The sequence below is a fragment of the Amblyraja radiata genome, chromosome 1 (assembly GCF_010909765.2).
Source record: "Amblyraja radiata isolate CabotCenter1 chromosome 1, sAmbRad1.1.pri, whole genome shotgun sequence".
NCBI classification, from domain to species: domain Eukaryota; kingdom Metazoa; phylum Chordata; class Chondrichthyes; order Rajiformes; family Rajidae; genus Amblyraja; species Amblyraja radiata.
Window position 1 is genome coordinate 68,954,231 of NC_045956.1, and position 144,179 is coordinate 69,098,409.

Consider the following 144,179-nt stretch of genomic DNA (forward strand, 5'->3'; position numbering starts at 1 on the left):
AGCCGAGTCTATCCAGTCTTTCTTCATATGAAAGTCCTGCTATCCCAGCAATCAGTGTGGTGAACCTTCTCTGTACTCCCTCTATGGCAAGAATGTCTTTCCTCAGATTAGGAGACCAAAACTGTACGCAATACTCCAGGTGTGGTCTCACCAAGACCCTGTACAACTGCAGTAGAACCTCCCTGCTCTTATACTCAAATCCTTTTGCTATGAATGCTAACATACCATTTGCTTTCTTCACTGCCTGCTGCACCTGCATGCCTACTTTCAATGACTGGTGTACCATGACACCCAGGTCTCGTTGCATCTCCCCATTTCCTAATCGGTCACCATTCAGATAATAGTCTACTTTCCTGTTTTTGCCACCAAAGTGGATAACCTCACATTTATTCACATTATACTGCATCTGCCATGCATTTGCCCACTCACCCAGCCTATCCAAGTCACCTTGCAGCCTCCTAGCATCCTCCTCACAACTAACACTGCCCCCCAGCTTCGTGTCATCCGCAAACTTGGAGATGTTGCATTCAATTCCCTCATCCAGATCATTAATATATATTGTAAATAGCTGCGGTCCCAGCACTGAGCCTTGCGGTACCCCACTAGTCACTGCCTGCCATTCTGAAATGGCCCCGTTTACTCCCACTCTTTGCTTCCTGTCTGCCAGCCAGTTCTCTATCCACATCAATACTGAACCCCCAATACCGTGTGCTTTAAGTTTGTATACTAATCTCTTATGTGGGACCTTGTCGAAAGCCTTCTGAAAGTCCAGATATAACACATCCACTGGTTCTCCCTTATCCACTCTACTAGTTACATCCTCGAAAAATTCTATAAGATTCGTCAGACATGATTTACCTTTTATAAATCCATGCTGACTTTGTCCAATGAATTCACCACTTTCCAAATGTGCTGCTATCCCATCTTTAATAACTGACTCCAGAATTTTCCCCAGAAGAGATTGAACTTTTTTTTTGCCTTACATCACAGTGAGGAATGTGGAGGAGTCATTGTGGTGAATGTTTATGTTAAAGTGTATTTTGTGTGTTCTGTTGATTTTTATTTGTATGACTGACTTGGCAAATTAAATTCCTTGAATGCTCCAAAACATAATTGGCTAATAAAGTATTATTGTATTGTATTGTTTTGTAATTTTATCTTTGAGAGAAATGGGTCTAATAGAGAAAGCATTTCCCTGTTAGTTTCTGATTTGACGTTGTGTGGCCCTAATTCAGTAATAAATGGTCAAACAACAACCAGATTACCTATCAACAGGTTGTTTCACATTTAACCTAACCAATTGCATTCGTGCCCTTCTTCTAAAAAGCATTCTCAAACTTTATGATGGATACTGTTATCCTTTTACTGATAAAGAAATAGATTTAACCAGTGGCCTCACAAGTTCACAGGTTATAGGAGTAGAATTAGGCCATTCGGCCCATCGAGTTTACTACACCGTTCAATCATGGCTGATCTCTTCCTCCTGCCTCCTCCCCATAACCCTTGACACTCGTTCTAATCAATAATTTGTCTATCCCTGCCTTAAAAACATCCACTGACTTGGCCTCCACGGCTTCTGGCTTCTGGAATTAATGTGGGGGAGAAATAAATCATAAGGTTCGACCTGCAGCCAAATGCCAAAAGGTGCTAAGGTTCACCCATTGAGGAACTTTGTTGCTGTTCCACAGCTATCTCTGTGAAATATAAGAGAACAGGAATGCAGCAGTGAAAAGAACCATTCTAATCATCCCTGGTCCCCTTCTGTAATCTGTCAGTTGTTCTCCAGCAATGGAGAGACAGAGTCTGTCCAAATATATGTCCTGGACTGATATTCAGCAGAACTGGCAAATTAGAATTTAATATTTGTCCCCACAATTAGTGAAAGTGAAGGTTTAACTCCATCATCCGAGCTTTCCTCATAGGATCGCGTTCTGATACATTTATTGGATAAGCACAAATTTCTTAAACATCAGCAAATGACAGCCAGGGAATTCCCACACCTCAGCTTCAAGATTGCCTTGAATTTCATCAAATGCTTCCCTTTCTCTCTGTTACATTTAAAAATAATTAATTAACCATCAAGCAACTATTTTGTGTAGGAAGGAACTGCAGATGCTGGTTTACACTGAAGATGGACACAAATTGCTGGGGTAACTCAATGGGTCAGGCAGCATCCCTGGAGAAAAGGAATAGGTGGAGTTGATACCCTTCTTCAGACTGAGAGTCAGGGGAGAGGGAAACTAGAGGTAGGAAAAAGTACAGAACCAAGCAGAGATGGTGCAGATGGCCAAAGAGCCCACAATGATCCTTTGTTGGCTAAGGCAGAGGTGAAATGAAGGGATAAGTGAAACTAGCAGACGTCTTGGGAGGGGGAGGGACAAAGTGAGAGGGAATGCAAGGATTACTTGTAATATGAGAAATAGATATTCATATCGCTGGAGGTTGTAAGTTGCAAATGTATTTTGTCCAGATTGCAAAGGACCCATTCTAATCACAATCTAAATGAATTGGTTTAACAAAATGACATTAACAAAGATGGAAGGTAGACAAAAATGCGTGAGCGCCTCTCCCGCTGAGTTTCTCCAGCACTTTTGTCTACCTTCAATTTTTCCAGCATCTGCAGTTATTTCTTAAACTTAACAAGATGGAGCTCTGCAAAGATCCCAGAAAGTGAAGTGGTTTTCTTAGTATTGGTGGCCAACACAGACTACATCTTAATACAGACCAGTTCATTACTTACTGCCACATTGTATTGAAGATAACAGACATCCATTCACTGACTGTGAACACTTGTTAAACTGCTGACATTCATTGCTGATATCACTGGTAAAATTACTTTCTTATGTTGAAGAGAGATTCAAGAGTGTTTTATTGTCATATGTACCGAAACTGAACAATGACATTTTTACTTACAGAGGCAGCACAACAGGTTTGTAAAACAGTACTCAATGGCTAATATAATAAACAAACCAAACCCATGATTTACCACATTGTAATCTCATTTATTCCTCATTCTTATTCCTTCGAGTTGCCAAACCAGGCCGTGATGCAAATAGTCGATACGCTCTATTCAAACACAACTTTCTTTGACCTACAGCACGAGAAAGCCTGGGGATTCCTACATCTCAGCTTTAAGAGTCCATCCAATGTCAGAAAATGCTTCCCTTTCTCTTGGTTGCTGTTTATAATATTTTCCTGTGCTACATTTTAAAAGAATGAATTTACCATCAAATAACTATTTTGTCCTGATTGCAAAGATGGATGCATTTTAAGCACCATCTAACTGGATTCCTTTAAAAAATATGTCAATAACAAAGATCGAGCTCTGCAGAGAACCCAGGAAGTAAATTGGTTTTCTCAGTATTGGTGGCCCAAGCAGTCTGCATCTTAATACAGATCTCCTTCAGTTCATTATTTACTGCCACATTGGATTGGAGATGATAAACATCCATTCACTGACTGTGAATGCTCGTTGAACTGCTGGCACTCATTCAATTCAATTCAATAATACTTTGTTGTCATGTGTACCTAGGTACAGTGAAATTCTTTGTTTTATACAAAGAGTCATCATGTATCAAATGCCAAAACAATTACAAAGTACTCATTATAGCCCTGATAGTGCCTCTTTGTTCTCAGCGGCCCCCCACCCCCAACCAGGTACCTCTTTGTTCTCTGTGCCACCCACCCCTTGCCAGGTCCCCCGTTGTTCTCGGTGGCCCGACCGCCTCTCTGCAGCCCACCCTTGGCCCACCGCTTCTCCCCATACGGTCTTCTCTCTTCACCGGTCCTTCAGCCTTTGCGCCCCGGAGAGGCACCTCCCACAGTCGACTTCGAAGGTGAGCCCCCCCCACCCCCTGGGTCACTTTCTACTGCTCTTTGTCCCGCATCTGCCGGTCCGAATCTCTCCTCCTTCCGGTTCCAGGTCTTCACGGTCGATTGGCGGATGAGCCGCGAACCCACTCCAGGCTGGTTCCATGGCCAGCTGCCTGCCGGAGTTTGGCAAAAGCCCAAGTGGCCTGATGACCGGCTATCAACTATAGCTCTGTCTCCAACAAAGATGTTGTAGCGGGTGCGTGAGAGAGCCCGGAATGAAGGTGCGGAGCCAGGCAAATTCTGTAGAGGCTTTAATGAGCACAGCACACTACTCTCCGCATCAGTGAGAGGCTGAAGACTGGTATCGCACCAACAGTCCCTGCTCTTATCTCCGTAGCTGGGAGCCTCCCCCAGACCAGTCCATCGAGTGCCGAGGGGGATGAACCAGGGAGTAGCCTACTCCCCAGGAACCGCCACAGGACCCCCCCCCCCAAGAACCGGAGGCACGAAACGGACAGGGGGACGTACGATACGACCAGCCCGTGTGCGCACCACGGCAGGCAAAGGAGCCAGAGACACACTGCCAGGCGAATGTGGCTGCCTTGGTGCGCACTGTGGCCGGCCACACACTCATAGGTAATGAGTGCATGGAGCAGCGGGCTGACCATAGCCTTGAGGTGCTCCTATGCTGATGGTTATCGAGGAGGAAATGTTGTTGCCAATTCATACAAGTGTGTTCTATTGATGAGGAAGTTGACGATCTAATTGCAGAGTGCAGAGGGATTCGCAGAGACCCAGTTCCCTGAGCTTAGTATAAAGTTTGGACGAGATGAAGATATTGAACGCCAAACTGAAGTCTATGAACCACAAACTGACGTATGTGTTTTTATTGTCCAAGTGATCCAGTGCAGAGTGGAAAGCTTGTGAGATTGCATCTCCCATTGATCTATTGTGGTTATAGGCACATTGTAGTGGGTGCAGGTTCTTGCTGAGGTAGGAGGTGACATGGGCCATAATCAACCTCTCAAAGCAATTCATCACCATGGATGTTACTGCCACCATTCGGTATTCATTGAGGCATGTAACCATACTTTTCTTGGGCACCAGTATTATTAATGCCGTCTTGAAGCAGGTGGGAACATTAGACTTCAGTATTGAGAGGTTGAAGCTGTCCGCAAAAACTCCAGCCAGTTGGTCCATGAAGGTTTTTAGCAAAGATCCTATAGCGGAGCAAGATGGATTACTCTCACGCAAACGTGTAGTACGCTCATGGGCGGATTCATGGGTGATTTTATGACCCATTTTAGCAACCTGCCCCGCCATCTTGTTCCGCCATTTTGCTCCGCCCTCTTGCTTCCGGCCAAAGATTGGATCCGCAGCGGGGAGAGAGAGTGCGGGGCCCGGGGCAGCGGGGAGAGAGAGTGCAGGGCCCGGGGCAGCGGGGAGAGAGAGTGCGGGGCCCGGGGCAGCGGGGAGAGAGAGTGCGGGGCCCGGGGCAGCGGGGAGAGAGAGTGTGCGGCCCGGGGCATCGGGGAGAGAGAGTGCGCGGCCCGGGGCAGCGGGGAGAGAGAGTGCGGGGCCCGGGGCAGCAGGGAGAAGGAGTGCGGGGCCCGGGGCAGCGGGGAGAGAGAGTGCGGGGCCCGGGGCAGCGGGGAGAAAGAGTGCGGGGCAGCGGGGAGAGAGAGTGCGGGGCCCGGGGCAGCGGGGAGAGAGAGTGCGGGGCAGCGGGGAGAGAGAGTGCGGGGCCCGGGGCAGTGGGGAGAGAGAGTGCGGGGCCCGGGGCAGCGGGGAGAGAGAGTGCGGGGCCCGGGGCAGTGGGGAGAGAGAGTGCGGGGCCCGGGGCAGCGGGGAGAGAGAGTGCGGGGCAGTGGGGAGAGAGAGTGCGGGGCCCGGGGCAGTGGGGAGAGAGAGTGCGGGGCCCGGGGCAGCGGGGAGAGAGAGTGCGGGGCCCGGGGCAGCGGGGAGAGAGAGTGCGGGGCCCGGGGCAGCGGGGAGAAGGAGTGTTTTAAATTTTGTCGTGTTTATGTACACATTTTAAATAAAATCCTTCTCCCCCCACCCTCCCCATTCATTCATTTTGTCGCCTCCTGCTGGTCAGCGACCATAACGGCTGCTGGCGCCCGCCCCACGCCTCAAAGACGCCATTTTAAAACAGCCGAAAGAAGCCGCCCCACGACCGCCAGCTGTCTCCCCCCTCTCTCTGTCTCTGCCCTCTCTGTCCCTCTCCCTCTCCCTCTCCCTCTCCCTCTCCCTCTCCCTCTCCCTCTCCCTCTCCCTCTCCCTCTCCCTCTCCCTCTCCCTCTCCCTCTCCCTCTCCCTCTCCCTCTCCCTCTCCCTCTCCCTCTCCCTCTCCCTCTCCCTCTCCCTCTCCCTCTCCCTCTCTCTCGCCCTCTCTCTCCCTCTCCCTCTCCCTCTCCCTCTCCCTCTCCCTCTCCCTCTCCCTCTCCCTCTCCCTCTCCCTCTCCTCTCCCTCTCCCTCTCCCTCTCCCTCTCCCTCTCCCTCTCCCTCTCCCTCTCCCCCTCCCCCTCTCCCTCTCCCTCTCCCTCTCCCTCTCCCTCTCCCTCTCCCTCTCCCTCTCCCTCTCCCTCTCCCTCTCCTCTCCCTCTCTCCTCTCCTCTCCCTCTCCCCTCTCTTTCCTTCTCCCTCTCCCTCTCCTCTCCCCTCTCCTCTCCCTCTCCCTCTCCCTCTCCGGATACTGCCACCGCGGGCAAAGCCCGGTACCACGACCGCCCGCCCGCCGCCTCGCTCGGCATCCTCAGGTCTATCCCCGCCCGTGGCACCTCTCCAGTCCATGCCTGGTGGGGAGTATGCTGCCTGGGCTCGAGCAGAGCCTGGAGTTGGAGAGAGCGACCGCTACAACCCCCTCCACCCCCCTCCTTCGCCTCTCTCCCCCATCCTCTCCTTCCTCTCACCCTCTCCCCGCAGATAGAGCAGCTCCCCCCCCCTCAACTGCACGTTGGGGGAACAGACCCAACAGGTCTGCACTCGGTCTAGTACATGAATGAATCTATAATTTCCTCACTCACAGCTGGGAAGAGGAGGATATACAAGGAGAATGGGGTTAAGAGAGTAAGATAGATCAGCCATGATTGAATGGCAGAGTAGACTTGATGGGCCGACAGGCCTAAAGGCGAATGGCCTAATTCAGCTCCCATAACGTATGAACTCCTGAACTTCTGAAATGACCCTTTGCCAGAACCCTTTCTCATCCAATGATGCTGCCTGACCTGCTGTGAGTGTGGAATTCTCTGCTTCAGAGGGCGGTGGAAGCCGGTTCTTTGGATACTTTCAAGGGAGAGCTAGATAGGGCTCTTAAAGATAGTGCAGTGAGAGGATATGGGGAGAAGACAGGAACGGGGTACTGATTGAGGATGATCAGCCATGATCACAATGAATCGTGGTGCTGTTTCGAAGGGCCGAATGGCCTACTCCTGCACCTATTTTCTATTGTCTATTGTCTAAAATGTTCTATTTTTATTTCAGATTTACAACATCAATGGTTGTTTTGATTTTCATTTCCAATTCAGATCAACCTTGGGGTGACTTTTCCTGTTGCAGACAACAGGAAGACCCCTCTGGGTTATGCTGGGTCGCTCTTGATGTTGAAGCTCAATCCTTAAAGGCAGTGTTCCTGAGTAAGAAATAAATAGCTGCTGGAACTCAGTTGGTCAGGCACCATCTGTGGAGGGAATGGACAGAATATTTTTTAGGTCAGATCCCTTTTTCAGGCTGAAGATGAGTTTGAACAAGGGTCCCGATCAGAATCAATGTCTGTCCATTCTCTCCACAGCTGCTGCTTGACTTGCTGAGTTCTTCCAGCACTTTATCTTTTGCTTCATATTCTCGCATTCTCTTCAATGGTTCAATGCTTCTTTATTGTCACGCATGCACAGCACAGTGAAATTCTTTTGCACAACCACAAATGCACAGTCACCATATTTTGGCGCAGTTTCCAAAGAAGAAAGAACAGTCTACAGTCCGCATGCCTGAAGTAGTGGAGCAACCCTGATCCAGATAAGCGGTGGTAAGCCCCAGGCCTCTGCACGCCCGTGACCCGACATTCCTCTCCTCTTATGATTTCTGTGTTAAGTTGTGCTCTGTGCCGCTTGGTGTTTAGTTTAGTTTAGAGTTTAGAGATACAGCGTGGAAACAGAACCTTCGGCCCACCGAGTCTACGCCGACCAGCGATCCCCGTACGCTAACACTATCCTACTCACACTAGGGACAATTTACATTTATATCAAGCCAGTTAACAAACAAACCTGTACATCTTTGGAGTGTGGCGGGAAACCGGAGCTTCCTGAAGAAAACCCATGCAGATTGCGGGGGACAAACTCCATACAGATAAGCATCAATAGTCAGGATGTCCAGGACTACGTAAGCCCAGGACAGTGGTTCTACTTCTGTTTTTTCACTGGAGAAGAGAATGTAGGTACGGTCTTGTTCTTTAAACTCGCCATCTCCTGCCCACTGTGCCTCTCCCAGTGTGATGATGTGGTCAAAGCATCATCGTTCCCAAGCTATGATAGCAAAGTGGCATCTGGGACTGTCTACCAGGATGCTGACTATCCAGGTTTCACTAGCTACCACAAGGACTTCAGTAGCAAGGGGACCACGACATCTGGAGTCCAAGGACCACTACACAGGAATCAGTCATCACATGTGGAGCAGACATGTAACTGACACCAGACACATGTGTACACACACACACACAGATGCACACTTAGAATTAAGAGACAAATCCTTGTTCGCCCATCCAAAACTCACATTATGCATTTTGTTTTGGATCATTCTTCGGATTGTGTACCTCCACTGGCTACCCCCCTCCCAAATCCTTCTATCATCATTGTATAAAGCTTTGGATTAAATCAATGTTTGTACAAATGCGGTGTTACTGCTTCCACTTTGCTGTGTGGTTCTCTCAGGGTGAGGACCAGCACTTGTCCAGACCGCTTGTGTTGCATGTTGTGAGTTGTAGAAACTCCATGAAATCCCACTGACATGAGAAATCCAGTTTATTTTACTTTCTTAAATACATTTGTGGAATGGTCAACAAAATTTATAAACATCAAATGTCGAGATATGTCATTTGGTCAACTAAATTTAGTCAGTGAACAATCTTCCACAACAAAATATTTCTATTAATCAGTGTACAGACATTATTCCTATTTACAAATTCCATTTCCTCAAATAATAATCACACTATTAGCAGCACCAATTTCTAAAATGCAAGTATTTTACATAAAAACTACATCTGCAGATAATTTGCTTCTTCAGAATTTGGATAGATCTTAGTCTGACATTTTACAGAGAAAATTCCACAGCGTCAGTAAAAATGATCAATAGGCACTAATGTAAATGGGCACCAACAACACTTGTAAACACTTGTATTTCAATAAAAAGAATGTTTTCATTCAAACTGAAATAAACATATTTGGACCGCATATCACAGGCTAGGAACAGGATTCATCAGGGAAAGGAAGCATGTGAAATGTTGAAACAATACAACTTTACTCTATATCTTCCAGTAAAATTAAAAACATGTTCACATTTTTTTGATTTTCGACATTCTAACTGAGATCACTGCACCTGATATAACTTCCTGATATATGAGCCCTCCATTGCTGATAACACATGTAGGATTGTGGAGGTAATGTGTGAAAACAGAATGGGCTCCAGTAAGTTCTCATATGAGGGATGCAGGCATGGGAGTGTAGGTTTAGGGTAAGGGGAGATTAGGGGAGCTGGGGCAAGCTGGTGCAAATGTTATTCAAGTAGTTTAATGAGCCTTAATTTCTGACCAACAGAGAACTCAGCCAACTTCTTCGCATGCCAATACCATCCACTGCATTTCCATGTGGGCAAAGATCAAAATGGACAATATGTCCATGGAAATGCTATTCTAAAACTAACATCACCTCCCACTCTTCTGACTTCTAATATTAAATATTAACTACTGGCACTCATTTCTTTTTATCATTTTCCACAGATAACTTCAGTTTCAGTTCATTGATTAGAAACCAACTCCAAATGATTATGGAGAACTACAAATCAATTGCAGACTATCTTGTGATGTTACCATGTTATTGTGACAAGAGCAAACAAGTCCTGCGTCATAGTAAGATAGAAACATAGAAAATAGGTGCAGGAGGAGGCCATTCGGCCCTTCAAGCCAGCACTGCCATTCATGGCTAATCGTCCCCAATCAATAACCCGTGCCTGCCTTCTCCCCATATCCCTTGATTCCACCAGCCCCTAGAGCTCTATCTAACTCTCTCTTAAATCCATCCAGTGATTTGTCCTCCACTGCCCTCTGTAGCAGGGAATTCCACAAATTCACAACTTTCTGGGTGAAAAGGTTTTTTCTCACCTCAGTCTTAAATGGCCTCCCCTTTATTCTAAGTGTGGCCCCTGGTTCTGGACTCACCCAACATTGGGAACATTTTTCCTGCATCTAGCTTGACCAGTCCTTTTATAATGTTACATGTTTCTATAAGATCTCCCCTCATCCTTCTAAACTCCAGTGAATACAAGCCTAGTCTTTTCAATCTTTCCTCCTGTGACAGTCCCGCCATCCCAGGAATTAATCTCGTGAGCCTACGCTGCACTGCCTCAATCACAAGGATGTCCTTCCTCAAATTAGGAGACCAAAACTGTACACAAAACTATAGATGTGGTCTTACAATAGCCCTACACAACTGCAGAAGAACCTTTCTACTCCTATACTGAAAGGATGAACAGTGAAGTGAAATTATCCACAGAAGTCAATGAAGTGAAGACTCTAGAATGAACCATCAGACGGCAATGTCAGATAGTAAACAAATAGAGCAGATCTTCCTCTGTCCCTGTCAGGTAATTCAGGCGCGGAGTTGCATTCTTCAGACTATAGCTTCATCTTTCATTTGTCTTTTCTGGGACCTGAAATAAAATGAAATAATTTTTATTATCTACTTTAATACTGCTTACAGTTTCTTCACCAATACAATTTAGCAAATAGTCAACTGGAACACCCACAAAAATACACCTGCTAAAAGAGCAAGTCAAATGCTGGATATCCTAGCACATGTAACTAACCTCATGTCATTCTATTATCCTTTCCACTATTTATGGGGCACAACACAGGGGTGTGATGAATTTTGGAATAAGGAAGTTTCAATGTAATAACAAATTCAGCAGAAAGCATTCTGTGTGATTGCTACTCCACCCAGTTACCTAAACCTTTATTCCCTGCACCTTCTCCGCACCCAGCATTCTGGCACTTGGCTGCCTTCCAGTGACTAAAGCTCGATATGAACAATGAATGTTGGGTGAGGAGAGTGAGAGACTCAGCTCAGATGCAAACCGTAGTCAAATAGCATGCTGGCACTCCAGCGTATGGGTCACACGTGCAGGGAGAGTACTCCTGTGCCAAATATTGGTGGCAATGTTCAGCAGGAAAGAGCAGACAGTGCCCTCCAGCATGGAGTACCGGACTGACATGGTGAGGAAACATTCACTGCATCTACATTTATTCACAGCTGACGTCTGGTAAACATGAAACACTGACCTTTGTAGGCATTTATGAGTGCCTGCACCCACTCAGCATCAGGATTCACGCACACCTTTCTCTTATTTCTCAGTGTGATGCTGTGAAGAGAAGGTGATATTTAAAATATATTCCACAGAAGTTCAATGTGCACATCATCACAGTCACAGATGGAGAAAAGTTGATGCTTTGACTCATTTACTCACATTATCTCTGTGTTCTCACAGTGAGATCCTCTGGGAATATATTTCAGACTCCGGATGGACTTTGGATGAAAATAAACAGATGTGGTCCCAATGCAGTGGCACCGTCCATGAAATCTTAAACTCGGAAAACCTGCGGAAAGATTACATTCACAGATTTAATCCTGGAATCAACGGCAGTAAAATCTACAAAATGTTCTGGTACTTTCTGCAGCTTTTTTGTATAATTAATGCATGGCCTATTATGTGCTTGCACAAACTCCTTCATAAAAATTTAGAGCTTTCATTTGGAAGTTCAATATCAAACACCAATTAACAGCTACAATTCTGGAAAACATTGTAAATACAGTTTGAACACAGTTCACTGGTGCATTTCCTTCTACTTCTGCAGTCAGGTTGCTGGATCAGTTTGGCATTAATAGTCATACTCATGGAAACAGGCCATTCGGCCCAACTTGCCTATAACGGCCAACATGTCCCTAGTCCCATCAGCTTGTGTTAGGCCCATATCCCTCGAAACCTGACCTATCCATGTATCTGTCTAACTGATTCTTAAACTTTGCTATAGTCCCTGACTCAACTACCCCCCTGGCAGAACCATGCCGAATATCACTAATCAGTTTTTGTCCATATAAATGCATGCATTACACAGAAAGTTTTGATTTAAATAAAAAAAGTTTAAAGGTTTCTCATACACATCAGTGTTACATTGTAAAGAGCATATAACACCCTTGGAAGTGTAATTGCATTTCACATTTTAAACAGCACATGAACCAGGGAATCATATACTCATACTTTGTGCTACAGTACAATAAGGAATAAACCACAGGTACAGACATCTCAACATACCCTGTGCAGTGATGGCACACAGAAGGAGGATGAGGATGGTCACACTGGCTGCTCTGTCCATCTTCCACTTTGTGTCGCTGATGAGATGTCTGCTGAAGTATCTTCTGCCCAACGTAACAGCTCTCTGCTGAATCAAGTTCTGCTGCACAGGACCAGCCAGCTCCTATTTATGGGGATTCACTTCTCTCATTTGCATCCTCTTCTGCAGTGAAAGCTGTCAAACTCTCTGACGTCCTGTGCGACGGAATTTCCCTGCTCCAGACAAACCGTCTTTCACTTTCAGTTTCATATTTCAGCACTTGTGTGGTTCACAATCGCGGGTGTTTATCATAATGGGCGTGGAATTAGTTATGTGTGACTTCAGAAGATTTATGAGCCTGTCCCACTTAGGCAATTTTTTCGGCAACTGCCGGCGACTGACATTGTCGTAGCAGGTCGCCGAAAAAATATCGACTGGACCCCCCCCTGCGACAATGTCATTGACATTGTCTGCAACAACCTACTTCCTAGTCGACGTCAAGCTATGGTAAGCTACCGATAACCGGCAACCAATAGGACTTCCACCTACGACAACCTACGGCCACCCACGACAAGTTACAACAAGGTAAGGCAATTCAGTGGCCGGTACCTGGTGCCGGTTGACATTGGTTGACGTAGGTAGTTGCCAATGGAATTCACCAAAGTCAGCACCGGCAACCACCTACGTCATCCTGGCGACAACCTACCTCATCCTGGCGACAGCACCTACGTCAGGCTATGATTGTTGGCGTCAAGCCCATGGGCGCCAACTGTCGCTGAAAAGTTTTGAACATTTCAAAATCCAGCGGCGACCAGAAAAAAGTACGATTCTTTTGGCGACTGAGGAGACCATACAGGTGACACCCCGATGACCATGTGGTGACAGCCTAGTCATCTGTAGTTGCCTAAACAATTGCCTAAGTGGGACAGAGGCATAAATTATTCATTTTACCAAAGAGGTGTAAAATAGACCTTTGACAAAGTGAATGCTGCAAAATGAACAAACAGTTTGTTTCAAGCAAGAATAATCCAGTTCCGGGCTTTGCTCCTCACTCACGGGTTCAATGGTTGATACCATTGAAACCTGTCAGTATCTGAGGGGATGTGACAGGGCAGATGCCAAGGAGGGGTTTCCTTGAATGGGGAGGTAAATACTGGGGGCATTATTGCAGGTCTGGGTCAATCACTGACAAAATAAACTAAATCTTATCTCAGACTGGGTGTACTCACAAGCAGTGGCTTTCTCGCCAACAGTCTGTCTGGCCTTTGTTCTTTTTTGATATTTTTTGTACATGTTAAACGTATGTTTTAGTGTTCCTTGTTTAAGAAAGAACTGCAGATGCTGGAAAAGTCGAAGGTAGTCAAAAATGCTGGAAAAACTCAGCGGGTGAGGCTGCATCTATGGAGCGAAGGAATAGTTGACATTTTGGATCGAGACCCTTCATCATAGAAACATAGCAAATAGATGCAGGAGTAGGCCATTCTGCCTTTCGAGCCTGCACCTTCTAGTTACATCCTCGAAAAATTCTATAAGATTCGTCAGACATGATTTACCTTTCATAAATCCATGCTGACTTGTCCAATGATTTCACCACTTTCCAAATGTGCTGCTATCCCATCTTTAATAACTGAATCCCATCTTTAATAACTGACTAAAGTCCACAGGCCCCGCGATTAGAGCTACGATCCCTCCAACCCCACATAAAACAAACCAAGGAGCACTAAAAGGTAGACAAAAATGCTGGAGAATCTCAGCGGGTGAGTCAGCATCTATGGAGCGAATGTGACGTTTCGGGTCGAGACCCTTCTTCAGACTGATGTGGGGGTGGGGGGGCGGGAAGAGATGGAGTCTCCTCCTCTTCCTTTCTTCTTCCCACCCCCACATCAGTCTGAAGAAGGGTCTCGACCCGAAACGTCACCTATTCCTTCGCTCCATAGATGCTGTGGTAAGAAGCTTTAACATCGTGAAGCCCGCGGTCTCTGGTAAGGAGAGGCCTATTCGGTAGCTCCATGCCGCGGTGAGAGTTTCAACCACCCCGATGCGGTAGTTTCAATCACCCCGACCGGGGCTTTGATCGCCGGCTGTGGAGGGTTTGATCGCCTCGACCGCGGGAGAACAAAGAGGAAGAAGCATGCAACATTGGGTATCTTAACTGCATCTTTACAGCTTATTAAATGTCATGTTTAGGTTGTAAGAAGTTACAACAGTGGATATGTATTTGTGATTTGTATTTGTGAATATTAGATATGAGAACTTTTAACCTGATCTTTTCATTCAGCAACAGACAAAATATATACCAAACACAAAGAATCAATAACTATTTCAATATAACACCAGGATCTTCAGATAGGGAGAGTGATGGAGGTTAGATTTATCATCAATGCTTTTTTATTCCGGGGAATCTATTTCAATGTTGTTACCCCACAAGTGCTCCTCTCCCACCCAATACAAGGTATGCATGCTTGGCCCAACTTTAACCAAACTCTGGCAGATTTTATTAAATGATTCAGATAGCCTTAAGCTGCAGAGAGTCCACATCAAGATAACACTGGAGTAGCACCTTGCCACTCCAGTGCACAACAGGCAAACAGTGATCCTCACAGTGATGAGGGCAGGAGGTTTAAAATGGACCACACTTCCCACAGGTATGTCTGCAGAAAGAGATGACACAGACCCTCTAGAATTAACTGCATTTACCCCTGAAGATGCCTAAACTCCAAAGATGGAGCCAATATCCACTAATTATAACCTCTGCAGATAACAATGGAAAACATTGCAAATACTCTGAAAGTCAGGCAGCATCTGTGGAGAGTGAAATAGTTCCCCACAGGATCAGAGCATGAATCAGCAGGTGTCAGCATGAATCACCAGCTAAACACCACCACAGTAAACAAGGACAAAGATACAATCTTTAAAGCTTCAGTTATGTTTTTACCCCCTGAAACTTATTCAAACTTCCCCCAACTTTGCGCACTCGACCCATATATGGGAAAGTGGATTTACATGTGAATGTCAATGTTCACAGCACTCTATGGAGCGCAGGTTAATTGACCAACATAATGTTCTGTAAGTTTTGATAACTCTTGTTACAGTTACAGTTTAAGACTTTTATGGAGCAGTTTCTGCAGCAACTGATGTTTATTAATTCACTGCCTGTGAATGATGAAATAGCAGCTTCAGGGCTTTCTGGAGCTGATTCAAGTTTCAGTTTCCAGATTTATGAAGTGCGGAGGCTGCAATCTCATCGACTCCTCCCCCCGGGTGTGTGCAGAGGTGAGGGAAGTCCATTGTCAGGATACAGCCCATGTGTTTCATCTCGTGTGAATTCCAGGAAATCAGCCTCCATGCATGTATTTTAAAGCTGCCTTTGCTCCTGTCTGTCATAATTAGTTATTTATTACATATTATTTATTATGCAAAAACTGATGATTTTTTTTGATACAGAGATATATTTAACCAGGGCTTTTAGTTCAGATAATATTAAGGTGGGAGAGAAATAGATCACTGAACTGTATCCAATGTTCCCTCTAATTTGTGCAGAAATGTTATATTGTGCATTTTTTTATGCTGTTACAAATGTGTGTGCGCACTGCACTCTTGTTCAAATATATGACCTCATGAGCTTTTGGTGTAGCAGTTTTCACTATTTCGTTAAACCATTCAACTTTAAACCAGCTTGCAGTTCTTTTGCGCTTCACACCCTTTGCATTCTTTGAATTTGACATGGTGAATCAACATTTATTTCAATAAAAACTCAATGAGCCAGCTACAAAATTCGAAATGGATCTTTGTAAAATGTACAATAAAGTTAATATGATTATGAGATTTATACAAATAAGTATAAATTATATACTGTATAATACTGCATAATTATTGATTACTACATTTTAGGTAACATTGTAGTGTCTATGACATACAGACTCTTGAATGCTTTTGTTTTTCAAATGAAACAGTTCTTTATTTTAACACTGTAAAAAGTCCTTCCCCTCCCCCTCTCTCCACCCCCTCACTCCTCCCCCTCTCTCCACCCCCTCTCTCCTCCCCCTCTCTCCACCCCCTGTCGCCTCCCCCTCTCCTCCCCCTCTTTCCACCCCCTCTCTCCTCCCCCTCTCTCCACCCCCTCTCGACTCCCCTCTCTCCTCCACCTCTCCCCCCTCTCTAGTCCCCACTCTCTCCTCCCTCTCTCTCCTCCATCTCACCCCTCTTTCCTCCTGCTCTCTCCTCCACCTCTCCCCTTTCTCTCCTCCCCCTCTTTCCTCCCCCTCTCTCCTCCTCCCTCTCTCCTTCTCCTCTCCCTCCCCCACCCCCTCCCCCTCTCCCCTCCCCCTCACCTCCCCTCCTTCCCGTTCCCCATTCCCTCTCCACCCTCTCTCCCTTTCCCCCATCCCCTTCTCAATCAACCTCTCCCTATAGCTCAGACCTTCTAGTCCTGACAACATCCTCGTAAATCTTTTCTGAACCCTTTCCAGCTTGACAACATCTTCCCTATAACATGGTGCTCAGAACTGAACACAATACTCTAAATGCGGCCTCACCAATGTCTCATACAACTGCAACATGTCCTCCCAACTTTTAAACTCAATATTTTGACAGATGAAGGCCAATGTGCCAAAACCTTTTTTGATTTCCCTATCGTCCTGCGACTTCATCTTCAAGGAACCATGCACCTGCACTCCTAGATCCCTCTGCTCTACAACACACCCCAGAGTCCTACCATTCACTGTGTAGGCACTACCAATGTTAGACTTGCCAAAATGCACCAATTCACATTTTGCTGTATTAAATTCCATCAACCATTCCTCAGCCCACCTGGTCAATCGATAAAGATCCTGCTGCAATTTTTCATATTCATCTTCACTATCAAGAGTGACAAGAGACACGAGAGACATTTATTTGTTACATGTGCCAATTGGCACAGTGAAATATGTGGTCACCATACAGCCATACGAATGAAAAAGAGCACAGAACCCGATAGTCTTTAACATAAACATCCCCACACAGCGGAATCAACGTTTCCCACTGTGAGGGAAGGCACCAAAGTTCAGTCATCCTCCTCTGTTGCCCTCTGTTCACCCGTGGTCGGGGGGCTCCCAAACCCCTCGCTGACTCCCACTCACCGGATGATGGAACTCCAACGTCGGAACGGGAGAACATACTTAGCGGCTTGGACTTCAGAATCGGCCATTTCCTACTGGAGACCACGGCTCCCGAATTCCACAGGCTGAGTTGGGCGGAGATTCACGCTGGCGGCCCTCGGCAAAGGGATCCCAGGACTCCGCAATGTTAAAGTCAGCGCCACCCGCGCTGGAAGCTCTGCAAACCACAGCTCCACGATTAAAATTCTTAAGGGGTTGGACAGGCCAGATGCAGGAAGATTATTCCCGATGTTGGGGAAGTCCAGAATAAGGGGTCACAGTTTAAGGATAAGGTGGAAATCTTTTAGGACCGAGATGAGGAAAACATTTTTCACACAGAGAGTGGTGAATCTCTTGAATTCTCTGCCACAGAAGGTAGTTGATGTCAGTTCATTGGCTATATTTAAGAGGGAGTTAGATGTGGCCCTTGTGGCTAAAGGGATCAGGGGGTATGGAGAGAAGGCAGGTACAGGATACTGAGTTGGATGATCAGCCATGATCATATTGAATGGCGGTGCCGGCTCGAAGGGCCGAATGGCCTACTCCTGCACCTATTTTCTATGTTTCTATGTTTCTATGAACCAGCAGGCCCAACACTCCGGAGCTTCAAAAGGCGATCCAGGTAAGGCATCGCCCACTCTGCGGTGTATCCAGTGCTGCACCGCTGCTGAAGCTTTGGTCCGGTCCTCAGCAGATAAGGCCGCGCCAATCCAGTTGGTAGGCCGCGAGGGGCCTCAGCCTTCACCCTGTTGCCCCAGCACATGGCAGCGAAGAAGATCACACTGCAGCATCTTACTGCAGATGTTGAAAGTGCGCAGACCTCTCAAAAAGTACAGCCAGCTCGGTCCCTTCTTGTACAGGGCCTCAGCGTTCCTGGACCAGTACAGTTTACTGTCCAGGTACACTCCAAGGTATTTGTACACCCTGGTACTCCCTGGTAAACTGAACATCCATACCATTGATGGAGACAGGGGTGTTCCTCTCCTCCACCCCCAACTCCTTAGTCTTGTTATTGGGCCCAGCACCAAATCCTGAGGCACACCACTAGTCACAGGCCTCCAGTCCGAGAAGAAACCTTCCACCGTCACTCTCTGCTTCCTTCCATGAAACCAATTTTCTATCCATTCAGTTATCTCTCCTTGGATCCCATTCGATCACACCTTCCAGAGCAGTCTACCATGTGGAAACATTGAATGCTTTGCTGAAACCCATATATACACCAGCTCTTCCCTCATCGACCATTTTGGTCACATCTTCAAAAAACGTAATCAGATTTGTGAGACATGATCTCCCATGTACAAAACCATGCTGACTATTCCTAACCATTCCTTGCCCATCTTAATGCCCGTATATCATATTCCTCAGAATGCTCTCCAATAACTTTCTGATTACAGATGTTAAGCTCACTGGCCTATAGTTCCCAGCATTTTCCCTGCAGCCCTTCTTGAACAGAGGCACACATTTGCAACCAACCAGTTTTCTGGCACCTCTCCTATATTTAAGGACGACTCAGAAATTTCAACCAGGGCCCCACAATTTCTTCTCCAGTTTCCCGCAATGTCCTCGGATATATCTGATCAGGCCCTGGAGATTTGTCTACCTTCGTACACATTAGTACCTTCAGCAACTATTTGACCATAACTTACTTCCCATAGAAAAAGGCAGGGAGGCGGAAGTGACGGAAGAAAAGCCCTAAGTCGTGGCAGACCCAGAACTCATTGAGGTGGGGTGCAGGGAAACATAGGTGAGGCCTCTGTTGAGAACAGACCGTTCCATATTGGAAATGGGGAAGTCAGGGGGGATGGTGAAGACATGACAAGGGTGGGGGTTGGGGTCAGAGAGTGGGAGGGGAGTGGACAGAAGTTGAGGCGAGCACTGGTGGGGGAATGGTGGGGAGGAGGGAAGCATGAGGATTAGTGAATGGGTGGGGAGACGTTGCCTGGAGATAGGGAGAGGGTGATGGTGGACTGAGGGGAGTGTGTGGGTTGTGAGAATAAAGGGGTCAGGGAAAGAGTGGTCTTTGTGGGAAGTGGAAAGGTGTGGATGCAGAGGCTGATTAGGTGAAAGGTGAGGATCGGGGGAACTTCATCCGTGTTCTGCCTGGGGGGAATGGGAGGCATGAGAGCAGGAAATGGAAAATATGCGGATGATGGCTCCATCCATGATGGGGGTTGTTTCCTGAAAAAAGAGGATAGAGCTCTTAAAGATAGCGGAGTCAGGGGATATGGGGAGAAGGCAGGAACGAGGTACTGATTGGCGATGATCAGCCATGATCACAGTAATGGCGGTGCCTGATCAAAGGGCCGGTTGGTTTACTCATGCACCTATTGTCTATTGTGTATTGTCTATCTCAGATAGCTCAGTGGAAAGAATAATCTTGAGGTCAAAAGTACAGATGGAGAAACTGTGATGAAGGGATGGCATCCCTGCAAGAAACAGGACAGTGGGGGATGTAGTCTGGACAGCGGTGGGAGACAGTGGGTTGTAGTGGATGTCTGTGGATAGTCTGAGATGGAGACTGAGGGGTCAAGACAAGTGAGAGAGTTGTCAGAGATGATCTGTGAATTTGAGGGCAGAAAGAAAGTTGGTTGTGAAGTCACAAGGAAAATGTACAAACTCCACACAGTAAACCCCCAAGGACAGGATCAAACCTGGGTCATTGGAATTGCAAGACAGTGGCATCAACTGCTCTACCACCATCTGATAAGCAGCCTGGTTTCATTACTTTATTGTTGAAGCAAAACAGAATACATCTGCCTGGCTTGCTCAGTCAAGATCGACCGAATGGCGCTATGGAGTAGGAGAGACTCGCGCCAACTAGCTCCGTGAAAAAAACGAAAAAACGTGAGGAAAAGACAGATCCTACCTGCAGAAAACGGGACCGATTGTTTTGCACTAAGCCCGTGACGTCATCAGGCGCGCGACATCGGCAGTATGTCGACTCAACATACTCCCCCCCACAAGGCAAAAAACGGCAAGACTAAAGAGGTAGGCCCAACTGAAGCCTCGGCCTCAGGTTTAACAGCATCCCGAGAAGACATCTCAAAGAAGAAGAAAAAGACTGAGATAGAAGAATTAAAAACGTTCCTTAAGGAGGAACTTAAAAATCTTAGACAGAACTTTCAAGAGGTTAAAGAGGAGCTAGCATCTTTTAAAAAAGAAATGAAAGAACAAATTAAAGAAGATGTTACAGAGATTGTACACAAAGTCCTTGAAGACTGGAAATTAGAAATGGAAAGAAATATGACTCAAAGTGTTGAAGAAGTAAATGAAAAACTGAATAAGATGGAATCCAGATTTGATTCTAAACTTGAACCTATTCTCCTGACATTAAACCAACACTACAAGATTGTAAAAGAACTTGAGGAACTTGCTGAGACAAGCACCGCAACTACAAAACAACTCATCACTGAGAACCAACGTCTATCAAAGTTATTGTATCAAATAACTGAAAAATGTACAGACTTGGAGGGACGACAGAGGCGTCAGAACTTAAGAATCGTGGGCATCCAGGAAGGCAGAGAGGGGACTCGTGACCCCCGTGAATTTGCTGCAGAAGTACTGAAAACAATTTTGAACCTGGATCAGGCGCCATTACTTGCCCGAGCACACAGAGTGCCGGGACGTCCCCCAAAGGTGGGCGACCGACCAAGAATAATGATAGTAAAGGTCCAATATGACCATGTATTGGATGACATGATGAGGAAAATTGGCAAAAGCAGAAATCTTGTATATGAAGGAGACAAGATTAGCGTATTCAGAGATTACCCTGTGGAAGTTGCTAAGAAAAGAGCGTTGTTCACAGAAACAAGAAGAATACTGAAGAACATAAAGAATCTGAGATATGGACTGTTATACCCCGCAACACTGAGAGTCAGTTACGAGAAGAAGGAATACTTCTTCATCAAGCACACGGAAGCATTTGAATTTGCCAAGAACGTCGAGGACAAGATCGAAGATTGAAAAATATTCAACTCTTAACACCTACCCGGACACTGCTATCTCGCAGAGAAGATATGGAACTCTAAACTTTAAACTATTATATTTAAGAGTTGCCTAAAATTTGCAATAAGAATTGGGTATATTTCCTGCAACGGATATATAATACTAACATTCTAGTACTAACCTCTAACAACTATTAATAATCAAGAATATTAACTAACACTAACTAATGATAATAAGATTATTTAGATTATTTAAGAATTAATTAAAAGTATGAAATATAAGTAAAGTATGATTCAGGTATTTTATAATGAGAAATGTTTGATGGCTCTCTGATGTTTTCGTTTTTGATTATTCTTTGATAAATGTTTATATTATACAAAACTAACATTTCAATTTGAGACTACTAATTATACCATTAATGGAATATAATCAATATTTCTTTCCCCCCCACAAATTGTATGCATCGAATTGGAAACTTTCCTTTCAAGGAAAGTACGGAGCTAGTATTTTTATAAACCAAAAGCTACGGAAGTCCATAGATGCTTAGCCACATTAGGGTGGCTATCACTAACTGCACTAATTGTAGTTGTAGTTGCTTTTCTTTTTTACTTTCCACACTTTACTAACCCTATTTGCTATCACCTTTTTTTTATCTTATATCATATTATATTTTGTATTTGGAATGGAATTGCATATTTTATTTAAGGAGATATGTTCGGATGGAAAACAGACGTGACCTAAAATTCATCTACCTGAAGTTCAAGTATAAGGTAGGGTTGAGTGTGCTGAATCATCTGCTCTACCACTTAATCACAAGATGCAAGACATGAATATAAAAATTGGAAGGTGAGGGAATTAAATTCTGTAGTTGGAATGTTAAGGGAATTAATGAACCTATCAAGAGAGGCAAAGTGTTAGCTCATTTAAAATCATTGAAAACAGATATAATATTTCTCCAGGAGACACATCTTAAAAAGGAAGCACAACAAAGATTGAAAGCAAAATGGATTGCTAAAGCGTACCACTTCATTCTCACATAAATCAAGAGGTGTTGCAATATTAATTCGTAAAGGTATACCCTATAAACATATATCGACGATAGAAGACATTGAAGGCAGATATATTGTAATAATAGGGGAGTTATACTTAAAAAAGGTGACTCTCCTCAATGTGTATGGACCAAATTTTGATAGCCCACTGATTTTTAAGAGAATTCTTAACAATATCCCGGAAGGTACACAACAAAACTTAATAATCGGTGGAGATTTAAATTGTACTTTGGATGCTTGTTTGGATAGATCATCAACTCAAAGAAAACTAAAATCTCGATCAAGTGAATTTTTAAATTCATACATTAATACTACTAATATTAAGGACGTTTGGAGAATTGAAAATCCATCGGGCCGAGAATATTCATTTTACTCACCAGTACATAAAACTTACTCAAGGATAGACTATTTTTTAGTAGATTCAAAACTTATCCCATTTACCTATAACTCACAATATCATAACATCATAATCTCAGACCACGCCCCATTAACATTTATGATCAAAGTAAACGGAATGGCAGAGACACAGTCACAATGGAGATTTAATCCCCAAATCTTAAAAGATAAGTCATGTAATGAATATCTAGTAAAACAGATGAAATTTTTTTTTGATGCTAACGATAGCCCTGAAATCTCTGCCTCCCTTCTTTGGGAAACATTTAAAGCATTTGTACGAGGAGCATTAATTTCTTCCCAATCATTTTTTAATAAAGAGAATAGGGCCAAACAACAGAAACTGGAAATGGAAATAAAGCAATTAGACACAGAAAATGCAGCAGCACCATCCACGATAAAACACAATAAAATTGCAGTATTGAAATATAAATTAAACAAGATTTATTCAGACCAAGTTATAAAACTTTATCAACATACAAAACAATTAAATTTTGAATTTGGTGACAAACCACAAAAACTATTAGCGCGTCAACTTCGCAAATTGGACGGGGAAAAAACAATATACAAAATTAGAACAGATAAGGGAGAAACATTAACACTGCCTAAAGATATTAATGATAGATTTCTACAATACTACCAAAAATTGTATTCATCTAAAATAACAGAACAATCAACGGGAATGGAAACATTTTTACAGAATTGTAAGTTTGCGGGTCTAGATCAGAAAGAGAGAGAATTGCTAGGGGCTGAAATTACGATAAAAGACATTGAAGAATCAATAAAGTCCTTAAAAAACAGAAAGTCGGCAGGACCCGATGGTCTAAATTCGGAATTTTATAAAAAAAATTATGGTTTGCTTTCCCCACGCCTACAGACAATGTACAAATACGCATATACTCAACAGAAACTCCCAGAAACTCTAAATGAATCTACAATCATACTTATACCAAAACGGACAAGGATCTTGAAGACCCAGGTTCATACAGAGCTATAGCCCTCTTAAATACTGATCAGAAAATATTAACTAAGATTCTATCTAATAGATTGAGCTTAGTGATCAGCAAATTAATACATCCCGACCAAACAGGGTTTATCCCCAAACGGTATTCATTTTATAATCTGAGAAGATTATTTAATATTATATACTCCAATAGAATCCCTAACGCAGAGCTAGCAATTATCTCGTTAGATGCTGAAAAAGCATTTGACCAGGTAGAATGGCCATATTTATTTTCGGTGATGGAAAAATTTCAACTAGGAGAGAAGTACTGTACATGGGTTAAATTGTTATATTCTAATCCAACAGCTAGAATATTAACAAACAAAATGTTATCAACTAAATTTAATCTCTCTAGAGGCTGTAGACAAGGATGCTCACTATCCCCACTATTATTTGCTCTTGCAATCGAACCCCTAGCAGAAAGCGTTAGAAACCATCCAGGAATATTTGGATACAATACTAGAGACACAAGGAATAAAATCTCCTTATATGCAGATGATATACTAATATATATTACAAAATTAGAAACTAGTATTCCAAACCTATTAAATCTAATAACTCAATTTGGTCAGTTTTCAGGATATAGAATCAATTGGAATAAAAGCGAAATCATGCCAATATCAAAATTCAATTTACATACAATACAACAATCCCCTTTTAAAATAGTTAAAGATAAATTTAAATACTTAGGAATCTATGTAACTAAGACATATACCTCTTTATTTAAACTAAATTTCCCACCCTTACTGAATAAACTACATAAGAATATTCTATACTGGAAAACACTCCCCATTTCTATGCTTGGGAGAATTAATGCTATAACAATGATTTTTTTACCGCAACTGCTGTACCTACTTCAATTAATTCCGATATATATCCCAAAAACATTTTTCAAAAAAGTCGATTCCATTGTTACAAGTTTTGTCTGGGATTATAAGAATCATAGAATAAGTAAAAAACATTTATGTAAATCAAAGATAAATGGAGGTCTGGCTTAGCCAAATTTCTTATTTTATTTTTGGGCAGTCCATATTAAAAACATGAATTTCTGGCTGGAAGAAATGGATCAACAACCAGATTGGCAAATGATGGAAAAGGAAGACTGTCTACCCTTTGAAATTGGACCGATCATATTTGCCCCCACAAAACTGCACAAAAAAACCTATAAAGAAAACCCCATGTAGATATCTGAAGAAATTATTTGAGTGCAGTCCATAATTCCACAATACATAGTGGAATACGAATTTGGAAACAAATAAAAAAAGATTTAAAATTGAATAATATACCACTCTGCCTTCCCATTGTAAATAATCCTTTATTCAAATCATCCTTTATGGACAAAGGTTTCACACAATGGAAAAATTATGGAATCAAAAATATAGGACATCTTTATGGGAAAGGTACTTTTCTTTCATTTCAAGAGTTACAACAGAATTATGGACTGCACTCAAATAATTTCTTCAGATATCTACAAATTAGAGATTATGTTAAATCTAATACATAAGTTTACAGGACTAGGGAATCAGAAATTCTTGATGAATGTCTGAACAAGCATCCTAATACTGAAAAACTAATAGCTTATATTTATAACACCCTACTAAATAACGAGGTACCACCGACCGAACCATATAGATACAAATGGGAAAATGAAATAGGTCATCCTATCACGAAAGATATGTGGGACGAAAGTTTACAACAAATACATCAATGTTCATTAAATGCCAGACATACTTTAATACAATTCAAGGTCTTACATAGACTACACTTCTCTAAAATAAAACTAAATAGAATCTTCCCACAAATCTCTCCTATTTGTGATAAATGTCTACATTTAGAGGCTAATTTAACACATACGTTTGCAAACTGTATAAAACTTAAACATTTCTGGACTGATATTTTTGAAATAACTTCAGAAGTTATTAATACAAAACTGGACCCAGACACAAAATTAATAATACTTGGAATGTCAGAACAAAGCTTAACACTCACAACAAACCAAAGAAACTTCCTCAATTACAGTATAATAACCGGAAAAAAATTAATATTAAAATTTTGGAAAGGCCCTACAACCCCCACAATTAAAATGTGGATTACGGAAATGTCGGAGACCCTATACTTAGAAAGAATTAGACTTGTCTTAATGGACAAACAAGATCTTTTCCATAAAATTTGGGCTCCATTCATTAACTATCTGAAGGGATAGATTGGCACAGCACGAGGACCCAGCTGAAACTTGAACTCAGGAATAGATGAAAAGCTATACTTTTTAACCTACGAACCTATCTCCATTGATGTATTACAGGTAACCCATTCCACCTCCCTTGTTTTTCTGTTGTGTTTTTTTTTGCTTTCTTTTTTATTTGTAACTTTCTACCCTCTCTTTTTCCCTCTTTCTATAAAAAATAAAAACACTAGAAGCAGAAGTAATTGATAATGGAAAATTTTAATAATGTATGACTGATGTATATGAAAAGTTTTTTTTTACTATAATATGTAACTACATTTTATTATGTGTCTACTACTAATAAATAAATTTAAAAAAAATAAAAAAAAAGATCGACCGAAAAAAACAATCACGTTTCTTGTGTCTAGAGGCATATATAAGTGAGATTGGACGAAGACAGGAGATTTCCTTCCTTGAAGAACATTGGTGCACCTAATGTTTTTTTGTGACAATCCAGTATTTCCTGGACACCACTACTAATGTAATTTATTTATATATATATATTTAAAGTTTCTAGTTTAGTTTAGAGATACAGCGTGGAAACAGGCCCTTCGGTCCACCGAGTCTGTGCCGACCAGTAACCCATGCACATTAACATTATTCTACACACACTAGGGACAATTTTACCAAGACAATTAACCTACAAACCAGAAGATAGACACAAAAAGCTGAAGTAACTCAGCGGGACAGGCAGAATCTCTGGAGAGATGGAATGGGTGAGTTTGGGTCCAGCTGAGTTACTCCAGCTTTTTGTGTCGTTCTTTGGTTTAAACCAGAATCTGCTATTCCTGTACAAACGTACAAACTCCGCAAAGACAGCATCCGTGGTCAGGATCGAACCCGGGTCACTGGCGCTGTAAGAGAGCAACTCTACTGCTGCACGACCGTGCCACCCAAGTGTTATTACATCACTAACTGAGTTCAAATTATGTTCCCAAATGCTACGGTAGATTTGAGTTCACCGCTCTGGATAATTATGTCAGGGTTGTGCATTACTAGGTCAGTATTGGTTTATTATTGTTGTAAACCGTGATACTGTGAAAAACTCTGTTTTAACCACAGTGTTACATTCGCAATGCCTACTTATATTTTACGACTCTTTGCATTACGTAATCTTGTATTATTCTGGTCCGTTGCAGCGCATTACATCAATTTATCAGAAATGATGACTATTGAATAAAGTGAAAGTCTCCATAAAAAAGGAACTGATCCGACTTTTTTTTTAATCTTGTTTTTCTTCTAAAACATGTGGACATTTTAATATCAACACAAGTAGATATCAAGATTCCTTGAACATAACTCTAAGATTGAACAAGTTAAAGTAAACAAAGGGAGCCCATACTTGAAAGCCAGCAAACTAACTCACCAATGATATGTTAAATACGTTTAAAACCAGTTGCTCACACATTTTTAAGGAGGTTATTAATTTATGAGATAATGCTAGAAAGGGATACAAATAAGGTTTTGATCATTTGTTAATTGCCTTGTCAGTCGGTTTCATGCCTTTGGCTATTACTGATTCCCTTCTATAAACTGGCTGATTACTTTCACTATTTTATTTCACCACTGTCAAGATGTTGATGTTTATCTCATGGTTTCATTCCAACTCAATGAAAGTAAAGGAACACTGCTGATGCTGAAAATCTGAAAAAGAGAAAATGCTGGAAACACTCAGCATGTCTGACAGTATCTGTGCAAAGAAACAAAGAGTTATGTTTTTTCAGGTTCGAGACTTTTTGTCGGGGAGCTAGCTGATGGTCAAGTGAGAGAGAACAGTTCACAAGGAAATAAGTGAAGGAATGGAGGGGATGGGAATGCTCGAAGGGACAGTAGCGATGGGCTGAATGACCTTCAGGTTTTATGGAAATATGGGAAATATTATTTTCATCGTTTGACAGATTCTGAATAATATTGAATTTTTATGAATAGACAACCATAAACTGTCATCGTTTCATCTATGAATGGTGAGCAAGATTGCTGAGTGCAAGATTGCACGATTGCTACCTTGAGGTCCCGACCATGGGGGAAAATGGAGGAGGACTGGCCAAATTTTGTGCCTTCCACCACAGTGATGAATGCTGTGGTGGATGTTTGTGTTAAATTTTTATTGTGTATTTGTGTGTTCTTTATCATTGTACCGCTGCTGGCAAATTCATTTCACTTGCAATTTATGTGCAATGTGACGAATAAAACCATATTGTATTGTATTGTATTGTATTGCTGGCATTCCTAAGGTAGAGGTAAAGGTCTTGCTGTCTATCAAAGCTGCCTGCACATTGAACTGGGAGCAACCCTACACGTGGATCACTAAAGCAAGAGACTCTAACAGAGTGAAAACAGGCCCCTCGGCCCAACTTCCCCACACCGGCCAACATGTCCTACTTACAGTCTACCTGCCTGCGTTTGGCCCATATCCCTCTAAACCTGTCCTATACATGAGCTTGTTCAAATGTTTCTTAAACATTCCATACCTGCCTCAATTATCTCCCCCAGCTACTCGCTCGATATGCCCACCACTCTTTGTGTGAAAATCTTACCCCTCCTATTAAAACTTTCCTCCATCACTCTGGAAGAAATGAGCATGGAGCATGTGGCTGACAATCTCAGAGCAGCAGAAGATCTGCCCTTTTAGTTTTAGCAGTGGCATCCTCCAATCAAGCCTTACGATAATGTTATGTTGAAAAAATGCTTTTCATTTCGTAAGTAATCTTCATTAGGTTAAATATACTGAGAAACAATTAAAATGACCTTGAGCATTTAAAAAAAATTAATTGATTTGGTTAAATTTTTGAATGTTTTTAAAAATGTGTTTTTGCAAGGTTTTTTTGTTTCTGTGCTTCTTAATAGCTTTTGAACTATTTTGAATGACACTACATTCTAGAGAATGTTTGTTTCATGGGCAAGGCTCAACTCAACCCTGCTCAACTCCTCTCTCCTCAATAGGAATTTTGTGATGGATATTTTAAATGGAAGGTTTTACTGTGCTATAGAGTTTCATTGCAGAGGTTAATGTAGCTTCTCCAGGCAGGTTCACAGGAAGAAAGCAAAGAAACTAGGTAGAAACTTACCTCAGAGATCAGCAGGAGCAGGATTGCAAAATCCATGCCATTATAAAGAAAGGTATAGCTGAGAGTAGCTTTAGTTATATATGTGGGAAGCGGAAAAGAAACACAAACAAAATTGTGCTGATTCATTATTGCTTGGCCTGCGTTGTCATCAAGACAGATACACAATGAAATGGACAGACACAAGGAACTACACATGCTGGTTTACAAAATAGGACACAAATTGCCTGAGTAATTCAGCAGATGTGAAATGGGCAGAATGTAAACAAGGGGAAGTACTTGAATGCTTCCAAGCAGGACCTTTCCACAGGCCATGTCAAGCGTGGGTCAGACCATTCATTACTGCAGGTGAGCATGGCACTTTGTTACATAAGTATCCTTGGGCACTCGTGTATCCACACATCTTATCTCCACAAGTAGATACAACATTTTGTGTTGGCCTACAATGTTAAGCACACGACGAAAAGGAAGTAAGATGAACAGAACCAGAGTAACAATCCCTCTTCTTCATGTGTGGAGATTATCCCATTGTCTATGCGAATAAAATTGCTTTTCAATTGTTGATGGATAATGAAGTAAAATATAGAAGAATACTCTCTCTTTGCAAGCCTGTGCCCTATTTAGTGTTTACTCCCCGAACGCAAGATATGTGGAATTTATTGTATTGCTGATGTGAATTCGATTGTTTTCCAATATATTTAACTTGACAGCCAACTCTCTCCTCGATTTTTGATGGTGAAAAGAAGCTTCTTGTGGGTCAATAGCAAAAATCCACAATGATTTTATGGCGCATGTGTTGTTTACTGTGAACAAACCCAATGACTTACTGTTGATGTTAAATGTTTTCTTTAAAATGGTAAATCTCTGAATGAGGAATGTTTAAATCTCATTTAACTTAAAGTTTTCAACAATCTTCTTTAGATCAATCTAAGACTATTCAAATATGATTGTTGAATAATATGGAATGGAATTTACTCAATAATCACAATAAGCACATATTCATGAAATAATCCGTTTTCATGGATTTTTCTTTACTACTTTGAGTTTTGTAGAGTGTCTTGCTAGATTTCAGGAATGATTGCTTTTGGGACTTTATGGTTGCAAAATTTAATAATTAGTTTGGTGAGTCACTTAATGTTGGTCAAAAGTACATCTCTATACTTATAAAACTGATCTTGGATGTGTATTCATTTGTGTGTGTGTGTGTGTGTGTGTGTGTGTGTGTGTGTGTGTGTGTGTGTGTGTGTGTGTGTGTGTGTGTGTGTGTGTGTGTGTGTGTGTGTGTGTGTGTGTGTGTGTGTGTGAGTGTGCGTGCGTGCGTGCATGTGTGTGTGCGCGCGCACGCGCGCGCATGAGTTTGTGAGTATGTGTGTGATCACATCTTCGCGAAAAAATGATAATGGTAACATTTTTACATATTCCGGTAGACATTTTTCCCCTGGAGTCCAAAATTGCCTTATCTGAAAATGTCATGCTTTATTTCTTGAGTTATTAATGAAATTGTTCAAAAATTTGACAAAACTCTGAATTTAAAAACGACTGTCTTTCGCTGATGACGTCACAATGGGTCTGCGTGCCTTCTTTCTCATGCTGCGAGTCACGTCACCCTCCCACCACTCCCTCCTCCCCCCGTTATTCAAAAGACGCAGCCGGAGTTGAAATTGGGCTGTCGACTGAAGACCCAAGATCATAGCTGAAGACTGCGGCAGCCCAACTCGCGGTACTTTGGTTGATACTCGCTCGCACACTTGCTCACCCCTTCGCCACCTTGCCCCTTCGCTGCCTCTCCCCCTCACACCCTTGCCCCCTCACCACCTTGCTCGGGGTTCTGGTTTCGGCGCATGGTAGGGAGGTTGCTGCCGCTCTCTGCCTCTGTCGCCGCCCTCTCGCTTTACTCTGCCCCTGCCCTGTGCCTCTACCCGCTACCTCTGCCCTCTGCCCTCTGCCCTGCCTCTGCCCCAACCTCTGCCATCTGCCCCGCCCTCTGCCTCTACCTGCTGCCTCTGCCCTCTGTCTCTGCCCTCTGCCCTCTGCCTCTGCCTCCTGCCTCTGCCCTCTGCCTCTGCCTCTACCCGCAGCTTCTACCCGCTGCCTCTTCCCGTTGCCCTCTGCCCTCTGCCTCTGCCCTCTGTCTCTGCCTTCTGCCCTCTACCTCTGCCTTCTGCTCTCTACCTCTGTCTCTGCCCTCTGTCTCTGCCCTCTGCCCTCTGCCCTCTGCCTCTGTCCTCTGCCCTCTGCCCACGCCCTCAGCCTGCCTCTGCAGTCGCTCTCTCTACCCCACTCCCTCTCCCTCTCTAGCCGCACCTGCGAGTTGGGGGCTATGCGTGAATGGATAGGGTGGGGGATGGGGTAAAAGGAACAAATTAATAATATTAATATAATATCAAGGGAGGTGGTTAGTGTGTGTGTGTGTGTGTGTGTGTGTGTGTGTGTGTGTGTGTGTGTGTGTGAGTGTGTGTGTGTGTGTGTGTGTGTGTGTGTGTGTGTGTGTGTGTGTGTGTGTGTGTGTGTGTGTGTGTGTGTGTGTGCGTGTGTGTGTGTGTGTGTGTGTGTGTGTGTGTGTGTGTGTGTGGTGGTTAGTGTGTGTGTGACACCGCAGGCCCCCCCCTCCCTGCCCCCCGCTACTGCGCGTTGAGGGGACCGGACCCAATGGGTCCCACTTGGTCGAGTAATTATTAAAAATGAGAAATAACTCAAAATGTCATCTGTCCATTCCCTCTACAGATGCTGCCTGACCCGTTGAGTTCCTCCAATCCTGCCAATAATATTTATTATTGCTAATTGATCTTCAGCACCTTTTATTTGATTTAGGTACGGTACAACCCAATGGTATGAACATGGAATTCTCCAATTATAAGTAACACGTCCCACCTCCGCCTGCTACCTTGGTTGCAGGCAAATGTTTGAGCAATTTTCTCATGATGCAATGAATGCCTATTGTATTTAAGCACCAGAATAATATTTTTACTAACCTTGACATTGTTTCACAGCAGAATGTTGTTCCTTCTGACATTTTAAACACATTTCTGAGTTTTCTTTTTAAAATAACAGATTTTACAATCTCAGACCTGACGTTTGTGAATCTACATCTGGTGTAGATGACGGCCTAAATACAGCCTGTGCCTCAATTTACAGCTTGTTTCTCTTTTCTACTCCCCTTTTGTACATTCTCAAGTAATTTGAATCCAGTTTACTATGTATAAAATATATGTTTTTCAAATATCCTTATAGGAAGGATAGTAAAAGAATGGTGCCTTTTGTAAATGATGCCTCTGTAAGGATCAAAATAAAAGTCTATTGATTAAAAAAAACTGTTCATGCTCAACCTGTATATGTAAGATAGTAATTCTTAAAATGCATACATTTATCTAAATAAAATAATTCCTTGTGAAGAACATGTCAGTGTTTCTCATTCATCTTTAAAGTAGTTGTTTGCTCATTCGGAACTTTGCTGACATTGTTGCAAACATAAAGTCCTTTTCATCTTCCCTGACTTTGCTCACTGCACTGATCCACACTGGCTTACAATTTCTCAACACTGAAGTTAAAAAATGAATTGTTTGCAAATCCTGCATGACTTTTTGTAGACCTGGTGAAACAGCTGTAGTTCCCACAGCACATTGCCACGACCACCCTGAGGCCAGACATCCTCATGGTCTCAGAGGCGACCAAAAACATCGTCTTGTTGGAACTGACAGTGCCGTGGGAGGACCGTCTGGAGGAGGCCCACGAGAAGAAGATGACCAATTATGAAGAGCTGGTCATAGACTGCCGTAAGCAGGGCTGGAAGGCAAGGTGTATGCCCATCGAGGTTGGCTGCAGAGGTTTTGCAGGGCAATCGCTCTACAAAGCCTTGAGTGCACTGGGCATCAACGGAATGGCGAGGAGAAGAGCCATCAAGAACACCACAGAGGCAGCGGAGAAGGCCTCGAGATGGCTCTGGATCAGGAGAGAAGGTCCATGGGGAGGAGCGAATGCCACCTGAACACAAGTCGTGGTCTGATCAACCACGGCTCGGTCGCCTGGGCGAGGGTGTCTGATGTTGAAAGGCCCAATGACCCCAGTTTACATCACTGATGATGAGTTCAGGAGCATCAATAGATGTATTTTTTATCAATCTCCACAATTATAACTCTTCAATGTCTGTCTTCTTTTTTATGACTATCTGAGAATTCTTGGTTTTCATCAGCAATCAACTGATGGCCACACAAGAAACTATAGATGTTGGAATCGAGTAAAACGCAAAGTGTTGAAGTAACTCAATTTATACTTTAGACTTTGGTGATACAGCAAGGAAACAGGCCCTTCGGCCCATCAAGTCCAGATCGACCAGCGATCACCCCATACTTGCACTATCCTACAGTCATTCATCATCGTTGAAAACATTAGCGATGCAGTGGTGTTGGTTTCCAACGGGAATGGTGACGGATGCCCCACACATCTCTGCCCTCCAGTTCCTGCGGACTTCTGCCGCTGGAAGTATAGGATTTTGGTGTGTGTGCTTTATCATCTTTCCTTACAATGCTATGTACCACAGTAATCGCAACTTCTACTGAAGGAAGGTACCTACTCACTGGGGACAATTTATAATTTTACCAAAGCCAATTAACCTATAGACCTGCACATTTCTGGAGTGTGGGAGGAATCCCGAGTACCCGTAGAAAATCCACGCGGTCACAGGGAGAAAGTACAAACTCCATTCAGACAGCAACTGTAGTCAGGATGGAAACCGTGTCTCTAGCAACAACTCTACTGCTGCATCACTGTGCTACTCCGTGAAGGGAATTGATAGGTGACGTTTTGGGTGGGTCCCTATATTACCAAATCTGTAAGTTCTGGAATTCATACCTTAAACCTTTTTATTTCTCTGCTTTCATCTCCTCAAGGCATTACTTTCTTATTCACCAAAACTTTGATCATAATCTCTTTACATTATAATGTCATGTTTGTCTGTCTGTATTCCTATTAAGTATCTTGGAATGTTTATTATGCCAAATAGCTATATGTTTCATTTTCAGTTTGGAGGTACAGCATGGAAATAAGTCCATGCTGACCATGTCAACCATGAAACTCATTAACTTTAATATCAAGCAATTTAACACAAGAACTAAAACAAACCAGATTCAAAAATATCACAAACACAATTATTTGTATTTAAACTAAAAATGCAGAGAAATAAAAATAATTCTTAAAATTAATGCAGGTTATTTATTTATTTATCAATTTTGTGGGATCCCTCTCATTGACAAGCCAGCATTTATTGCCAATAGCAAGCAAATTGAATAACAATGTAACAATTTGATAAAATCCACATAAAATATACTGTGGAAAATATTGCAGCCATTGCAAGAAGTTTATGTAAATAACGAATTAGTTATATCTTATTAAAATCGTAGACATCATTCTTTGACAAGTGGAAATATTAGAAACATAGTAGGAAATTGTAGAACAAGCTCTCAGAAGTTATAAAGCGAAGCGTTCAGTTGCATCATTTGTGATAGTTGAGGTGATCCAGAAGTGGAATTGAGTTCAATCCTTCACTCAATTAATTTCTTAGTTTTGCGTCCAAAGCCTGAAAAATAAAATCATTTTTCAATTTTCTCATTTATAATGTACCTCATGACATCTTCAGTAAATACATTACAAGGTGAGAAAAAACAGTACTTTACAGAGAAATATCATCACTGCTGATGAAACACATTGAGAAAGCAGGAGAGTCTCTCCCATCCGTCCCAACAATTATGCAGGTTATAATATCACTACTACCCGTAACTCTACTCAATCAATTCATTGAGCCATAGAATAGTAAGATTAAACGAGAACTTACCAGTTTGAAGTTTGATCGTTATTCTATGAGGAGTAACGTTGAGGGAATACGTGAAGAACCCCGCCAGGGCGCATGCGTGTCATTCTTCAAAGCAGCGGTGTGAAATCACAGATAACTGTAATGATTAAACATAGTAAGATTAGAGAAGAGATATCCGTTGAGTATATGATCAAGGGTGGGAGCGGAGGGCACGTATTCCCTCAACGTTACTCCTCATAAAATAACGATCAAACTTCAAACTGGTAAGTTCTCGTTTAATCTTACTATTTTACTTCGGAGTCACGTGAGTGACTACGTGAAGATTTTAAAGCTCTGTGATTTCATGCTATGGAAACGAGTCCATGCATCACATCTGCCTTGATTGTGGGGAGAATAGAGTTAACATCATTAGACATCAATATGATATTGAAACCCAATGATAAATATATTAACAGCAATTATTGCCCCTATTTATGGGGTAAATTATATTACAGAACTTAAAGTTGTTTCTGCAAATGTTCCAGTTTCAATGACTGGTTTGTTATAAAGTCGTTGGAAAGTTTCCTCCGTTGACCATCCTGCTGTCTTGAGGATTTGGTCCATAGGTACATCCAACTTCATAGCTGCCGATGTAGCTGCAGCCCTGGTGGATTGAGATTTAAAATGCTAGTGAGCACTCCAGCCTTAGTTAGGACCTGTTTTAGCCATCTAGTGATGGTCTGGTCTGTCACTGTTTTGAGTGGCTGTTAGTAATAATAATAATAATATCTTTTATTGTCATTGCACGTCAGTGCAACGAGATTTAGTGTGCAGCTCCACTGATGTACAAGAAAGGTAAATAAATACAATACATAAATAAGCAAGCTGAATTGATTGACGTGACCATCTGAGGGAGACTGTCCAAAGGGGGTGGGTGGGGGGGGGGCACTCATCAGGGCCGGTTCAGAGCCGCTATAGCTCTTGGGATAAAACTGTTCCTGAGTCTGGAGGTTCGGGCATAGAAGGCCTTGTAACATCTGCCGGAGGGAAGTAGTTGAAACAGACCGTGGCAGGGGTGTGATGAGTCCTTATGGATGCTGAGGGCCTTCCTGAGGCACCGCGTGTGGTAGATGCCCTCCAAGGCTGGTAGCTCTGTCCCGATGATCCGCTGCGCTCTGTTGACGACGCGCTGAAGAGCTCTCCTCTCCGCCTCCGTGCAGCTGAGATACCACACAGAGATGCCATACGTTAGTATGCTCTCTGTGGTGCAGCGGTAGAACGTTGTCAGCAGCTGTTGGGGCAGACCAGTCTTTTTTAATGTCCTCAGGAAGAACAGTCGTTGCTGCGCCTTCTTGACCAGTGCGGCGGTGTTCGTGGACCATGTGAGGTCTTCTGAAAAGTGAGTGCCCAGAAACTTAAAGCTGGACACTCTCTCCACACTTTCCCCGTAAATGGAGATTGGGGCGTATTCTCCAGAATGGGACCTCCTGAAGTCAATAATCAGCTCCTTGGTCTTGGAGGTGTTTAGTGCCAAGTTGTTATTGGCGCACCAGTCCGCCAGGTTCTGCACCTCCGTTCTGTAGTTTGTTTCATCACCATTGGTGATCAGCCCAATCACTGTTGTGTCGTCTGCAAACCTCACGATGGTGTTGGTGTCGAATGCAGGGACACAGTCGTGAGTGAAGAGGGAGTAGAGCATGGGGCTTAGTACACAACCCTGTGGTGTGCCGGTGCTCAGGGTGATGGTGGAGGACAGGTGCGGGCCCAGTCTCACTGCCTGCGGTCGCTCCGTGAGAAAGTTCAGGATCCAAGCGCATATCGGTGAGCTGAGGCCTAGCTGGTGGAGTTTGGTGATGAGCTTGGTGGGGATGACCGTATTGAATGCAGAGCTATGGTCAATGAAGAGCATCCTCACATACGTGCCCTGTCTGTCCAGGTGAGTCAGGACAGTGTGAAGGGCCAGAGAGATGGCATCCTCTGTCGATCTATTTGCCCTGTATGCAAATTGATGGGAGTCCAGTGAGGCAGGGATGCTGGATTTAATATGGGAGAGGACCATCCTTTCGAAGCACTTCATAGGGATTGGAGTCAGGGCAACCGGGCGGTAGTCGTTGAGGTTGGTGATTTTGGACTTTTTCGGCACCGGCACTATGGTGGCTGTTTTCAGGCACTTGGGGACCGTTGCCAGAGATAGAGATAGATTGAAGATTCTCGTGAATACCTCCGCCAGCTGTCCAGCACAGTCCTTTAATACTCTTCCCTGTACTCCATCCGGGCCTGCAGCCTTGCGTGGATTGATCCTACTCAGAGCGCACTGTACCTCCTGAGTGCTCAGTGTTAAGGCCTGTCCCTCCGCAATGGCCGGGGTTATTCCACTCCTGGTGGTGTTGCCAGTTTCGAACCGGGCAAAGAAGGTGTTTAGTTCGTTGGCCAGTGTGATATCACCGTGGGGGCAGGCGGGGCTGCTCTTGTAGTCAGTGATGTCCCTGACACCCTGCCACATGCTTCTGGTGTCCGCGGTATTGAAGTGGTCTTCTACCCTTTGCCTGTGGATGACTTTGGCCTTTTTTATGCCTCTGTTCAGGTTCGACCTGGCCGCACTGTAAGCAGAAGTGTCCCTGGATTTAAAGGCGTTGTTGCGTGCCCTTAGCAGATCCTGAACCTCCTTGTTCATCCAGGGTTTCCGGTTTGGGAACATCTTTATTTGCTTGTCCACTGTGACAGTCTCCACACAGCAGTTGATGTAGGAGAGCACAGTGGATGTGTATTCCTCCAAGTCTACCTCTGTACCACTGGTAGCCTGTTGTGCAAACAGGTCCCAGTCGGTGCAATCAAAGCAGTCCTGGAGTTGTAGGGTGGCATCCTTGGACCATATTTTGACCGTCCTTATTGCAGGTTTGGTCTTGCGGATGAGGGGTTTATATGCAGGCAGTAGAAACAGTGAGAGGTGATCGGATTGTCCCAGGGATGGGCGGGGGAGAGCTCTGTATGCGTCCTTGATGTTGGTGTACACTTTATCCAACGTGTTTGAGCCCCTGGTAGGGCACTGCACATGCTGGTGGAATTTGCGGAGTGTGGCACGTAGGTCGACCTGGTTAAAGTCCCCTGCAACAATGAAGGCGCCGTCGGGGTGAGCATCCTGCTGCTTACTGATGGCCGAGTGCAGTTGTGCTAGTGCTAGGTTAGCATTAGCCTGTGGTGGGATGTATATGGCCATGATGATAGCCACAGTAAACTCCCGAGGCAGGTAAAACGGTCTACATTTAAGCAGCAGGTATTCCAGGTCAGGGGAACAGTAGCTCTCTACTGCAGTGTGGTTGGTACACCAGTCATTGTTGATGTAGATGCAGAGCCCGCCACCCTTGCTCTTACCGGAGTCCTTTGTTCTATCAGCACGATGCAGTGCTGGTCAGGTCCACAGCCCCATCGGGAACCAGCGCGCTGAGCCAGGTCTCTGTGAAGATCAGCACACAGCAGTCTTCCAGGGATCGCTGGGTGTAGCTGATTAAAGTGACATTTCTTCCCTCTGATGATCTTAGTATTCTTCATATATGATAGTAAGTGTGTTACAATACAGAGATGACCATCTGTAGGGTAGGCCCTGAATTCTGTTTTATTTTTTTTGTTTTGTTTTTTTACGCCTACTGACCCCCGTCTGTTCTGTTTGACTAATTCATTGATGTGAAAAGTTAAATTTCCAGATGAAATAATCATGTTGTCCAACCTTATTTTCTGTAGTGACTGGAACCTTTGTGCCGTGACCAAGGCCATCAGCATGACTGTTTTCATAGTCAGTTTCTGTAGGGACAGAGCTGTAGCTGAAGACCAGTTTGTTAACATGCTCAGTACAATGCTCCCATCCCATACTTGGGAGTACCTGGTTCTTGGGGATTAATATTAAACTGCCCCTCATGAGTTAAGTTGCCAGGGTGTGTCCCAACAGAATGCCGCTCTGTTCCTTGCGACAGGTATGTTGACAGAGCACATCTGGCGCAGTTGATGGCACTATGAATGAGACTCTCATCGTAATGGAGGCTTGCCAGGAATTCCAGAACAGACGGGATGTTCATAGATCTGTGGGTGATGATTATTGTTTGTGACAGTACTCCCATTCTTGATGACACCAAGTACTGATTCAGGTGGGCTGTCTGAGGCCCGCTGAAATAATACCGCATTCGGTTCGTCAGTCCCAGGTGTAGAAGAGGTGCTTTCCACTCTAAAATTAATAGGTTTATATATAATTGTGACATGGGTAACTCCCCTTGTAGCGGGAAGAACCAGTAAGTTAGGTCTAGGATGGATGGTGATGTATGGTTCTAAAACCATGCTGATGTCACCAGGACCCATGGTTGAGTAGGCCAATCAGGTATTATCAAAATACGAGACGCGGAGTCTATAGTTTCTTCCTAAATACCCGACTGATGAGGCGGAGGGATGCATAAATGATCCCCCAAGCAGCCAAGATGCATCTGAACCACTGCCCCAGGTTCTGGTTCCCAAGACATAATTTGATAACTGGTAAGAGTATGGATGTGAATAGGTCGTTATCTGGTATTCCATACCGTGCTGTTCCAGCAATACATATTTTATCCAACATCCATACAGTGTTTCTAGTCTTAGCGTGACCGGTTGTCTGCCACTAAATTCAGTTCCCTGGTAAGTTGGTAGCTGATATCCAAATTCTATCTGGATACACTATTGCCAAATAGTGTTGGCCAGATAGTCATATGAGGTCGATACGTTCCTACCCATATGGTTGACATATGCTACCACGGTGGTGTAGTCAATATGTAGTCTAACATATTGGTGATATAACCCAGAACAATATGACTTAAAGCCAAGGCATACACTACCCCCCCCAGGTATATATGCCCAGCGTTTGTAATGATGCCTCCTGTACATTCCATCTCCCCCCCACAACTGGAGATGGAATTAGTAGCATCCCAATCCAAGGCCCATGAGACGGGTAACTGTTAATGTTTGGATTGGAACAATGCCTTATGTTATGTCTCCACCATTTTAGTACCATAGTGGCCTCTGTTGGTAGCTTCATAGGTCTGTCAGAATGAACCCCCCATAAATTTAGAGTGACGCATGATTGCGCTCAGTAACTTGATTATGTAATGGTCCGATTTATGTGGCTGGAACACAGCCACTAATGCCAATCCTACTACCAGTCTGATGGATAGTTTAGTTTCCTGCAAGCCTCCATAAAGGCTGCAACCTTTTCTTTCGGCAAAGTCACTGACATGAGAACTGAATTAATGGTGAACCCCAGATAATCCATTTTTTGTTGAAGGTGTTAATTAGACTTAACTGGATGGATGATAAATCCCAGTTCTTCAAACAATTGTTTTGTGGCTGTTTTGCCAACTATATATATGTCATCTAGATATGCCATTACCATGAGTTTTAGTTTTTGCAGTAACGCTAGGGCTGGTTTCAAATTTGTTGTGAGTAACCTGGGCTGCTGTAAGTCCATAAGGTAGTGCCCTGTCTTGCCAGAGCTGACCCATCCAGTTAAATTTTAAATAACATCTGTGGTCACCTCTTATGGGTACTGTATTGTAAGCATATTTTAACATTGATGCTCGCCATGTAGTAGTCTTTGGAAGTCAATTGCTTTGCAGTGACAAAGGTTCCCATCTTGAATGAATATTTTGTACAAAGGTATTTAAAGTAGTCAATCGATGATGATGCGGCCACCACCATATTCTTTGATTTTATAAGATATTGGACACGAATTCCTGTGATTCGTGTTCGGTTTGTTCAATTACTCCTTTTTATTTAGCCGCTGTTGTTCAGCATGTGCTTTGGATTTCCCTATGCCTGTGAGCACGAACATTCGGTTCGGTACATGCTGTACTGGAGGTTATGCTTTTGTATATTCTATGGTATAACCCTGGTCCCTGCTTCCAAATAATATCGTTTCACCCCCAACTTTCGTGCTTCCTTAATTCTAAAGGAACCAGACCCACCTATCACCACTGTTGTTGGGTTTGTGTTGAAAGGCTTGCGCATTTTCCAGGACGGTCGGTCTGGGCTATGGCCTAAAAGACCGATGTTGGGTGTTCCTGGTTTAGCGCTTGCTCCGGTTGCGTTGCCCGGCTGGGGTCCGTAGGGGTTCTGCTTTTATGAACCCCAGTGATTTCGCCTCTTCATCAAGTTCTTTGACTCGTTTTGGTAAGTCCCCTCCAATATGGTTTGGAGGTTCCAGGTTTACAGAGGCCGGGAAATTTGGGGTCTAAAGCTGGTTGGATAATACTTCCCCTGATGTTGTTCGACTCATATTGTGATTTGCAGAGTAAAGCCAGTGCATCTAGGTGGTCTAGGGTCATGTTTTGCTCCTTAATGTGCGGGCAAAAAGCTGTAATCCCTGCCATTAGGACTTGTAGGACTTTCTGAATTGTTAAGTCCCTGGTTCTAATAGATGCCCCTACATGTTTCCAGATGCACTGGTTTACTCTGGGAACATTTAGCTACTTGCAGTTCCCTGGAGGTAAATGTCATGCCATGGTGTCTGATAGTGCCAGTGCCTGCAGTTGGTTAAATGACATATAGTCAATGCTTACCCCGATTTTCGGCTCCAGGTCTTGGCCAGTTTAGCCTGATTGGATAAACTGGGACACCATGTCCAACATGTTTTCTTTCACCTCAGGCATACTGGGGGTATGTTGATCCTTGCCTCCTTCAGGGTCTGACCAGGGTGGATACTCCGTGCTCTCCTCTGATGAGGGAGAAACACTGTGCAGCCCCACAAGGGGTACTGCTGTGGGGCTTATTAGTTGCCCATTGTGGCTTGGCCACTTTGGAGTATTTTCACTCTGCAGCCCCACAAGGGGTACTGCTCCTGCAGCCGGTCCAACCGGCTCGAATGCTCTCGGGCACTGGCCGCTCCCGGCTGCTCTTTATCCGGCATGCTGCAGCCGCTACAAACGACCCCGGTGCTCACGGGCACTGGCAGCTCACGGCTGCTCGTCATGCTGCAGCCGCTCCAACCGACCCCGGTGCTCACGGGCACTGGTCGCTCGCGGCTGCTTAATTTCTCCTGCAGCCGCTCAAACCGACCCCCATGCAGACGGGCACTGGTTGCTCGCGGCTGTTTAGGATCTCCTGCAGCCGCTCAAACCGACCCCCATGCACACGGGCACTGGTCGCTCGCGGCTGCTTTGTTCCCCGCTCCCAGCCGCTCAAACCGGCTCCTGTGCGCATGGGCACCGGCCGCTCGCGGCTGCTCCTAAAGCCGCTCAAACCGACCTCCATGCACACGGGCACTGGTCGCTCGCGGCTATTCAGAGTCGGACTCATCGGAGTCAACGACTCTGTTAGTTGCTTACCTCTCCCGACCGGCCGGGGGCCGGCACGGGAGCGAAGTCGGGAGCGAAAGTCGGTTACAGCTGTTCCCATTACGGGAGATTAGCGTGTCTTGGGCTGCTGCTGCCGGCTGACCGCAACTCCGCGGTTCTCCCCTGCCAGCTTTCCCGCAGCCTTCGTGGATCCGGTCCAAGTCTCCACCTAAAAGGTAAGTGGAAGGAATGCAGAGTCTCTTACCTGCTGTTCCCGACTTTCAAATTCTGGAACGCAGAGTCTTCTTCCCTGCTGTTCCCGGCTTTCAAATTTTGCCGCTAGGGGAACGTCGTTCCCCCTGCTGTGACTCGTTGCAATGCGTGTAGCGATATGACACGCATGCGTCCTGGCGGGGTTCTTCACGTAGTCACTCACGTGACTCCGAAGTACAATTATAGAAACATACAGCACAAGTGACAACGGAAGAGTTGCTGCCTTACAGTGCTTTCAGGACCAGAGATCCGGGTTTGATCTCAACTATGGGCGCTGTCTGTAAGGAGCTTGTATGTTCTCCCCATGATCGCGTGGGTTTTCTCCAAATCTTCGGTTTCCCCTCAACTCCAAAGACATACAGGTTTGTAAATTAATTGGCTTGGTATAAAAGTAACTTGTCTATAGTGTGTGGAGGATAATGTTAATATGCGGGGATTGCTGGTCGACGCGGACTTGTTGGCTGATGGGCCTGTTATCTCTAAATGAATTAAAAAAAATAATATTAAAAAGAAACAAGTCCTGATGAAACACCACGTCCATGCCGACCATAGTAACTATCTACACTGGTCCTATTTTCCGACATTGGGCAAGTATCCTTTTACTCCTTTCCTATCCAAATAACTGTCCAAATTTTTTTTAAATTATGCAATAGCATGTGAAAAACCTCAGCCAAGGATCTCGAAAATTTTTCAACTCTTACTTTAAACCTCTGGTAATATATATACCCCATGTTCTAAGAAAAGTAGTCTAATCATCTATGCTATCTAAGCCCCTCATAATTTTGTAAACCTCTTTTCAGTCACCTTTCAGCCTCTTACGTTCCAATGAGAATAAATCCAGTCTTTGAAACTCTCGTTATAACTGCAGCCTTCATTTGCTGGAAACATCCCGGTGAATCTCTTTTGCACTCTCTCTATTGGTACCACATCCTTCCTTTAGTCTATTGTCTATTGTCTATTATGAACCATACATAATACATACATAAGACTATACATAATAGGCAATAGACAATTGGTGCAGGTGTAGGCCATTCGGCCCTTCATGCTAGCACTGCCATTCACTGTGATCATGGCTAATCATTCACAATCAGTACCCCATACCTGCCTTCTCCCCATATCCCCTGACTCCACTATCTTTAAGAGCTCTATCTAACTCTCTAACTCACCCATGGTGTCATGACCGAGGGGGGCCTACGACCTAAGTCTCTCTTGAAAGCATCCAGAGAATTGGTCTCCACCGCCTTCTGAGGCAGAGAATTCCACACATTCACAACCCTCTGTGTGAAAACGTTTTTCCTCATCTCTGTTCTAAATGGCTTTCCCCTTATTCTTAAGCTGTGGCCCCTGGTTCTGGACTCCCCCAACATCAGGAACATGTTTCCTGCCTCTAGCATGTCCAAACCCTTAATAATCTTATATGATTCAATAAGATCCCCTCTCATCCATCTAAATTTCAGAGTTTAGAAGCCCAGCCGCTCCATTCTATCAACATATGACAGTCCTGCCATCCCATGAATTAACCTTGTAAACCTATGCTGCACTCCCTCAATAGCAAGAATGTTCTTCCTCAAATTTGGAGAGCAAAACTGCACACAACACTCCAGGTGTGGTCTCACTAGGGCTCTGTACAACTGCAGAAGGATCTCTTTGCTCCTATACTCAACTCCTCTTGTTATGAAGGCCAATATACCATTTGCTTTCTTCACTGCCTGCTGTACCTGCATGCTTACTTTCAGTGACTGATGAACAAGGACCCCCAGATCTCGTTGTACTTCTCCTTTTCCCAACTTGACACCATTCAGATAATAATCTGCCTTCCTGGCTTTGCCACCAAAGTGGATAACCTCACATCTATCTACATTAAACTGCATCTGCCATGCATCTGCCCACTCACCCAACCTGTCCAAGTCACCCTATGTTAACTTTTATGTAGTTGTGTGTCTTGTTGCTTTTTCATTTAGTATGGCTGTATGGTAATTCGAGTTTCACTCTACCTTAATTGGTACATGTGACAACAAACTGCCCTTTGAACCTTTTTACCTTTGAACCTTTATATCAATAATCATCCTTCTGTGGTATCACAGGTGTGGGGATGTTTACTGATGACTGTACACCGTTCTATTCTATACAAAATTCTTCGGAAAATGAAGCAACCAATGCCTGCATTCAGTAAGAACAGGACAATATTTGAGTATGTGCTGATAAATAACATTGATAATGACCAGAGAGAATCAGACTACCCACCCTTGATATTCAATGGCAACACTAATGCTGAGACCCCCGTCATCAACAGCGTTGGGTGGAGGACAGCCGTCATGGTCTCCAATGGCTAGATCTGAATTGGACTAGCTACATAACTACTGTGGCTAATAGAACAGATCAGAGGCTGGGTGCCCTTCAGCAGGTATCTCAGATGTTTGCGCCCCAAAGCCTCGTCACCATCTACAAGGCATAAGCCAGGAGCATAATGGAATCCTCTCCCTTTGCCTGTGTTAGCTCCAACAACACTCAAGCAACTCAACAACATCCACCAACTTGCCATTCTTTACCACCTTCAATAATAACCTATCCCTGCAGTGAGTACCATTAACAAAATGCATTACAGCTACTCACCTTGGACACTAAGAGCATTTTCCAAACCTGCAACTTCTCTTGCAGGGACAAAGGCAGTAAACACATGGGGACACCATCATCTGCAGCTTCCTCTCCAAGTCCAATATCATCTCATTTTGGAATATTTCCTCAATCAATCATTGTTGTTGAATCTTTATCCTGCAACCTCCTATCACCACAAAGGTGGGAGCACCTTCATCTGAGAACCGCAACAGTTCAAGAGGAAGGTTCATCGGCATTATCCCAAAGACAATTAGGGATGGAGACTAAATGTAGGCCCTATCAGTGTCATTCAAATCCTGAAAAATCTTTCAAATACATTGGAATACCAACCAGCCTTAAAGACGACCTTCAACCATTTGGCACGGGGATTCACACAGATTTTTTTCCCACTTTTCAGCTTGACTCTGTGAAAAGAAGATACATTTTAGAATCTAATCCACAGAAATTGAATTCCTTCCTCTGAAAGGCAGAGGCTTCAGCAAAAATTAGAAAGAAAGCTGTTAGGATTTGCTTCAACCCGATTTCATTAAAAATAATTTAAATAAAGAACACACATTAATACAAAAGCGGGTGGAGGGGTTACTCCTTTGATTCAAATGTAATGTGAAGACTCACATTATCTCCAGTCTCTCACAGTGCAAACCTCTGGGAATATATTTCATGCTCTTCATGAACTTCGGGTGAATAAATTTCCAGGTTGGTTGAATGCATTGACAACGTCCTTGGATTTCTAAGGTCGGAATACCTGTGAATGGATATTATGGCTGTATTCAATGGAATTATACTCAATTCACTTCTTAGATATTAGTAATCAGTGCACTGCTGAAACACTGTCTGATATTAAAACGTAATGATGCAGAATTTGGACATTCGCTTTCCCATCTCCTGAGGCTCCACACATAGTTGACCACTTTGGTTTCTGAGGGAATTTATTCTCTCTCTGATTACTCTTTTTCCCTTAAAATACATAAATTCTCATTGGATTCTTCTTGATCTGGCAGAGCCATCTCATGGCCCCTTTTGCCCTGATTTTGTTCTTAAGTACACTCCTCAATCTTCTACATTCCTCCAGGGATACTCTTGATCCCAGCTGCCTACACCCACCCATGCCTCTTTTTGTTTCCTGACCAAAACCTCAATTTTGTTCAACATCTAGGATTCCTTAAGGGGCTGTCCCACTTGGGCGACCTAATTGTCGAGTTTAGAAGAGTTTAGAAGAGTTTAGGGCCTGTCCCACTTGGGTGGCCTAATCCACGAGCTCTGGCGAGTTTGCCCTCGACTCATACTCACCGCATGGTCGACATGAGGTCGTAGGAGGTCTTCGTAATTCTCCTTCATGCTCGAGAGTGGTCTCCGCGTACTCGAGGCTTCAGCTAGGTCACGCCGTTTTTTTCAATGTGTTAAAAAATGCCCGGGAGTTAAAAAAGGTTGCAATGGAAAAAATTGATACTTTTATTACTCGTAGGTTTAGTCGTAGTTGGTCGTAGTAGGTCGGCATGTTAGTCATAGGTAATCAAGGGGAGTCGAAGATAGTCGTAGATAGTCTTCAACATAGTTGAAGGAGGTTGAAGGAGATCGAAGGAGGTCGTCATCATTCTCCATTATTCGGTGTCCAATTTTCCCAAAGTTAGTCATCAGCTAGTCGTAGCTAGTCAAAGCTGGTCTTCAACATAGTCGGAGGAGGTCGAAGGAGGTCTTCTACATAGTCGAAGGAGGTCTTCAACATGTCATTTTTTCAAACTCTTCTAAACTCACCAATTAGGTCGCCCAAGTGGGACAGCCCCTTTTCTCCTACCTGCCTTGCCCTTCATTCTAACAAGAAATGCATGCCTTGAACTCTCCCCATCACACTGTCAAGGAGGCTTTGAGAAAATCCTTGTATGAATCGCTCTGTCCACTGGGCAATCATTTCCCGTGGTTGAGTCTGTTTCAGCATGATGGTGCTGGGCGTGTGAGTTTTGGGCCCGATTTCCCATTGGGGACCTTTTCAGCAGCCTTGTCAACCTGCACTGCCCTCATCAATACATTATGTAATGTCTTAAAAATTCAATCAAGTTGATCAGTTGATCTTCTCCCTTTAGCAAAACTATTCTGAGTCTTCCATTAATCACTTCATATCAAAGTATATATGAATCCTCATCCTCAGATTTTCTTCAAATAACTTATTTCTTTTGAAGGAATATAGAGCCAGGAAACCTGTGGTCCCTAGTTTAAATGGACAATGTGCGAGACACAATTTTTAAAGATAAACAAATATAACTGCAGATACTGGAATCTGAACCAAAAATAGGAATATTGGAATAACTCAGCCTATCTACTTGACTGAGATAAGACTGAGTGTGGATATGATAACAAAAAGTTGCTTTAAATGTATTTCTGGTGCACCACAAACATAGCTTCAGCAATATTCTTATTGTTACATCATGGCTTACATTATCTTAATTTGGTCTTTGGCTGAAAATGAATTTCTTCAGTCAATCAGTTCTACTCTGTAGCAGTAACTCAGCAGGTTAGCCAGCATCTCTAGAGAACATGAATAGATGACGTTTCGGGTTAGTAAACAAGAAGCTGTCTGACCCATTGAGTGACTCCAATACGTTATGCTTTTTTTGTAAACCAGGAGTGTCTTCTCTTTCAGAAATCCCTCCTTCAATACACAATTATTGATCATAATTCAAAGAAGAGATTTTTGTGCAACTGAACGGCAGAGAAGGCTTGAGGAGCTGAATATCATATTTCGAGCTCTTGAGTCTATGTTTTTTATCCTGCCTTTCTCTAAGACTTTATTCAATGAGTGACTCCATGGAAATAACAACCACTTTGAAAAATGGGAGATTGTTGATTAAATCATTTAGGATTTCCTCACCATTTTTGGCTGTAATTGTATTCATGCTATGAAGTTTAAATCAGCCGGCTGCCATTATAATTCAATGAGAATAACTATGCACAAATAGTTGCATAATTATTATCAGTCAAAAATTATTTGCTTAAATTATTTGAAGATTTACAGAGACATTTTTCTTTCTTTTAGATGTACATTGTTTTTACCCTCTGCAAATGTGGAGCATTGAATTCCAAACGCTTACAATATAAAGTAGAAAGGGAAAGATATTTCCTGTAAATCTCAAACATTATATCTTTGTTTGACCCGTTCCTTCACTTTATGGTGAAAAGTACCTCTGATAAAAATACATTGAACATTTTTAAAAATGATATTTTCCAAATAACTTTACATGTCCAAATAGCGGCATGAACTTGGAGTCAAATAACCAAGATGAACCCAGTTACAACATTCTTTGCCACATCCCAGAGCAATGAGACGTAAAACAAATCACAACCTACCATGAGCAGCAAGTGCACACAGAAGCAGAAGCAGAATTGTCAAGGTAGATGTCCTGCTCATTTTTACTTCACTGTTGATTCGTCCTCTGCTGAGGAATCCTCTGTTTGTCCACGACTCTGTCCTTCCTCTCTGTTGGTGTTTGACTGAAGAGTGGTGCACTGAAATCCCTTTTATTGACCTCTTCCACTTTCAATTTGCACAATGTTTGGAGGTGAATTTTGTCAAAGAGGGAAACTCCTGAGGAACTTCCCAAACTTGAGTAAAGCAAACTTTAACTATTCTGTCTTTCATCGCTATGTAAAATCCACACGGAAAATCACTCCATGCAGAGGATGGGATGAGTTATCTTGAACTATCTAAACATTTTGAGAAGACCTTAAACTGCTCCTCATCTGCTTTGCTGTGATTGCACTTCCGGAAACAATTTTCGTGTTTCTTGCATCCATTGTATTGTGCCTGAGTATTCTATAATTGTAGGTCATTTTAATTGTTTCAGAGGCAATCAAACTAATCTAATAGCTTTAACATCTGGTTCAGTCAAGGGAATGGTTAAATAATCTGGGATATACATTTCACATTAAAGATCAGGTAACCAAAACATGGTTATGTAGTGCTCCACATAACAGCCTGGGTGAATGCCCCACTGTTGCAGATCAACTCTACATTAAATCTCCCCTTGGCTCAAGTAGGACCCTGGCACAAATTTGTTACAAGCAGCTGACTCTGACCAAATCAATGAGGTTATGAGGATAAAATGATGTCGCCAGTTATAGATCACATATAATGGCACAGTCTGAACGAACCTTGCCCGCAAAAATATTTGGTTAGCTGATTAGGACACCTCTCTATCAGATGTTGTCGCTGATGTTTGTGATTCAACGTGTGAAACAATTGAAAACATCCAATCATCAATAAAAATTAAACAAGCAAAAAAAATTATAACATTGCTTTATTTTTAGAACATAGAACAGGAACACTTTGTCTGTGCCCAACATGATGGCAAGTTAATATCCTCTGCCTGCACGTGACCCATATCTGAAGAAGGGTCTCGACCTGGAACATCACCCATTCCTTCTCTCCAGAGATGCTGCCTGTCCTGCTGTGTCACTCCAGCACTTTGTGTCTATCTTTGCTTTAAACTAGCATCTGCAGTTCCTTCTTACACGTCTCTACCTTTTCATGTGCGTATCTAAAATCTTCCACCACCACTCCTGGTAATGCATTCCAGGCCCCCACCATAATCAGTGTAAAAAACGCCCCCACATCCTTTTAGACGTTCCCCCTCTGACCTTAAAATTATGCCCTCTATCTCCAAACTGGGACCCAGGCTCTGACTGTCCATCCTGTCTATGTCTCTCACAACTTGATACATTTCCATCAGGCCTCCCTTCAGCTTCAATTTTTTAATTAACAAAACAATTGAAATTATTTGCAAACGCTTAATGCACATAAATGCATTTAAATTTACCAAATTAAGTCAAAAGCAAGGGATTTTCTTTTACAAAGGTAAGTATGGATAGTGTTACTGTTAGTGTTAGACTGTTGATTATTGATATGACACAGTCTAAGGTGGAGACAAGAAACTGTAGATGCTGCCTGGCCCATTGAATTACTCCAGCACTTCCAGTGTTCTTCGTAATAAGATGCTTGTTGACATTTTAGAGAAGAAACAGATCTAATAGTTGAATTTTTCAATGTATTTTAAACAGAGGTACTTTCCACCATATTGTGAAAGCAAATATCAATAAAGGATGTCATGTTTGAGGTTTACAGGAAATGTCTTTCAATTTAATGTAATTTATATTATGGTGTGTTTGCTCAGCATTTGCAAAGGGCGACAGTGATTTACATCTAAAAGATAGAAGAAATGGCTTTGTAAGCCTTCGTAAGTTACCATAGAAGCATTTGATCGGGATGCATCGTAGCTTAATTTGGGAACAGCTCCATCCAGAACCACCAGACTGATTCCTGGGATGTCAGGATTTTCATATGAAGAAAGGCTGGATAGACTCGGCTTGTACTCGCTAGAATTTAGAAGATTGAGGGGGAATCTTATAGAAACTGACAAAATTCTTAAGGGGGTTGGACAGGCTAGATGCAGGAAGATTGTTCCCGATGTTGGGGAAATCCAGAACTAGGGGTCACAGTTTAAGGATAAGGGGGAAATCCTTTAGGACCGAGATGAGAAAAACATTTTTCACACAGAGAGTGGTGAATCTCTGGAATTCTCTGCCACAGAAGGTAGCTGAGGCCAGTTCATTGGCTATATTTAAGAGGGAGTTAGATGTAGCCCTTGTGGCTAAAGGGATCAGGGGGTATGGAGAGAAGGCAGGTACAGGTACAGGATGATCAGCCATGATCATATTGAATGGCGGTGCAGGCTCGAAGGTCCAAATGGCCTACTCCTGCACCTATTTTCTATGTTTCTATAAGAAATTACAGAGAATCGTGGACGCAGCCCAGACCATCACACAAACCAACCTCCCTTCCATTAACACTATTTACAACTCATGCTGCCTCGGCAAGGCCAGCAGCATAATCAAGGACGAGTCGCACCATAGCCATTCCCTCTTCTCCCTCTCTCATCGGGCAAAACGTATAGAAGTGTGAAAACGCACCTGTCCAGATTCAGGGACAGTTTCTGACCAGCTGACAATTGAAACATCCTAGCAACAACTAGAGAGCATCCCTGGACTATGACCTATCTCATTGGAGTCCCTCGGACTATCTTTCATCGTACTTTACTGGCTTTATCTTGCAGTAAATGTTATTCACGTTATTCCCTTTATCATGTACTGTACACTGTGGATTCCTCAATTGTAATCATGTATTGTCTTTCCACTGGTTAGCACGCGGCAAAAGCTTTTCACTGTACCTCGGTACACGTGACAATAAACTAAACTCAATATGTCACTATTCTTATGCAACAGAGTTCAGAAGAATGAGATCGCCATGAAACTGGGCAGATTGTGAATGGAAGTGACAGCAGATAATAAGGAGGGTCTTAAGATCACAAGATCATTAGGGGCAGAATTAGGCCATTTGGCCTATCGAGTCTGCTCCACCATTCATAAGGTCATAAGGTAATGTGATAGGAGTAGAATTAGACCATTCAGGCAATAAAGTCTACTCCGCCATTCAATCATGGCTGATCTACCCTCCTAACCCCATTCTCCTGCCTTCTCCCCTCAACCTCTGACACCTATACTAATCAGGAATCTATCTAACTCTGCCTTAAACATATTCACTGACGACCTCCACAGCCTTCTGTGGCAAAGAATTCCACAGATTCACCACCCTCTGACTAAATAAATTTCTCCTCATCTCCTATCTCCTTCCTAAAAGAACACCCTTTAATTCTGAGGCTATGACGTCTAGTCGTAGACTCTCCCACTAGTAGAAACATCCTCCCCACATCCACTGTGTCCAAGCCTTTCACTATTCTGTATGTTTCAATAAGGTCCCCCCTCATTCTTCTAAACTCCAGCGAGTACAGGCCCAGTGCCGATAAATGCTCATCATCAGTTAACCTATTTAATCATGGCTGATCTGCTTTCCCCTCTCAACCCTTTTCTCCTGCATTCTCCCTGTCACCTTTGGCACCCATGCTAACCAATAACCTATCAATCACCACTTTAAAAATAGCCAATGACTTGGCATCCGCAGCCGTCTGTGGCAATGAATTCCACAGAGAGCGTCTGCATGGTGGCTAATCCAGCACTTTGGGCAAAACCTAAAGATAATAATTGGTCACTCAAACCTGAGATGAGGAGGCAGTAACAGTAAGTAATTGTCAGCTTCATCAGTATTCCCTGTGCTACTATTTGGGAATCAGTTTGGCTCTAATGAGTGAATTTGAAAGAATAATTTGAAAACATTTCGGTAATAGAGCCAGTATAACACTATTTTACTTCGGAGTCACGTGAGTGACTACTTGAAGAACCCCGCCAGGACGCATGCGTGACATATCGCTACACGCATTGCTACGAGTCACAGCAGGGGGAACAACGTTCCCTTAGCGGCAAAATTTGAAAGCCGGGAACAGCAGGTAAGAAGTTCCTTCCACTTACCATTCAGGTGGAGACATGGACCGGATCCACGAAGGCTGCGGAAAAGCTGGCGGGGGAGAACCGCGGAGTTGCGGGCAGCCGGCAGCAGCAGCCAAAGGCACGCCAATCTCCCGTAATGGGAACAGCTGTGCCCGACTTCGCTCCCGCACCGGCCACGGCCGGGCGGTACAGCGAAGCAAAAACTAACAGGGTCGTTGACTCCAAGGAGTCCGACTTTGAATAGCCGCGAGCGGCCAGTGCCCGTGCGCATTGGAGCCGGTTTGAGCGGCTGGGAGCGGGGAACAAAGCAGCCGCGACGGCCAGTGCTCGAGAGCATTGGAGCCGGTTGGAGCGGCTGCAGGAGGAACAGCTTCAAGCAGCCGCGACGGCCAGTGCCCGTGAGCATTAGAGCCGGTTGGAGCGGCTGCAGGAGGAAATACCCCAAAGTGGCAGGCTCCGGGAGATGGAGGCTAGCCACAGTGGGCAGTTAGTAAGCCCCACAGCAGTACCTCTTGTAGGGCTGCACAGTGTTTCTCCCTCATCAGAGGGGAACACCGAGGGTCAATCCTGGGCTGGCTGCAGGAGCTGGAGCAGGAGAGGCTTCAGGAGCAGCCGCAACGGCCAGTGACCGTGAGCATTGGAGCCGGGTGGAGTGGCTGCTGGAACTGGAGCAGGAGCGGCCTCAGGAGTAGCAGCTTCAGGAGCAGCCGCGATGGCCAGTGACCATGTGCATTGGTGCCGGTTGGGTGCCCGAGAGCATCGGAGCCAGCTGGAGCGGCTGTTGGAGCAGGTAAGTGGCAGGCTCCGGGAGATGGAGACTAGTCACAGGGGGCAGCTAGTAAGTCCTACAGCAGTACCTCTTGTAGGGCTGCACAGTGTTCACCCTCATCAGAGGGGAGTATAGGGGGTCAATTCTGGGCTGAACCTGAACAGGGGTGCAGAACATACCCCTAGTGCACATGGGGCGCAGAAAACGTATTGGAAGACACTTACCATCAGGGAACTGCAAAACACTGAATGTTCCCAGTATCAACCAGTGTATTTGAAAACATGGCAGGGCAGGGACTTGAAACGAAAGAAAGTTCCAAATGTCCTAACAGCGGGTATTACGGGTTTCGCCCGCACAATAAACAAAAAAGACATGACACTAGATCACCAGGATGCACTGGCCTTATTTTGCAAACTACCAATACGAGTAAACAACATTAGGAAGAAGTACCATCCAACCGGCTTTAGACCCTAATTTGCAGGCCTATGCAAACCTGGAACCTCCATACCACCAATATTAAAATTTGGAGGCAACTTATCTAAACAGGTAAAGACCTTGACATAGAGGGAAACCCTGGGGCTCATTAAAGCAACGTCTAAAAACTACTTCCTGGGGAATGCGCTAACCCTCAACACAGACCCAACTACAGATCCAGACACCGGCACCTCAACGTCCACGGAGGATGCCGAAAAAGTAACAAATCTACTAATAGTAACCATGGAGGAAGAAGTACAGGGTTATACCATGGAATTATTCAAAACATAATCCTCCAATTCAGCATGTACCGAACTGAATGTTCATGCTTACAGGCAAAGAAATAATCAAAAGCGCATACTGAACTACAGTGCCCAAATAAAAAAGGAGTAATGGAGGACATCCAACACGAATCACAGGAATTCGTGTCCAATAATCTTTATCATAATATAGATGGGGGTTGCCACATCATCATAGATTTGACTAATTTGAATACTTTCGTACTTTATATTCATTACTAGATGGGAACCTTTGTTACTGCAAAGGTATTGATCCTACGTTACTACATGGCAAGCATCGTATTAAAAAATGCTTACTATACAGTACCCATTAGAGATGACCACAGATGTATTTAACACAATGGACCATCTGCGGTTTCACTCTTAACTCAGCTCACATGTCAGTGACTTTGCCGTATGAAAAGGTTACAGCCTTAATGGAGGCTTGCAGTAAACTAAACCATCCATCAGACTGGTAGTAGAATAATTTGGCATTATAGTGGCTGTGTTCCAGCCACATAAATCGGACCTTTACATTATCAAATTACTGAGCGCAAACATGCGTGCACTCAAAAATTATGGGGGTCATTCTGACAGACCAAAGAAGCTACCAACAGAGGCCACAATGGTACTAAAATGGTGGAAACATAACATTAGGCATTGTTCCTATCCAAACATTAACAGCTACCCGTCTATGGAACTACATACTGATGGGCACTTGGATGGGATGCTACCAATTCCATCTCCAGCTGTGGGGGAGATGGAATGCACAGGAGGCATCATTACATACGCTGGGCATAAATACCTGGGAAAGTTAAGTGCATTCCATGGCTTTAAGTCATATTGTTCTGGGTTATATCACCAGTATGTTAGACTACTAATTGACTACACCACCATGGTAGCATATGTCAACCATATGGGTGGAAACATATCGACATCATGTGACTATCTGGCCAACACAATTTGGCAATAGTGTATCCAGAAAGATATTTGGATATCAGCTACCAACTTACCAGGTAAACTGAATTTAGTGGCAGACAACAAGTCACGCTAAGTCTATGAAAACACTGTATGGATGTTGGATAAAAAAATGTATTGCTGGAATTACAGCACGGTATGGAACACCAGATAACGACCTATTCACATCCATGCTCTCACCAGTTATCGAATTAGGTTCTTGGGAACCAGAACCTGGGGCAGTGGCTACAGATGCATTTTCGCTGCATTGGGGGATTATTTATGCATTCCCTCCTTCTGCCTCATCAGTCGGGTATTTAGGAATAAACAGTAGACTCCGCGTCTGGTATTTTGATAGTACCCGATTGGCCTACTCAACCATCGACATGGTTTTAGAACCATGCATCACCATCCATCATAGACCTAATTTACTGGTTCTTCCCGCAACAAGGGGAGTTACCCATGTCATAATTATATAAACCTATTAATTTATAGAGTTGAAAGCACCTCTACTACACCTGGGACTGACGGACCGAACAGTGGAATTATTTCAGCGGGCCACAGACAGTCCACCAAAAAATCAGTACTTGGTGTCATCAAGAAATGGGAAGTACTGTCACAACAATAAACATCACCCACAGATCTATGAACATCCCGTCTGTTCTGGAATTCCTGGCAAGCCTCCATTACGATGAGAGGCTCAGTCATAATGCCATCAACTGCGCCAGAAGTGCTCTGTCAACATACCTGGCGCAAGGAACAGAGCGGCATTCTGTTGGGACACACCCTGGTAACCAAACTCATGAGGGGCATTTTAATATTAATCCCCCAAGAACCAGGTACTCCCAAATATGGGATGTGAGCATTGTACTGACCATGTTAAGAAACTGGTCTCCAGCTACAGCTCTGTCCCTACAGAAACTGACTATGAAAACAGTCATGCTGATGGCCTTGGTCACGGCACAAAGGGTCCAGTCACTACAGAAACAAAGGTTGGACAACATGATTATTTCATCTGGAAATTTAACTTTTCACATCAATGAAATAGTCAACCAGAACAGACAGGGGTCAGCAGGCCTAAAAACATAATTCAGGGCCTACCCGACAGATGGTCGTCTCTGTATTGTAACACACTTACTATTATATATGGAGTATACTAAGATCATCAGAGGGAAAGAAATGTCACTTTAATCAGCTACAAACAGCCACTCAAAACAGTGACAGTCCAGACCATCTCTAGATGGCTAAAACAGGTCCTAATAAAGGCTGGAGTAGACACTAGCATTTTTTACTCTCACTCCACCAGGGCTGCAGCTACATCGGCAGCTATGAAGTTGGACGTTCCTATGGACCAAATCCTCAAGACAGCAGGATGGTCAACGGAGGAAACTTTCCAACGACTTTATAACAATCCAGTCATTGAACCTGCAACATTTGCAGAAACAAATTTAAGTTCTGTAATATAATTTACCCCATAAATAGGGGCAATAATTGGTGTTAATATTTTTATCGTTGGGTTTCAATATCGTATTGATGTCTAATAATGTTAACTCTATTCTCCCCATAATCAAGGCAGATGTGATGCATGGACTCGTTTCCACGGCATGAAATCACAGAGCTTTAAAATCTTCACGTAGTCACTCACGTGACTCCGAAGTAAAATAGTAAGATTAAACGAGAACTTACCAGTTTGAAGTTTGATCGTTATTTTATGAGGAGTAACGTTGAGGGAATACGTGCCCTCCTCTCCCACCCTTGATCATATACTCAACTGGTATCTCTTCTCTAATCTTACTATGTTTAGTCATTACAGTTATCTGTGATTTCACACCGCTGCTTTGAAGAATGACATGCATGCGTCCTGGCGGGGTTCTTCACGTATTCCCTCAACGTTACTCCTCATAAAATAACGATCAAACTTCAAACTGGTAAGTTCTCGTTTAATCTTACTATTCTTTGCTGTGTCTGTTAATTGGTATATTTCTGTTGTTGATTGGCAGAGAAAAAAAAATGTTTGCGATCGATAGTATCTAGGAGGTAACCTGTTCTGTCAGCGAGAGCACGGATGATTTAAATGATGTTCAAAATATATATTGTACCACAGATATTTTTTCCCCAAACACTTTCAGATTGGCTGCACAGTAACTCAGTTCCACATTTTGCAACTGGTGCCCGGGATACACTTATTTTACAGATTTGGCTTTAATCCAGGGGATTATAATAATCAGGAAACAATCCCTGAACTAAAACACATGAGTTACAAGAAATGTGACAACCTCTAGCAAACTAACATTAGGTATCGTCAATACATATTTGACACTTACAATCTCGATCTTATGGTTGTAAAAAGATGCTGTGTCGGAAATACATTTGTGAATGTTTGAAATTATCATTTATTTGTTTGCAGTTTCAATTCTGCAAATGCCAAAATAGGTCTAACAACAATGAAAGCTAACTAGAGAGCTGCAGGAGGAATCCAGTGAGTCAGGCAACATCAGTGGGAAATGGGCAGTGGATGTTTTGGGTCAAGATTGTTTATCTGGAGGGAAGCAGTAAAGGGGAAATAGTGGATACTAGACTAAGTGGGACCCAATGGGTCCCTTTGTCACATGGGTGGCCTGGCCCCCCAATGCAATATTCCACCACTAAGCCATAGCCCCCAACTGCGCATGATTGGCTGACAGTCCTGCACTAATGGCAGAAGTTAAGTTAAAGTTAATAACTTTGCATTTAATATTTCCATTACCTTGCCATCCCTCTTCCAATCTATCCTCCTCCATTCCCCCCTCATCCCCCAGCACTCCATCCCCCTCCTCTTGACACTCCCTCTTCTTTCACCTTGGAGACAGGTAGAGAGATGGAGGGAGAGATGGAGGGAGAGGGGGAGAGATGGAGGGAGAGGGGGATGGAGAGAGGCAGAGAGAGAGAGGGCCGGAAAGAAAGAGGGGGAGAGGGAGAAAGGGAGAGGAAGGAGGGAAGGAGAGACAGAATGGGGAGAGGAAGAGAGGAAGAGAGAGAGGAAGGGAGAGAGAGGGGGAAGAGAAAGAGGGAGGGGGAGAGGGAGGGAGAGAGAGAAAGAGGGAGGGAGAAAGAAAGAGACAGAGAGAGAGGGAGGGAGTGAGAGAGGTAGAGAGAGAGAGAGCCTGAAAAGTGCAATGACAATAAATTGAATTGAATGGTGTAAATCAACCATATTCATCTCTGTCAATATAACCTTCACCACATATATTATGCATGATACACATTCCACCATGTGATCCAGTCTGGGATTGAGTAAGGAATGCAGTTACTGATAACAACCCTGTTCGTCCCTGAGACTGGAGTACCGTTTTTTGCGCAAATAGAAAAAATGCGCAAACCAGAAGAACACAAGATCAGAGTTTTAGTCATGTATAGATAAAAAGGTGTAGGGGTGGGATAGGGAAGAATTAGTGAGTGATAGATGGATCCAGGTTCGGAGAAGTTGACTGACAGATAGAGACAGGTGAGGAGGGAAGGGTGGGCATAGTAACAGAGGCTGGGAGGTGATAAGTGGAGACAACAATGAGCTGTAGACGGAGACACAAGGAACTGTAGATGCTGTAACCTTGAGCAACTCAGCGGGTCAGGCAGCATCTCTGGAGGATATGAATAGGTAACATTCCGGCTTGGGGACCTTTTTCAGACTGGATCCCAACCGGACACATTGACTATCCATGTCCTGAGTGGACTGCAGATCATCAAATTAAATAAGAAAGATGAAAAGTGGAACCAAATAAGGGAGATGTTGGCGAATTGGAGAGAATTATATACTGGGTGCAGAAACTGGTGAGATGAAAGGCAAGAACAAAGGGAACTCCTGTTCTATCTTAAAGAGACTTTAAGATTTTGCCTTCCACCACAGTGAGGAGGTGTTTGGTGAACTCACTGTGGTGGATGTTAAATTTGTGTTGATTGTGTGTTTTTGTCATTTTTTATTATATGTATGACTGCAGCGAAACGAAATTTCGAATAAACAAATCTAATCTAATCTAATCTATCAATGAGAGATGGGGTGAGAGAAGTGGTGCATGGAATGTGGGAGATGCAGGTAAGTGCTTTGTCAGCCACAATGAGGTGGGGGGAGCCACGTGAGAAAGGTAGGCATTTCAAATGTCCTGGAGTTGAAAGCTTCATCTCAAGAACAGCTGCAACAGCAACAAATGAAATGGTGGCCTTACAGGAGACAGCGCGAGGGGAGGTGAGGTCTAGATAGCTGTGGGAGTCAGTAGGTTTGTAGTAAATGCCAGTGGATAGTTTGTCTCCTAAGATGGAGAACAAAGAGATCAAGTAAGGGGCGAGAGTTTTCGTAAATGGTCAAAGTGAACTTGAGGGCAGGCTGGATGTTAATGGCAAAGTTAATGAAAGTGATGAGTTCTGCACGGGTGCAGGTGGCAGCACCAATGACACAGTAAAAGTTTGGGAATGGTGCCATAGGTTTGAAACAAAGAGGCAGACTTTGCTGGGGTCCAAGCGAGCATCTGTGGCTACACCTTAGATTTGTAGAAAATGAGAGGAGTCAAAATAGCTGTTTATTTCATACCATTCCCACTCTTACATGAGTTGCTCTGTGTCTTTCCCTCCTTCACCATCTCCCTCAGGACCACTGAGTACCTTTGGCAGACAATACACCAGGAATCACCGGCTGAACCAATGCCGCACTAATAAACCTTCTGCAATTGATTGAAAGAGACAGCATGGAAACAGGCCCTTCAGCCCACCACGTACATGCTGATAATTGATCATCCATTCACACTAGTTCAGTGTTATACAACTTTTGCATCCACTCCTTATCCACTATGATCAATTGACAGAGGCCATGTTAGCTACAAATCCGAACGTCTTTCGGAAGTTTAAGGAAACCTACACAGTCAGAAGGAGAATGTGCAAACCTCACACAGACAGCACCGAGATCAGGATCGAACTTGGGTCCCAAGCAGTATCTCCTCCATTTTAGATCCTGGAACTTATTCAACCCCCTACATTGGGCACACCAAACCCAAGAGATGGAATACTGATATACTTTATACATGAACATAAACATTCAAAACACTGGAGGGAGAGTTTGAGTGAGTGGGATAAAATTGAATCACTTTTTTCAAAGAAATGGCATGATGAGCAGACCAGTCTTTCATGCATTGCAAGCTTTGAGAACTCCTGTTTATGACTTCTGCTGGGATAGTTTCTGCATCGACTGATGTTCATTGTGCTCACTATCTGTGATTGATTAAATATATGCTTTAAGGCTTTCTGGAGCTGATTCAAGTTTCAGTTTCCAGATTCTCCAAATCTGCCTGACTGTGGTCATCTAGACATTGGGTTTACACCAGGAGTTCCAAGGTTTAGGAAATTCCAATATCAGATTACAGCACGTGTGTGAGTCCATGTGAATTCCAGGAATTCAGCTAGTTTTATACTCTAACTGGTTTTCTACTCCAGAATCTGCCCTTGTCCCTGTTTACTTCTCACTGGGACTTTTCTGGTCTATGCATTAATTTTACTTCGGAGTCACGTGAGTGACTACGTGAAGAACCCGCTCAGTGCGCAGGCGCGGCAATTACGCACAGCAGTGCAACAGTGGCTGCAACGGGAGTTAGGCTCTCCCGCTACAGAATGAAACGGACCGTCGGGTGAGTACCCTGAGGTCGGGTTTCTTTTACAGGTGAGCCTTTTTCTGCTTGTGTTTTTTACAGGCAGAGAAAAAGGCTCTGGAACAAAACTGCCCCCCGTTCAAGGAGGAACGTTTTCCCGTTGGGGAGGGGGGCAGCAACAGGCGGCAGGAGCGTTACCCGGTGTTCCTCTATTCCCCGACATCGTGCCGAGGCCAGCACGCTAGTACCTGAGCAGCGGGCTGGATGCATATCCACACGAAGAGGCATCCGGCAGGTGTTCCCGATTATGGACGGGACGTCTCTCCACTCGCACGGGGGGAGAGAGAGCCGCCTGAGCCGCTGGAGTGGCTCACGGAGCAGGTGCCTGCGAGACGCGCTGCTTGAGGGGCGCTCTCGCATCTACAAGGCAAAAGCTCCAGAAGAAGGCGGTAGGAACAATTACCGGGCGCTCCGCTATCCCCATCACCGCGCCGAGCCCAGTCCCGCTAGTGCCTGAACTACGGGCTGGATGTCTAGCCATCCGAAGAGGCATCCGGCCGGTGGCGTCCGATTCGTCGGACGGGGACATGTCTCCACCTAAATGGAGGAGAGACAGCCGCCTGAGCTGCATCCAACAGCTATTGGAGCAGCTTCAGCGAGATGCGCAGAAAGAGCGCTCTCGCGGAGGGAGGTCAGGCACCCCCTCCACAGTGTTTCATGCACTGCCCTCTGCTCCCTCATTACTGGAGGCTAGCATTGGTGACCAGGGCTGGGCTGGTCTGGAACAGGGGCAGGCGGACGAATTCGGGAGTATGCCAGGGGTGCAGGAACAGGAAGAGCTGTTGGGTGTGATGGACCGCTTTGTAGCAACCCCACGGGCTGGAGCACCGCTGGAACCAAGAATGGCGGCCAGCATCAACCATCTATCCAATAAACCATTACTGGAAAAGGTGCTCGCTGAGGTGCTGAAACAACACACAGCACCAGAAAACTGTGATGCCCTCAAAGTAAAAAGTGTCAACAGCCAAATCTGGGGGCTTGTGGGGTCACACATCCGGTCCCAAGAACTCAAGCTACAGCGGATCCTAAGGCTCCTGACGTCGGCCATCACAGCCATTGCTCGTTCCGTGGAGACCACGGAGATGGATACCTGCCAGCAGGATGTGCTGGCATTAATGTGTACCACACAATTTGAGATCAACAATCTCTGGAGGGAAACATAAGACCTGCCCTCAATCCCAAATTTGCTGGCTTGTGTAAAGCCCCAGCTGCGGAGACGGACGCGCTGCTATTTGGGAAAGATTTCAATAAAAAACTGAAGGAGATGCAGGAAGCATCAAAAACCTTCGGCCTAATGAGGGCAGGCCCCGGGACGAGCAAACCAAGACCTCCGATACCCAAGCGGCAGCACCCCACGGCATCCACCAGTCGACGTCCGCAATATGGGACTGGTGAACGCTTGGGGTCCGCACATTATCCCCAAAGATCTTTTTAGATCAGGGCCCGCAGCGGACCCTCTGGAAAATGCGCCTCCCCCCAACATCGCCAGCACGTCAGAACAGAACCTTCAGGAAAATGAAGAAACAGAATCGCCAATAACCATGGAGGTAGGTGGGTCTGGTTCCTACCAGCATATAGAGAATAAGGGTGCTTTATTAACAGGGGGGAGATTACACTTGTTTAAAGAAGCATGGGGTATGGTCACGAGTGACAAGTATATACTTTAGTGGATATAAAATACAATTCATGTCAGAAAAAACGCCGCCAGTTCAACATTGGCCCCAAAGGGTATTTCTCCCTCCGTCAAAGAGGGACAAGCTGAACTGGTGAGACTAATCACAAAGGGGGTCATCGAAAAGACCAAACATGAACCTTTGGAATTTGTATCGAATATATTTACTAAAACCAAAAAAGATGGTGGCTGTCGCATCATCATTGACTTAACATCACTAAACAAATTTGTTAAGTATATACATTTCAAAATGGAGACATTTGTTACTGCCAAACAACTGAATTCCAAAAGACACTTCATGGCAAACATTGATCTTAAAGATGCTTACTATCTAGTACCCATATACAAGGATCATCGCAGATACCTAAAATTTATCTGGATGGTACAAAGTATTGCCCTATGGGCTAACTTCAGCCCCAAGATTATTCACCAAAATATTGAACCCAGACATGGCAATACTAAGAAAACAAAAACATATTGTCATGGCATATCTGGATGATATTCTGATAGTAGGGAAAACAATGGAATTGGCTGTGGCAGCAGTATCAGCTACAAAACAGCTCCTCGAAACTCTGGGGTTCGTCCTACATCCAGATAAATCTAAGTTGAAGCCATCCACTATCATGGACTACCTGGGCTTCACAATTAACTCAGTCCATATGACTGGTACCTTGCCAAAGGCAAAAATGGTTGAATTAGCACAATCATGCAACAATTTAATGGTCAACGAGCGACCAACTATTCGACAAGTAGCAAGAGTAATTGGGGAAATGGTAGCAGCATTTCCGGCTACACAATTCGGACCTATGCACTATCAAAAATTTACAAAGAGCAAAGGTACAGGCAATAAAGCGACATACAGGTCACTATGATCGTGTCATGAAATTACCCACTGAAGCAATATCAGAGCTACAGTGGTGGGCAGAAAACGTTTGGCATAGTTTCAGCCCTATTGTTATCACTAACCCTACTTTAGTTATTCAAACAGATGCCAGTGCTCAAGGCTGGGGAGCGACTAACTCCATATCCAGCACAGGTGGTAGATGGACTAACCTAGAGTCATCATTACTACTTACACTGGGCATTAACTATCTAGAGATGTTGGTCACCTTTTATCGTTTAAAAGCATATGTATCTAATATGCAGCACTTGCATGTTCGGTTACAAATTGATAAATACTACGGTGATGGCTATATTAACCATATGGGTGGCATAAAATCATTGTCATGCGACAAATTGGTCAACATGATTTGGCAATGGTGTGTCGAAAGACATATTTGGCTATCAGCTACTTATCTACCAGGTAAGCTAAACACCCATGCCATGAGAAAATTAAACGCCTGGGTTGCAAGTTTGAACCTTACCTGGAACTGGGATTGTCCAAACAAACCATCACCACCATGTCGGCATCCCTTCGAACATCCACCAAGAGGCAGTACTTAACCAGCATCAAAAAAGGGAGAAGTACTGCCAGGAAACAGGGACAACATACGCAACAGCCACAGCCACCAACATACTGGAGTTCCTGGCCTATCTACACCACGATGTAGGGATCAGCTACAGTGCCATCAACAGCGCAGAGTGCTCTTTCTGCTTATCTCAAACCAGCGCCAGGACAACAGGTGATTGGATCCCATCCACTGGTTTTAAAACTGATGAAGGGCATTTACAATATCAAGCCCTAAGCCCAGGTATACCCATATTTGGGATATCAGTGTGGTCCTGACATATCTCAGGGAATGGCCACCAGCCAGATCCCTCGGCCTCGAGCAAGCTACACTAAAGACGCTCATGTTGATGGCACTTGTATCCGCTCAGAGGGTCCAGTCACTACACCTATTGCGACTGGACAACATGATCACAGCTCCAGACCAGATCTCTCGTTATCCAGCGACTGATCAAACAGAGCAGACCAGGAACACCTAATCCAATCGTGGCTTACCCACTAGAACCACGGTTATGTGCCATGACCCACCTACTATCCTACATAGACACAACCAAAATATTCGAGGGAGATGAAAAGCCTTGTGGGTCAGTCACAAAAACCTTATGGTCGGGTGACGAGCCAAACCATTGCGAGATGGCTCAAGCAGGTGCTAGAAACTGCTGGGATAAACACTAACATGTACAAATTTTATTCCACCAGGGCAGCATCCATGTCGACGGCAAAAGAATGGACATGCCTATAGACCACATCCTGGCTACAGCAGGATGGTGGGGGGGGGGAAAAGCCCGTTCAGAAATGTTATAATAAGCCGTTGGCAAAACCTGGTTTATTTGCAGTAAAGATTTACGAACTGCAAATATTTAATTTAAGTCCAGGGGAGCAACTTAATTCTTTGTTGTTATTGTTTAAAAAATACCATTGTGTTTTTCTACAAATAGACTCATTGGTTGATTACGATAACACTTCCTCCCTCAAGAACTTCGGCAGTGAGTGAAATGAAACTGTTACACGGTTTGAAATCACAGAGCTTTGAAATCTTCACGTAGTCACTCACGTGACTCCGAAGTAAAATAGTAAGATTAAACGAGAACTTACCAGTTTGAAGTTTGATCTGTATTTTATGAGGAGTTACGATGAGGGATTACGTGCCCTCCGCTCCCACCCTCATTATATGGATCAAACTAATAAATTGATGTCTCCTTATCTTTACTATGTTTACTTCAAATAACTGTGTCCATCTGTGATTCCACACCGCTGCTTGGAAGTATGCCGCGCCTGCGCACTGAGCGGGTTCTTCACGTAATCCCTCATCGTAACTCCTCATATGAAAGTCCTGCTATCCCAGCAATCAGTCTGGTGAACTTTCTCTGTACTCCCTCTATGGCAAGAATGTCTTTCCTCAGATTAGGAGACCAAAACTGTACGCAATACTCCAGGTGTGGTCTCACCAAGACCCTGTACAACTGCAGTAGAACCTCCCTGCTCTTATACTCAAATCCTTTTGCTATGAATGCTAACATACCATTTGCTTTCTTCACTGCCTGCTGCACCTGCATTCCTACTTTCAATGACTGGTGTACCATGACACCCAGGTCTCGTTGCATCTCCCCTTTTCCTAATCGGTCACCATTCAGATAATAGTCTACTTTCCTGTTTTTGCCACCAAAGTGGATAACCTCACATTTATTCACATTATACTGCATCTGCCATGCATTTGCCCACTCACCCAACCTATCCAAGTCACCTTGCAGCCTCCTAGCATCCTCCTCACAGCTAACACTGCCCCCCAGCTTCGTGTCATCCGCAAACTTGGAGATGTTGCATTCAATTCCCTCATCCAGATCATTAATATATATTGTAAATAGCTGGGGTCCCAGCACTGAGCCTTGCGGTACCCCACTAGTCACTGCCTGCCATTCTGAAAAGGCCCCGTTTACTCCCACTCTTTGCTTCCTGTCTGCCAGCCAGTTCTCTATCCACATCAATACTGAACCCCCAATACTGTGTGCTTTAAGTTTGTATACTAATCTCTTATGTGGGACCTTGTCGAAAGCCTTCTGAAAGTCCAGATATAACACATCCACTGGTTCTCCCTTATCCACTCTACTAGTTACATCCTCGAAAAATTCTATAAGATTCGTCAGACATGATTTACCTTTCATAAATCCATGCTGACTTTGTCCAATGAATTCACCACTTTCCAAATGTGCTGCTATCCCATCTTTAATAACTGACCCCAGAATTTTCCCCAGAAGAGATTGAACTTTTTTTGCCTTGCATCACAGTGAGGAATGTGGAGGAGTCATTGTGGTGAATGTTTATGTTAAAATGTATTTTGTGTGTTCTGTTGATTTTTATTTGTATGACTGACTTGGCAAATTAAATTCCTTGAATGCTGCAAAACATAATTGGCCAAATAAAGTATTATTGTATTGTATTGTTTTGTAATTTTATCTTTGAGAGAAATGGGTCTAATAGAGAAAGCATTTCCCTGTTAGTTTCTGATTTGACCTTGTGTGGCCCTAATTCAGTAATAAATGGTCAAACAACAACCAGATTACCTATCAACAGGTTGTTTCACATTTAACCTAACCAATTGCATTCGTGCCCTTCTTCTAAAAAGCGTTCTCAAACTTTATGATGGATACTGTTATCCTTTTACTGATAAAGAAATAGATTTAACCAGTGGCCTCACAAGTTCACAGGTTATAGGAGTAGAATTAGGCCATTCGGCCCATCGAGTTTACTACACCGTTCAATCATGGCTGATCTCTTCCTCCTGCCTCCTCCCCATAACCCTTGACACTCGTTCTAATCAATAATTTGTCTATCTCTGCCTTAAAAACATCCACTGACTTGGCCTCCACGGCTTCTGGCTTCTGGAATTAATGTGGAGGAGAAATAAATCATAAGGTTTGACCTGCAGCCAAATGCCAAAAGGTGCTAAGGTTCACCCATTGAGGAACTTTGTTGCTGTCCACAGCTATCTCTGTGAAATATAAGAGAACAGGAATGCAGGAGTGAAAAGAACCATTCTAATCATCCCTGGTCCCCCTCTGTAATCTGTCAGTTGTTCTCCAGCAATGGAGAGACAGAGTCTGTCCAAATATATGTCCTGGACTGATATTCAGCAGAACTGGCAAATTAGAATTTAATATTTGTCCCCACAATTAGTGAAAGTGAAGGTTTAACTCCATCATCCGAGCTTTCCTCATAGGATCACGTCCTGATACATTTATTGGATAAGCACAAATTTCTTAAACATCAGCAAATGACAGCCAGGGAATTCCCACACCTCAGCTTCAAGATTGCCTTGAATTTCATCAAATGCTTCCCTTTCTCTCTGTTACATTTAAAAATAATTAATTAACCATCAAGCAACTATTTTGTGTAGGAAGGAACTGCAGATGCTGGTTTACACTGAAGATAGACACAAATTGCTGGGGTAACTCAATGGGTCAGGCAGCATCCCTGGAGAAAAGGAATAGGTGGAGTTGATACCCTTCTTCAGACTGAGAGTCAGGGGAGAGGGGAAACTAGAGGTAGGAAAAAGTACAGAACCAAGCAGAGATGGTGCAGATGGCCAAAGAGCCCACAATGATCCTTTGTTGGCTAAGGCAGAGGTGAAATGAAGGGATAAGTGAAACTAGCAGACGTCTCGGGAGGGGGAGGGACAAAGTGAGAGGGAATGCAAGGATTACTTGTAATATGAGAAATAGATATTCATATCGCTGGAGGTTGTAAGTTGCAAACGTATTTTGTCCAAATTGCAAAGGGCCCATTCTAATCACAATCTAAATGAATTGGTTTAACAAAATGACATTAACAAAGATGGAAGGTAGACAAAAATGCTGGAGCGCCTCTCCCGCTGAGTTTCTCCAGCACTTTTGTCTACCTTCAATTTTTCCAGCATCTGCAGTTATTTCTTAAACTTAACAAGATGGAGCTCTGCAAAGATCCCAGAAAGTGAAGTGGTTTTCTTAGTATTGGTGGCCAACACAGACTACATCTTAATGCAGACCAGTTCATTACTTACTGCCACATTGTATTGAAGATAACAGATAACAGAAAATTCACTGACTGTGAACACTTGTTAAACTGCTGACATTCATTACTGATGTCACTGGTAAAATTACTTTCTTATGTTGAAGAGAGATTCAAGAGTGTTTTATTGTCATATGTACCGAAACTGAACAATGACATTTTTACTTACAGAGGCAGCACAACAGGTTTGTAAAACAGTACTCAATGGCTAATATAATAAACAAACCAAACCCATGATTTACCACATTGTAATCTCATTTATTCCTCATCCTTATTCCTTCGAGTTGCCAAACCAGGCCGTGATGCAAATAGTCGATACGCTCTATTCAAACACAACTTTCTTTGACCTACAGCACGAGAAAGCCTGGGGATTCCTACATCTCAGCTTTAAGAGTCCATCCAATGTCAGAAAATGCTTCCCTTTCTCTTGGTTGCTGTTTAGATAGATAGATAGATAGATAGATAAATGCTTTATTAATCCCCTTATTCAGGGGAAATTCTGATGTCCATGCAGCACACTAATAAAAATACAACACAGTATTCATAAAGAAATTCAACACCAAAACATCCCCCCACAGTGATTCCCACTGTGGGGGAAGGCACAAAGTCCAGTCCCCATCCTCTTGTCCACCCATAGTCGGGCCTATTGAGGCCTCCACAGTCGCCGCCACGGCGCCCGATGTTCTCGCCGGGTGATGGTGCTCCGGCGTCGGGAAAACCCCCAGCAGCTTGGGGTGCCAGGAACGGCCGCCTTCCCACCGGAGCCTGCGGCTTCCAAGCCAACAGACCACGCCAGACGGAGCTCCGCACACTGGTGATCTCGGCGAGATGTTAGTTCAAACGTCGCAGCTGGCCGCTCCGCAGAACCGCGGCTCCACGATGTTTTCCTCGGTGGTCCCAGCATACCGGAGTTCCAGCGCGGCGACCCAGGAAAGGCATCGCCCGCACCGCAATAGCGCTCCAGCGCTGCACTGCCGCCAAAGCCGATGTTCTGCGCCGCCGCCGCCACCGCCGATGTTCTGCGCCGCCGCCGCCACCGCCGATGTTCTGCGCCGCCGCCAAAGCCAATGTTCTGGCCAGGTCCCCTCAGGGAAACGTCGCTCCAGGACCCGCTGGTAGGCCGCGAGGACAGGTCGAAGACGCTGCTCGGAGGAAGGCAACCCCTCCGACCAGGTAGGGACTTAGAAAAGCAGTTTCCCCCTTCCCCCCCCACCACCCCCCACACATAAAAGATTTAGACCCCCTGACTATACATTTAACGAACTAAAAATAATAAAAAAGAAGGGGAAAAAACGGACAGCTGCAGGACAGGCAGCCGTTCAGGACAGCGCCTCCTCTGGTTTATAATATTTTCCTGTGCTACATTTTAAAAGAATTAATTTACCATCAAATAACTATTTTGTCCTGATTGCAAAGATGGATGCATTTTAAGCACCATCTAACTGGATTCCTTTAAAAATATGTCAATAACAAAGATCGAGCTCTGCAGAGAACCCAGGAAGTAAATTGGTTTTCTCAGTATTGGTGGCCCAAGCAGTCTGCATCTTAATACAGATCTCCTTCAGTTCATTATTTACTGCCACATTGGATTGGAGATGATAAACATCCATTCACTGACTGTGAATGCTCGTTGAACTGCTGGCACTCATTCAATTCAATTCAATAATACTTTGTTGTCACGTGTACCTAGGTACAGTGAAATTCTTTGTTTTATACAAAGAGTCATCATGTATCAAATGCCAAAACAATTACAAAGTGCTCATTATAGCCCTGATAGTACCTCTTTGTTCTCAGCAGCCCCCCACCCCCAACCAGGTACCTCTTTGTTCTCTGTGCCACCCACCCTTTGCCAAGTCCCCTGTTGTTCTCGGTGGCCCGACCGCCTCTCTGCAGCCCATCCTTGGCCCACCGCTTCTCCCCATACGGTCTTCACTCTTCACCGGTCCTTCAGCCTTTGCACCCCAGAGAGGCACTTCCCACAGTCGACCTTGAAAGTACGGGAGGTAAGACCCCCCACCCCCTGGGTCACTATCTACTGCTCTTTGTCCAGCATCTGCCGGTCCGACTCTCTCCTCCTTCCGGTTCCAGGTCTTCACGGTCGATTGGCGGATGAGCCGCGAACCCACTCCAGGCTGGTTCCATGGCCAGCTACCTGCCGGAGTTTGGCAAAAGCCCAAGTGGCCTGACGAGCGGCTATCAACTATAGCTCTGTCTCCAACAAAGATGGTGTAGCGGGTGCGTGAGAGAGCCCGGAATGAAGGTGAGGAGCCAGGCAAATTCTGTAGAGGCTTTAATGAGCACAGCATACTACTCTCCGCATCAGTGAGAGGCTGAAGACTGGTATCGCACCAAAAGTCCCTGCTCTAATCTCCGTAGCTGGAAGCCTCCCCCAGACCAGTCCATCAAGTGCCGAGGGGGATGAACCAGGGAGTAGCCTACTCCCCAGGAACCACCACAGGACCCCCCCCCCCAAGAACCGGAGGCACGAAACGGACAGGGGGACATACGATACGACCAGCCCGTGTGCGCACCACGGCAGGCAAAGGAGCCAGAGACACACTGCCAGGCGAATGTGGCTGCCTTGGTGCGCACTGTGGCCGGCCACACACTCATAGGTAATGAGTGCATGGAGCAGCGGGCTGACCATAGCCTTGAGGTGCTCCTATGCTGATGGTTATCGAGGAGGAAATGTTGTTGCCAATTCATACAAGTGTGTTCTATTTATGAGGAAGTTGACAATCTAATTGCAGAGTGATGGAGAGGGATTCGCAGAGACCCAGTTCCCTGAGCTTAGTATAAAGTTTGGACGAGATGAAGATATTGAACGCCAAACTGACGTATGTGTTTTTATTGTCCAAGTGATCCAGTGCAGAGTGGAAAGCTTGTGAGATTGCATCTCCCATTGATCTATTGTGGCGATAGGCACATTGTAGTTGGTGCAGGTTCTTGCTGAGGTAGGAGGTGACATGGGCCATAATCAACCTCTCAAAGCAATTCATCACCATGGATGTTACTGCCACCATTCGGTATTCATTGAGGCATGTAACCATACTTTTCTTGGGCACCAGTATTATTAACGCCGTCTTGAAGCAGGTGGGAACATTATACTTCAGTATTGAGAGGTTGAAGCTGTCCGCAAAAACTCCAGCCAGTTGGTCCATGCAGGTTTTTAGAACGGACTGAGGTACAACTTCAGGTCCAGATGCTTTCCAGGGTTCACCCTCCTGAAGAATCTTCTCTCCAGAAACCCAGAACAGATGAATAGAATGTTTTCCAAAAATTAATTTTTGGACTGTGGGTGTCAATGACAAGGCCAACGTTTATTTCCCATCCATAATTTCCTTTGTGAAAGTGATGGTAAGTTGCCTCTTGAAGCTGCCACAGTGCACTGCAGAACAGCATTGGGAGATGATGCGGCAAAGGTAGAATTCAAAGGTCTGGACTATTTATCAACTATAGCTCTGTCTTCAACACCATATCCATATCAACTCATCTCCAGACACATGGATCTAGGAGTCCTTGACTTTCTGAAACACAGCCGTGAAGAGGTTCAGTTATCTATCTATCTATCTATCTATCTATCTATCTATCTATCTATCTATCTATCTATCTATCTATCTATCTATCTATATTTAAAACTGTGTGTGTGTGTGTGTGGCTGTGTGTGTTTCTGCCTGTCTTGTGGGTGCCAGCCTTTGAGTCGTTGTTACGCCAACACCACGCACAAACGCCGAGATTTGTTCCATTTCGGTAGAGATTTCACTTTTCATTCCAAGTATCCACTCCTGATTAAATTTTGTCGTGTTTATGTACACATTTTTAATAAAATCTTTCTCCCCCCACCCTCCCCCACTCACTCATTTTGTCGCCTCCTGCTGGTCAGCGACCATAACGGCTGCTGGCGCCCGCCTCTCGCCTCAAAGACGCCATTTTAAAACAGCCGAAAGAAGCCGCCCCACGACCGCCAGCTGTCTCCCCCCTCTCTCTGTCTCTGCCCTCTCTCTCTCTCCGTCTCTCCCTCTCTCTCCCTCGCTCTCTCCCTCCCTCTCCCTCTCCCTCTCTCCCTCTCCCTCTCTCCTCCTCTCCCTCTCCCTCTCCCCCTCTCCCTCTCCCTCCCCCTCTCCCTCTCCCTCTCCCTCTCCCTCTCCCTCTCCCTCTCCCTCTCCCTCTCCCTCTCCCTCTCCCTCTCCCTCTCCCTCTCCCTCTCCCTCTCCCTCTCCCTCTCCCTCTCCCTCTCCCTCTCCCTCTCCCTCTCCCTCTCCCTCTCCCTCTCCCTCTCCCTCTCTCCCTCTCTCCCTCTCTCCCTCTCTCCCTCTCTCCCTCTCTCCCTCTCTCCCTCTCTCCCTCTCTCCCTCTCTCCCTCTCCCTCTCCGGATACTGCCGCTGCGGGCAAAGCCCGGTTCCACGACCGCCCGCCCGCCGCCTCACTCGGCATCCTCAGGTCTATCCCCGCCCGTGGCCCCCCTCCAGTCCATGCCTGGTGGGGAGCCTGCTGCCTGGGCTCGAGCAGAGCCTGGAGTTGGAGAGAGCGACCGCTACAACCCCCCCCCCCCTCCTTCGCCTCTCTCCCCCATCCTCTCCTTCCTCTCGCCCTCTCCCCGCAGATAGAGCAGCTCCCCCCCCCCCTCAACTGCACGTTGGGGGAACAGACCCAACAGGTCTGCACTCGGTCTAGTACATGAATAAATCTATAATTTCCTCACTCACAGCTGGGAAGAGGAGGATATACGAGGAGAATGGGGTTAAGAGAGAAAGATAGATCAGCCATGATTGAATGGCAGAGTAGACTTGATGGGCCGACAGGCCTAAAGGCAAATGGCCTAATTCAGCTCCCATAACGTATGAACTTCTGAAATGACCCTTTGCCAGAACCCTTTCTCATCCAATGATGCTGCCTGACCTGCTGTGAGTGTGGAATTCTCTGCTTCAGAGGGCGGTGGAGGCCGGTTCTTTGGATACTTTCAAGGGAGAGCTAGATAGGGCTCTTAAAGATAGTGCAGTGAGAGGATATGGGGAGAAGACAGGAACGGGGTACTGATTGAGGATGATCAGCCATGATCACAATGAATGGTGGTGCTGTTTCGAAGGGCCGAATGGCCTACTCCTGCACCTATTTTCTATTGTCTATTGTCTAAAATGTTCTATTTTTATTTCAGATTTACAACATCAATGGTTGTTTTGATTTTCATTTCCAATTCAGATCAACCTTGGGGTGACTTTTCCTGTTGCAGACAACAGGAAGACCCCTCTGGGTTATGCTGAGTCGCTCTTGATGTTGAAGCTCAATCCTTGAAGGCAGTGTTCCTGAGTAAGAAATAAATAGCTGCTGGAACTCAGTTGGTCAGGCACCATCTGTGGAGGGAATGGACAGACAATTTTTTAGGTCAGATCCCTTTTTCAGGCTGAAGATCAGTTTGAACAATGGTCCCGATCAGAATCAATGTCTGTCCATTCTCTCCACAGCTGCTGCTTGACTTGCTGAGTTCTTCCAGCACTTTATCTTTTGCTTCATATTCTCGCATTCTCTTCAATGGTTCAATGCTTCTTTATTGTCACGCATGCACAGCACAGTGAAATTCTTTTGCACAACCACAAATGCACAGTCACCATATTTTGGCGCAGTTTCCAAAGAAGAAAGAACAGTCTAAAGTCCGCATGCCTGAAGTAGTGGAGCAACCCTGATCCAGATAAGCGGTGGTAATCCCCAGGCCTCTGCACGCCCGTGACCCGACGTTCCTCTCCTCTTATGATTTCTGCGTTAAGTTGTGCTCTTTGCCGCTTGGAGTTTAGTTTAGTTTAGAGTTTAGAGATACAGCGTGGAAACAGAACCTTCGGCCCACCGAGTCTACGCCGACCAGCGATCCCCGTACGCTAACACTATCCTACTCACACTAGGGACAATTTACATTTATATCAAGCCAGTTAACATAAAAACCTGTACGTCTTTGGAGTGTGGGGGAAACCGGAGCTTCCTGAAGAAAACCCATGCAGATTGCGGGGACAAACTCCATACAGACAAGCATCAGTAGTCAGGATGTCCAGGGCTACGTAAGCCCAGGACAGTGGTTCTACTTCTGTTTTTCCACTGGAGAACAGGATGTAGGTACGGTCTTGTTCTTTAAACTCGCCATTCCTGCCCACTGTGCCTCTCCCAGTGTGATGATGTGGTCAAAGCATCATCTTTCCCAAGCTATGATAGCAGAGTGGCATTTGGGACTGTCTACCAGGATGCTGACTTTCCAGGTTTCACTAGCTACCACAAGGACTTCAGTAGCAAGGGGACCACGACATCTGGAGTCCAAGGACCACTACACAGGAATCAGTCATCACATGTGGAGCAGACATGTAACTGACACCAGACACATGTGTACACACACACACACACAGGTGCACACTTAGAATTAAGAGACAAATCCTCGTTTGACCATCCAAAACTCACATTATGCATTTTGTTTTGGATCATTCTTCGGATTGTGTACCTCCACTGGCTACCCCCCTCCCAAATCCTTCTATCATCATTGTATAAAGCTTTGGATTAAATCAATGTTTGTACAAATGCGGTGTTACTGCTTCCACTTTGCTGTGTGGTTCTCTCAGGGTGAGGACCAGCACTTGTCCAGACCGCTTGTGTTGCATGTTGTGAGTTGTAGAAACTCCATGAAATCCCACTGACATGAGAAATCCAGTTTATTTTACTTTCTTATATACATTTGTGGAATGGTCAACAAAATTTATAAACATCAAATGTCGAGATATGTCATTTGGTCAACTAAATTCAGTCAGTGAACAATCTTCCACAACAAAATATTTCTATTAATCAGTGTACAGACATTATTCCTATTTACAAATTCCATTTCCTCCAATAATAATCACACTATTAGCAGCACCAATTTCTAAAATGCAAGTATTTTACATAAAAATCACATCTGCAGTGAATTTGCATCTTCAGACTTTGGATAGATCTTAGTCTGACATTTTACAGAGAAAATTCCACAGCGTCAGTTAAAATGGTCAATAGGCACTAATGTAAATGGGCACCAACAACACTTGTAAACACTTGTATTTCAATAAAAATAATGTTTTCATTCAAACTGAAATAAACAGATTTGGACCGCAGTATTCCTGTCTGCATATCACAGACTAGGAACAGGATTCAACAGGGAAAAGAAGCATGTGAAATGTTGAAACAATACAACTTTACTCTATATCTTCCAGTAAAATTAAAAACATGTTCACATTTTTTTAATTTTCGACATTCTAACTGAGATCACTGCACCTGATATAACTTCCTGATATATGAGCCCTCCATTGCTGATAACACATGTGGGATTGTGGAGGTAATGTGTGAAAACAGAATGGGCTCCAGTAAGTTCTCATATGAGGGATGCAGGCATGGGAGTGTAGGTTTAGGGTAAGGGGAGATTAGGGGAGCTGGGACAAGCTGGTGCAAATGTTATTCAAGTAGTTTAATGAGCCTTAATTTCTGACCAACAGAGAACTCAGCCAACTTCTTCGCATGCCAATCCCATCCACTGCATTTCCATGTGGGCAAAGATCAAAATGAACAATATGTCCATGGAAATGCTATTCTAAAACTAACATCACCTCCCACTCTTCTGACTTCTAATATTAAATATTAACTACTGGCACTCATTTCTTTTATCATTTTCCACAGATAACTTCAGTTTCAGTTCATTGATTAGAAACCAACTCCAAATGATTATGGAGAACTACAAATCAATTGCAGACTATCTTGTGATGTTACCATGTTATTGTGACAAGAGCAAACAAGTCCTGCATCATAGTAAGATAGAAACATAGAAAATAGGTGCAGGAGGAGGCCATTCGGCCCTTCAAGCCAGCACTGCCATTCATGGCTAATCGTCCCCAATCAATAACCCGTGCCTGCCTTCTCCCCATGTCCCTTGATTCCACCAGCCCCTAGAGCTCTATCTAACTCTCTCTTAAATCCATCCAGTGATTTGGCCTCCACTGCCCTCTGTAGCAGGGAATTCCACAAATTCACAACTTTCTGGGTGAAAAGGTTTTTTCTCACCTCAGTCTTAAATGGCCTCCCCTTGATTCTAAGACTGTGGCCCCTGGTTCTGGACTCACCCAACATTGGGAACATTTTTCCTGCATCTAGCTTGTCCAGTCCTTTTATAATGTTACATGTTTCTATAAGATCTCCCCTCATCCTTCTAAACTCCAGTGAATACAAGCCTAGTCTTTTCAATCTTTCCTCATGTGACAGTCCCGCCATCCCAGGAATTAATCTCGTGAGCCTACGCTGCACTGCCTCAATCACAAGGATGTCCTTCCTCAAATTAGGAGACCAAAACTGTACACAAAACTATAGATGTGGTCTTACAATAGCCCTACACAACTGCAGAAGAACCTTTCTACTCCTATACTGAAAGGATGAACAGTGAAGTGAAATTATCCACAGAAGTCAATGAAGTGAAGACTCTAGAATGAACCATCAGACGGCAATGTCAGATAGTAAACAAATAGAGCAGATCTTCCTCTGTCCCTGTCAGGTAATTCTGGCGCGGAGTTGCATTCTTCAGACTATAGCTTCATCTTTCATTTGTCTTTTCTGGGACCTGAAATAAAGTGAAATAATTTTTATTATCTACTTTAATACTGCTTACAGTTTCTTCACCAATACAATTTAGCAAATAGTCAACTGGAACACCCACAGAAATACACCTGCTAAAAGAGCAAGTCAAATGCTGGATATCCTGGCACATGTAACTAACCTCATGTCATTCTATTATCCTTTCCACTATTTATGGGGCACAACACAGGGGTGTGATGAATTTTGGAATAAGGAAGTTTCAATGTAATAACAAATTCAGCAGGAAGCATTCTGTGTGATTGCTACTCCACCCAGTTACCCAAACCTTTATTCCCTGCACCTTCTCCGCACCCAGCATTCTGGCACTTGGCTGCCTTCCAGTGACTAAAGCTCGATATGAACAATGAATGTTGGGTGAGGAGAGTGAGAGGCTCAGCTCAGATGCAAACCGTAGTCAAATAGCATGCTGGCACTCCAGCGTATGGGTCACACGTGCAGGGAGAGTACTCCTGTGCCAAATATTGGTGGCAATGTTCAGCAGGAAAGAGCAGACAGTGCCCTCCAGCATGGAGTACCGGACTGACATGGTGAGGAAACATTCACTGCATCTACATTTATTCACAGCTGACGTCTGGTAAACATGAAACACTGACCTTTGTTGTCATTTATGAGTGCCTGCACCCACTTAGCATCAGGATTCACGCACACCTTTCTCTTATTTCTCAGTGTGATGCTGTGAAGAGAAGGTGATATTTAAAATATATTCCACAGAAGTTCAATGTGCACATCATCACAGTCACAGATGGAGAAAGGTTGAAGTTGATGCTTTGACTCATTTACTCACATTATCTCTGTCTCACAGTGAGCTCCTCCTGGAATATATTTCAGGCTCCGGATGAACATTGGATGAATAAAAACAGATCTGGTCCTAGTGCAGTGGCACCGTCCTTGAAATCCTAAACTCGGAAAACCTGCGGAAAGATTACATTCACTCAAATTTAATCCTGGAATCAACGGCAGTAAAATCTACAAAATGTTCTGGTACTTTCTGCAGCTTTATTGTATAATTAATGCATGGCCTATTATGTGCTTGCACAAACTCCTTCATAAAAATTTAGAGCTTTCATTTGGAAGTTAAATATCAAATACCAAAGAACAGCTACAATTCTGGAAAACATTGTAAATACAGTTTGAACACAGTTCACTGGTGCATTTCCTTCTACTTCTGCAGTCAGGTTGCTGGATCAGTTTGGCATTAATAGTCATACTCATGGAAACAGGCCATTCAGCCCAACTTGCCCATACCGGCCAGCATGTCCCATCTACATTAGTCCCACCTGCCTGTGTTTGGTCCAAATCCCTCGAAATCTGACCTGTCCATGTTTCGTTCTAAATGTTTCTTAAACGTTGCAATAGTCCCTGACTCAACTGCCCACCGGGCAGAACCATGCTGACTATCACTAATCAGTTTTTGTCCATATAAATGCATGCATTGCACAGAAAGTTTTGATTCAAATTTTAAAAGTTTAAAGGTTTCTCACACACATCAGTGTTACATTGTAAAGAGCATATAACACCCTTGGATGTGTAATTGCATTGCACATTTTAAACAGCACATGAACCAGGGAATCATATACTCATACTTTGTGCTACAGTACAATAAGGAATAAACCACAGGTATAGACATCTCAACATACCCTGTGCAGTGATGGCACACAGAAGGAGGATGAGGATGGTCACACCGGCTGCTCTGTCCATCTTCCACTTTGTGTCGCTGATGAGATGTCTGCTGAAGGATCGTCTACCCAATGCAACAGCTCTCTGCTGAATCAAGTTCTGCTGCACAGGACCAGTCAGCTCCTATTTATGGGGATTCACTTCTCTCATTTGCATCCTCTTCTGCAGTGAAAGTTGTCAAACTCTCTGACGTCCTGTGCGACGGAATTTCCCTGCTCCAGACAAACCTTCTTTCACTTTCAGTTTCATATTTCAGCACTTGTGTGGTTCACAATCGCGGGTGTTTATCATAATGGGCGTGGAATTAGTTATGTGTGACTTCAGAAGATTTATGAGCCTGTCCCACTTAGGCAATTTTTTCGGCAACTGCCGGCGACTGACATTGTCGTAGCAGGTCGCCGAAAAAATATCGACAGGACCCCCCCCTGCGACAATGTCATTGACATTGCCTGCAACAACCTACTTCCTAGTCGACGTCAAGCTATGGTAAGCTACCGATAACCGGCAACCAATAGGACTTCCACCTACGACAACCTACGGCCACCCACGACAAGTTACAACAAGGTAAGACAATTCAGTGGCCGGTACCTGGTGCTGGTTGACATTGGTTGACGTAGGTAGTTGCCAATGGAATTCACCAAAGTCAGCACCGGCAACCACCTACGTCATCCTGGCGACAACCTACCTCATCCTGGCGACAGCACCTACGTCAGGCTATGATTGTTGGCGTCAAGCCCATGGGCGCCGACTGTCGCTGAAAAGTTTTGAACATTTCAAAATCCAGCGGCGACCAGAAAAAAGGTACGACTCTTTTGGCGACTGAGGAGACCATACAGGTGACACCCCGATGACCATGTGGTGACAGCGTAGTCATCTGTAGTTGGCTAAACAATTGCCTAAGTGGGACAGAGGCATAAATTATTGATTTTACCAAAGAGGTGTAAAATAGACCATTGACAAAGTGAATGCTGCAAAATGAACAAACAGTTTGTTTCAAGCAAGAATAATCCAGTTCCGGGCTTTGCTCCTCACTCACGGGGAAACCCCGCAGCTCAGGAGAACGTGCTGCCCACACGGTGGAGCTTAAACCGGTGGTTTCCAGGAAACAGCTCTCCCTTTCACAGTCTGCTCATTACAGTGCTTCCATGCTGCAAGTTTTCATATTATGCACAGACACAAATATAGTTTCAACATTGTATACAATCCCCACTTTCAGTGAAATGTCAGCATGCACTGCCTCATCCCTACTCACTGAAAGCCCTGGAGCAAGCCCGAGGTAACGGAATATGCTAACATGAAGCATGGGGTATATAAAGTGTCAAGGACAAGCAGTCAGCCAAAGGACTGGGATGTTTCCGGGATCCAGCAGCAGAACATTAAAAGTCTCAGAAGCAAGCAGAATATACATTTTGAGAGAAAACTTGCAAGTAGTTTTCAATCATGCAGAAAAATGTTTCGATATATAAATATGAACAGGGTAACTATTTTAAACTAGGGCCTCTGGGGAATGAAGCTGGTGAATTAATAACAGCAAACAAAGAAATGGAAGATAAATTGACCAAACAGTTAAACAGTTAAGATTTTAAAATTAGACACAAAATGCTGGAGTAACTTAGTGGGATGGGCAGCACCTTTGGAGAGAAAGAATGGGTCGAGACCCTTCAGACTGATGGCAAAGGAGTGGGTGGGACAGAGATAGAATGTAGTCAGAGACAGTAAGATTGGTGGGAGAACTGGGAAGGGGGAGGGGAGGGGATGGAAAGAGAGGGAAAGCAAGGGCTATTTGAAGTTAGAGAAGTCAATGTTCATACCGCTGGGGTGTAAGCTACCCAAGCAAAATATGAGGTGCTGTTCCTACAATTGGCAAAATGTTTCACACATTCTTCAGAGTGATATTTCTCATAGTTATGCAGATCATTCGATCAGGTTTTCATGAAATATCTTTGTTTACACATGTTATTCTTTACGGTGACTTTTTGGATTTTAATACTACAAATGTGCAAAGGGTTACAATTATGTGAATGTAAAAGGAAGGAACAGATGTTTCCATAAATCCTCTTAATATCATGGTTCTAATGCACCAGAGGACAGGTGAATGTGAGTTGATACCATTGAAACCTGTCAGTTTCTGAGGGGATGTGACAGGGCAGATGCCAAGGAGGGGTTTCCTTGAATGGGGAGGTAAATACTGGGGGCATTATTGCAGGTCTGGGTCAATCACTGACAGAATAAACTAAATCTTATCTCAGACTGGGTGTACTCACGAGCAGTGGCTTTCTCACCAACAGTCTGTTTGGCCTTTAGATTAGATTAGATTAGATTTTTACTTTATTAATCCCCTTATTCAGGGGAAATTCTGATGTCCATGCAGCACACTAATAAAATACAACACAGTATTCAAAGAAATTCAACACCAAAACATCCCCCCACAGTGATTCCCACTGTGGGGGAAGGCACAAAGTCCAGTCCCCATCCCTTTGTCCACCCATAGTCGGGCCTATTGAGGCCTCCACAGTCGCCGCCACGGCGCCCGATGTTCTCGCCGGGTGATGGTACTCCGGCGTCGGGAGAACCCTCAGCAGCTTGGGGTGCCAGGAACGGCCGCCTTCCCACCGGAGCCTGCGGCTTCCAAGCCAACAGACCACGCCAGACGGAGCTCCGCACACTGGTGATCTCGGCGAGATGTAAGTTCAACGCCGCAGCTGGCCGCTCCGCAGAACCGCGGCTCCAAGATGTTTTCCTCGGCGGTCCCAGCATACCGGAGTTCCAGCGCGGCGACCCAGGAAAGGCATCGCCCGCCGCTCCAGCGCTGTGCCGCCGCCAAAGCCGATGTTCTGCGCCGCCGCCGCCGCCACCAACGTTCCGCGCCGCCGCCAACGCCGATGTTCTGGCCAGGTCCTCAGGGAAACGTCGCTCCAGGACCCGCTGGTAGGCCGCGAGGACAGGTCGAAGACGCTGCTCGGAGGAAGGCAACCCCTCCGACCAGGTAGGGACTTAGAAAAGCAGTTTCCCCCTTCCCCCCCACCACCCCCCACACATAAAAGATTTAGACCCCCTGACTGTACATTTAACGAACTCAAAATAATAAAAAGAAGGGGAAAAAAACGGACAGCTGCAGGACAGGCAGCCGTTCAGGACAGCGCCTCCTCCGCCTGTTCTTTTTGTTATTTTTAGTACGTTAAAAGTATGTTTTAGTGTTCCTTGTTTAAGAAAGAACTGCAGATGCTGGAAAAGTCGAAGGTAGTCAAAAATGCTGGAAAAACTCAGCGGGTGAGGCTGCATCTATGGAGCGAAGGAATAGTTGACATTTCGGGTCGAGACCCTTCATCATAGAAACATAGCAAATAGATGCAGGAGTAGGCCATTCGGCCTTTCGAGCCTGCACCTTCTAGTTACATTGTGTATTGTATTGTATTGTATTGTATATCTTTATTGTTATTTTCCTGAGTACTCACATACCCAGAGGAAACAAAAAAACGTTACTCAAACCAGTGTCCATTCAGTGTGCAGTAAAAAATAAATGGAAATAAAAATACATATATCATGAACAAGTTTAACACTACTCTCAACTAAACATCAACAGGCGTTCCGATCGGCAGCGGCACGACAGTGGCTCTGTCCAGGTTGGTGGTTGGTGCGCGATACTTTGGCAATGGGCAAAGTCCGTTTAACAGTCTTATAGCCTGCGGGAAGAAGCTGAGGAGCATCCTGCTGGTTTTGCAGCTAATGCTCCTGTACCTCTTCCCAGATGGCAGGATGGAGAATATGTGATGCGATGGGTGGTAGGGGTCTTTGATGATGGAGATGGCTCTGTTGATACATCTCTTCCTGTATATGTCCAGCAAGAAAGGGAGTGGAGCACCAATAATCCTGCTGGCGGTCTTCACAATCCTGTCAAGTTGGTGCCGTTCGTACGCCTTGCAGCTCCCGAACCAGGAAGTGATGCCGTTGGTTAATGTGCTCTCGATTGTCCCCCTATAAAAAGTTCGTAGATGTGTAGTGGGGAGACCTGCTTTACGTAGTCTTCGGAGAGGGTGTAGTCGCTGCTGGGCTCTCTTGACCAGTGCTGTGGTGTTGGTTGTGGACATCAGGTCATCTGACAGGTGGAGTCCTAGGAACTTCACGCTGCTGACCCTTTCCTACATCCTCGAAAAATTCTATAAGATTCGTCAGACATGATTTACCTTTCATAAATCCATGCTGACTTGTCCAACGATTTCACCACTTTCCAAATGTGCTGCTATCCCATCTTTAATAACTGAATCCCATCTTTAATAACTGACTAAAGTCCACAGGCCCCGCGATTAGAGCTACGATCCCTCCAACCCCACATAAAACAAACCAAGGAGCACTAAAAGGTAGACAAAAATGCTGGAGAAACTCAGCGGGTGAGTCAGCATCTATGGAGCGAATGTGACGTTTCGGGTCGAGACCCTTCTTCAGACTGATGTGGGGGTGGGGGGGCGGGAAGAGATGGAGTCTCCTCCTCTTCCTTTCTTCTTCCCACCCCCACATCAGTCTGAAGAAGGGTCTCGACCCGAAACCTCACCTATTCCTTCGCTCCATAGATGCTGTGGTAAGAAGCTTTAACATCGTGAAGCCCACGGTCTCTGGTAAGAAGAGGCCTATTCTGGAGCTCCATGCCGTGGTTTCAACTACCCCGATGCGGTAGTTTCAATCACCCCGACCGGGGCTTTGATCGCCGGCTGTGGGGGGTTTGATCGCCTCGACCGCGGGAGAACAAAGAGGAAGAAGTATGCAACATTGGGTATCTTAACTGCATCTTTACAGGTTATTAAATGTCATGTTTAGGTTGTAAGAAGTTACAACAGTGGATATGTATTTGTGATTTGTATTTGTGAATATTAGATATGAGAACTTTTAACCTGATCTTTTCATTCAGCAACAGACAAAATATATACCAAACACAAAGAATCAATAACTATTTCAATTTAACACCAGGATCTTCAGATAGGGAGAGTGATGGAGGTTAGATTTATCATCAATGTTTTTCTATTCCAGGGAATCTATTTCAATGTTGTTACCCCACAAGTGCTCCTCTCCCACCTAATACAAGGTGTGCATGCTTGGCCCAACTTTAACCAAACTCTGGCAGATTTTAGTAAATGATTCAGATAGCCTTAAGCTGCAGAGAGTCCACATCAAGATAACACTGGAGTAGCACCTTGCCACTCCAGTGCACAACAGGCAAACAGTGATCCTCACAGTGATGAGGGCAGGAGGTTTAAAATGGACCACACTTCCCACAGGTATGTCTGCAGAAAGAGATGACACAGACCCTCTAGAATTAACTGCATTTACCCCTGAAGATGCCTAAACTCCAAAGATGGAGCCAATATCCACTAATTATAACCTCTGCAGATAACAATGGAAAACATTGCAAATACTCTGAAAGTCAGGCAGCATCTGTGGAGAGTGAAATAGTTCCCCACAGGATCAGAGCATGAATCAGCATGTGTCAGCATGAATCACCAGCTAAACACCACCACAGTAAACAAGGACAAAGATACAATCTTTAAAGCTTCAGTTATGTTTTTACCCCCTGAAACTTATTCAAACTTCCCCCAACTTTGCGCACTCGACCCATATATGGGAAAGTGGATTTACATGTGAATGTCAATGTTCACAGCACTCTATGGAGCGCAGGTTAATTGACCAACATAATGTTCTGTAAGTTTTGATAACTCTTGTTACAGTTACAGTTTAAGACTTTTATGGAGCAGTTTCTGCAGCAACTGATGTTCATTAATTCACTGCCTGTGAATGATGAAATAGCAGCTTCAGGGCTTTCTGGAGCTGATTCAAGTTTCAGTTTCCAGATTTATGAAGTGCGGAGGCTGCAATCTCATCGACTCCTCCCCCCGGGTGTGTGCAGAGGTGAGGGAAGTCCATTGGCAGGATACAGCCCGTGTGTTTCATCTCGTGTGAATTCCAGGAAATCAGCCTCCATGCATGTATTTTAAAGCTGCCTTTGCTCCTGTCTGTCATAATTAGCTATTTATTACATATTATTTATTATGCAAAAACTGCTGATTTTTTTTGATACAGAGATATATTTAACCAGGGCTTTTAGTTCAGATAATATTAAGGTGGGAGAGAAATAGATCACTGACCTGTATCCAATGTTCCCTCTAATTTGCGCAGAAATGTTATATTGTGCATTTTTTTATGCTGTTACAAATGTGTGTGCGCACTGCACTCTTGTTCAAATATATGACCTCATGAGCTTTTGGTGTAGCAGTTTTCACTATTTCGTTAAACCATTCAACTTTAAACCAGCTTGCAGTTCTTTTGCGCTTCACACCCTTTGCAATCTTTGAATTTGACATGGTGAATCAACATTTATTTCAATAAAAACTCAATGAGCCAGCTACAAAATTCGAAATGGATCTTTGTAAAATGTACAATAAAGTTAATATGATTATGAGATTTATACAAATAAGTATAAATTATATACTGTATAATACTGCATAATTATTGATTACTACATTTTAGGTAACATTGTAGTGTCTATGACATACAGACTCTTGAATGCTTTTGTTTTTCAAATGAAACAGTTCTTTATTTTAACACTGTAAAAAGTCCTTCCCCTCTCCCTCTCTCCACCCCCTCACTCCTCCCCCTCTCTCCACCCCCTCACTCCTCCCCCTCTCTCCACCCCCTCTCTCCTCCCCCTCTCTCCACCCCCTCTCTCCTCCACCTCACCCCCTCTCTAGTCCCCACTCTCTCCTCTCTCTCTCTCCTCCATCTCACCCCCTCTTTCCTCCTGCTCTCTCCTCCACCTCTCCCCTTTCTCTCCTCCCCCTCTTTCCTCCCCCTCTCTCCTCCTCCCTCTCTCCTTCTCCACTCCCCTCCCCCACCCCCTCCCCCTCTCCCCTCCCCCTCCCCTCCCCTCCCCTCCTTCCCTTTCCCCATTCCCTCTCCACCCTCTCTCCCTTTCCCCCATCCCCTTCTCAATCAACCTCTCCCTATAGCTCAGACCTTCTAGTCCTGACAACATCCTCGTAAATCTTTTCTGAACCCTTTCCAGCTTGACAACATCTTCCCTATAACATGGTGCTCAGAACTGAACACAATACTCTAAATGCGGCCTCACCAATGTCTCATACAACTGCAACATGTCCTCCCAACTTTTAAACTCAATATTTTGACAGATGAAGGCCAATGTGCCAAAAGCTTTTTTGATTTCCCTATCGTCCTGTGACTTCATCTTCAAGGAACCATGCACCTGCACTCCTAGATCCCTCTGCTCTACAACACTCCCAGAGTCCTACCATTCACTGTGTCGGCACTACCAATGTTAGACTTGCCAAAATGCACCAATTCACATTTTGCTGTATTAAATTCCATCAACCATTCCTCAGCCCACCTGGTCAATCGATAAAGATCCTGCTGCAATTTTTCATATTCATCTTCACTATCAAGAGTGACAAGAGACACGAGAGACATTTATTTGTTACATGTGCCAATTGGCACAGTGAAATATGTGGTCACCACACACCCATACGAATAAAAAAGAGCACAGAACCCGATAGTCTTTAATATAAACATCCCCACACAGCGGAATCAACGTTTCCCACTGTGAGGGAAGGCACCAAAGTTCAGTCATCCTCCTCTGTTGCCCTCTGTTCACCCGTGGTCGGGGGGCTCCCAAACCCCTCGCTGACTCCCACTCACCGGATGATGGAACTCCGACGTCGGAACGGGAGAACATACTTAGCGGCTTGGACTTCCGAATCGGCCACTTCCTACCGGAGACCACGGCTCCCGAATTCCACAGGCTGAGCTGGGCGGAGATTCACGCTGGCGGCCCTCGGCAAAGGGATCCCAGGACTCCGCAATGTTGAAGTCAGCGCCACCCGCGCTGGAAGCTCTGCAAACCACAGCTCCACGATTAAAATTCTTAAGGGGTTGGACAGGCTAGATGCAGGAAGATTGTTCCCGATGTTGGGGAAGTCCAGAATAAGGGGTCACAGTTTAAGGATAAGGTGGAAATCTTTTAGGACCGAGATGAGGAAAACATTTTTCACACAGAGAGTGGTGAATCTCTGGAATTCTCTGCCACAGAAGGTAGTTCAGGCCAGTTCATTGGCTATATTTAAGAGGGAGTTAGATGTGGCCCTTGTGGCTAAAGGGATCAGGGGGTATGGAGAGAAGGCAGGTACAGGATACTGAGTTGGATGATCAGCCATGATCATATTGAATGGCGGTGCCGGCTCGAAGGGCCGAATGGCCTACTCCTGCACCTATTTTCTATGTTTCTATGTTTCTATGAACCAGCAGGCCCAACACTCCGGAACTTCAAAAGGCGATCCAGGTAGGGCATCGCCCACTCTGCGATGTATCCAGTGCTGCACCGCTGCTGAAGCTTTGGTCCGGTCCTCAGCAGATAAGGCCGCGCCAATCCAGTTGGTAGGCCGCGAGGGGCCTCAGCCTTCACCCTGTTGCCCCAGCACATGGCAGCGAAGAAGTTCACACTGCAGCATCTTACTGCAGATGTTGAAAGTGCGCAGACTTCTCAAAAAGTACAGCCAGCTCGGTCCCTTCTTGTACAGAGCCTCAGCGTTCCTGGACCAGTACAGTTTACTGTCCAGGTACACTCCAAGGTATTTGTACACCCTGGTACTCCCTGGTAAACTGAACATCCATACCATTGATGGAGACAGGGGTGTTCCTCTCCTCCACCACCAACTCCTTAGTCTTGTCATTGGGCCCAGCACCAAATCCTGAGGCACACCACTAGTCACAGGCCTCCCGTCCGAGAAGTAACCTTCCACCATCACCCTATGCTTCCTTTCATGAAACCAATTTTCTATCCATTCAGTTATCTCTCCTTGGATCCCATGCGATCACACCTTCCAGAGCAGTCTACCATGTGGAAACATTGAATGCTTTGCTGAAGCCCATATATACACCAGCTCTTCCCTCATCGACCATTTTGGGCACATCTTCAAAAAACGTAATCAGATTTGTGAGACATGATCTCCCATGTACAAAACCATGCTGACTATTCCTAACCATTCCTTGCCCATCTTAATGCCCGTATATCATATTCCTCAGAATGCCCTCCAATAACTTTCTGATTACAGATGTTAAGCTCACTGGCCTATAGTTCCCAGCATTTTCCCTGCAGCCCTTCTTGAACAGAGGCACACATTTGCAACCAACCAGTTTTCTGGCACCTCTCCTATATTTAAGGACGACTCAGAAATTTCAACCAGGGCCCCACAACTTCTTCTCCAGATTCCCGCAATGTCCTTGGATATATCTGATCAGGCCCTGGAGATTTGTCTACCTTCATACACATTAGTACCTTCAGCAACTATTTGACCATAACACCGACTGCTCCCAAGACACTTCCATTGACTGCTCCATGTTCCTCCGTCCTCCTGTTTTTCTCCACTGTAAATAAAGAGTAGCAATACTCATTGAGGACCTTGCCCATCACATGGGCTCCACACCGTTGCCCGCTTTGATTCTTGAGGGGTCCCACACTCTCTCAAGTAATCCTAGAAAAATAGCAGTCCCACCTGTGGGGCACCACCAGTCATCGGCAGCCAACCGGAAAAGGCACTCGTTTTTCTTTTTTATTCTAAATCTTCTGCCAGTAAATTCTCAACTAAGTATTGAAAATCTAAATCTCATATTAATTGCATTTTTATACCTTGATGTTTAATTGAGCTTTTGTTTGTGCAATGTTTCAATAGTAATAGTAAACGGTTTTCCAGAAATACATCTCACTTCCAGCCCTTTCCTGCAATACCATTTATTCCCACATGGTGGGGATAACACATGGGTCGAAAGTTGAACGCAAAGCAATTTGATTTCATTGATCAAAAACACAAACTGCAGGAGGAACTCAGCGGGTCAAGATGGAAATGGATGGATGACATTTTTGGTCTGGGCCTTTCTTGATTGATTGTGGTTGATCGGAGATTACAGGAGAAAGAGGTGAGGTGAAGGGATGGGGAAAGTGTTGGCAAGTCTTAGGTGGATTAACACAAAATGCTGGAGTAACTCAGCGGGACCGGCAGCATCTCTAGAGAGAAGGAATGGGTGACGTTTCAAGATGAGACCCTTTTTCAGAATTTTATATTTAAGAGTAGATAAGGGGAATGGAAAAGTTGAGACGGTTGATTTCATGCCAGCAGATGAAAATAAAAAGGTCTTGAGAGGGTACAAGGCCGTCCGGGGGAGTCCAAGAGGAGGGGGACCGGTGGAGATGGGAAAGGGGTCAACACGAGATGGTGAGGATACCTTCCCATAGAAAAAGGCAGGGAGGCGGAGGTGACGGAAGAAAAGCCCTAAGTCGTGGCAGACCAAGAACTCATTGAGGTGGGGTGCAGGGAAACATAGGTGAGGCCTCTGTTGAGAACAGACCATTCCATATTGGAAATGGGGAAGTCAGGGGGGATGGTGAAGACGTGACAAGCGTGGGGGTTGGGGTCAGAGAGTGGGAGGGGAGTGGACAGAAGTTGAGGCGAGCACTGGTGGGGTAATGGTGGGGAGGAGGGAAGCGTGAGGATTAGTGAATGGGTGGGGAGTAGTTGCCTGGAGATAGGGAGAGGGTGATGGTGGACTGAGGGGAGTGTGGGTTGAGAGAATAAAGGAGTCAGGGAAAGAGTGGTCTTTGTGGGAAGTGGAAAGGTGTGGATGCAGAGGCTGATGAGGTGAAAGGTGAGGATCGGGGGAACTTCATCCGTGTTCTGCCTGGGGGGAATGAGAGGCATGAGAGCAGGAAACGGAAAATATGCGGATGATGGCTCCATCCATGATGGGGGTTGTTTCCTGAAAAAAGAGGATAGAGCTCTTAAAGATAGCGGAGTCAGGGGATATGGGGAGAAGGCAGGAACGAGGTACTGATTGGCGATGATCAGCCATGATCACAGTAATGGCGGTGCCTGATCAAAGGGCCGGATGGTTTACTCATGAACCTATTGTCTATTGTCTATTGTCTATCTCAGATAGCTCAGTGGAAAGAATAATCTTCAGGTCAAAAGTACAGAGATGGAGAAACTGTGATGAAGGGATGGCATCCCTGCAAGAAACAGGACAGTGGGGGATGTAGTCTGGACAGCGGTGGGAGACAGTGGGTTGTAGTGGATGTCTGTGGATAGTCTGAGATGGAGACTGAGGGGTTAAGACAAGTGAGAAAGTTGTCAGAGATGATCTGTGAATTTGAGGGCAGGAAGAAAGTTGGTGGTGAAGTCACAAGGAAAATGTACAAACTCCACACAGTAAACCCCCAAGGACAGGATCAAACCTGGGTCATTGGAATTGCAAGGCAGTGGCACCAACTGCTCTACCACCATCTGATAAGCAGCCTGGTTTCATTATTATATTGTTGAAGCAAAACAGAATACATCTGCCTGGCTTGCTCGGTCAAGATCAACTGAAAAAAACAATCACGTTTCTTGTGTCTAGAGGCATATTTAAGTGAGATTGGACGAAGACAGGAGATTTCCTTCCTTGAAGAACATTGGTGCACCTAATGTTTTTTTGTGAAAATCCAGTATTTCCTGGACACCACTACTGATGTAATTTATTTATATATATATATTTAAAGTTTCTAGTTTAGTTTAGAGATACAGCGTGGAAACAGGCCCTTCGGTCCACCGAGTCTGTGCCGACCAGTAACCCCTGCACATTAACATTATTCTACACACACTAGGGACAATTTTACCAAGACAATTAACCTACAAACCTGAAGATAGACCCAAAAAGCTGAAGTAACTCAGCGGGACAGGCAGAATCTCTGGAGAGATGGAATGGGTGAGTTTGGGTCCAGCTGAGTTACTCCAGCTTTTTGTGTCGTTCTTTGGTTTAAACCAGAATCTGCTATTCCTGTACAAACGTACAAACTCCGCAAAGACAGCATCCGTGGTCAGGATCGAACCCGGGTCACTGGCGCTGTAAGACAGCAACTCTACTGCTGCACGACCGTGCCACCCAAGTGTTATTACATCACTAACTGAGTTCAAATTATGTTCCCAAATGCTACGGTAGATTTGAGTTCACCGCTCTGGATAATTATGTCAGGGTTGTGCATTACTAGGTCAGTATTGGTTTATTATTGTTGTATACCGTGATACTGTGAAAAACTCTGTTTTAACCACAGTGTTACATTCGCAATGCCTACTTATATTTTACGACTCTTTGCATTACATAATCTTGTGTTATTCTGGTCCGTTGCAGCGCATTACATCAATTTATCAGAAATGATGACTATTCAATAAAGTGAAAGTCTCCATAAAAAAGGAACTGATCCGACTTTTTTTTTAATCTTGTTTTTCTTCTAAAACATGTGGACATTTTAATATCAACACAAGTAGATATCAAGATTCCTTAAACATAACTCTAAGATTGAACAAGTTAAAGTAAACGAAGGGAGCCCATACTTGAAAGCCAGCAAACTAAGTCACCAATGATATGTTAAATAAGTTTAAAACCAGTTGCTCACACCTTTTTAAGGAGGTTATTAATTTATGAGATAATGCTAGAAAGGGATACAAATAAGGTTTTGATCATTTGTTAATTGCCTTGTCAGTCGGTTTCATGCCTTTGGCTATTACTGATTCCCTTCTATAAACTGGCTGATTACTTTCACTATTTTATTTCACCACTGTCAAGATGTTGATGTTTCTCTCATGGTTTCATTCCAACTCAATGAAAGTAAAGGAACACTGCTGATGCTGAAAATCTGAAAAAGAGAAAATGCTGGAAACACTCAGCATGTCTGACAGTATCTGTGCAAAGAAACAAAGAGTTATGTTTTCTCAGGTTCGAGACTTTTTGTCGGGAGCTGATGGTCAAGTGAGAGAGAACAGTTCACAAGAAAATAAGTGAAGGAATGGAGGGGATGGGAATGCTCGAAGGGACAGTAGCGATGGGCTGAATGACCTTCAGGTTTTATGGAAATATGGGAAATATTATTTTCATCGTTTGACAGATTCTGAATAATATTGAATTTTTATGAATAGACAACCATAAACTGTCATCATTTCATCTATGAATGGTGAGCAAGATTGCTGAGTGCAAGATTGCACGATTGCTACCTTGAGGTCCCGACCACGGGGGAAAATGGAGGAGGACTGGCCAAATTTTGTGCCTTCCACCACAGTGATGAATGCTGTGGTGGATGTTTGTGTTAAATTTTTATTGTGTATTTGTGTGTTCTTTATCATTGTACCGCTGCTGGCAAATTCATTTCACTTGCAATTTATGTGCAATGTGACGAATAAAACCATATTGTATTGTATTGTATTGCTGGCATTCCTAAGGTAGAGGTAAAGGTCTTGCTGTCTATCAAAGCTGCCTGCACATTGAACTGGGAGCAACCCTACACGTGGATCACTAAAGCAAGAGACTCTAACAGAGTGAAAACAGGCCCCTCGGCCCAACTTCCCCACACCGGCCAACATGTCCTACTTACAGTCTACCTGCCTGCGTTTGGCCCTTTTCCCTCTAAACCTGTCCTATACATGAGCTTGTTCAAATGTTTCTTAAACATTCCATACCTGCCTCAATTATCTCCCCCGGCTGCTCGCTCGATATGCCCACCACTCTTTGTGTGAAAATCTTACCCCTCCTATTAAAACTTTCCTCCATCACTCTGGAAGAAATGAGCATGGAGCATGTGGCTGACAATCTCAGAGCAGCAGAAGATCTGCCCTGTTAGTTTTAGCAGTGGCATCCTCCAATCAAGCCTTACGATAATGTTATGTTGAAAAAATGCTTTTCATTTCGTAAGTAATCTTCATTAGGTTAAATATACTGAGAAACAATTAAAATGACCTTGAGCATTTAAAAAAAATTAATTGACGGTTACATTTTTGAATGTTTTTAAAAATGTGTTTTTGCAAGGTTTTTTTTGTTTCTGTGCTTCTTAATAGCTTTTGAACTATTTTGAATGACACTACATTCTAGGGAATGTTTGTTTCATGGGCAAGGCTCAACTCAACTCTGCTCAACTCCTCTCTCCTCAATAGGAATTTTGTGATGGATATTTTAAATGGAAGGTTTTACTGTGCCATAGAGTTTCATTGCAGAGGTTAATGTAGCTTCTCCAGGCAGGTTCACAGGAAGAAAGCAAAGAAACTAGGTAGAAACTTACCTCAGAGATCAGCAGGAGCAGGATTGCAAAATCCATGCCATTATAAAGAAAGGTATAGCTGAGAGTAGCTTTAGTTATATTTGTGGGAAGCGGAAAAGAAACACAAACAAAATTGTGCTGAATCATTATTGCTTGGACTGTGTTGTCATCAAGACAGATACACAATGAAATGTGCAGACACAAGGAACTACACATGCTGGTTTACAAAATAGGACACAAATTGCTGGAGTAATTCAGCAGATGTGAAATGGGCAGAATGTAAACAAGGGGAAGTGCTTGAATGCTTCCAAGCAGGACCTTTCCACAGGCCATGTCAAGCGTGGGCCAGACCATTCACGAATGCTGGTGAGCTGGCACTTTACTGTTGTTACATAAGTATCCTTGGGCACTCATGTATCCACACATCTTATCTCCACAAGTAGATACAACATTTTGTGTTGGCCTACAATGTTAAGCACACGGCGAAAAGGAAGTAAGATGAACAGATCCAGAGTAACAATCCCTCTTCTTCATGTGTGGAGATTATCCCATTGTCTATGCGAATAAAATTGCTTTTCAATTGTTGATGGATAATGAAGTAAAATATAGAAGAATACTCTCTCTTTGCAAGCCTGTGCCCTATTTAGTGTTTACTCCCCGAACGCAAGATATGTGGAATTTATTGTATTGCTGATGTGAATTCGATTGTTTTCCAATATATTTAACTTGACAGCCAACTCTCTCCTCGATTTTTGATGGTGAAAAGAAGCTTCTTGTGGGTCAATAGCAAAAACCCACAATGATTTTACTTCGGAGTCACGTGAGTGACTACGTGAAGAACCCGCTCAGTGCGCAGGCGCGGCATTACGCCAGCAGTGCAACAGCGGCTGCAACGGGATTTAGGCTCTCCCGCTACAGAATGAACCGGACCGTCAGGTGAGTATCCTGAGGTCGGGTTTTCTTTTACAGGTGAGCCTTTTTCTGCTTGTGTTTTACAGGCAGAGAAAAAGGATCTGGAACAAAACTGTCCCCCGTTCAAGGAGGAACGTTTTCCCGTCGGGGAGGGGGGCAGCAACAGGCGGTAGGAGCGTTTACCCGGTGTTCCTCTATTCCCCGACACCGTGCCGAGGCCAGCCCGCTAGTACCTGAGCAGCGGGCTGGATGCATAGCCACTCGAAGAGGCATCCGGCAGGTGTTCCCGATTTCGGACGGGACGTCTCTCCACCCGCACGGGGGGAGAGAGAGCCGCCTGAGCCGCTGGAGCGGCTCACGGAGCAGGTGCCTGCGAGACGCGCTGCTTGAGGGGCGCTCTCGCTACTACAAGGCACAAAAGCTCCAGAAGAAGGCGGTAGGAACAATTACCAGGCGCTCCGCTATCCCCATCACCGCGCCGAGCCCAGTCCCGCTAGTGCCTGAACTGCGGGCTGGATGTCTAGCCATCCGAACAGGCATCCGGCCGGTGGCGTCCGATTCGTCGGACGGGGACATGTTTCCACCTAAATGGAGGAGAGACAGCCGCCTGAGCTGCCTCCAACAGCTATTGGAGCAGCTCCAGCGAGATGCACAGAAAGAGCGCTCTCGCAGAGGGATGTCAGGCACCCCCTCCACAGTGTTTCATGCACTGCCCTCTGCTCCCTCATTACTGGAGGCTAGCATTGGTGACCAGGGCTGGGCTGGTCTGGAACAGGGGCAGGCGGACAAAATCTGGAGTAGGCCAGGGGGTGCAGGAACATGAAGAGCTGTTGGGTGTGATGGACCGCTTGTAGCAACCCCACAGGCTGGAGCACCGCTGGAACCAAGAATGGCGGCCAGCATCAACCATCTATCCAATAAACCATTACTGGAAAAGGTGCTCGCTGAGGTGCTGAAACAACACACAGCACCAGAAAACTGTGAGGCTCTCAAATTAAAAAGTGTCAACAGCCAAATCTGGGGGCATGTGGGGTCACACATCCGGACCCAAGAACTCAAGCTACAGCAGATCCTAAGGCTCCTGACGTCGGCCATCACAGCCTTTGCTCGTTCCGTGGAGACCACGGAGATGGATACCTGCCAGCAGGATGTGCTGGCATTAATGTGTACCACACAATTTGAGATCAACAATCTCTGGAGGGAAACATAAGACCTGCCCTCAATCCCAAATTTGCTGGCTTGTGTAAAGCCCCAGCTGCGGAGACGGACGCGCTGCTATTTGGGAAAGATCTCAATAAAAAACTGAAGGAGATGGAGGAAGCATCAAAAACCTTCGGCCTAATGAGGGCAGGCCCCGGGACGAGCAAACCAAGACCTCCGATACCCAAGCGGCAGCACCCCACGGCATCCACCAGTCGACGTCCGCAATATGGGACTGGTGAACGCTTGGGGTCCGCACATTATCCCCAAAGATCTTTTTAGATCAGGGCCCGCAGCGGACCCTCTGGAAAATGCGCCTCCCCTCAACATCGCCAGCACGTCAGAACAAAACCTTCAGGAAAATGAAGAAACAGAATCGCCAATAACCATGGAGGTAGGTGGGTCTGGTCCCTACCAGCATATAGAGAATAAGGGTGCTTTATTAACAGGGGGGAGATTACACTTGTTTAAAGAAGCATGGGGTATGGTCACGAGTGACAAGTATATACTCAACAGCATTAGTGGATATAAAATACAATTCATGTCAGAAAAAACGCCGCCAGTTCAACATTGGCCCCAAAGGGTATTTCTCCCTCCGTCAAAGAGAAACATGAGGGACAAGCTGAACTGGTGACACTTATCACAAAGGGGTCATCGAAAAGACCAAACATGAACCTTTGGAATTTGTATCGAATATATTCACTAAACCTAAAAAAGATGGTGGCTGTCGCATCATCATTGACTTAACATCATTAAACAAATTTGTTAAGTATATACATCTCAAAATGGAGACATATGTTACTGCCAAACAACTGAATTTCAAAGGACACTTCATGGCAAGCATTTATCTTAAAGATGCTTACTATCTAGTAACCATATACAAGGATCAGCGCAGATACCTAAAATTTATCTGGATGATACAAAGCATTGCCCTATGGGCTAACTTCAGCCCCAAGATTAGTCATCAAAATATTGAACCCAGCCATGGCAATACTCAGAAAATCATATTGTCATGGCATATCTGGATGATATTCTGATAGTAGGGAAAACGATGGAATTGGCTGTGGCAGCAGTATCAGCTACAAAACAGCTCCTCGAAACTCTGGGGTTCGTCCTACATCCAGATAAATCTAAGTTGAAGCCATCCACTATCATGGACTACCTGGGCTTCACAATTAACTCAGTCCATATGACTGTTACCTTGCCAAAGGCAAAAATGGTTGAATTAGCACAATCATGCAACAATTTAATGGTCAACGAGCGACCAACTATTCGACAAGTAGCAAGAGTAATTGGGGAAATGGTAGCAGCATTTGCGGCTACACAATTCGGACCTTTGCACTATCAAAAAATTTACAGAGAGCAAAGGTACAGGCAATAAAACGACATACAGGTCACTATGATCGTGTCATGAACTTACCCACTGAAGCAATATCAGAGCTACAGTGGTGGGCAGAAAACGTTTGGCATAGTTTCAGCCCTATCTTTATCACTAACCCTACTTTAGTTACTCAAACAGATGTCAGTGCTCAAGGCTGGGGAGCGACTAACTCCATATCCAGCACAGGTGGTAGATGGACTAACCTAGAGTTATCATTACTACTTACACTGGGCATTAACTATCTAGAGATGTTGGGCGCCTTTTATGGTTTAAAAGCATATGTATCTAATATGCAGCACTCGCATGTTCGGTTACAAATTGATAAATACTACGGTGATGGCTTATATTAACCATATGGGTGGCATAAAATCATTATCATGCGACAAATTGGTCAACATGATTTGGCAATGGTGTGTCGAAAGACATATTTGGCTATCAGCTACTTACCTACCAGGTAAGCTAAACACCCATGCCATGAGAAAATTAAACGCCTGGGTTGCAAGTTTGAACAGACCTTACCTGGAACTGGGATTGTCCAAACAAACCATCACCACCATGTCGGCATCCCTTCGAACATCCACCAAGAGGCAGTACTTAACCAGCATCAAAAAAGGGAGAAGTACTGCCAGGAAACAGGGACAACATACGCAACAGCTACAGTCACCAACATACTGGAGTTCCTGGCCTATCTACACCACGATGTAGGGATCAGCTACAGTGCCATCAACACAGCGCAGAGTGCTCTTTCTGCTTATCTCAAACCAGCGCCAGGACAACAGGCGATGGGATCCCATCCACTGGTGGTAAAACTGATGAAGGGCATTTACAATATCAAGCCCTAAGCCCAGATATACCCATATTTGGGATATCAGTGTGGTCCTGACATATCTCAGGGAATGGCCACCAGCCAGATCCCCCGGCCTCGAGCAAGCTACACTAAAGACGCGTATGTTGATGGCACTTGTATCCGCTCAGAGGGTCCAGTCACTACACCTATTGCGATTGGACAACATGATCACAGCTCCAGACCAGATCTGTCGTTATCCAGCGACTGATCAAATAGAGCAGCCCAGGAACACCTAATCCAGTCGTGGCTTACCCACCAGAACCACGGTTATGTGCCATGACCCACCTACTATCCTACATAGACACAACCAAAATATTCGAGGGAGATGAAAAGCCTTGTGGGTCAGTCACAAAAACCTTATGGTCGGGTGACGAGCCAAACCATTGCGAGATGGCTTAAGCAGGTGCTAGAAACTGCTGGGATAAACACTAACATGTACATATTTTATTCCACCAGGGCAGCATCCATGTCGACGGCTAAAGAATGGACATGCCTATAGATCACATCCTGGCTACAGCAGGATGGTGGGGGGGGGGGAAAAGACCGTTCAAAAATTTTATAATAAGCCGTTGGCAAAACCTGGTTTATTTGCAGTAAAGATTTACGAACTGCAAATATTTAATTTAAGCCCAGGGGAGCAACTTAATTCTTTGTTGTTATTGTTTAAAAAATACCATTGTGTTTTTCTACAAATAGACTCATTGGTTGATTACGATAACACTTCCTCCCTCAAGAACTTCGGCAGTGAGTGAAATGAAACTGTTACACGGTTTGAAATCACAGAGCTTTGAAATCTTCACGTAGTCACGTAGAGGGTATTACGTGCCCTCCGCTCCCACCCTCATTATATGGATCAAACTAATAAATTGATGTCTCCTTATCTTTACTATGTTTACTTCAAAATAACTGTGTCTATCTGTGATTCCACACCGCTGCTTGGAAGTATGCCGCGCCTGCGCACTGAGCGGGCACGTAACTCCTCATAAAATACAGATCAAACTTCAAACTGGTAAGTTCTCGTTTAATCTTACTATTTTATGGCGCATGTGTTGTTTACTGTGAACAAACCCAATGACTTACTGTTGATGTTAAATGTTTTCTTTAAAATGGTAAATCTCTGAAAGGAATGTTTAAATCTCATTTAACTTAAAGTTTTCAACAATCTTCTTTAGAACAATCTAAGACTATTCAAATATGATTGTTGAATAATATGGAATGGAATTTACTCAATAATCACAATAAGCACATATTCATGAAATAATCCGTTTTCATGGATTTTTCTTTACTACTTTGAGTTTTGTAGAGTGTCTTGCTAGATTTCAGGAACGATTGCTTTTGGGACTTTATGGTTGCAAAATTTAATAATGAGTTTGGTGAGTCACTTAATGTTGGTCAAAAGTACATCTCTATACTTATAAAACTGATCTTGGATGTGTATTCATTTACGTGCGTGCGTGCGTGCGTGCGTGCGTGCGTGCGTGCGTGTGTGTGTGCGTGCGCGCGCGCGCGCATGAGTTTGTGAGTATTTGTGTGATCACATCTTCGCGAAAAAATGATAATGGTAACATTTTTACATATTCCGGTAGACATTTTTCCCCTGGAGTCCAAAATTGCCTTATCTGAAAATGTCATGCTTTATTTCTTGAGTTATTAATGAAATTGTTCAAAAATTTGACAAAACTCTGAATTTAAAAACGACTGTCTTTCGCTGATGACGTCACAATGGGTCTGCGTGCCTTCTTTCTCATGCTGCGAGTCACGTCACCCTCCCACCACTCCCTCCTCCCCCCGTTATTCAAAAGACGCAGCCAGAGTTGAAATTGGGCTGTCGACTGAAGACCCAAGATCATAGCTGAAGACTGCGGCAGCCCAACTCGCGGTACTTTGGTTGATACTCGCTCGCACACTTGCTCACCCCTTCGCCACCTCGCCCCTTCGCTGCCGCTCCCCCTCACGCCCTTGCCCCATCACCACCTTGCTCGGGGTTCTGGTTTCGGCGCATGGTAGGGAGGTTGCTGCCGCTCTCTGCCTCTGTCGCCGCCCTCTCACTTTACTCTGCCCCTGCCATGTGCCTCTACCCGCTACCTCTGCCCTCTGCCCTCTGCCCTGCCTCTGCCCCTACCTCTGCCATCTGCCCCGCCCTCTGCCTCTACCTGCTGCCTCTGCCCTCTGTCTCTGCCCTCTGCCTCTGCCTCTACCCGCAGCCTCTAACCACAGCCTCTACCCGCTGCCTCTACCCGTTGCCCTCTGCCCTCTGCCTCTGTCCTCTGTCTCTGCCTTCTGCCCTCTACCTCTGCCTTCTGCTCTCTACCTCTGTCTCTGCCCTCTGTCTCTGCCCTCTGCCCTCTGCCTCTGTCCTCTGCCCTCTGCCCCCGCCCTCAGCCTGCCTCTTATTTGATTTAGGTACGGTACAACCCAATGGTATGAACATGGAATTCTCCAATTATAAGTAACACGTCCCACCTCCGCCTGCTACCTTGGTTGCAGGCAAAGGTTTGAGCAATTTTCTCATGATGCAATGAATGCCTATTGTATTTAAGCACCAGAATAATATTTTTACTAACCTTGACATTGTCTCACAGCAGAATGTTGTTCCTTCTGACATTTTAAACACATTTCTGAGTTTTCTTTTTAAAATAACAGATTTTACAATCTCAGACCTGACGTTTGTGAATCTATATCTGGTGTAAATGACGGCCTAAATACAGCCTGTGCCTCAATTTACAGCTTGTTTCTCTTTTCTACTCCCCTTTTGTACATTCTCAAGTAATTTGAATTCAGTTTACTATGTATAAAATATATGTTTTTCAAATATCCTTATAGGAAGGATAGTAAAAGAATGGTGCCTTTTGTAAATGATGCCTCTGTAAGGATCAAAATAAAAGTCTATTGATTAAAAAAAACTGTTCATGCTCAACCTGTATATGTAAGACAATTCTTAAAATGCATACATTTATCTAAATAAAATAATTCCTTGTGAAGAACATGTCAGTGTTTCTCATTCATCTTTAAAGTAGTTGTTTGCTCATTCGGAACTTTGCTGACATTGTTGCAAACATAAAGTCCTTTTCATCTTCCCTGACTTTGCTCACAGCACTGATCCACACTGGCTTACAATTTCTCAACACTGGTTAAAAAATGAATTGTTTGCAAATCCTGCATGACTTTTTGTAGACCTGGTGAAACAGCTGTAGTTCCCACAGCACATTGCCACGACCACCCTGAGGCCAGACATCCTCATGGTCTCAGAGGCGACCAAAAACATTGTCTTGTTGGAACTGACAGTGCCATGGGAGGACCGTCTGGAGGAGGCCCACGAGAAGAAGATGACCAATTATGAAGAGCTGGTCATAGACTGCCGTAAGCAGGGCTGGAAGGCAAGGTGTATGCCCATCGAGGTTGGCTGCAGAGGTTTTGCAGGGCAATCGCTCTACAAAGCCTTGAGTGCACTGGGCATCAACGGAATGGCGAGGAGAAGAGCCATCAAGAACACCACAGAGGCAGCGGAGAAGGCCTCGAGATGGCTCTGGATCAGGAGAGAAGGTCCATGGGGAGGCGCGAATGCCACCTGAACACAAGTCGTGGTCTGATCAACCACGGCTCGGTCGCCTGGGCGAGAGTGTCTGATGTTGAAAGGCCCAATGACCCCAGTTTACATCACTGATGATGTGTTCAGGAGCATCAATAGATGTATTTTTATCAATCTCCACAACTATAACTCTTCAATGTCTGTCTTCTTTTTATGAGTGTCTGAGAATTCCTGGTATTCATCAGCAATCAACTGATGGCCACACAAGAAACTATAGATGTTGGAATCGAGTAAAACGCAAAGTGTTGAAGTAACGCAATTTTTACTTTAGACTTTGGTGATACAGCAAGGAAACAGGCCCTTCGGCCCATCAAGTCCAGATCGACCAGCGATCACCCCATACTTGCACTATCCTACAGTCATTCATCATCGTTGAAAACATTAGCGATGCAGTGGTGCTGGTTTCCAACGGGAACGGCGAGGGGCGCACCACACTTCTCTGTCCTCCAACTTCTGCGGACTACTGCCGCTGGAAGTATAGGATTTTGGTGTGTGTGCTTTATCATCTTTCCTTACAATGCTATGTACCACAGTAATCGCAACTTCTACTGAAGGAAGGTACCTACTCACTGGGGTAATTTATAATTTTACCAAAGCCAATTAACCTATAGACCTGCACATTTCTGGAGTGTGGGAGGAATCCCAAGTACCCGTAGAAAATCCATGCGGTCACAGGGAGAAAGTACAAACTCCATTCAGACAGCAACTGTAGTCAGGATGGAAACCATGTCTCTAGCAACAACTGTACTGCTGCATCACTGTCCTACTCCGTGAAGGGAATTGATAGGTGATGTTTTGGGTGGGTCCCTATATTACCAAACCTGTAAGTTCTGGAATTCATACCTTAAACCTTTTTATTTCTCTGCTTTCATCTCCTCAAGGCATTACTTTCACATTCACCAAAACTTTGATCATAATCTCTTTACATTATAATGTCATGTTTGTCTGTCTGTATTCCTATTAAGTATCTTGGAATGTTTATTATGCCAAATAGCTATATGTTTCATTTTCAGTTTGGAGGTACAGCATGGAAATAAGTCCATGCTGACCATGTCAACCATGAAACTCATTAACTTTAATATCAAGCAATTTAACACAAGAACTAAAACAAACCAGATTCAAAAATATCACAAACACAATTATTTTTATTTAAACTAAAAATGCAGAGAAATAAAAATAATTCTTAAAATTAATGCAGATTATTTATTTATTTATCAATTTTGTGGGATCCCTCTCATTGACAAGCCAGCAGTTATTGCCAATAGCAAGCAAATTGAATAACAATGTAACAATTTGATAAAATCCACATAAAATATACTGTGGAAAATATTGCAGCCATTGCAAGAAGTTTATGTAAATAACAAATTAGTTATATCTTATTAAAATCGTAGACATCATTCTTTGACAAGTGGAAATATTAGAAACAAAGTAGGAAATTGTAGAACAAGCTCTCAGAAGTTATAAAGCGAAGCGTTCAGTTGTATCATTTGTGATAGTTGAGGTGATCCAGAAGTGGAATTGAGTTCAATCCTTCACTCAATTAATTTCTTAGTTTTGCGTCCAAAGCCTGAAAAATAAAATCATTTTTCAATTTTCTCATTTATAATGTACCTCATGACATCTTCAGTAAATACATTACAAGGTGAGAAAAAACAGTGCTTTATATAAGCTGAGAAATATCATCACTGCTGATGAAACACATTGAGAAAGCAGGAGAGTCTCTCCCATCCGTCCCAGCAATTATGCAGGTTATAATATCACTACTACCCGTAACTCTACTCAATCAATTCATTGAGCCATAGAATAGTAAGATTAAACGAGAACTTACCAGTTTGAAGTTTGATCGTTATTTTATGAGGAGTAATGTTGAGGGAATACGTGAAGAACCCCGCCAGGACGCATGCGTGTCATTCTTCAAAGCAGCGGTGTGAAATCACAGATAACTGTAATGACTAAACATAGTAAGATTAGAGAAGAGATACCAGTTCAGGATATGATCAAGGGTGGGAGCGGAGGGCACGTATTCCCTCAACGTTCCTCCTCATAAAATAACGATCAAACTTCAAACTGGTAAGTTCTCGTTTAATCTTACTATTTTAATTCGGAGTCACGTGAGTGACTACGTGAAGATTTTAAAGCTCTGTGATTTCATGCCGTGGAACGATTCCATGCATCACATCTGCCTTGATTATGGGGAGAATAGAGTTAACATCATTAGACATCAATACAATATTGAAACCCAACGGTAAAAATATTAACACCAATTATTGCCCCTATTTATGGGGTAAATTATATTACAGAACTTAAAGTTGTTTCTGCAAATGTTCCAGGTTTAATGACTGGTTTGTTATAAAGTCGTTGGAAAGTTTCCTCCGTTGACCATCCTGCTGTCTTGAGGATTTGGTCCATAGGTACGTCCAACTTCATAGCTGCCGATGTAGCTGCAGCCCTGGTGGAGTGAGATTTAAAATGCTAGTGAGCACGCCAGCCTTAGTTAGGACCTGTTTTAGCCATCTCGTGATGGTCTGGTCTGTCACTGTTTTGAGTGGCTGTTAGTAGCTGATTAAAGTGACATTTCTTCCCTCTGATGATCTTAGTATTCTTCATATATGATAGTAAGTGTGTTACAATACAGAGACGACCATCTGTAGGGTAGGCCCTGAATTCTGTTTTTTTTTTTTTTTTACGCCTGCTGACCCCCGTCTGTTCTGTTTGACTATTTCATTGATGTGAAAAGTTAAATTTCCAGATGAAATAGTCATGTTGTCCAACCTTATTTTCTGTAGTGACTGGACCCTTTGTGCCGTGACCAAGGCCATCAGCATGACTGTTTTCATAGTCAGTTTCTGTAGGGACAGAGCTGTAGCTGAAGACCAGTTTGTTAACATGGTCAGTACAATGCTCCCATCCCATATTTGGGAGTACCTGGTTCTTGGGGATTAATATTAAACTGCCCCTCATGAGTTAACTTGCCAGGGTGTGTCCCAACAGAATGCCGCTCTGTTCCTTGCGACAGGTATGTTGACAGAGCACTTCTGGCGCAGTTGATGGCAGTATGACTGAGCCTCTCATCGTAATGGAGGCTTGCCAGGAATTCCAGAACAGACGGGATGTTCATAGATCTGTGGGTGATGATTATTGTTTGTGACAGTACTCCCATTCTTGATGACACCAAGTACTGATTTAGGTGGGCTGTCTGAGGCCCGCTGAAATAATATCGCATTCGGTTCGTCAGACCCAGGTGTAGAAGAGGTGCTTTCCACTCTAAAATTAATAGGTTTATATATAATTGTGACATGGGTAACTCCCCTAGTAGCGGGAAGAACCAGTAAGTTAGGTCTAGGATGGATGGTGATGTATGGTTCTAAAACCATGTTGATGTCACCAGGACCCATGGTTGAGTAGGCCAATCAGGTATTATCAAAATACGAGACGCGGAGTCTATAGTTTCTTCCTAAATACCCAACTGATGAGGCGGAGGGATGCATAAATGATCCCCCAAGCAGCCAAGATGCATCTGAACCACTGCCCCAGGTTCTGGTTCCCAAGACATAATTTAATAACTGGTAAGAGTATGGATGTGAATAGGTCGTTATCTGGTGTTCCATACCGTGCTGTTCCAGCAATACATATTTTATCCAACATCCATACAGTGTTTCTAGTCTTAGCGTGACCTGTTGTCTGCCACTAAATTCAGTTCCCTGGTAAGTTGGTAGCTGATATCCAAATTCTATCTGGATACGCTATTGCCAAATAGTGTTGGCCAGATAGTCATATGAGGTCGATACGTTCCTACCCATATGGTTGACATATGCTACCACGGTGGTGTAGTCAATATGTAGTCTAACATATTGGTGATATAACCCAGAACAATATGACTTAAAGCCAAGGCATGCACTACCCCCCCCAGGTATATATGCCCAGCGTTTGTAATGATGCCTCCTGTACATTCCATCTCCCCCCACAGCTGGAGATGGAATTAGTAGCATCCCAATCCAAGGCCCATGAGACGGGTAACTGTTAATGTTTGGATTGGAACAATGCCTTATGTTATGTCTCCACCATTTTAGTACCGTAGTGGCCTCTGTTGGTAGCTTCATAGGTCTGTCAGAATGAACCCCCCATAAATTTAGAGTGACGCATGATTGCGCTCAGTAACTTGATTATGTAATGGTCCGATTTATGTGGCTGGAACACAGCCACTAATGCCAATCCTACTACCAGTCTGATGGATAGTTTAGTTTCCTGCAAGCCTCCATAAAGGCTGCAACCTTTTCTTTCGGCAAAGTCACTGACATGAGAACTGAATTAATGGTGAAATTCAGATAATCCATTTTTTGTTGAAGGTGTTAATTAGACTTAACTGGATGGATGATAAATCCCAGTTCTTCAAACAATTGTTTTGTGGCTGTTTTGCCAACAATAAATATGTCATCTAGATATGCCATTACCATGAGTTTTAGTTTTTGCAGTAACGCTAGGGCTGGTTTCAAATTTGTTGTGAATAACCTGGGCTGCTGTAAGTCCATAAGGTAGTGCCCTGTCTTGCCAGAGCTGACCCATCCAGTTAAATTTTAAATAACATCTGTGGTCACCTCTTATGGGTACTGTATTGTAAGCATATTTTAACATTGATGCTCGCCATGTAGTAGTCTTTGGAAGTCAATTGCTTTGCAGTGACAAAGGTTCCCATCTTGAATGAATATTTTGTACAAAGGTATTTAAAGTAGTCAATCGATGATGATGCGGCCACCACCATATTCTTTGACTTTATAAGATATTGGACACGAATTCCTGTGATTCGTGTTGGGTTTGTTCAATTACTCCTTTTTATATAGCCGCTGTAGTTCAGCATGTGCTTTGGATTTCCCTATGCCTGTGAGCACGAACATTCGGTTCAGTACATGCTGTACTGGAGGTTATGCTTTTGTATATTCTATGGTATAACCCTGGTCCCTGCATCCAAATAATATCGTTTCACCCCCAACTTTCGTGCTTCCTTAATTCTAAAGGAACCAGACCCACCTATCACCACTGTTGTTGGGTTTGTGTTGAAAGGCTTGCGCATTTTCCAGGACGGTCGGTCTGGGCTATGGCCTAAAAGACCGATGTTGGGTGTTCCTGGTTTAGCGCTTGCTCCGGTTGCGTTGCCCGGCTGGGGTCCGTAGGGGTTCTGCTTTTATGAACCCCAGTGATTTCGCCTCTTCATCAAGTTCTTTGACTCGTTTTGGTAAGTCCCCTCCAATATGGTTTGGAGGTTCCAGGTTTACAGAGGCCGGGAAATTTGGGGTCTAAAGCTGGTTGGATAGTACTTCCCCTGATGTTGTTCGACTCATATTGTGATTTGCAGAGTAAAGCCAGTGCATCTAGGTGGTCTAGGGTCATGTTTTGCTCCTTAATGTGTGGGCAAAAAGCTGTAATCCCTGCCATTAGGACTTGTAGGACTTTCTGAATTGTTAAGTCCCTGGTTCTAATAGATGCCCCTACATGTTTCCAGATGCACTGGTTTACTCTGGGAACATTTAGCTACTTGCAGTTCCCTGGAGGTAAATGTCATGCCATAGTGTCTGATAGTGCCTGCAGTTGGTTAAATGACATATAGTCAATGCTTACCCCGATTTTCGGCTCCAGGTCTTGGCCAGTTTAGCCTGATTGGATAAACTGGGACACCATGTCCAGCATGTTTTCTTTCACCCCAGGCATACTGGGGGTATGTTGATCCTTGCCTCCTTCAGGGTCTGACCAGGGTGGATACTCCGTGCTCTCCTCTGATGAGGGAGAAACACTGTGCAGCCCCACAAGGGGTACTGCTGTGGGGCTTATTAGTTGCCCACTGTGGCTTGGCCACTTTGGAGTATTTTCACTCTGCAGCCCCACAAGGGGTACTGCTCCTGCAGCCGGTCCAACCGGCTCGAATGCTCTCGGGCACTGGCCGCTCCCGGCTGCTCTTTATCCTGCATGCTGCAGCCGCTACAACCGACCCCGGTGCTCACGGGCACTGGCCGCTCACGGCTGCTCGTCATGCTGCAGCCGCTCCAACCGACCCCGGTGCTCACGGGCACTGGTCGCTCGCGGCTGCTTAATTTCAATTTCTCCTGCAGCCGCTCAAACCGACCCCCATGCACACGGGCACTGGTCGCTCGCGGCTGCTTAGGATCTCCTGCAGCCGCTCAAACCGACCCCCATGCACACGGGCACTGGTCGCTCGCGGCTGCTTTGTTCCCCGCTCCCAGCCGCTCAAACCGGCTCCCGTGCGCACGGGCACCGGCCGCTCGCGGCTGCTCCTAAAGCCGCTCAAACCGACCCCCATGCACACGGGCACTGATCGCTCGCGGCTATTCAGAGTCGGACTCCTCAGAGTCAACGACTCTGTTAGTTGCTTACCTCTCCCGACCGGCCGGGACCGGCACGGGAGCGAAGTCGGGAGCGAAAGTCGGGCACAGCTGTTCCCATTACGGGAGATTAGCGTGTCTTGGGCTGCTGCTGCCGGCTGACCGCAACTCCGCGGTTCTCCCCCCGCCAGCTTTCCCGCAGCCTTTGTGGATCCGGTCCAAGTCTCCACCTAAAAGGTAAGTGGAAGGAACGCAGAGTCTTCTTACCTGCTGTTCCCGACTTTCAAATTCTGGAACGCAGAGTCTTCTTCCCTGCTGTTCCCGGCTTTCAAATTTTGCCGCTAGGGGAACGTCGTTCCCCCCTGCTGTGACTCGTTGCAATGCGTGTAGCGATATGACACACATGCGTCCTGGTGGGGTTCTTCACGTAGTCACTCACGTGACTCCGAAGTACAATTATAGAAACATACAGCACAAGTGACAACGGTAGAGTTGCTGCCTTACTGTGCTTTCAGGACCAGAGATCCGGGTTTGATCTCGACTATGGGTGCTGTCTGTAAGGAGCTTGTATGTTCTCCCCATGATCGCGTGGGTTTTCTCCAAGATCTTCGGTTTCCCCTCAACTCCAAAGACATACAGGTTTGTAAATTAATTGGCTTGGTATAAAAGTAACTTGTCTATAGTGTGTGGAGGATAATGTTAATATGCGGGTATTGCTGGTCGACGCGGACTTGGTGGGCTGATGGGCCTGTTACCGCGCTTTATCTCTAAATGAATTAAAAAAAATAATATTAAAAAGAAACAAGTCCTGATGAAACACCACGTCCATGCCGACCATAGTAACTATCTACACTGGTCCTATTTTCCGACATTGTGCAAGTATCCTTTTACACCTTTCCTATGCCAGATTTTTTTTTTTAAATTATGCAATAGCATGTGATAAACCTCAGCCAAGGATCTCGAAAATCTTTCAACTCTTACTTTAAAACTCTGGTAATATATATACCCCATATTCTAAGAAAAGTATTCTAATCATCTATGCTATCTAAGCCCATCATAATTTTGTAAACCTCTTTTCAGTCACCTTTCAGCCTCTTACGTTCCAATGAGAATAAATCCAGTCTTTGAAACTCTCGTTATAACTGCAACCTTCATTTGCTGGAAACATCCCGGTGAATCTCTTTTGCACTCTCTCTATTGGTACCACATCCTTCCTTTAGTCTATTGTCTATTGTCTATTGTGAACCATACATAATACATACATAAGACTGTACATAATAGACAATAGACAATTGGTGCAGGTGTAGGCCATTCGGCCCTTCATGCTAGCACTGCCATTCACTGTGATCATGGCTAATCATTCACAATCAGTACCCCGTACCTGCCTTCTCCCCATATCCCCTGACTCCACTATCTTTAAGAGCTCTATCTAACTCTCTAACTCACCCATGGTGTCATGACCGAGGGGGGCCTACGACCTAAGTCTCTCTTGAAAGCATCCAGAGAATTGGTCTCCACCGCCTTCTGAGGCAGAGAATTCCACACATTCACAACCCTCTGTGTGAAAACGTTTTTCCTCATCTCTGTTCTAAATGGCTTTCCGCTTATTCTTAAACTGTGGCCCCTGGTTCTGGACTCCCCCAACATCAGGAACATGTTTCCTGCCTCTAGCATGTCCAAACCCTTAATAATCTTATATGATTCAATAAGATACCCTCTCATCCTTCTAGATTTCAGAGTGTACAAGCCCAGCCGCTCCATTCTATCAACATATGACAGTCCCGCCATCCCAGGAATTAACCTCATGAACCTACGCTGCACTCCCTGAATAGCAAGAATGTCCTTCCTCAAATGGGGAGAGCAAAACTGCACGCAATGGTCTCACTAGGGCTCTGTACAACTGCAGAAGAACCTCTTTGCTCCTATACTCCTATTGTTATGAAGGCCAATATACCATTTGCTTTCTTCACTGCCTGCTGTACCTGCATGCTTACTATCAGTGACTGATGAACAAGGACCCCCAGATCTTGTTGTACTTCCCCTTTTCCCAACGATACACCATTCAGATAATAATCTGACTTCCTGGCTTTGCCATCAAAGTGGATAACCTCACATCTATCCACATTAAACTGCATCTGCCCACTCACACAACCTGTCCAAGTCACCCTATGTTAACTTTTATGTAGTTGTGTGTCTTGTTGCTTTTTCTTTTAGTACGGCTGTATGGTAATTCGAGTTTCACTCTACCTTAATTGGTACATGTGACAACAAACTGCCCTTTGAACCTTTATATCAATAATCATCCTTCTGTGGTATCACAGATGTGGGGATGTTTACTGATGACTGTGCACCGTTCTATTCTATACAAAATTCTTCAGAAAATGAAGCAACCAATGCCTGCATTCAGTAAGAACTGGACAATATTTGAGTAGGTGCTGATAAATAACATTGATAATGACCAGAGAGAATCAGACTACCCACCCTTGATATTCAATGGCAACACTAATGCTGAGACCCCCGTCATCAACAGCGTTGGGTGGAGGACAGCCGTCATGGTCTCCAATGGCCAGATCTGAATTGGACTAGCTACATAACTACTGTGGCTAATAGAACAGATCAGAGGCTGGGTGCCCTTCAGCAGGTATCTCAGATGTTTGCGCCCCAAAGCCTTGTCACCATCTACAAGGCATAAGCCAGGAGCATAATAGAATCCTCTCCCTTTTCCTGTGTTAGCTCCAACAACACTTAAGCAACTTAACAACATCCACCAACTTGCCATTCTTTACCACCTTCAATAATATCCTATCCCTGCAGTGAGTACCATTAACAAAATGCATTACAGCTACTCACCTCGGACACTAAGAGCATTTTCCAAACCTGCAACTTCTCTTGCAGGGACAAAGGCAGTAAACACATGGGGACAACATCATCTGCAGCTTCCTCTCCAAGTCCAATATCATCTCATTTTGGAATATTTCCTCAATCAATCATTGTTGTTGAATCTTTATCCTGCAACCTCCTATCACCACAAATGTGGGAGCACCTTCATCTGAGAACCGCAACAGTTCAAGAGGAAGGTTCATCGGCATTATCCCAAAGACAATTAGGGATGGGGACTAAATGTAGGCCCTATCAGTGTCATTCAATTCCTGAAAAATCTTTCAAATACATTGGAATACCAACCAGCCTTAAAGATGACCTTCAACCATTTGGCACGGGGATTCACACAGATTTTTTTCCCACTTTTCAGCTTGAATCTGTGAAAAGAAGATACATTTTAGAATCTAATCCACAGAAATTGAATGCCTTCCTCTGAAAGGCAGAGGCTGTTAGGATTTGCTTCAACCTGATTTCATTAAAAATAATTTAAATAAAGAACACACATTAATACAAAAGCGGGTGGAGTGGTTACTCCTTTGATTCAAATGTAATGTGAAGACTCACATTATCTCCAGTCTCTCACAGTGCAAACCTCTGGGAATATATTTCATACTCTTCATGAACTTCGGGTGAATAAATTTCCAGGTTGGTTGAATGCATTGACAACGTCCTTGGATTTCTAAGGTCGGAATACCTGTGAATGGATATTATGGCTGTATTCAATGGAATTATACTCAATTCACTTCTTAGATATTAGTAATCAGTGCACTGCTGAAACACTGTCTGATATTAAAACATAATGATGCAGAATTTGGACATTCGCTTTCCCATCTCCTGAGGCTCCACGCATAGTTGACCACTTTGGTTTCTGAGGGAATTTATTCTCTCTCTGATTACTCTTTTCCCCTTAAAATACATAAAATCTCATTGGATTCGTCTTGATCTGGCAGAGCCATCTCATGGCCCCTTTTGCCCTGATTTTGTTCTTAAGTACACTCCTCAATCTTCTACATTCCTCCAGGAATACACTTGATCCCAGCTGCCTACACCCACCCATGCCTCTTTTTGTTTCCTGACCAAAACCTCAATTTTGTTCAACATCTAGGATTCCTTAAGGGGCTGTCCCACTTGGGCGACCTAATTGGCGAGTTTAGAAGAGTTTAGGAGAGTTTAGGGCCTGTCCCACTTGGGTGGCCTAATCCACGAGCTCTGGCGAGTTTGCGCTCGACTCATACTCGTTGCATGGTCGACACAAGGTCATAGGAGGTCTTCGTAATTCTCCTTCATGCTCGAGAGTGGTCTCCACGTACTCGAGGCTTCAGCTAGGTCACGCAGTTTTTTTCAATGTGTTAAAAAATGCCCGGGAGTAAAAAAAGGTTGCAATGGAAAATATTGATACTTTTTTTACTCGTAGGTTTAGTCGTAGTTGGAGTAGTAGGTCGGCATGTTGTAGGTCGGCACATCGTGGGTAATCAAGGGGAGTCGAAGGTAGTCGTAGATAGTCGTAGATAGTCTTCAACATAGTTGAAGGAGGTTGAAGGAGATCGAAGGAGGTCGTCATCATTCTCCACTATTCGGTGTCCAATTTTCCCAAAGTTAGTCATCAGCTAGTCGTAGCTAGTCAAAGCTGGTCTTCAACATAATCGGAGGAGGTCGAAGGAGGTCTTCTACATAGTCGAAGGAGGTCTTCAACATGTCATTTTTTCAAACTCTTCTAAACTCGCCAATTAGGTCGCCCAAGTGGGATAGCCCCTTTTCTCCTACCTGCCTTGCCCTTCATTCTAACAAGAAATGCATGCCTTGAACTCTCCCCATCACACTGTCAAGGAGGCTTTGAGAAAATCCTTGTATGAATCGCTCTGTCCACTGGGCAATCATTTCCCGTGGTTGAGTCTGTTTCAGCATGGTGGTGCTGGGCGTGTGAGTTTTGGGCCCGATTTCCCATTGGGGACCTTTTCAGCAGCCTTGTCAACCTGCACTGCCCTCATCAATACATTATGTAATGTCTTAAAAATTCAATCAAGTTGATCAGTTGATCTTCTCCCTTTAGCAAAACTATTCTGAGTCTTCCATTAATCACTTCCTATCAAAGTATATATGAATCCTCATCCTCAGATTTTCTTCAAATAACTTATTTCTTTTGAAGGAATATAGAGCCGGGAAACCTGTGGTCCCTAGTTTAAATGGACAATGTGCTAGACACAATTTTTAAAGATAAACAAATAAAACTGCAGATACTGGAATCTGAACCAAAAATAGTAATATTGGAAGAACTCAGCCTATCTACTTGACTGAGATAAGACTGAGTGTGGATATGATAAAAGTTGCTTTAAATGTATTTCTGGTGCACCACAAACATAGCTTCAGCAATATTCTTATTGATACATCATGGCTTACATTGTCTTAATGTAATTGTTTGGCTGAAAATGAATTTCTTCAGTCAAACAGTTCTACTCTGTAGCAGTAACTCAGCAGGTCAGCCAGCATCTCTAGAGAACATGAATAGATGACGTTTCGGGTTAGTAAACAAGAAGCTGTCTGACCCATTGAGTGACTCCAATACGTTATGCTTTTTTTGTAAACCAGGAGTGTCTTCTCTTTCAGAAATCCCTCCTTCAATACCCAATTATTGATTATAATTCAAAGAAGAGATTTTTGTGCAACTGAACGGCAGGGAAGGCTTGAGGAGCTGAATATCATATTTCGAGCTCTTGAGTCTATGTTTTTTATCCTGCCTTTCTCTAAGACTTTATTCAATGAGTGACTCCATGGAAATAACAACCACTTTGAAAAATGGGAGAATGTTGATTAAATCATTTAGGATTTCCTCACCATTTTTGGCTGTAATTGTATTCACGCTATGAAGTTTAAATCAGCCGGCTGCCATTATAATTCAATGAGCATAACTATGCACAAATTTCAGTCAAAAATTATTTGCTTAAATTATTTGAAGATTTACAGAGACATTTTCTTTCTTTTAGATGTACATTGTCGTTACCCTCTGCAAATGTGGAGCATTGAATTCCAAACGCTTACAATATAAAGTAGAAAGGGAAAGACATTTCCTGTAAATCTCAAACATTATATCTTTGTTTGACCCGTTCCTTCACTTTATGGTGAAAAGTACCTCTGATAAAAATACATTGAACATTTTTTAAAATGATATTTTCCAAATAACTTTACATGTCCAAATAGCGGCATGAACTTGGAGTCAAATAACCAAGATGAACTCAGTTACAACATTCTTTGCCACATCCCAGAGCAATGAGACGTAAAACAAATCACAACCTACCATGAGCAGCAAAGGCACACAGAAGCAGAAGCAGAATTGTCATGGTAGATGTCCTGCTCATTTTTACTTCACTGTTGATTCGTCCTCTGCTGAGGAATCCTCTGTTTGTCCACGACTCTGTCCTTCCTCTCTGTTGGTGTTTGACTGAAGAGTGGTGCACTGAAATCTCTTTTATTGACCTCTTCCACTTTCAATTTGCACAATGTTTGGAGGTGAATTTTGTCAAAGAGGGAAACTCCTGAGGAACTTCCCAAACTTGAGTAAAGCAAACTTTAACTATTCTGTCTTTCATCACTATGTAAAATCCACACGGAAAATCACTCCATGTAGAGGATGGGATGAGTTATCTTGAACTATCTAAACATTTTGAGAAGACCTTAAACTGCTCCTCATCTGCTTTGCTGTGATTGCACTTCCGGAAACTGTTTTCGTGTTTCTTGCATCCATTGTATTTTGCCTGAGTATTCTATAATTGTAGGTAATTTTAATTGTTTCAGAGGCAATCAAACTAATCTAATAGCTTTAACATCTGGTTCAGTCAAGGGAATGGTTAAATAATCTGGGATATACATTTCACATTAAAGATCAGGTAACCAAAACATGGTCATATTGTGCTCCACATAACAGTCTGGGAGAATGCCCCACTGTTGCAGATCAACTCTACATTAATTCTCCCCTTGGCTCAAGTAGGACCCTGGCACAAATTTGTTACAAGCAGCTGACTCTGACCAAATCAATGAGGTTATGAGGATAAAATGATGTCGCCAGTTATAGATCACATCTAATGGCACAGTCTGAACAAACCTTGCCCGCAAAAATATTTGGTTAGCTGATTAGGACACCTCTCTATCAGATGTTGTCGCTGATGTTTGAGATTCAACGTGTGAAACAATTGAAAACATCCAATCATCAATAAAAATTAAACAAGCAAAAAAAATTATAACATTGCTTTATTTTTAGAACATAGAACAGGAACACTTTGTCTGTGCCCAACATGATGGCAAGTTAATATCCTCTGCCTGCACGTGACCCATATCTGAAGAAGGGTCTCGACCTGGAACATCACCCATTCCTTCTCTCCAGAGATGCTGCCTGTCCTGCTGTGTCACTCCAGCACTTTGTGTCTATCTTTGCTTTAAACTCACATCTGCAGTTCCTTCCTACACGTCTCTACCTTTCTATGTGCGTATCTAAAATCTTCCACCACCACTCCTGGTAATGCATTCCAGGCCCCCATCATAATCTGTGTAAAAAACACCCCCACATCCTTTTAGACGTTCCCCCTCTGAACTTAAAATTATGCCCTCTATTTTTGATATCTCCAAACTGGGACCCAGGCTCTGACTGTCCATCCTGTCTATGTCTCTCACAACTTGATACATTTCCATCAGGCCTCCCTTCAGCTTCAATTTTTAAATTAACAAAACAACTGAAATTATTTGCAAACGCTTAATACACATAAAGGCATGTAAACTTACCCAATTAAGTCAAAAGCAAGGGAATTTTTTTTTACAAATGTAAGTGTGGATAGTGTTACTGTTAGTGCTAGACTGTTGATTATTGATATGACACAGTCTAAGGTGGAGGCAAGAAACTGTAGATGCTGCCTGGCCCACTGAATTACTCCAGCACGTGTTCTTCGTAATAAGATGCTTGTTGACATTTTAGCGAAGAAACGGATCTAATAGTTGAATTTTTCAATGTATTTTAAACAGAGGTACTTTCCACCATATTGTGAAAGCAAATATCAATAAAGGATGTCATGTTTGAGGTTTACAGGAAATATCTTTCCATTTCATGTAATTTATATTATGGTGTGTTTGCTCAGCATTTGCAAAGGGCGACAGTGATTTACATCTAAAAGATAGAAGAAATGGCTTTGTAACCCTTCCTAAGTTACCATAGAAGCATTTGATCGGGATGCATCGTAGCTTAATTTGGGAACAGCTCCATCCAGAACCACCAGACTGATTCCTGGGATGTCAGGACTTTCATATGAAGAAAGACTGGATAGATTTGGCTTGTACTCGCTAGAATTTAGAAGATTGAAGGGGGATCTTATAGAAACTTACAAAATTCTTAAGGGGGTTGGACAGGCTAGATGAAGGAAGATTGTTCCCGATGTAGGGAAGGTCCAGAACAAGGGGTCACAGTTTAAGGATAAGGGGGAAATCTTTTAGGACCGAGACGAGAAAAACATTTATCACACAGAGAGTGGTGAATCTCTGGAATTCTCTGCCACAGAAGGTAGTTGGGGCCCGTTCATTGGCTATATTTAAGAGGGAGTTAGATGTGGCGCTTGTGGCTAAAGGGATCAGGGGGTATGGAGAGAAGGCAGGTACAGGATATTGAGTTGGATGATCAGCCATGATCATATTGAATGGCGGTGCAGGCTCGAAGGGCCGAATGGCCTACTCCTGCACATATTTTCTATGTTTCTATGTTTCTATAAGAAATTACAGAGAATCGTGGACGCAGCCCAGACCATCACACAAAACAACCTCCCTTCCATTAACACTATTTACAACTCATGCTGCCTCGGCAAGGCCAGCAGCATAATCAAGGACGAGTCGCACCATGGCCACTCCCTCTTCTCTCTCTCTCATTGGGCAAAACGTATAGAAGTGTGAAAACGCACCCCTCCAGATTCAGGGACAGTTTCTGACCAGCTATTATCAGGCAATTGAAACATCCTAGCAACAACTAGAGAGCATCCCTGGACTACGACCTATCTCATTGTAGTCCCTCAGGCTATCTTTCATCGTACTTTACTGGCTTTATCTTGCAGTAAATGTTATTCACGTTATTCCCTTTATCATGTACTGTACACTGTGGATTCCTCGATTGTAATCATGTATTGCCTTCCACTGGTTAGCACGCGGCAAAAGCTTTTCACTGTATCTCGGTACACGTGACAATAAACTAAACTCAATATGTCACTATTCATATGCAACAGAGTTCAGAAGAATGAGATCGCCATGAAACTGGGCAGATTGTGAGTGGAAGTGACAGAGCAGATAATAAGAGGGTCTTAAGATCACAAGATCATTAGGAGCAGAATTAGGCCATTTGGCCAATCGAGTCTGCTCCATAAGGTCATAAGGTAATGTGATAGGAGTAGTATTAGACCATTCAGCCAATCAAGTCTACTCCGCCATTCAATCATGGCTGATCTATCACTCCCTCCTAACCTCATTCTCCTGCCTTCTCCCCACAACCTCTGACACCTATACTAATCAGGAATCTATCTAACTCTGCCTTAAAATATTCACTGACGACCTTCATAGCCTTCTGTGGCAAAGAATTCCACAGATTCACCACCCTCTGACTAAAGAAATTTCTCCTCATCTCCTATCTCCTTCCTAAAAGAACACCCTTTAATTCTGAGGCTATGACCTCTAGTCCTAGACTCTCCCACCAGTAGAAACATCCTCTCCACATCCACTGTGTCCAAGCCTTTCACTATTCTGTATGTTTCAATAAGGTCCCCCCTCATTTTTCCAAACTCCAGCGAGCACAGGCCCAGTGCCGATAAATGCTCATCATCAGTTAACCTATTTAATCATGGCTGATCTGCTTTCCCCTCTCAACCCTTTTCTCCTGCATTCTCCCTGTCACCTTAGGCACCCATGCTAATCAAGAACCTATCAATCACCACTTTAAAAATAGCCAATGACTTGGCATCCGCAGCCGTCTGTGGCAATTAATTCCACAGAGAGCGTCTGCATGGCGGCTAATCCAGCACTTTGGGCAAAATCTAAAGATAATAATTGGTCACTCCAACCTGAGATGAGGAGGCAGTAACAGTAAGTAATTGTCAGCTTCATCAGTATTCCCTGTGCTACTATTTGGGAATCAGTTTGGCTCTAATGAGTGAATTTGAAAGAATAATTTGAAAACATTTCGGTAACAGAGCCAGTATAACACTATTCTTTGCTGTGTCTGTTAGAAACATAGAAACATAGAAATTAGGTGCAGGAGTAGGCCATTCTGCCCTTCGAGCCTGCACCGCCATTCAATATGATCATGGCTGATCATCAACTCAGTATCCCGTACCTGCCCTCTCTCCATACCCTCTGATCCCCTTAGCCACAAGGGCCACATCTAACTCCCTCTTAAATATAGCCAATGAACTGGCCTCGACTACCCTCTGTGGCAGAGAGTTCCAGAGATTCACCACTCTCTGTGTGAAAAAAGTTCTTCTCATCTCGGTTTTAAAGGATTTCCCCCTTATCCTTAAGCTGTGACCCCTTGTCCTGGACTTCCCCAACATCGGGAGCAATCTTCCTGCATCTAGCCTGTCCAACCCCTTAAGAATTTTATGTTTCTATAAGATCCCCTCTTAATCTCCTAAATTCTAGAGAGTATAAACCAAGTCTATCCAGTCTTTCTTCATAAGACAGTCCTAACATCCCAGGAATCAGTCTGGTGAACCTTCGCTGCACTCCCTCTATGGCAATAATGTCCTTCCTCAGATTTGGAGACCAAAACTGTATGCAATACTCCAGGTGTGGTCTCAACAAGACCCTGTACAACTGCAGTAGAACCTCCCTGCTCCTATACTCAAATCCTTTTGCTATGAAAGCTAACATACCATTCGCTTTCTTCACTGCCTGCTGCACCTGCATGCCTACTTTCAATGACTGGTGTACCATGACACCCAGGTCTCGCTGCATCTCCCCTTTTCCTAGTCGGCCACCATTTAGATAATAGTCTGCTTTCCTGTTTTTGCCACCAAAATGGATAACCTCACATTTATCCACATTATACTGCATCTGCCAAACATTTGCCCACTCACCCAGCCTATCCAAGTCACCTTGCAGTCTCCTAGCATCCTCCTCACAGCTAACACTGCCCCCCAGCTTAGTGTCATCCGCAAACTTGGAGATATTGCCTTCAATTCCCTCATCCAGATCATTAAAATATATTGTAAATAGCTGGGGTCCCAGCACTGAGCCTTGCGGTACCCCACTAGTCACTGCCTGCCATTGTGAAAAGGACCCGTTTACTCCTACTCTTTGCTTCCTGTTTGCCAGCCAGTTCTCTATCCACATCAATACTGAACCCCCAATGCCGTGTGCTTTAAGTTTGTATACTAATCTCTTATGTGGGACCTTGTCGAAAGCCTTCTGGAAGTCCAGATACACCACATCCACTGGTTCTCCCCTATCCACGCTACTAGTTACATCCTCAAAAAATTCTATAAGATTCGTCAGACATGATTTACCTTTTAGTGGCTGACTTTGTCCAATGATTTCACCACTTTCCAAATGTGCTGCTATCCCATCTTTAATAACTGACTCTAGTAGTTTCCCCACTACCGATGTTAGACTAACTGGTCTGTAATTCCCCCTTTTCTCTCTCCCTCCCTTCTTAAAAAGTGGGGTTACGTTTGCTACCCGCCAATCCTCAGGAACTACTCCAGAATCTAAAGTGTTTTGAAAGATTATTACTAATGCATCCACTATTTCTGGAGCTACTTCCTTAAGTACTCTGGGATGCAGCCTATCTGGCCCTGGGGATTTATCGGCCTTTAATCCATTCAATTTACCCAACACCACTTCCCGGCTAACCTGGATTTCACTCAATTCCTCCAACTCCTTTGACCCGCGGTCCCCTGCTATTTCCGGCAGATTATTTATGTCTTCCTTAGTGAAGACGGAACCAAAGTAGTTATTCAATTGGTCCGCCATATCCTTGTTCCCCATGATCAACTCACCTGTTTCTGACTGCAAGGGACCTACATTTGTTTTAACTAATCTCTTTCTTTTCACATATCTTTAAAACCTTTTGCAGTCAGTTTTTATGTTCCCTGCCAGTTTTCTTTCATAATCTATTTTTCCTTTCCTAATTAAGCCCTTTGTCCTCCTCTGCTGGTCTCTGAATTTCTCCCAGTCCTCCGGTATGCTGCTTTTTCTGGCTAATTTGTACGCATCATCCTTCGCTTTGATACTATCCCTGATTTCCCTTGTTATCCACGGATGTACTACCTTCCCTGATTTATTCTTTTGCCAAACTGGGATGAACAATTTTTGTAGTTCATCCATGCAGTCTTTAAATGTCTTCCATTGCATATCCACCGTCAACCCTTTTAGAATTAATTGCCAGTCAATCTTGGCCAATTCACGTCTCATACCCTCAAAGTTACCTTTCTTTAAGTTCAGAACCATTGTTTCTGAATTAACAATGTCACTCTCCATCCTAATGAAGAACTCAACCATATTATGGTCACTCTTGCCCAAGGGGGCACGTACAACAAGACTGCTAACTAACCCTTCCTCATTACTCAATACCCAGTCTAAAATAGCCTGCTCTCTCGTTGGTTCCTCTACATGTTGATTTAGATAACTATCCCGCATACATTCCAAGAAATCTTCTTCCTCAGCACCCCTGCCAATTTGATTCACCCAATCTATATGTAGATTGAAGTCACCCATTATAACGGTTTTGCCTTTGTCGCACGCATTTCTAATTTCCTGTTTGATACCATCTCCAACTTCACTACTACTGTTAGGTGGCCTGTACACAACACCCACCAGCGTTTTCTGTCCCTTAGTGTTTCGCAGCTCTACCCATACCGATTCCACATCCTCCAAACTAATGTCCTTCCTTTCCATTGCGTTAATCTCCTCTCTAATCAGCAACGCTACCCCACCTCCTTTTCCTTTCTCTCTATCCCTCCTGAATATTGAATATCCCTGGATGTTCAGCTCCCAGCCTTGGTTGGTATATTTCTGTTGTTGATTGGCAGAGAAAAAAAATGTTTGCGATCGATAGGTAACTTGTTCTGTCAGCAAGAGCCCGATGATGTTCAAAATATATATAATACCACAGATATTTTTTTCCCAGACAAACACTTTCAGATTGGCTGCACAGTAACTCAGTTCCACATTTTCCAACTGACGCCCGGGATACACTTATTTTACAGATTTAGCTTTAATCCAGGTGATTATAATAAACAGGAAACAATCCCCGGACTAAAACACATGAGTTACAAGAAATGTGACAACCTCTAGCAAACTAACATTAGGTATCGTAAATACATATTTAACACTTACAATCTCGATCTTATAGTTGTAAAAAGATGCTGTGTCAGATATATATTTGTGAATGTTGGAAATTGGAGAGGGGGAGGGAGAGAGGCAGAGAGAGAGAGGGCTGGTAAGAAAGAGGGGGAGAGGGAGAGAGGGAGAGGAAGGAAGGAGAGACAGGGGGAGAGAGAGAGAGGAAGAGAGAGAGGAAGGGAGAGAGGGAATAAGAGAGGGAGGGAAAAAAGGAAGGAGGGAGGGAGGGAGGGAGGGAGGGAGGGAGGGAGGGAGGGAGGGAGGGAGGGAGAGAGGGAGGGAGGGAGGGAGGGGAGAGGGAGGGAGGGAGGGGAGAGAGAGGCAGAGAGGGAGTGGAGAGAGAGGGAGAGAGGGTGGGAGGGAGGGAGGGGGGAGGGAGGGAGAAAGAGATGGAGAGAGAGGGAGGCAGGGAGGGAGGGAAGGAGGGAGTGAGATCGAGAGAGAGAGAGAGGAATGGTGTAGATCACCCATATTACTCTCTGTCAATATAACCTTCACAACATATATTATGCATGATACACATTCCACCATGTGATCCAGTCCAGGATTTGAGTAAGGAACGCAGTTACTGATAACAACACTGTTCGTCCCTGAGACTGGAGTACCGTTTTTGCGCAAATAGAAAAACTGGAAGAGCACAAGATCAGAGTTTTAGTCATGTATAGATAAAAAGGTGAAGGGGTGGGATAGGGCAAGGATTTGTGAGTGATAGGTGGATCCAGGGTAGGAGAAGTTGACTGACAGAGAGAGACAGGTGGGGAGGGAAGGGTGGGCATAGTAACAGAGGCTGGGAGGTGAGAAGTGGTGACAACAATGAGCTGCAGATGAAGACACAATGAACTGTAGATGCTGTAAACTTGAGCAACTCAGCGGGTCAGGCAGCATCTCTGGAGGATATGAATAGGTAACATTCCGGCTTGGGGACCTTTTTCAGACTGGGTCCCAACCGGTCACATTGACCATCCATGTCCTGAATGAACTGCAGATCATCAAATTAGATAAGAAATAAAAAAAGTGGAACCAAATAAGGGAGATGATGGCAAATGAGAGATAATTATATACTGGGTGCAGAAACTGGTGGGATGAAAGGCATGAACAAAGGGAACTGTTCTATTAATGAGAGGTGGGGTGAGAATAGAGGTGCATGGAATGTTGGAGGTGCAGGTAAGTGCTTTGTCAGCCACAATGAGGTGGGGGGAGCCACATGTCTTGAGAAAAGAGGGCATTTCAATGGTGGGATGAAAGAACAAAGAGAACTCCTGTTCTATCAATGAATCAGTGAGAGGTGGGGTGAGAATAGAGGTTCATGGAATGTTGGAGGTACAGGAGACAGGGCGAGGGGAGGTGCGGTCTAGATAGCTGTGGAAGTCAGTAGGTTTGTAGTAAATGCCAGTGGATATTTTGTCTCCTAAGATGGAGAATGTAGTGTATTTTGGGTACTTGGAACTGACTCAAAAGAACTCTCAGACACAGGAGTAAACTAACAAGCTTCTTTATTGCTGGACGCCACCATGAGTCTCCTCCAGCGCATGCGTCCCCTCGCACAAGACATAACATATGCTAATTACATTATATACATTACACTGCTCCCCCTTAAGCTTGGAGGCGAATAACACCATTTCTACTACATTAAATATAATTGATTAACACACAGTTGCAAAATTATATTATTACAGTCATTTGACATTACATCCTCATAACTGTAAACTGTATCTAAACTTAGCACTTATAATGGTTCATTCCACTCATCTTTCTAATCACTCTAGGTCTACCTGTATCTCTGCCTTCCCTTTTTAAATATCCTAATGTAATTTGCAGATTTCTTCCTGTTCTTGATATTCTGCTAAAGTTACCATTTCCTCTGTTTCTGTTCCTTATTTGTAGGTGGGATCTGACACATGACTGTAGGTTTTCGTTTTTCAGTCGCTCTCTGTCGCTCAATTTCCTGGCGCTACATATTTATCTGCTCTTGTTGTATAATGGCATTCTGCAATGCATAAACATTTGTCCATTGCTCAGTGAAGGAAGCTCCATGCTGGACTATACTGAAGTGTCCTAATCGCAATCGGTCCTGCATACTTTTGTCTCGACCGACAAGCCTCTCTTCTTTAGACTTTTCTGTTAACAGCTTTTTGCTCATCGTCACACATTTATTTAACTGTTCTTTGCAACGTTTAAGCCTTTTCTGCTGTTCGTCTATTTGTCTTCTTAAATCACCTTTCTGGTTATTCATCAAGAAGTAGGTTCTATACTGTCCTTGCAATACAGCAGTGGCTTTGATTTGTGCTCTGTATATTTCTCTTACTACATAAGCACGGTAGTGATACTGCACTACAACTGCTGTATAAATCGGTTTTAAGAAGTCTTTCCTATATCGTTTAAGTCTTTTGTATCGTTTCAGCCTTTTCTGTTGTGCGTCTATTTGTCTCCTTAGGTCTTTCCTATACCAACTCATACGGAGTACTTCCTGCACTTTTACAGTAGCTCTCTTTTACTTAACCACCATACTCCTGTAGGCAGTTTGAATGGTAATAGTTGCATCCCTCATTGACTGATATTGCACAAACTGGGAATGCCTTGTTTTACATGCTTTGTACCATCTCTGGATCGAAATGACTGCTTGTCGAATAGCTCTGTACCGTACCCTTAATTGGTAACCACGGTATGCAGCTTGCAGAGTGACTACAGCCGCCTTTTGCATCAAGAAATGCTTTCTTGTAATGCACATTCTTATGAATGACTTAATATAGCGTGCTGCCTTGGTTTTCTCTACCAATACTCTGGCTTTGATCCCGCGGTATAAGGCCTGAATACACACCACTGTTTCTCTCAAACTCTTATACTGTCTCACTTGGACATCTCTTATCTGGCATGCTCTGTATCGTTGCTGTACAGCAATGGCAGACCAGCGTAGTTTCTTAAAATACTGACGCTGTTTATACATCTGATAATAAGTCTGTATGACCTTGACAGATTTATGCATGCCCCGCAGTTGCCTTCGAACAAGCATTCCACGGTAGGCTGCCTGAAGCAGTACAACGCTTCTGCGTACCTTCATGTAAGTTTTGCGATCACTTTCCATTTGAAGGTGTGCCCTATAATGGGTTTGTACTATTATAGCTGCCAATCTCATTGCCTTGTATTGACGGTATACTCTGTGCCTTCTAAATGCTGCTTGTATTACCGTTGCTGCCTTCTGTTTGTTCCGGTTCTCTCTCCGTACATTCATACCCCTGAATGCAGCTTGAATAGCTAGGGTTGCTCTTTGGATGGGAATTTCTCTTTGCCTTTGACTTCTGCCACTTTGCATTTGCCCTTTGTGCCTTACCACTTGACCAGTGTCATTTTGCACTTGACTTGGGTCCCTTTGCACTTGACTTGGGTCCCTTTGCACTTGACCTTTGTCCTTTTGCACTTGACCTTTGTCCTTTTGCACTTGACCTTTGTCCTTTTGCACTTGACCTTTGTCCTTTTGCACTTGACCTTGGTCCTTTGAGAGACTCTCTGCCCTCTTTAGTTCAGGCTCCTTGCCTCTGGATACCCTTGGAGGTTTTGGCGAGAAATGAGCCATTAAAGCCTCCTTACACTCCTCATACATTTTATCTGTGGGCTTTGCTGGCAGCAGAAACATACGTAAGGTTTGATAACCCTCTCTTCCTAAGCCTGATATGAACCATGCTCTCTTCTTCTCCTCTGCAGCAATATCATTGGAAATGAAACAAGCCTCCAAGACTTTGGTCCATTTCTCAAAATTACAGCCAGAATCTAACTGGGGCACGTTGCCAACAATTTGAAAAGCCATGCTACCTGTTGCTATTCAGGTGCACTATCTTCTTTTCTCTCACTGTGTATTCTGCACTAGACTTAATCCTTCTACACACTAAGAAGTGATCCAGCCCACTGACTATTACTAATTCTTATAATAATAGATTTATACTATTAACCAACATTTCATGTTAATAGACATTTAGAACATTTTAACCACATTCCTGCTATGCACACAGATTTACTATTAATAACAGTGACCAATGCATTACATCCAAACAGTCCAGTTTTTACTGTGAAGGAATAGTGACCAACGCATTACATTGAACAGTCCTGCTTTTACTTTGATGGATTTCACTTGTCCAGCTTGTCGGCCTATGGACACCGGTGCCTTCTCGACCTCTCGAGCTGTCCCCACCAGTACTTTTGCTGCTGGCCTCGCCAGACCTCCACTTTTGCTGCTTTTGCTGGCTCCTCCGGGCTTCACCGTTACTTTTGCTGCCGCTGGCTCGCTGCCAAGTCGACTACTGCTGCTCTGCTGACTTGCCTGCCCGCTGTCTCCACAGCCCTCACGCTGCTCTCCACTGGACTCACTGCTCGGCTCGTCGCTGGCTCCGTGGACACCCTGCGGAAGGTTTGTCGCTGTTAGTTACTGCTGCTAGTTCCCGCTTTTCTCGCGCGGACCCGCTTCTCCCTCGGCTGGCTCTCTCTCGCGACCGGGATTTCTCCACTTTCTGCTCACGACCAGGCTGACTCTACTCCCGACTGGGCTGAAGTGCTTGAGCGCTGTGTCCTGCTTCTCTCGTGTGGACCCACTCTTTGCTCGGGGCCGGACTTCCTCTCACGTCCGGGCTTTCCCCCTCGGCCGGTCCGCTTCTCTTGCGTAGCCGGATCCTCTTTTCTGCTTACGGTCGGGCTGACTCTACTCCCGACCGGGCTTTCTTTCACGACCGGTCCGCTTCTCTCGCGGCCAGTTTTCTTTTACTCTGCCGGCCCGCTTCTCACGCGTGGCCGGGCTTTTTTTTTCCGCTGCTGGACCGCTTCTCACGCGGCCGGCTTTCTCCCTCGACCGGGTTGACTCTTCTCCCAGCCGGACTGACTCCGTTTCGTCGATGGCTTCACTGGACCTGTCCGTGACCTACCCGGTACTAGACCCTCACTCGACGTCGTTGGCGGCTCCTGGGCCTGGCTGTGGGCTACACAGGCCTGGAAAACGTCAGAAGTCGGTGGCAGCTGCTGGGCCTCTACTGCCCCTTTTGCCTTGGCTACACAGCCCTGGAAAATGTTCCAGGTAAGTTGGCACCGTCGCTGTCCTGCTGGTTAGGCTTCCAGCTTTCGGCTGCTTTCTTCGGTGACACTTACTTGCTGCCCCACTTGTTTTCCTTGCTTCCTGTTCCGACCTTTCTTTTCTTTGGCTTAGTGCCGTTCCACTTTGTTTCCAAACACAACCTTTGTTTTTTCTGACAGTCCTTCTTCTTTCCTTTTCTGTTCTTTTATCCTCTTCGTGCTGTTGTTGTGTGTTTTGGTGTAACAATTCACCTGAAACTTATACAAAGACTATTCAGCTTGAGGAATTTGACAAAAAGAAAACAACTCAGTCTAAAATGAGTAACAATCCGAAGGACAACATCTTGCCACGCAGACACAACATAGAGATAGCCTGACAAAACTCGCCGACTTGTACAGCTGATGTTTTAAATGCAGTCCCTGGCATAGAGGGATCTGCAGGCCTCTCTTGTCCAGTTCGCAAACAACTGCGACACAACTCCGTATCTACAGTTTAAACTGTTAAACAATCCTATGTGTTGCAAAACAGTCCTGTGGGTGAGTTCACAAACTCTATCCCATCCTCGTCGCCAATTGTAGTGTATTTTGGGTACTTGGAACTGACTCAAAAGAACTCTCAGATACAGGAGTAAACTAGCCAGCTTCTTTATTGCTGGACGCCACCATGAGTCTCCTCCAGCGCATGCGTCCCCTCGCACAAGACATAACATATGCTAATTACATTATATACATTACAGAGAACAAAGAGATCAAGTCAGAGAGTTTTCGTAATTGGTCGAAGTGAACTTGAGGGCAGGCTGGATGTTAATGGTAAAGTTAATGAAAGTGATGAGTTCTGCACGGGTGCAGGTGGCAGCACCAATGTAACAGAGTAAAAGTTTGGGAATGGTGCCGGAGTAGGTTTGAAACAAAGAGTGTTCCACATAATTAACAAAGAGGCAGGCTTTGCTGGGGTGCAAGCGAGCATCCGTGGCTATACCTTATATTTGTATAAAATGAGAGGAATCAAAATAGCTGTTTATTTCGTACCATTCGCGCTCTTACCTGAGTTGCTCTGTTGTCTTCCCTCCTTCACCATCTCCCTCAGGACCACTGAGTACCTTTGGCAGACAAGACACCAGGAATCACCGGCTGAACCAATGCCACACTAATAAATCTTCTACAATTGATTGAAAGAAACAGCATGGAAACAGGCCCTTCAGCCCACCATGTAAATGTTGATAATTGATCATCCTTTCACACTAGTTCAGTGTTATACAACTTTTGCATCCACTCCTTATCCACTATGATCAATTGACAGAGGCCATGTTAGCTACAAATCCGCACATCTTTCGGAAGTTTGGGGGAACCCACACAGTCAGGAGGAGAATGTGCAAACCTCACACAGACAGCACCGAGATCAGGATCGAACCTGGGTCCCAAGCAGTATCTCCTCCATTTTAGATCCTGGAACTTATTCAACCCCCTACATTGGACCCACCAAACCCAAGAGATGGGATACTGATATACTTTATACATGAACATAAACATTCAAATCACTGGAGGGAGTGGGATAAAATTGAATCACTTTTGTCAAAGAAATGGCATGAGAAGCAGACCAGTCTTTTATGCATTGCAAGCTTTAAGAACTCTTGTTTATGCCTACTGCTGGGATCATTTCTGTATCGACTGATGTTCATTGTGCTCACCATCTGTGATTGATTAAATATATGCTTTAAGGCTTTCTGGAGCTGATTCAAGTTTCAGTTTCCAGATTCCCCAAATCTGCCTGACTGTAATCATCTAGACATTGGGTTTACACCAGGAATTCCAAGGTTTAGGAAGTTCCAATATCAGATTACAGCACGTGTGTGAGTCCATGTGAATTCCAGGAAATCAGCTAGTTTTATTCTCTAACTGGTTTTCTACTCCAGAATCTGCCCTTGTCCCTGTTTACTTCTCACTGGGACTTTTCTGGTCTGTGCACTAATTTTATCTTAGTCGGTAGGTTTGTAGTACCACCAGGAGCGCCGCACGATTGGCAGATTCGCCAACGTCTGTCCGTTTTTTGGTGTTTTTTTTTGTTATTTTTAGTGTGTTTTAAAAGTTTGTGTAAATGTTCTCTGGTTTGTTTTATGTGGGGGTCGAGGGGAACTTTTTCTCAATCTCTTACCCTGCCACAGATGCCATTGTTTTCCGGGTCGTATCTCCGGTCGCTTTGTGACCTAACATCGTCAAGCTGGAGGCCTCGCTCGGGACTGACTTTGAGCCCCACGGGGCGTGGCCTTACCATCAGAGCCGATCCCTTGCCTGGGATCGCTCCAACCACGGCCTATGGACTTTACCATCGAAAGCTCGCAGTCTCGGGTAGAGACCGTAGATGTCAGGAGCTCCAACGACACAGAAGATTCGACAAGCACCGACCCGGGGTCCGATCGCCGGCGCGGGGAAGCTGAGATTCCCACCGATGCAGGAGCTTGATCGCCCCAATGAGGAGGCCCAACCGCCGGCTATGGTAGTAAAGGGCCTGTCCCACGAGCATGCGACCTGCATGCGGCAAGCGCGACCTAAAGGCAGGGCCGGATTTAGATGAAGAGAGGCCCTAAGATATTTCACTTGTGAGGCCCCACCCCCACGACTAGAGGACCATGACTACCTGACAGTGACAGTGTGACACTTTTAGATGCTACTGTGTGTTGTCATTAAACAGTTGGTTTTAAAATACATATTGGATTCACCGCGGAGCGGGCGATGCCTTACCTGGATCGCTGTTTGAAGCTCTGGGGTGTTGGGCCTGCTGCTTCAACATCATGGAGCTGTGGTTTGCGGAGCTCCCAGCCTCGGGCTGCGCTGATTTAAACATCATGGAGCCCTGGAATCCCTTTGCCGAGGGCCGCCAGCATAAATCTCCACCCTGCTCAGCCTGTGGACTTTGGGTAGTGCGGGAGGGAAGGGAAGAATTGACCAGGGAATTGCGGAGGGAGCGGTCTTTGCGGAAAGCAGACGGGGGGGAGCAGACATTTCCAATGCCCTGGTGTGAAACACCTCATCCTGGGAGCAGATGCGGCGTAGACGGAGGAATTGGGAGTAGGGGATGGAGTCCTTACAGGAAGCAGACTGGGAAGAAGAGTACTCTAGATAGCCATGGGAGTCAGTGAGTTTATAGTGGATGTCGGTCAGAAGTCTATCACCTGCGATGGAGATAGTGAGGTCAAGAAATGGTAGTGAAGTGTCGGAAATGGTCCAGGTGTATTTGAGTGCCGGATGGAAGTTAGTGGTGAAGCGGATGAAGTCAGTCAGTTGTGTGTGGGTGCAGGAGGTAGAACCAAAGCAGTCGTCGATGTAGTGGAGGTAGAGGTCGGGGATGGGGCCCTGGTATGCCTCGAACAAGGATTGTTCGACGTACCCGACAAATAGGCAGGCATAGCTGGGGCCCATGCGTGTGCCCATAGCTACGCCTTGTATTTGGAGGAAATGGGAGGAGTCAAACGAGAAGTTATTGAGGGTAAAGACCAACTCCACTAGGCAGAGGAGAGAATCAGTGGACGGGTATTGGTTGATTCTCCGGTCGAGGAAGAACCGGAGGGCTTTGAGACCATCCTGGTGGGAGATGGAGGTGTAGAGTGACTGGACGTCCATGGTGAAGATGAGGGGATGGGGGCCTAGAGAGTGGAATGCCCGGAGACGACGGAGAGTGTCTGAGGTGTCTTGAACATAGATAGGGAAGGATTTAACCAGGGGGGTAGGATGGAGTCAAGGTATGTGGAAATAAGTTCGGTAGGGCACGAATAGGCAGAGACAATGGGTCTACGGCGCGGCTCTGGCTGCAGCGGCTCACCGGCAGTCCCGTTTGTTTGTGTTTTTTGTGTTGTTTATTTTGTTTTGGTTAGTCTAGTTTTAATTTTTAGTTTGTGTTTTTTGGGGGGGGGGGGGTTGAAGCGGGGTTTGCAGTCTCTCCCTGCGGGGGAATGCGACTTTTTTTGTCGTATTCCCCTTCTCTGCCTCCGTCTGCGCTGAGGTCTAATGGAGCTGACGAACTCGAGGCTCCGGAGGCAGAGCCAGTCAGGACTCGCCCTGAGCTCGCTCCCGTGAGGGTGGTCCGGCTCAGGGCTGGAACAGTGCTCCCGTGAGAGGTTGTGGCGCTCTCGTGAGGGCGGCCAGCCCAAGGGTGGAACGAGGCTCCCGTCGGAGCGGCCGAGCTCGGGGAGGTGCGGCGCTCGCAGCCCGAGGGAGGTTCGGCGCCCAAGTCGGGGCAGCCCGGCTGGAGGGAGAAACGACGCCCAAGTCGGGGCGGCCCGGGGGAGGTTCGGCGCCCATGTTGGGGGCGGCCCAGCCCGAGGCTGAAGACGGTACGGTACTCACGTGAGGGTGGCTGGGACGGTGTTCTGGCGGTGGTGGCCTGAGTCTGAGGTTCGGCCGCGGGCCAGCGGCTGCGTCTGCAGGACTGGTGGGCGGCAGCTTCGACCACCCCGGGCCGCGGTGTTTGAACCACGGGACTGATTTATAACATCGCCCGGGGGGTATCGCCTCAGCGCAGAGGGAGAAGAGGAGGGAAGAGACTGCAGACCTGAGACTCTTGCCTCCATCACAGTGAGGAGATGCTGGGTGGACTCACTGTGGTGGATGTTAATATGTGTTTATTGTTGTTTTTTATTGTATTATATGTATGACTGCTGCAATTTCGTTCAGACTTCGGTCTGAATGACAATAAAGGCTATCTAATCTAATCTAATCTAATCTACCAGGGCAGTCAGGTTTGTGAATTTTGGGGCGAAGGTAAAATCGGGCCGTGCGGGGCTGGGGAATGATGAGGTTGGTGGCTCGGGGGGTCAGGGCCTGGGAGTTGATGAAGTCGGTGATGGTGCTAGAGATAGTGGCCTGGTGCTTGTCAGTGGGGTCATGGTCCAGGGGTAAGTAGGAGGAGGTGTCCGAGAGTTGGCACGTGGCCTCAGCTTTGTAGAGATCGACGCGCCAGACTACCACGGCACCTCCCTTGTCGGCGGGTTTGGTCACCCAGTCTGGGTTGTTGCGGAGTGAGTTGATAGTTCTATGTTCAGGGGAAGAGAGATTGGAGTAAGACAGGGGAGAGAAGAAGTTGAGGTGGTTGATGCCCCGCCGGCAGTTTTGGATAAAAAGGTCTAAAGCCGGAAGGCCATGAGGGGGGGCCCACGAGGAGGGGGTTCGTTGGAGACGGGAAAAAGGATCATCAATAGGGGGCGTGGACTCCTTATAACCATTTAACCATATAACAATTTACAGCACGGAAACAGGCCATCTCGACCCTTCTAGTCCGTGCCGAACACATAATCTCCCCTAGTCCCATATACCTGCGCTCAGACCATAACCCTCCATTCCTTTCCCATCCATATAACTATCCAATTTATTTTTAAATGATAAAAACAAACCTGCCTCCACCACCTTCACTGGAAGCTCATTCCACACAGCTACCACTCTCTGAGTAAAGAAGTTCCCCCTCATGTTACCCCTAAACTTCAGTCCCTTAATTCTCAAGTCATGTCCCCTTGTTTGAATCTTCCCTACTCTCAGTGGGAAAAGCTTTTCCACGTCAACTCTGTCTATCCCTCTCATCATTTAAAAAACCTCTATCAAGTCCCCCCTTAACCTTCTGCGCTCCAAAGAATAAAGCCCTAACTTATTCAACCTTTCTCTGTAACTTAGTTGCTGAAACCCAGGCAACATTCTAGTAAATCTCCTCTGTACTCTCTCTATTTTGTTGACATCCTTCCTATAATTAGGCGACCAAAATTGTACCTCATACTCCAGAATTGGCCTCACCAATGCCTTGTACAATTTGAACATTACATCCCAGCTTCTATACTCAATGCTCTGATTTATAAAGGCCAGCACACCAAAATCTTTATTTACCACCCTCTACATGAGATTCCACTTTCAGGGAACTGTGCACAGTTATTCCCAGATCCCTCTGTTCACCTACATTCTTCAATTCCCTACCATTTACCATGTACGTCCTATTTTGATTTGTCCTGCCAAGATGTAGCACCTCACACTTATCAGCATTAAACTCCATCTGCCATCTTTCAGCCCACTCTTCCAACTGGCATAAATCTCTCTGTAGACTTTGAAAATCTACTTCATTACCCGCAACCCCACCTATCTTAGTATCATCTGCATACTTACTAATCCAATTTACCACACCATCATCCAGATCATTGATGTACATGACAAACAACAGTGGACCCAACACAGATCCCTGTGGCACCCCACTCGTCACTGGCCTCCAACCTGACAAACAACCATCCACCATTACTCTCTGGCATCTCCCATTCAGCCACTGTTGAATCCATCTTGCTACTCCACCATTAATACCCAACCATTGAACCTTCTTAACCAACCTTCCATGAGGAACCTTGTCAAAGGCCTTACTGAAGTCCATATACACAACATCCACTGCTTTACCCTCATCAATTTCCCGAGTAACATCTTCAAAAAATTCAAGAAGATTAGTTAAACATGACCTTCCAGGCACAAATCCATGTTGACTGTTCCTAATCAGACCCTTATTCAGATGCTTATATATATTATCTCTAAGTATTCTTTCCATTAATTTGCCCACCACTGACGTCAAACTAACAGGTCTATAATTGCTAGGTTTACACTTAGACCCCTTTTTAAACAATGGAACAACATGCGCAGTACGCCAATCCTCCGGCACTATTCCCGTTTCTAATGACATTTGAAATATTTCTGTCATAGCCCCTGCTATTTCTACACTAACTTCCATCAATGTCCTAGGGAATATCCTGTCCGGACCTGGAGACTTATCCACTTTTATATTTCTCAAAAATGTCAGTACTTCCTCTTCTTTGATCCTCATAGTTTCCATAGCTGCTCTACTTGTTTCCCTTACCTCACATAATTCAATATCCTTCTCCTTGGTGAATATCGAAGAAAAGAAACTGTTTAATATCTCCCCCATCTCTTTTGGCTCTGCAGATAGTTGGCCACTCTGACTCTCTAATGGTCCAATTTTATCCCTCGTTATCCTTTTGCTATTAATATAGCGGTAGAAACCCTTCGGATTTACTTTTACCTTACTTGCCAAAGTAAGGTAAAAGTAAATCCGAAGGGTTTCTACCGCAACCATGGAAGAACGCTGTGAGGCGGAGGTGACGATAGAAGAGCTCCAAGTCGTGGTGGGCGCGGAACTCATTGAGGTGGGGACGGAGGGGGACAAAGTTAACGCCTCTGCTGAGGACCGACCGTTCGGTGTCGGAGAGGGGGAGGACCACACGGCAGGGATGGGGGTTGGGTACGGAGGAAGGCAGAACTGAGGCCGAGGCGATATCTGATGGGGGGGGGTGGGTGGTCAGGGGGTGGGGGGGTGAGAGGGCTGTAGTGTGGGTGGGGAAGAGCAGGGGTCACATAGTTAGAGGGGGATGGGGAAGACTAAGTGGAACTGCCACTGAGGTGAACAAGGCTGGGCAGACTGGCACTAGGACCCAGTGGAGTCAAACCCAGGAGAGTGGGAGTTAGCAGCATGGAGGCTTCAGGCCCAGTGCAGAGTCCAGGCTCCAGGTAAGGCGACGGCTGCGGGCTGCTGGAAGGCAGTGGAGTGGCGAGGGTCTGCGGACCCGATGGTAGGAGTCCGCGGGCAGTAGAGTCGGGGTCGGCGGGCGATGTGTGGGAGGTCCCGGTGGGCGGATGGTCGGTGGGGCGGCGCGGATCGGCCAGCCCGGTGAGGCGATGAGGTGAGTAGGGCGCGGTGCGGCAGCCATGTTCGGAGAGCCCCGTTCCGGCGGCGATGTTCGGTAGGTCCGATCCAGCGGCGATGTTGGATGGGCCCAGAGCGGCGGCATTGAAGGGTGGGCCCAGTGCAAGGTGGGTCGGCCAGGTGCGGATGCGAGGTGGATAATAGGCCCCCAATGTGGATGCGAATTGGATTGGCCCCAGGTGCAGCGGCGAGGTTCGGCGGAGGGTTAAATAAACTACATACCTTTTTCTTTGTCCTGCACTTCCAAGGATCTGTGGAGCAAATTCCTCTCCACATCAAATATAAACCTCGCCTGCATTTTAACCCCTCCCCCCCCCCCCCCCCCACACCACCAAAGCCTCCGGAATCGCAAGCGCAGCGCCACCGATGGTAGGGTTTGTAACAACGCCACTATCTCAAAAGTTTAACACACCTTGGTGCAGCGAGCATAGGCCCCCCTAGATCTCGAGGCCCTAAGCTTAAGCTTGTCTAGCTTATACGTAAATCCAGCCCTGCCTAAAGGGCTGGTCCCACCAGCATGCGCCTGCATGCGGCAAGCGCGACCTAACGTGGTCGCTTGAGCCGTACGGCATGCGGAAAGCATGACCAAACCAGAAGCGGGAGCCGGCATGTCATTGCGACACGTTGAGTGACACGGCGTTGAGGTGGCTGCGGGCCGGCAGGCCGTTGCCGTGCGGAATTTTTAAACACGGTCAGTTTTTCGGAGCCCCGCGCGATGTCGGGACCAGCTCCGCACAACTCCATACGGCTTCGGCGATCGAAGTGGGACCGGCCCCGCGAGGCCGTACGGCTCAAGCGACCACATTAGGTCACGTTTGCCGCATGCAGTCGCATGCTGGTGGGACCGGCCCTTTAGGTCGTGCTTGCCGCATGCAGGTCGCATGCTCGTGGGACAGGCCCTTTAGGTCGTGCTTGCCGCATGCAGGTCGCATGCTCGTGGGACCGGCCCTTTAGGTCGTGCTTGCTGCATGCAGGTCGCATGCTCGTGGGACAGGCCCTTTAGGTCGTGCTTGCCGCATGCAGGTCGCATGCTCGTGGGACCGGCCCTTTAGGTCGTGCTTGCTGCATGCAGGTCGCATGCTCGTGGGACCGGCCCTTTAGGTCGTGCTTGCCGCATGCAGGTCACATGCTCGTGGGACTGGCCCTTTAGGTCGTGCTTGCCGCATGCAGGTCGCATGCTCGTGGGACAGGCCCTTTAGGTCGTGCTTGCCTAAAGGGCCTGTCCCACCGTCAACGGAGGGCTCGAGGCCCCCGACCACAGGAGAACAAAGAAGGGAAGAAATTGAACTTTTTTTTTTGACTTACATCACAGTGAGGAATGTGGAGGAGTCACTGTGGTGGATGTTTATGTTAAAATGTATTATGTGTGTTCTGTTGATTTTTATTTGTATGACTGGATTGTCAAATTAAATTTCTCGTATGTTGCAAAACATAATTGGCTAATAAAGTATTATTGTATTGTATTGTATTGTAATTTTATCTTTGAGAGAAATGAGTCTAATAGAGAAAGCATTCCCCTGTTAGTTCCTGATTTGACGTTGTGTGGCCCTAATTCAGTAATAAATGGTCAAACAACAACCAGATTACCGATCAACAGGTTGTTTCACATTTAACCTAACCAATTGCATTTGTGCCCTTCTTCTAAAAATCATTCTCAAACTTTATGATGGATACAGTTATCCTTTTACTGATAAAGAAATAGATTTAACCAGTGGCCTCACAAGTTCACAGGTTGAGGAGTAGAATTAGGCCAATTGGCCCATCGAGTTTACTACGCCGTTCAATCATGGCTAATCTCTTCCTCCTGCCTTCTTCCCATAACCCTTGACAAAGTTCTAATCAAGAATTTTTCTATCTCTGCCTTAAAAATATCCACTGACTTGGCCTCCACAGCTTCTGGCTTCCATTACTAATGTGGGGGAGAAATAAATCATAAGGTTCTACCTGCAGCCTAATGCAAAAAGGTGCTAAGGTTCACCCATTGAGGAACTTTGTTGCTGTTCCACAGCTATCTCTGTAAAATAAGAGAACAGGAATGCAGCAGTGAAAAGAACCATTCTAATCATCCCTGGTCCCCTTCTGTAATCTGTCAGTTGTTCTCCAGCAATGAAGAGACAGAGTCTGTCCAAATATATGTCCTGGACTGATATTCAGCAGAACTGGCAAATTAGAATTTAATATTTGTCCCCATAATTAGTGAAAGTGAAGGTTTAACTCCATCATCCGAGCTTTCCTCATAGGATCACGTTCTGATACATTTATTGGATAAGCACAAATTTCTTAAACATCAGCAAATGACAGCCAGGGAATTCCCACACCTCAGCTTCAAGATTGCCTTGAATGTCAGCAAATGCTTCCCTTTCTCTCTGTTACATTTAAAAATAATTAATTAACCATCAAGCAACTATTTTGTGTAGGAAGGAACTGCAGATGCTGGTTTACACTGAAGATGGACACAAATTGCTGGGGTAACTCAATGGGTCAGGCAGCATCCCTGGAGAAAAGGAATAGGTGGAGTTGATACCCTTCTTCAGACTGAGAGTCAGGGGAGAGGGAAACTAGAGGTAGGAAAAAGTACAGAGCAAAGCAGAGATGGTGCAGATGGCCAAAGAGCCCACAATGATCCTTTGTTGGCTAAGGCAGAGGTGAAAATGAAGGGATAAGTGAAACTAACAGACGTCTTGGGAGGGGGGGGACAAAGAGAGAGGGAATGCAAGGATTACTTGTAATATGAGAAATAGATATTCATATCTCTGGAGGTTGTAAGTTGCAAACGTATTTTTTTTTTTTTTTTTTCTTTCTTTTTTTTAATTAGTTTTTATTTTTTTAGTTTAAATCTTTTTATTTGAATTTTGAATTTAACAGCAATTTGCATACATACAATGATAACAGACAGTGATAATCAGGACATAATTGTACAACAGTATGTAAACGACCCTCAAAACCCTTACCCTTACCCTTACCCACCCTCGCCACCCGGGAACAAACAACACCCACACAAAAAAAAAAAAAAAAAAAAAAAAATAATAAAATAAAAAAAAAATAAAAATAAAAAAAATAAAAATAAAAATTGTGGGGGGGGGGGGGGGGGGGGGGGGGTTGAGGGGATAGCAGCTGCAATAAGACAGAGCTGTGATAGAGGACACTCAGTCCTCTTCTGAGTCCGGAAACAAGTTAAGAGAGTTAACAAGTTCCAGGAAAGGGTTCCATGTATCTAGGAATGTCTTGGTAGAGCCTTTGAGAGAGAACCTAAGTTTTTCAAGCTTTAAGTTGTAGAGCACCTCCTTGATCCAGCGGGCATGTGTCGGGGGACAGGTAACTCTCCAGTAGTATCAAAAACCTAGCAAAATCAGTCTCCGGGCTAACAGGGTTGTAAAAGCCAGGACCCGCTTCAACGCAACAGAGAGGTTGGTGTTGGGGGGAATACCAAAAATAGCTAACAGTGGGTTTGGAGGAATAGTCTGGCCATAGGCTCTGCTTAGCACGTCGAAAGCACTCCTCCAAAAGGTTGCTAGCTTAGGGCAAGACCAAAACATATGACTATGGTTGGCAGGGGGTTGATTGCATCTGTTGCAGGTGTCTTTAACAGCGGGGTATATTCTAGATAATCTTGCGTTTGTGTAATGGACTTTGTGAAGGACTTTGCATTGGATTAGGCCATGACGGGCACATATGGAGGAAGAATGGATCAAATCCAAGGCAGAGTCCCATTGCTGGCCTGTTAGTTTCATATTCAGCTCGCCCTCCCACGCAGCTTTTAATGAGGTATAAGGTTTCAATATAACCGACCCTATAAAGAGATGCATTTCTTCCGGTTGGGATCTAGAGCTAGGATGGAATCGGTCAGGGTTTCAGGGGGACGATTTGGGAAATGGGGGAATATCTTCTTCACAAAATTCCTAATCTGGAAAAAACGAAAAAGGTGGGAGTTTGGGAGGCTATAGTTGTACGAAAGCTCCGCAAAAGACGAAAAAATACCATCCTTGTATAGGTTTTTGATACTACTGATGCCATTACTATGCCAGGTTTTGAATGCGGAGTCTGTACTTGAAGGATTAAAGATGTGATTTTTAAGCAGTGGGGTCAAGATGGAAGGGCCTTGTAAACCAAAGTTTTTCCTAAATTGACTCCATATCTTGAGCGAGAGGGACGCAATTGGGCCTGCACCCGCAGATGTTATAGAAAGGGGGAGTTGAGAGCATAGGACAGACCGCAACGGGAGATGTGAACTCGCCTTTTCCATGTGTACCCAGGTCGGTAGGTGGTCGCAATCATCATTCATCCAGTAAGGATTTTTAGCAGCCCAGTAGTATCGCCTAAAGTCAGGAAGTGCCAAACCGCCGTCACTCTTAGGAGACTGTAGTAGCGTCTTTCGAATTCTGGCCGGTTTGCTACCCCATAAAAATTTAGATATTCTCCTTTCTAATTTATCAAAAAAAGATTTAGTGATAAATATAGGAACATGCTGGAAAAGGTACAGGAATTTGGGTAGGACGACCATCTTGACCAGATTTATCCGGGCCGCGAGGGATAACGGTAAGACTGACCAGCGGTCAAAGTCTCTTTCAGCTTTCTCAACCAGAGGCAGGAAGTTTGTAGCGGAACATATCAAATATAGGTATTGTGATAAAAACGCCGAGGTAGCGAAATCCGTCCTCCGCCCATTTGAATGAGGTTAAAGAGCGAGGGAGCTGCTTAGCCAATGAGTTAATCGGTAATAATTCACTTTTTTGGTAGTTAAGTTTATAACCAGAGTACACCCCAAACCGTTCTAAAATATTCATAATCACAGGGAGAGAGCTGACTGGATTCGAGATGTACAGGAGCAGGTCATCCGCATACAATGAGACTTTATGAATTGTGTCAAACCGTGTAATACCTTTAAAGCCCTTCTCTGAGCGTAACCAGACCGCCAAGGGTTCTATCGCGACAGCAAACAGAAGTGGTGATAATGGGCAACCCTGCCTGGTACCTCTCCGAAGGGGGAAGTGGGGCGACAGTGTGTCGTTTGTTTGTACTGAGGCCACCGGGGACGAGTATAGTAGACTGACCCAATGAATGAAACTATTGCCGAGGCCAAACCTGTCCATCGCCTCGTATAGGTACTTCCACTCGACCCTGGCGAAAGCTTTTTCGGCGTCGAGGGAGACCACTATCTCCGGGGTCTCACTACTTGGTGAATGGATGATGTTAAGGAGACGCCTAGTATTGTGGGAGGACTGTCGGCCTGGCATAAACCCTGTTTGATCTAATGAGATAATAAAGGGCATCACTTGTTGAAGAACTTTAGAGAGGATTTTGAGGTCCACATTCAAGAGTGAAATTGGTCTATAGCTACAACAAAGCAGAGGATCTTTCTCCTTTTTAGGAATTTCAACATTTTCCTGTGTTACATTTTAAAATAATTAATTAACCATCAAGCAACTATTTTGTGTAGGAAGGAACTGCAGATGCTGGTTTACACTGAAGATGGACACAAATTGCTGGGGTAACTCAATGGGTCAGGCAGCATCCCTGGAGAAAAGGAATAGGTGGAGTTGATACCCTTCTTCAGACTGAGAGTCAGGGGAGAGGGAAACTAGAGGTAGGAAAAAGTACAGAACCAAGCAGAGATGGTGCAGATGGCCAAAGAGCCCACAATGATCCTTTGTTGGCTAAGGCAGAGGTGAAATGAAGGGATAAGTGAAACTAGCAGACGTCTCGGGAGGGGGAGGGACAAAGTGAGAGGGAATGCAAGGATTACTTGTAATATGAGAAATAGATATTCATATCTCTGGAGGTTGTAAGTTGCAAATGTATTTTGTCCAGATTGCAAAGGACCCATTCTAATCACAATCTAAATGAATTGGTTTAACAAAATGACATTAACAAAGATGGAAGGTAGACAAAAATGCTGGAGAAAGTCAGTGGGTGAGCGCCTCTCCCGCTGAGTTTCTCCAGCACTTTTGTCTACCTTCAATTTTTCCAGCATCTGCAGTTATTTCTTAAACTTAACAAGATGGAGCTCTGCAAAGATCCCAGAAAGTGAAGTGGTTTTCTTAGTATTGGTGGCCAACACAGACTACATCTTAATACAGACCAGTTCATTACTTACTGCCACATTGTATTGAAGATAACAGACATCCATTCACTGACTGTGAACACTTGTTAAACTGCTGACATTCATTACTAATGTCACTGGTAAAATTACTTTCTTATGTTGAAGAGAGATTCAAGAGTGTTTTATTGTCATATGTACCGAAACTGAACAATGACATTTTTACTTACAGAGGCAGCACAACAGGTTTGTAAAACAGTACTCAATGGCTAATATAATAAACAAACCAAACCCGTGATTTACCACATTGTAATCTCATTTATTCCTCCTTCTTATTCCTTCGAGTTGCCAAACCAGCCCGTGATGCAAATAGTCGATACGCTCTATTCAAACACAACTTTCTTTGACCTACAGCACGAGAAAGCCTGGGGATTCCTACATCTCAGCTTTAAGAGTCCATCCAATGTCAGAAAATGCTTCCCTTTCTCTTGGCTGCTGTTTACAATATTTTCCTGTGCTACATTTTAAAAGAATGAATTTACCATCAAATAACTATTTTGTCCTGATTGCAAAGATAGATGCGTTTTAAGCACCATCTAACTGGATTCCTTTAAAAAATATGTCAATAACAAAGATTGAGCTCTGCAGAGAACCCAGGAAGTAAATTGGTTTTCTCAGTATTGGTGGCCCAAGCAGTCTGCATCTTAATACAGATCTCCTTCAGTTCATTATTTACTGCCACATTGGATTGGAGATGATAAACATCCATTCACTGACTGTGAATGCTCGTTGAACTGCTGGCACTCATTCAATTCAATTCAATAATACTTTGTTGTCACGTGTACCTAGGTACAGTGAAATTCTTTGTTTTATACAAAGAGTCATCATGTATCAAATGCCAAAACAATTACAAAGTACTCATTATAGCCCTGATAGTGCCTCTTTGTTTTCAGCGGCCCCCCACCCCCAACCAGGTACCTCTTTGTTCTCTGTGCCACCCACCCCTTGCCAGGTCCCCCGTTGTTCTCGGTGGCCCGACCGCCACTCTGCAGCCCATCCTTGGCCCACCGCTTCTCCCCATACGGTCTTCTCTCTTCATCGGACCATAGCCTTGAGGTGCTCCTATGCTGATGGTTATCGAGGAGGAAATGTTGTTGCCAATTCATACAAGTGTGTTCTATTTATGAGGAAGTTGACAATCTAATTGCAGAGTGATGGAGAGGGATTCGCAGAGACCCAGTTCCCTGAGCTTAGTATAAAGTTTGGACGAGATGAAGATATTGAATGCCAAATTGACGTATGTATTTTTATTGTCCAAGTGATCCAGTGCAGAGTGGAAAGCTTGTGAGATTGCATCTCCCATTGATCTATTGTGGCGATAGGCACATTGTAGTTGGTGCAGGTTCTTGCTGAGGTAGGAGGTGACATGGGCCATAATCAACCTGTCAAAGCAATTCATCACCATGGATGTTACTGCCATCATTCGGTATTAATTGAGGCATGTAACCATACTTTTCTTGGGCACCAGTATTATTTATGCCGTCTTGAAGCAGGTGGGAACATTAGACTTCAGTATTGAGAGGTTGAAGCTGTCCGCAAAAACTCCAGCCAGTTGGTCCATGCAGGTTTTTAGAACGGACTGAGGTACAACTTCAGGTCCAGATGCATTCCAGGGTTCACTCTCCTGAAGAATCTTCTCTCCAGAAACGCAGAACAGATGAATAGAATGTTTTTCAAAAATTAATTTTTGGACTGTGGGTGTCAATGACAAGGCATGCGGACTTTAGACTGTGAAAGTGATGGCAAGTTGCCTCTTGAAGCTGCCACAGTGCACTGCAGAACAGCATTGGGAGATGATGCGACAAAGGTAGAATTCAAAGGTCTGGACTATTTATCAACTATAGCTCTGTCTTCAACACCATATCCATCTAAACTCATCTCCAGACACATGGATCTAGGAGTCCTTGACTTTCTGAAACACAGCCGTGAAGAGGTTCAGTTATCTATCTATCTATATTTAAAACTCTGTGTGTGTGTGTGTGGCTGTGTGTGTTTCTGCCTGTCTTGTGGGTGCCAGCTTTTGATTCGTTGTTACGCCAACACCACGCGCAAACGCCGAGATTTGTTCCATTTCGGTAGAGATTTCACTTTTCATTCCAAGTATCCACTCCTGATTAAATTTTGATGTGTTTATGTACACATTTTTAATAAAATCCTTCTCCCCCCACCCTCCCCCACTCACTCATTTTGTCGCCTCCTGCTGGTCAGCGACCATAACGGCTGCTGGCGCCCGCCTCTCGCCTCAAAGACCCCATTTTAAAACAGTCGAAAGAAGCCGCCCCACGGCTGTCTCCCCCCTCTCTCTGTCTCTGCCCTCTCTGTCTCTCTGTCTCTCTGTCTCTCTGTCTCTCTGTCTCTCTGTCTCCCTCTCCCTCTCCCTCTCCCTCTCCCTCTCCCTCTCCCTCTCCCTCTCCCTCTCCATCTCCCTCTCCCTCTCCCTCTCCCTCTCCCTCTCCCTCTCCCTCTCCCTCTCCCTCTCCCTCTCCCTCTCCCTCTCCGGATACTGCCGCCGCGGGCAAAGCCCGGTTCCACGACCGCCCGCCCGCCGCCTCACTCGGCATCCTCAGGTCTATCCCCGCCCGTGGCCCCCCTCCAGTCCATGCCTGGTGGGGAGTCTGCTGCCTGGGCTCGAGCAGAGCCTGGAGTTGGAGAGAGCGACCGCTACAACCCCCCCCCCCCCTCCTTCGCCTCACTCCCCCATCCTCTCCTTCCTCTCGCCCTCTCCCCACAGATAGAGCAGCTCCCCCCCCCCTCAACTGCACGTTGGGGGAACAGACCCAACAGGTCTGCACTCGGTCTAGTACATGAATAAATCTATAATTTCCTCACTCACAGCTGGGAAGAGGAGGATATACGAGGAGAATGGGGTTAAGAGAGAAAGATAGATCAGCCATGATTGAATGGCAGAGTAGACTTGATGGGCCGAATGGCCTAATTCAGCTCCCATAACGTATGAACTTCTGAACTTCTGAAATGACCCTTTGCCAGAACCCTTTCTCATCCAATGATGCTGCCTGACCTGCTGTGAGTGTGGAATTCTCTGCTTCAGAGGGCGGTGGAGGCCGGTTCTTTGGATACTTTCAAGGGAGAGCTAGATAGGGCTCTTAAAGATAGTGCAGTGAGAGGATATGGGGAGAAGACAGGAACGGGGTACTGATTGAGGATGATCAGCCATGATCACAATGAATCGTGGTGCTGTTTCGAAGGGCCGAATGGCCTACTCCTGCACCTATTTTCTATTGTCTATTGTCTAAAATGTTCTATTTTTATTTCAGATTTACAACATCAATGGTTGTTTTGATTTTCATTTCCAATTCAGATCAACCTTGGGGTGACTTTTCCTGTTGCAGACAACAGGAAGACCCCTCTGGGTTATGCTGGGTCGCTCTTGATGTTGAAGCTCAATCCTTGAAGGCAGTGTTCCTGAGTAAGAAATAAATAGCTGCTGGAACTCAGTTGGTCAGGCACCATCTGTGGAGGGAATGGACAGAATATTTTTTAGGTCAGATCCCTTTTTCAGGCTGAAGATGAGTTTGAACAAGGGTCCCGATCAGAATCAATGTCTGTCCATTCTCTCCACAGCTGCTGCTTGACTTGCTGAGTTCTTCCAGCACTTTATCTTTTGCTTCATATTCTCGCATTCTCTTCAATGGTTCAATGCTTCTTTATTGTCACGCATGCACAGCACAGTGAAATTCTTTTGCACAACCACAAATGCACAGTCACCATATTTTGGCGCAGTTTCCAAAGAAGAAAGAACAGTCTACAGTCCGCATGCCTGAAGTAGTGGTGCAACCCTGATCCAGATAAGCGGTGGTAAGCCCCAGGCCTCTGCACGCCCGTGACCCGACGTTCCTCTCCTCTTATGATTTCTGTGTTAAGTTGTGCTCTTTGCTGCTTGGTGTTTAGTTTAGTTTAGAGTTTAGAGATACAGCGTGGAAACAGAACCTTCGGCCCACCGAGTCTACGCCGACCAGCGATCCCCGTACGCTAACACTATCCTACTCACACTAGGGACAATTTACATTTATATCAAGCCAGTTAACATACAAACCTGTACATCTTTGGAGTGTGGGGGGAAACCGGAGCTTCCTGAAGAAAACCCATGCAGATTGCGGGGACAAACTCCATACAGATAAGCATCAGTAGTCAGGATGTCCAGGACTACGTAAGCCCAGGACAGTGGTTCTACTTCTGTTTTTTCACTGGAGAAGAGAATGTAGGTACGGTCTTGTTCTTTAAACTCGCCATCTCCTGCCCACTGTGCCTCTCCCAGTGTGATGATGTGGTCAAAGCATCATCATTCCCAAGCTATGATAGCAGAGTGGCATTTGGGACTGTCTACCAGGATGCTGACTTTCCAGATTTCACTAGCTACCACAAGGACTTCAGTAGCAAGGGGACCACGACGTCTGGAGTCCAAGGACCACTGCACAGGAATCAGTCATCACATGTGGAGCAGACATGTAACTGACACCAGACACATGTGTACACACACACACACACAGATGCACACTTAGAATTAAGAGACAAATCCTTGTTTGACCATCCAAAACTCACATTATGCATTTTGTTTTGGATCATTCTTCAGATTGTGTACCTCCACTGGCAACCCCCCTCCCAAATCCTTCTATCATCATTGTATAAAGCCTTGGATTAAATCAATGTTTGTACAAATGCGGTGTTACTGCTTCCACTTTGCTGTGTGGTTCTCTCAGGGTGAGGACCAGCACTTGTCCAGACCGCTTGTGTTGCATGTTGTGAGTTGTAGAAACTCCATGAAATCCCACTGACATGAGAAATCCGGTTTATTTTACTTTCTTATATACATTTGTGGAATGGTCAACAAAATTTATAAACATCAAATGTCGAGATATGTCATTTGGTCAACTAAATTCAGTCAGTGAACAATCTTTCACAACAAAATATTTCTATTAATCAGTGTACAGACATTATTCCTATTTACAAATTCCATTTCCTCCAATAATAATCTGACTATTAGCAGCACCAATTTCTAAAATGCAAGTATTTTACATAAAAATCACATCTGCAGAGAATTTGCATCTTCAGAATTTGGATAGATCTTAGTCTGACATTTTACAGAGAAAATTCCACAGCGTCAGTTAAAATGATCAATAGGCACTAATGTAAACGGGCACCAACAACACTTGTAAACACTTGTATTTCAATAAAAATAATGTTTTCATTCAAACTGAAATAAACAGATCTGGACCGCAGTATTCCTGTCTGCATATCACAGACTAGGAACAGGATTCATCAGGGAAAGGAAGCATGTGAAATGTTGAAACAATACAACTTTACTCTATATCTTCCAGTAAAATTAAAAACATGTTCACATTTTTTTGATTTTCGACATTCTAACTGAGATCACTGCACCTGATATAACTTCCTGATATATGAGCCCTCCATTGCTGATAACACATGTGGGATTGTGGAGGTAATGTGTGAAAACAGAATGGGCTC

At 44.7% G+C, this 144,179-nt stretch overlaps 2 protein-coding genes across 6 annotated transcripts; both read right to left on the reverse strand.

The window, feature by feature from the left end:
* Positions 1-34,424: 34,424 nt before the first annotated feature.
* LOC116975042 (interleukin-8-like) lies at positions 34,425-78,285 on the reverse strand. Of its 4 annotated transcripts, XM_033023711.1 has the most exons (4): positions 78,165-78,285; positions 77,312-77,438; positions 77,121-77,200; positions 76,163-76,492 (listed from the first exon to the last, which is right to left on the reverse strand). In XM_033023711.1, the coding sequence occupies exons 1-4, from the start codon at positions 78,223-78,225 to the stop codon at positions 76,473-76,475; spliced, it is 288 nt and encodes a 95-aa protein (XP_032879602.1). In that variant the 5' UTR covers positions 78,226-78,285; the 3' UTR covers positions 76,163-76,472. The 4 variants fall into 4 exon arrangements, 1 of the variants encoding a protein (XP_032879602.1); XR_004412521.1 differs by lacking the exons at positions 76,163-76,492; positions 77,121-77,200; positions 77,312-77,438; positions 78,165-78,285 and adding exons at positions 34,425-34,796; positions 45,515-45,588; positions 45,800-46,002; XR_004412519.1 differs by lacking the exons at positions 76,163-76,492; positions 77,121-77,200; positions 78,165-78,285 and adding exons at positions 59,814-59,858; positions 76,106-76,109 and having other exon boundaries at positions 77,312-77,434.
* Positions 78,286-101,301: 23,016 nt separating this feature from the next.
* LOC116975048 (interleukin-8-like) lies at positions 101,302-125,957 on the reverse strand. 2 transcript variants are annotated; one of them, XM_033023744.1, is made up of 4 exons: positions 125,911-125,957; positions 110,023-110,152; positions 109,762-109,835; positions 101,302-101,813 (listed from the first exon to the last, which is right to left on the reverse strand). In XM_033023744.1, exons 1-4 carry the CDS (start codon positions 125,942-125,944, stop codon positions 101,779-101,781), a joined length of 273 nt encoding a protein of 90 aa, XP_032879635.1. In that variant the 5' UTR covers positions 125,945-125,957; the 3' UTR covers positions 101,302-101,778. The 2 variants fall into 2 exon arrangements, with proteins under 2 accessions (XP_032879635.1, XP_032879628.1); XM_033023737.1 differs by lacking the exon at positions 125,911-125,957 and adding an exon at positions 112,751-112,890 and having other exon boundaries at positions 101,306-101,813.
* Positions 125,958-144,179: the final 18,222 nt, after the last annotated feature.

What these genes read in the sequence shown, in the direction of transcription:
- LOC116975042 (XM_033023711.1), bottom strand. Translation starts at nt 78,225, where the DNA reads ATGGACAGAGCAGCCGGTGTGACCATCCTCATCCTCCTTCTGTGTGCC. An exon ending in GTGTGCCATCACTGCACAGG is followed by an intron (nt 77,439 to 78,164) that starts GTATGTTGAGAT and finishes ATCTTTCCGCAG; the next exon opens with GTTTTCCGAGTTTAGGATTT. An exon ending in CACTGTGAGACAGAGATAAT is followed by an intron (nt 77,201 to 77,311) that starts GTGAGTAAATGA and finishes TTCTCTTCACAG; the next exon opens with CATCACACTGAGAAATAAGA.
- LOC116975048 (XM_033023737.1), bottom strand. Translation starts at nt 112,811, where the DNA reads ATGAGCAGGACATCTACCATGACAATTCTGCTTCTGCTTCTGTGTGCC. An exon ending in GTGTGCCTTTGCTGCTCATG is followed by an intron (nt 110,153 to 112,750) that starts GTAGGTTGTGAT and finishes ATCCATTCACAG; the next exon opens with GTATTCCGACCTTAGAAATC. An exon ending in TGTGAGAGACTGGAGATAAT is followed by an intron (nt 109,836 to 110,022) that starts GTGAGTCTTCAC and finishes TTCTTTTCACAG; the next exon opens with ATTCAAGCTGAAAAGTGGGA.